This window comes from Marmota flaviventris, unplaced genomic scaffold (assembly GCF_047511675.1).
Source record: "Marmota flaviventris isolate mMarFla1 unplaced genomic scaffold, mMarFla1.hap1 Scaffold_55, whole genome shotgun sequence".
Classification (NCBI taxonomy): domain Eukaryota; kingdom Metazoa; phylum Chordata; class Mammalia; order Rodentia; family Sciuridae; genus Marmota; species Marmota flaviventris.
In genome coordinates this window covers 1739920-1884098 of record NW_027288355.1, presented here as the reverse complement: position 1 = coordinate 1884098, position 144179 = coordinate 1739920, and the positions used below count along the sequence as shown (strand labels likewise).

The window sequence follows — 144179 nt, the reverse complement described above, 5'->3', positions numbered from 1 at the left end:
CACATGGCAGAGGAACCCAGAGCCAGGCACATGGGAAACACTCGTTTTACTACTGAACTGTACTTTCAGCCCTAAACCTGTCATTTTGAATTATTAGAAACCCATTTTATAAAATATAAGGTCCCAGTGGAATGAATTAGGGATACCTGCACCTGGGCCTTAACAACCAGGTTGTTAAGGTGGCTTAGTGTAGGCCCAGTTCATAGTCACACAGTTGCATGAAAGGATGGGCATCAAGAGAGGAATGTATCCTCATGGACTGTTAAAGGGGAACTGCTGGATAGGTGGCCAGGCTGAGATATTGTTCTTTCACATGTGTTAGGGTGGGCATTCCAGGTGGAGAAGGGGTACAGGGTGAGTGCATTTTGGTGGTTAATCACTGAAATACATCTCCAGTTTTTTAAAATATTATTTCTTTGTTGATAGCTTTTTATTTTGTTTATTTATATGTGGCTTTGAGAATCAAATCCAATGACTCACACATGCCATGCAATTCAATTGTACTACCACTGAACCACAGGCCCAGCTCATCCCCAGCACCTTTTATTTATTTATTTGATTTGTCCCTTCTGGGATTGAACTATTGGATACTCCACCACTGAGCAACATCGCCAGCCTCATTTTGTATTTTATTTAGAGTCTCACTAATTTTCTTAGTTCATCACCATTGTTGAAGCTGACTATGAAATCATAATCCTTCTGCCTCAGCCTTCTGAGCCACTGGGATTACAGGTGTGTGCCACTGTGTCTGGGTCCACTTTTCCTTTTTTTTTATTATTTTGATAGAGGATTAAATTATTTCTCAGGACCTCACCAAGATAATGAGGCTGGTTTTGAACTCTCAATACTCCTGCCTCAGCCTCCACATTCACTAAAATGTCAGGCCTGTGCTACTGAGCCAACTCTAATACAATTTTTAAAGTTACTTATTCCATGGTAATATGGATCTATTTAAACTTACAATACAAAAACATACATATAATATATTCACTTATTATAAATAAATTTATAAGAGTTAGCATATGCCATTTTTTATAAAAATAGATGTAACAAAACTTACTCTCATTGACTTACTCTCAAATGTGACCCATAAAATCTTGAAAACATATTGATATTTGATTTATATATTTTTATTCTTTTTCCAGATTTATTATTATAGACAAGTTCAAAACACTGAATGAGTGAATGCACAGAATTATGCCAATTTCCCAAATTATTAATTGAGGATAATATTTAATTTTTCCTAGTAATGACATTTATTTTCCCATAAATACTGCATGTGTAATTTATGTGTTGAAGCTGAAAAGTTAAAGATTACACAGAAATTGAAAACAGAAATGCTAACCAGATTTATGATAAGAATGAGAAAGAGACTGATTGTGTGTAAGGAGTGCCAAAAACAGTTAAGACCAGAAAGTAACTCTTAGGTTTTAAAGCACAATAAGGTGATTATGTTCTATAATAACTTCTTAAACAAATCAAAATAGCCAGAAATTTGCAGGTTTCAAACAAAGAATAATAATTTTAATGAGATGACAATTACCCCAATCTAATTATTACACACTATATACACATGTTGAGTTACAATAATGGGTCTCATATCCAAGTACAAATAGTAGATTCCAGTTAAAAATTAAAATAAACAGAAATCAACTCTTTGATGTTTTAGCCAAATATCTACATCACCTCAGATTTTAAAATGGTATCCTATGTTCATAAATGTTTCACTATTTTGGTTTATCTTATTGTCATATCTTTTATATCTAAAAGGTCTAAAGAGTCATGGAATGATTTAGCCTCATCCACATGGTTTTCTGATGACTGCTATTTTTTTTCAAACCTTGTTTACACTTTATTTTATTATTTTATTTTTTATGTGGTGTTGAGGATTGAACACAGTTTCTCACATGTGCTAGGCAAGCACTCTACCACTGAGCCACAATCTTAGCTCCAATAACTCGTGTTTTTAAATATGTGGCTTGAAACAATTTAAAATACATACCTACTATTTCAGACACTTTACTTAAAACACAACATGCCTTGTATAGAAAATATTCCATCAGATTAACATCAAATTTTTTGTATCAACTTTATGTATGGTTTGTTTACTGAAGAAACATATTCTGTTTCCTTCAAGCAGATGAATATTGGGATTTTATGGAAGTTCATCTTTTACGCTGGGGTCAAATTCTTGTTCTTTAATTTAAAACCTTACAATGGAATGACTTTGAGTCTATCTAAACTGTGACTTTAATTACCACCTTTATTCCAGATGACTGAGGAGAAGACAATAATAAAATATTTCTACTGATATTCAATATCTGGACTTTGGTCACTTAAAATATTTTTTTTTCTGGTCATGATAATAACATATATGCAAGATGGATGGCTACATTGGGGATTCAAAGACAGGCCTAAGATACTGCCAAAGAGCTTTCTCACATATTGCTAGAATATTTTAACATTATGAAAACAATTGAAGCAACAACATACATAGCCATTATTAAAAGAAAAGATTTAAATCTATTAAATCACATATATGAGGAAGTGCATAATTAAAACATAATGGCCAGCATTTCTACTGAGAACTTCTTGTTTCAGAAACACATCCATATTTGATACTTGTTCTTCTTTCATACACAATATCTCTAGAATATATGTAATATGACTCCTTATATGTCATAAAAAATGATCAGATTTAGCATCAAGGTAATACTTTAACTCAATAAAAGATTATAAATACAAATCAAAAAATCATCTTAGAGGGCATGCTTCTCAGTGTCATCTTAGATGATATATTAAAGGTATTAGGTCGGGTAGTAAATGGACAAAATACAGCACTAAAAAAATACATCTGTGTGCACACCCTCTACATTGAGGTTCAGTTTTTCATATGGCTGCAATTCTTTACTTTTGTGCAACCCTTCCATTTCAATTCACTGAAAATTGTAGAGTTTTCAATATGTTCTTACTGCTTAATCAAGAAGAGAAAGATGAAATCAAAGTAACACACTACACCAGTAAACCTCAAGATGAGATTATACCAAGAACTATTTTGATAATATATGGTAATTCTGAATCTATAAGAAAGCCTATGTACAGTGGGAGCACAGTTACCATTACATAATTCAGACATAATTTGGTAATAATATTGCAATGGCACCTAGAGGATATTAGAGGGACTTGATAACTGAAGTGAGAAAAATGTGTGTTGGGTGAATCCACATATATCCATGATAATAGGATAGGCTGAGATTGATGAAGATGACACTACTTGAAACAAAGGCTTCTTCTTCATTTTCTCCTAAGATATATACTATTAATATGGAATATGAAAAAGATCAACAAACAATATTATTTTATTAGTAAAAAAACACATTTTCCTCTGAAGTTTGTCTTGATATTTCAACTAAGACCATAATTTTCTTCTGCAACATAACATTCCTTTTCTAGCAGAAGATTTAGCTCAAGAACTTTACCATTGGTATCTTGGCCCTAATACATCTTGGGATTCTGATAATTATGGGGTTCATAGTTACAGATATTTTTGTCTCAGAATTTTGGAGATGATATCAAATAAAAAAGAATAATCTACTTTCACAAGTTCTTTGGGGGTGCTTCTCCATTTGTACCACCTGCCCACTGAGTGTTCTCTATGACATCACCTTCAGCCCCAGAAGCTCCTGCTTGGCAAAGTTCAACCATCAATTCTCACAGCAGAGCCTGTGATTCTTTGTTCCTTGTGGGTATTCTACATATTCTTGAATGCTTGATTCTTATTCTCTTCTACTGCCATCATCAATGTGACCTAACATGATCTTATATTTATTACTGTATGATTAACAATTGTACTAATGTATTAATTGCTAAGGCATTTATTTTCAATATTGGGGGTGTTCCAGGAAGTCTTTTTTCTAAGGTTCATGTCCTCGGGTCTTTCTAAAAGTCAATAAATAGATAAACTCTAACTAAAAAAATAAATGTTATCACTATTAATATATTAACATTAAAATAAATAAACAATATTTAAAACTCTCAGCCCATAGGTATAAGGACTTAGATTACATAGATCAATTTGTTGGAAGACACAAACTACCAAAATGCATTGTATCCTTGGTGATCTTTGTACTGGGAAGAAATTATTGGTTTCAGCATTGGACTCTCACCAAGCCATGGGTTTATTAGAGTAGGACACTGCTGTTTTCTTCTGTAACCATGACATGTTATCAATCATATGTAAAAAGAAAAAAAAAATAACAAAAAGAGGAAATGGTTCTCTCAGAAAAAAAAAAAAAGAAATTACAAGCACATTGTAATAGTGCAGAGAATATCCAAAATGTGGCCTCTGTATGTGGAGCATCTACAAAAAGCATGAACTTGTATACCTGCTGGGAGAAATAAAAATGTTGCAACCCTCCAGCGAATTGGGCTTTATTATTTAAATGTACAAAAAAATAGTCAATGATAAAGCAATAATTCTTGCAGGACTGAACATTGAATGTACATTTGCAAGAATATAAAATAGATTCCCAGAGATATTCAATACAGAAATATTGTTAAAAAATGAAATTCAGAAATAGCCCAAATGTCCATCATTTGTTTAGTTCCAACTTTAGTCTATCTATACCATGGAAAGTTAAGATTATTGCATATGTGGAGTGTTTTCCAGGTTGTTTCACTGAGTGAAAAATAAGGGGCAGACAGGATATACAGGAGCACTTCCTTTTGGGTAAGAAAGAAATTTACACAATAACATATTATTATTATTGCCTCATACCAGAACAAGAAACAGTAAGAATATATACTAGAAACAATTAAATCAGTTGTTCATGAAGGGCAATGTTTAAAGCTTAGTGGGGATGGAATATAGGTGAGTCTTCAGTGTATTTTAACATGGGTTTATATTTGAGCCACATAAACAAAAACCATGTTCAAAACATAGAGTTAAATCAAAGGACAAAAATCAAGCTCAACACACGGTTTAGAGTCTGAAAACCCAAACATTAACCATACTATTGTGTGACTAATTAATTTCTTAAGCTTGCATGATTTCCAGGATCCTTTCTTCAATGTGAACAAAATGTTTACCTAAAATAGCAATGCTTACTGTGATAAAACATTTACTGATCAGTAAATTGGCAATAAAGGATCACAGGATTCATATGCAATGTTTAGTGTCAGCACAGAAAGGGACTACATGGGTTTTATGCTTTCTATATTAGACTGGAGTTTACAAGGGCAGGGGCCACTTCTTATCTAGTGTGAGCAGCCTGGTGAATACACAGATATGACTATTAATATACACTGAAAAATTCTTTGAAAGTTTAATGCCAAGAACACAGAGAGGACTTGACAGATACTTTCAGGTCCAGGTTTCAGAAGCTTGGCTATACACAGTTGGGGAAAAATGACCAGTCCTAGACCCTGTGGGAGTATGTATTTTAATGTTGTGGTAGTTTATCATGAGCCTAGGCAGACAAATGTGGGGTTCTGCAGGTTATTAAGTCATGGAATAGGATTATTGTCATTTATTAAAAGAAAGCTGCAAAGAAACTTCTCAATTTATCCTTTGAGGAGAGAGATGGTGTACTTCCTTACTCTCATCAAGCTGTTATAATAATATATGGTAGACTGGGTGCTTTATAAGCTACAGACACTCATTTTTCACAGTGTGTAAGATCAAGACACAAGGCAATTCAATGTTTGGAAAGGACATTTCTAATGGATAGAAGCTTCTGGCTGTGTCATCATGTGGTGGAAGAAGCCAGCTAGCCTGTAGCACTGTTCATTAGAGCATTAATTCCACTGATGAAGTCTTCAGCCTCAGGACCTCAACACCTCCCCAAAGACTTACCTTCTAATACCATCACCTTAATGGAGAGAAGTTCAACCAAAGTACCTAAGGGGACACAAACCTTCAAATTACAGCTGTCTATGAAAAAGCAGGTTCTCAATAGTCAATAAACCTGTTGGAAACTTGATTTTGGACATCTGAGCTTTCAGAAGTCCACAAATGAATTTTTTTTTTTGCTTGTAAGGTATATGTTTCTAGTACTCCCATAGAGCAGTCCAAACAGACTAAAATATATTTAAAGTGATAATTCTGTCTTTTCAATTGTTCCTTCAATATGAACTCTTCCCTGAATTTTACACAGGTTATCAACTCTCTGGGCATCCCTCCATGTATGTACCCATGTACATGCACATACAACAGCAAGGAGCTTGGGGCTTTCCACCAAGCCCAATCCTTATATTCTGCATTTCTACATGTCAAATTTGGGAACCACCCTCTTGGCCCCATCCCTGCAAGGTAGGCGCAGGCCTCCTGTGGTGTTACTCTCTGAGCTACCTCTTTAAGATAGGAGTGAAGCCTCATTCTACGCTGCACTCTGGACTCTGCTCCCACCTCCTCAGTGGCCCTGCCTGTATCCTGGTTAGAGCCAGTCTTTCCATTGCACCTGTACATCATTTTCCTGCTATATGACCTGATCATTATGTGCCAACACTTTACCATGCTCATCTGTGCATTTTTTTCCTCTGTTCCCAGAGCAAAAATGAAGCTGCCATTTGCTAGCTGTGTCACCTTAAGCAAGTTAACTCGACACAGCTGAGCATTCCTGTCCTGAAACATGGGTGTAAACATGGCTTCAACTCATGGAGTTTTTATTGCCAGTGAAGAGGTCAGGGATAAAATTCTCAAAAACAATAGTCCAGTACATGGTCATCAATTGCTCATGATGTCATTAAGTGTCACCATTACTAGCTGTCAATCCCACTTCACAACATGGGAAACATGAATCCTTGAAAAGTAAAAAAAATAAAATAAATAAAATAATTAAGTTCATGTGGCCAGTGGGCCCAGGTCTGCTCTGACTCTAGATTCCCTACCCCAACCATAGCTCAGGGCAGAATGAATACAAAGGTGCCACATGAGGAGAGGACTAATGTAAAGTGGATAAAGGCAGTTTCATGAATGGACAAAAGAGAAAGAATTGAGGGAAGGAGCCAAATCCTACATCTGACACTTGGAGAATCAGGAGATTTTACCTTCATATTGACTTCCTCCTCTTGAGACCAAAACTGTACTGAAAACAGACCACTGAGACAGGTTAGTCATCAATGCAGACAATAAAGGACACTCTGGAAGTTACCAGGCTGGTTGGTGCATGTACAAGTAGTCAGAGCCACATATTGGAAGACCTCAAATAGTTCACATGAGACCTTTTGCTTCCTAAATCTTCATTCCCTGGTTCACACAATGGCAGGCTGAGCTTGGACACTGAAGGTCCTGTGTACTGGCAGGTGACATCCCCAGAAAATAGCATCTACACATATTTTCACAAGTTTACTCATTCTACTCAGCCATACACAAGAATGGAATTATATCATTTGTGGGAAATGAATGAATCTGGAGAACATCAAATTAAATGAAGTAAATTGGATGCAGAAAGTCAATTGTCAAGTCTTTTCCATCATATGTGAAAGGTAAAAAAAATGAAGTTGAAAAAAGAAGTGGATCTCAAAAAAATTGGAGAAAGAATAGTTGAGTTTAGACTGATGGAAGAGAGGATAAGAGAGATGATTCAGGTACTGAGAAATGAGACTAGTCAATGATGTTATGCCCATATACATATAGGTCACAAATGAACATACTAATAAAATAATTACAATGTCCTAAATTAAATGACATTTTTGGTACCAGTGACTGATATTCAGCATGCTTCACCATTGAGCAACATCCCCATCACCAGTCCTATTTTTTTTTTTTTTTTGAAACAGGGTTCTGCTAAGTAGTTCAAGGCTTTGCCAAAAGAGCTATATCTGGGTGCCCACAAATCAAAAATACAAAGGACTGTCATCCCCCTGGCTTATGGAGCACTCACTAGGCACTAAGTGCTAACTATCTATGACTTCATTTAATTCTCACTATAATCTTGGGAAGCAAGTGGCATTAGCCCCATCTTAAAGATAAACAAATAGAAGAGAAATTAAAGATCTATTCAAGCTGAGTGAGGTGGAACATGTCTGCCATCCCAGCGGATTGGGAGCCTAAGGCAGAAAGATTGTGAGTTCAAAGCCAACCTCAGTGAAATTGAGGTGCTAAGCAACTCAGTGAGACACTGTCTATAAGTAAAAATACAAAATAGGACTGGGGATATGACTCAGTGTTTATGTGCCCCTGAGTTCAATCCCAAGTACCAAAGAAAAAAGAAACTATTCAAGCCTCTATAAATATATAAAAGCCAGAATACAAATGTATGATATGTACTCAAGACCTTGGTCCATTAACATTTATTTTATACTAGTCATAACATCTAGGAACCTTGATGCAAGCTTCATAAATCTAATGCTTGAGAGTACTCCCCAGAGATTTTTGTTTCACTGACTGGAGCTAAAGTTCAGGTATCAGGGTAATTGACTCTAATGCTCACAATTAGGGATGCAATCACTTTTCTATTAAAAATCATGGAAACTTATACAAAGAGATTGGATTCACCTGCCCAATGCTGTGCGTCAAATCCAAAGGAAAACCAGGTGAGTGTCTGTACTTCTGTAGCTCTCCAAAGAGCTCTCTGTGGCTCCAAACAAAAGAAGACTCCATGAAGCTGTGGGAACACAAGCAAAACCCTCTGCCATATCTCACCCCACAATACTCCCAGGGAATTAGTGTACACAGAGGAGACAATTCCAGGTGATACCTTAGTGATCAATGGACAATGCCATGCAAGGAAATAGGGCACAACCCACTTCAGCAAAGGCAGAGGAGTAGCTGGTCCAGGATGGGGGCTGGCCCAGAGGATAAACGTTTCCATGGCACATGAAGCCCGGGGCTTCCTCCTCTCCACATGAGCCTTGCCTTATCACGTGTATGCTTGTTCAACTATTTATGCCCTTCTCCTATTTTATATTTCTCTTGCACATGGCTTTGGAGGTTTCATGCTTTGGCATTTCTTATAATGTTTTTTTTTTTTTCTGCAGCTTTCAAACTATGCCAAATTCAACCATGTGGAAAATTACCTGTAGATGTTACAGTTTTTATTTTATTTTATTACCATTTAATTCAAGTTTCCAAATCTCTCCCAAATAACTTTTTTTTCATTTTTATGCTACTTTTATTAACTCTTCACACATTGCCAATGGTTGCGATAAATCAGTATCTTCTGACTCCAACACTGGAATTTCAGTGACCTGCTTGAAATGATTGTACTTTCTTATGATTCTACATCACAATTCTCCCTTTTGTTTTATATGCTTTATATAACTTTATATATAGTACAGACAAGACTAAGCTAATATTACATGGTTTGTCTCAGAGAAAGGGCAGGCCTCCCCTCTTCCTCCATTAGTGAATATGAGGGCTCATCACAGGTTCCTTAGGGTTGCCTTTCAGCATGGGCTCTGACTCAGCTCCATGTTCAATCTTCCTGTGATCTCCTCAGCCTGTGGCCTTCAGTTCTTCTTCTTCTTCTTCTTCTTCTTCTTTTGAAATTTAAGATTAATTTTAATATTTTACACAGAGCCTGAATCACAAAAAAGCCAGTTTAGAAATGGTGGCATGCAGAAACAACACTACTCAGAAACCAGGTGCTTCATGTGAGAAAAAGCTAGGGAGGAGGAGTCTATTACACATGATAGAAAGAGGACTCTCAGAGTCATGGTGTAACCATGGGAGGTGCCAGAAACACCTCAGCCCAAAGTTGAGGCATTGTAAATTGTTTAATCGGACTGGACTAATTTGATCTTATGATCAGAGTAATAGCAATTTTGTTTGGACAGGATTCCAATTGAGATGCCTTTCCAAATATGTCCAGAAAAAATTTGGGGACCAGCTCTCCCAGGATTGCTGTTATCCACCAAAGAAGAAATAAAATTAAGAGACAGCTTATGTGTTACACTGGGAAAGCCACAGTTCTGTGTTTTCCAGGGAGATTTTTGTCATATTTCTCTAGAAAATAATATTATAGGCCTGCAGAGACAGAACTTAAAGATGTCTTTCCTTAAAACGTGCAACTCTTTAGGCTATTACCAGCATCACATCATCCTTTGCCTCATCCATCTGGATAAGTGCCTCTGCATTCTTAGATTCAGAAGTAGTGTGCAGTTGGGTCATGGAAAGGCTGTGGAAGGAGGAAATTTTAGCATACTAGTGAGGTTTCTTGTAGATGCAGAAGAGAGACTTCAGCTCCAACAGTTTTACTCAATCCAGAGGACAGTGTACTGTATGGTACATTGAGGATGTTTTCTTCTAACAATGTTTGCTTCTTTAATTTACATCCTCCTAAATGAGATATTTTTAATAGGTAATAATGATTAATTTTAGTTTTCCATTTGTTCTAAGTTTAGTGAGTTCTAGTGATACAACTTACATATAGAATGTCATCTAGAGATTTTAAAAATTACTTATTTGTATACACATTATAAAAGAAGACATGAGTTTTAACTTGATATTTTATAAACTTTTATTTTAGTCTAGTTTCATTTGGTGCTGAGGATAAAACCCAGGACCTTTCATATGCTAGGCAAGTGCTCCACCACTGAGCCATATCTCCATCTGTAATTTAGCATTTTTTATTTATAGACTTGCTTTTGTAATATTAAAAAATAAAATAGAACTACTATTGATGTGAATTCTATACTTTGAATAATTATAAGTTTTTAAATTTTTAGAATGAAATTATATTCTATGTTCAAAACTTCATTTCATAGAGGGCAACATCACAATGCCATAAACTACTTATATTTCTCATAAAGTCTTTGGATCCAATTTAACTCAAAAGATTAAAAAATTCCTGATCCTGTACTCTTAATTCAGTTAGGAAATGACAAATGAGAGGATCATGATAAAAGGGTTTGGAAGCACACTGAATATTTTTGAAAATCAAATGAACGTACTAGTAATTTCACATTCCTAGATTAAAAATACACAGGAATATAATTTCCAAGTTTAGAGGAGGAATATTTGTGTTCATTCGTTCTTTATGTATTAGTTTCATGTGTGTATATATATGTGACTGTATACATACATATATGCCCTTTCCCATTTCTGTCATAATGGAAATGTCTGAATCTAATTTTTCTTAAAGGAACATTTAGGTCAGTGGAATCTCATCCTACTGTGATCACTGTACTTAAATTTCTGATGTTTTCACAAACTCAGTTGTTTTTTAGTTCTTTTTTTGCTTGTTTGTTTGTTTTGTCTTTAGCATGAACAAATAATTGTGAACCTATCTCATTCTCTGGTCACTGAAACACAAAGAACAAGATGACAAGAAAGCCAACGTTGTGGGGAAGAAAAGCAGGACTTGAATTCTATATAACTACATCAATCAGAGGGACAGACTGCCCTCTAAAATTCCTTGGGTTTCCCAGTAATGAAAGCTTGACATCTGTGAAGAAACACCTCTCTAGCTTCCTATTTCTTTACTTTAAGATTAAACAGATCTTAACTTTATGAACCATATAAATTTATTGATCATCAACTATGTGAAAATTCTAAGGCTAGATTCTGAGATGAGCAGTTCCTTAAGCCACTGTGCATTTTCTAGCTTGCATGGTAATTGCTCTCTAATTTAGAAACTGTATGATTACCAAGAGTTTCTAAAAAAATATTCTATAATTAGAAAGAGGCATATAACTCGTATAAGCATATATTACATTAATACATCTGAATAAATGAAGCACGCGAGATCACAAAACAAAAACATAGACCTAAAACTCCTCTCACAGCTATAAAAAAGTGCTCCAATTACAAAGCAAAATAAATGTCTTTTAGGTTCAAAGCATGTGTTTTCAAAGTCCTGTAGCTAATAAATATCTATACCTTCTTTATTCCAAATTTATTGCTGTGCATGCATTATCATAATTTGTTTGAAGGATCATGTGTAGATATAGTGTTTCATTTCAAAAAACTCTCTTAAAAGAACTAAAATTTTTTTCTTGTAACATCCATCACTAATTGTATTAGTATCATAGTTATATGGTGAATTTTGAGCCTATAGGAGAAGTTTACTTAAAATTTAAAAATTCTGTGTCACTGAAAAGGTAGGAGATATATTATATTAAAGCTGACCTTATTGTCTAGGAAATATAAATCTGTCAAAGGAAATATATTCAGGTATTTGGTCATTTTTGAGGTACTGATCTGTGTATAATAAGTAAAATTTAATTGTATTTGCAGATTTATGGAACTATACTTCAAAATAAATGTGCCTTGAGAAATAATATTAGTGTATTTAACTTCTACATCTATGTCTAGAAAATTTGCAAAATATCATAAAAATTATATGATTTGTGTAAAAATGCTATTCACTGTATAGTATTTTGAGAAGATTAATGAATTTGGTTTTTTAGCTTAAAATATGTTTTGTCAAAAATAAACAGAACTTGGTTATAAAGCTTTTTGTTTTATATTATATCATCAATTTATGGTGACATTATTATTCTCTTTCAAGCACAACTATATATAAAAAAACAGTGATTCTTTTTCTTGGTGTCATGTTATCTTCCAAAATTATTATCCTTTGTGAAAAACAATGATAATTTTGTAGTGCAGAATTGCATCCTAATAAAGCTTATTTTATTTCCTCCAATTTTAATCATGGATCTAAATTTATATTAAAATGTATTGAACATTTTTGATTGTGTATTATAAGCCCATAAACTAAGCTAATTATTTTACTTAGAGATATGGATCTTCAAATATACAAGTCTATTTTACCAACAATGAATTAAAGTTACAGTAAAAGAGAAGCATAAAATGAGATAAACATCCACAATGAAAACAGGAGGTAATCTCCAGTGACAAAAGACTTCAAAGAACTTCTGGAAAACAGAGAGTCTGCAAGTAGATGAAGGATGCATTTGAGTTCTAATTAGGGTTTCCCAAGAGGTGGATTAAGACCATGACTAGGCATCTTGGAAGTCCATAAGTTAGTGTGCTTCATATCAGCACAATGGAAATAAAGGGAAAGAAGCACATTTGGGCACACAGAATCTGGGGTTGCAGTCTAATCACAAAGGAGGCTTCTGCTTACTCAAAGTGAAATAATGGATCTGTCTTGCACTCTCATATTTTTCCTACTTGAGACATGGAGTGTGATTTACATGAGTCTCAAACAGTCTTGAGTTTAGGAAGCCTTAAATGGTAATAGCCAGAAAAACGATCTTCTACTAATGAAAATATTTTGAAAAGATCACTTTCAGCAATTGTCTGGGAAATGAATCCTTCAGCCCTAATGGTGCCATAAAGCACAGTTCCCTATAATGACACCACAAAAACTCACTTTTCAGTCTAAGTTCTGTACTTAGTTTATGGTACTGGTGAGATTCTATTCCTGAAAAAAACTTATAAGAACGGAAAACAGTGCAATTAATTACAGTTTTGACAGCTGTGTAGACAATGTCAAATTAAGTCATCTTGTGTCTCTTCTGCTGTTCATTTCAGATCCATTAAACATACTTCTTTTGGTCTCTATACTCATCCCCAAATCATTTGAGGCTCCTCACTATAATTTTCTCAAGACACAACTACTGCACTGATCCTTTTACAATTCGTGTATGAAAAGTGAATACTAAAAAGTAGAGAATTGGGTCATCTGTTTTCAAATTGAATCATCTGATTTTTATCTTCAAATATACAATAGACTTTTATATTTGGATACAGTGGATACCGTGGTCATAGACCAATAGTAATATTTTTTATTTTTGTTAAGTGTGGTCTGATTCACTTTTAGGCATGATGTATTGGCACTTTATTAGTGGTACTTGCTTAGCATTGCAACATGGAATCAATGTCCTTCTTGTGAGGAGAGTGAATTGACCTAGCTAGGATTGTAATTTCTCCTCTTGCTTTCTTTTTTATTAGTATATAGAATTTAGAGTCCTCAGGTGCAGTTTAAATTTTAGTTGGAATTTTGTTAGACATCCTGTTGGAAAGTTTCCTCTTAAATAATTAGGATTTCTAAACGTGGAGGATGCAGAGACATGGCATAAGAAAATATAATTGCCAAGTGCATTAATAGGAGTGATTGTGAGTTAAGACTCTTAAACTTTGACACTCTGGTTCCTGGATCTATATAGTGTGTCTCTTGGTAGCACAATCTGATATAATGATGTGAAATTTAAGAATTGTTAGCAACACCATCACCTGTTCCAGAATTCTACCAGGCCAGCAGCTTTTTGTTTCTTTTTTAGATGATAATACAGTGGATACCATGGTCCTAGAATAACAGTAATATCTTTATTTTTGTTAAGTGTGGTCTGATTCAATTTTAGGCATGATGTATTGACACTTTATTAGTGGTACTTGCTTAGCATTTATTGTCTGTAAAAGCAAAATTAAAAAAAAATGTTTGGGTTTTTCTGGTTAAAATTATTTCTGTGTTATAATACGTCCACTTGTTAATTTATTATAAGAAAATGATGAAAAGAATGATGCTGTAACAAGAACCTAGAGATAAACCTTTCCTCCTAGCTGGCTAGATATTTGGAAGAAGCATTGATAGATAAAATACTGTGACTGGAAACCACTATGGTACTCAGTCCTCATTCATCCTGTGCAGCATCAGAAGCTGGATAAAAACAACTAGCCAAGTCCAGTTGTCAACTTGATTGTCTTGTACAATGTCCATGATGTATGTGCTTTGGTACATGATAGCATGAAATCCCATGATATTTACACTGCATTCTCTCTCAGAGATCCATCCTTATTACTGTACCCCCGAAATTTTATAGTCTTCAAAAGTTCCTTCTAAACTCTTGACCAAGTCTTGATTTCTTCTTATTATTTTATGTACCTTCTTATGTACCATCTTACCTGAGGTAAATTCCTTTTCCACGTGAAATTAAGGATGAAGTGTGCCTCCAAGTATTCTCTTTAGAAAGAGTTTTTTTTTTTTCATTTTTTATTTTTCAAGGGTAATCCTGAAAGATACTGTACAATGATATTATTTTATTTCACTTTACTTCTAAATGAAGATAACTCATATTTATTTCTAGTAATACTTTGAAAGAGGTTAGCCAATTTCCTCTTCTATCTGATTCGCAAAAGGGACCCTTTCCCAAAGAAGGAAATGAATAGGTGTTGTATCCCACCTTTGCTCTGAAATTGATTGGGGTTTTCTGAGAAAGGGAGTAACTTCAGTGACTATCTTCTTGGTTAGTTAATTGCTTAGTTATTGGTCACACTCTACAAGTATGACCTCAGGTGAAATGCTAAGGAAGGTAGAGAGTAAAGAAGTTATCAATTGATTATACTTTTGTAACTGAAATAAGGTTTGTGAAGTACTATATGACTTGCATATCTCTGCCTTCCATTTAAAATCAAAATATAAAATTCATCTTTATTTTTATGTATCACCAATAAGCTTCTAAAAATAAAATTTACACCTATTATTTTTCTAATCCTTTTCATGATTTCTCTATTTTCTTGGTTATATGAATTTTTTATAACTGATACTAACTTGATAATCTGTGTCATTTCCTGGTTTTCAAACACTTATTGATTTTTGTCTCTTTTTAGTTACAATTGGCCTCCAGTGAGTAAGGGAAGTCAGCTCTTTAGTCAGACTTCCGGTCTGCTCCTCTCAGCCCTGCTTCAGCCTCTCAGCTTCCCAGACCCTCATGCAGTTGGTTGTAAATTCTTCCAGAAGTTGTTTTACTGTCTACTTTTCAGAACTAAAAATAAAAATCAAAACTTAAAAAAAGTTACTTTAGGCCTGGGGATATGGCTCAAGTAGTAGCGTGCTTGCCTTGCATGCATGAAGCACTGGGTTTGATTCTCAGCACCATGTAAAAATAAAATATATATATATATATATATATATATATATATATATATATATATATATATATATATATATTGTGTCCACCTAAAACTAAAAATGAATATTTTTATTAAAAAAACAAAATGTAGAAGGAGAAAGTAGCAATATTTTTTTGGTAATAATTCTTTTTTAATTTTTTTTAAACATTTGTCTGTTTTTAATGTAGGTCACTCACTAACACTTCATTAAAATAACAGTTTCTTTGCTGAGTTCAGGTGGCCAAGGAATAGCTACACCCTTGGAACAAAACACACACAAACACACACACACACAAAAAAAAAAATAGAATTATCTTTAACCTAACTTTTTATATGATGTCTCAGATCCCCTTAACTTTGCACATTAGCTCCTTTGTTCAGTTGAATTGTAACTGCTTTTTGTAGTTGGAAAGAGTGTGACTATTGAACTTGAAAACTTTTATTCTGGGCATCTTTGTGGTTTCTGGTGAGGTTAAGTGGGTGAGAGGGTGAAGGGAAAGTGGGGGATTCTTTCCTATCATAACATGAAGTTTCCCCCACAGTCTGCTCTCAGGTGCCAGACCTCAAGTATTTCTTACAGTGGTATACTTCGATTATTTTTACTTCCCCTTTACCCATAAGTTTTAACAGCATTTTGTCAAACTGCACTTATTAAGAACCATTTTTAAAATAAAGTTATAGTTCGCCTAACCAGTCTGCACTTATTGCTTAAGGTTTCACTCACCTGCTATGCCTATTTTTGGTGTCTGAAAAACAGATATATTATTTTCCATATTTTATCCATTTTCCTACATGTATATACTGAAAAAAAATTAGGTCTGGAAATATTCCATTTTGATTGAATGCTATAATCAAGAAAATAAAATTTAAATATGCTAAATATATCTCCAGATTTTCTCAAGTAGCTATGCTTAAAACAAAGAACATATCCTGAAATGAAAAAAACATGGTCAGCTTCAAGAAAGCAAGAATAAAACCCAAGAATTTATCCTTAATGATGTATTATAGATGATAAATACAGAATAACCTCAAGATTTACAGGAAAAATAGTATTCAACCTGGTATTCTAAAATGAAGCAGATTGTCCATCAATGATAAATAAAAATAGATTTTCATAAATAATAAAAACCTAAAAAGCTATTTTCCATTCCTCATTTCAAAGAGTTACTCAATATAGAAGAAAATTTTTTTAAAAAAAATGGAGCAGAGTTTGTGTACAGAAACAGTGGCTCTAACTGCAGAGCTCAAGAAAGTTATGCTGATTCTGAAATAGACCTTGAAAATAGTTTTATTAACATACATCAGTCCTACCTTTAAAATGATGGTTTAATAGAAATATTAGCTAGTGAGTAGTCAAGTGATTGAATGTAGTAAAAGTTAGAAGATTCTAGTTATTTATTTTTCTCACCACAAAAAAAATGAATATTAGAAAATACAGGAAAAACAAAGTGATGAAAAAAGAAAATAAAAATGCACTAAACACAAATAATGGAAAGCCAAGTTCTGTATATGAAACACGGTAAAATGTGCACTTTTGTAAAATTTAATGGGATAGAAGAAAGTAGTACAGATTGTTCTTGATGGTAAGAATATCCCTCCATGAGCAGCATTCATGTCCTGATATTGGATGTCAGAAAGGCTAATAAATTAGAGAAAGAAATTATTCTTAATTCTGGTGTGTGTTTTGTGATGAAAATTATCTTAAAGTCAAATTTGTGAAAATGCTTACGGGTTTTTAACATTCATAATTTTTCTGTAGACAAAGAATGCAACACATAATTATGTTTAAAAGAGAATAACTAACTGAGGAAGCATGAAAACAGGGACTTGTAATTATTAAAAAATAGAGTGGGGTTTGGTGGCCTGTAGAGATGCTGATACTCAGAAATAATAAATTGTCCAATGTAGATTAAGCAAGAAATCACAGAACACATATCATAAACGATAATCAATTAAATGCTAAATCCTTTTAATATTTGATTCATTAGTCCTGAAGAAAAAGAAGAGCCCAGAAGTTAAATTGGTTTTCCTCCCTCTCTCATTGTAATTAGAAAAAATAATGGGAACACCTAAAACATTGTGAAGGGTCTTCTATGTATATATTTCAAGATTATGATCAATATAATCAGACAACTAGTAGTAGGAATGGCTAAATTTAGCTTCCTTTTAAAACTTTACATAGTTGCAGATAGAGTGTAGGCTGCTGATTTGGGTGTAATTTTGGAAACTACTGTTTTATATGGCACTGGGGATTTAACTCGGGGTGCTTTATCACTCATATATATACAAAATTTTTTGATAGTTTATTTTGAGACCTAGTCTCACTTAGTTACCCAGGCTGGCCTTGAAGTTGTGATCCTTCTGCCTCAGCCTCTATGATATTTGGGATTACAGGTATGTACCACCACATCAGGCCTGGACACTACTTTTTTTTTTACATAAATCTAAATTATTATAAATATTTCTGCCTTTTCTTTTATATAAAATATTCAATACTATCTTACCAAATTGGTTTTCACCCTAATATCCTTTTCTTGAAAAGGCCAATATTCATGTTGAGTAGTTATACTTTTTTTTTTCTTACCATAACAAGATTTTCTCATTAGATTCTATCCTGAGTTAGCAAGTCAATTTTATCCATATTTTAGAAAAAAACAAATTGCTATAAATTTTTCTGGTCATGGTTTTAATAGAAGTACCTTCCTCTAAGTCATAATTTAAAAAAGATAGGAGAAAATTTAGTGAAGTCAAAATCTAAGATCCAACAGTTGGCCAGTTCTTGTTTCAACCAGATGTTTATGATTTGATTGTTTCTCTTTAAACTTTCTTCTTCTGATTACTCTGATGGCCTTTTCTATGATATTTTCTATAAGAGAAATAAATATCTGGAACAAATTCATAGTTCTCAATGTTTCTCATGATTATATACAGTTTCCTCCCACCATTCTGGGATTGCAATTCATAGAGCTTTAAAGGACTTCCATTCCTCACTATATTTCACTATCAGCGCATGAAGAAATAATTTCTCAACAAATTTATATTAAATAAGTAGCAATTTAGAGAAAACCAGATATAATTTGCACCTGTGAAATTAAAATAATACATGTGGAAATTTGCCAAAGAATACTTGGCATATTCAAAGAATAAAATGAAGAAATTTACCAGAATTGTCCCTTTCCTTTATCTGATAGGCACAGTTTATTGTCATGTTGTTTCAAAAAGACATTAACATTTTCCTTATTAAAAAATAGTTGTTATTTTTAACATAAATTTTACATGATTTTTTTTTTATTTTTACCCATTTTTCTTGCACACTGAGAAGGTATTTGTAGTTAGATATTTGGGGGAGATGCTCTTGGAAAGGGTTAATGTAACTTTCATGGGGCAAAATATAGTTCTTATTAAAGCCAGTTGTTACAAAAGAGCAAGTCTTTTTTTCTGAATTTCTCTGACTTCCTGTCTCATTATGTTCTCTCTACCTCTCAAATGAGCCCTCACCATAATGCCACCTCATGTGTAATGCAGGTGAACGAGCTGTCACAGGAGGTTACAAGATTCTGGTACAGTGCACTTAAATCTTCAGAACTATGTACTCAAAAAATATTTTTATTTATTTATAAGTTGTAGTTGGACACAATAGCTTTATTTTATCTATTTATTCATTTTTATATGGTGCTGAGAATTGAACCCAGCTTCTTGCTTGTGGCAGGTGAGCACTCTACCATTGAGCCAAAACCCCAGCCTCTCAGAAAATATTTTTATGCATTTGTATCTCTTTTTATACATTGGCCTGTATCTGGTATTTTTCTGTAACATTATAAAACAGACTAAAACAACCTCTGTGTCTTATTTCTAAAGAAGACAGGTGAGACTTTGCAATGTATTATCAAAAAATTCGGTAAAAGCTTTAGAATAAAAACTATTATTCATCCACTGAGTGACCTTTAGTGAGTGATTAAATATCTTTGTGTCTAAGGCATCTTACTATGAGAGTGAGTAGAACATCTAAGATTACATTTTAAAAGCACTGGTATAGGTTAGATGGTAATGGCTTAGCATTTCTGATTCTTATTTGTTTTTATATTTCAAAGGTGATATCTTGTATTTCTTATATTCCTCATGGTGCTTAGGTTAATGTATTGCCATTTACTTTGAGACTCAAATATGTGGAATTTATTTTGTTTAGTAAAGCAAAAGCAAGAGTGGTTCCTTAGAATATAGCAAAGACTCTATGAGAATGTTTTTATTTTTAAGGCGAAGAATTGTCTCATTGCTAATGATTATAGAGGGAATTTACATCTTGATGACACCCATTAATCAGAAATTGTCTGAACTGACTAGATCAAAACCATTAGAAAACCATGAATAAAGAGGCAGATTTAAAAAAAAAAATAAGTTTTTCTAGCACCATTTTGAGTCTCCTATTATTGTACAAATTATAGTATGTTTTACCAGTGAAAGGACTCAAACACATGTAGCTGCATTTTAAGTCTCCTGTAATCACACAAGTCACCATCAATCATAATACCATTATAGGAAGAAAAATGTAGATCTTCACAGGCAGAAAAATCAAATACAAAAAGTGCAATTTGCCTTATGCAAAAAAGGCCTCATTATTTATGTCATATTTTTTTTAGCTCCCAGGTTCCATATCTTTGTGCTCAAGATATTCAACCAGAAGAAAGTGGATTTGTTTAATGCTAGATGAGTTAAGAACTGATATAATTAGATTGTAGAGTAAACATATTTTGATTTGGGGTTCAGTTGTTTCAAGTACGATGGCTTGCCCAGGAAAACAATGCAGGAGATTTTGTCCTCCACTTCACCCAAATTGTATGGAAAAATTATTATTTTTTAAATTAAAAGTGGAAGCCACAGGCAATCTACAGCAGGTATTGAAATGTCATAATGAGACATCAAACTGCAGTTGTTTTTCTCATGTTTTTGTATCATTGATTGCTGTGGAATTTGAATATTTGAAATATAAAAACTATATTTAAAAATAAACATTAATATTCTTTTGTATTTTAAGGTAATTTTAAGGCTCATAGCCTAAGGTATGAGCACAGTATAATTACCTCATATTTTTCTAATGTAATCCCAAGACAAAAGAGTTGGGATATATTTTTCATGAAAAAAATATTTTTACTAAGTAAAATTATGTTGTTCCATGTATCATACTTTTCTATGCAGTATATGTTGGGCCTTAAAATTAATAGAAGTGAATGCCTTAATGGGGCTGCCAAAAGGTTTATATTATCTTGTCCTGGTGAATATTGTGGCAGAATATATGGAGGATGAACCAGAAGATTTCTGAAATTGTGTATTTTTGTGGCTGGAAAGTGTTGAAAGGTACATCATTGTTATTAATAAAAAAGACTGGCTAAAAACAGCAATGTTCTTTAAGCGTACATACGTGAACAAATACTGTGTTAAGCAAAAATGCTCTGTGCAGCCAGGGATGGCTGAAATACATTATACTTAGACTCTGGCAATCTCAGTTCTTTTTTTTTTTTTTTAACTCCAGCTAGTAAATTTTTCTATCTCAATAAATCTCTCTCTATTCCTTTTCTTGCTTTTAAAACCAGAGGAGCAATACTTGTCTTTTTTAACTTTCTGGATTGTTTCCCAATTTTAGTGCAATAAAATATGCAGAAAACTTTTGGAAAATATTACAAAGCATACAAATGGAAGTGAATAATCACTGCTTACTTTGTGACTCTTTTTCTTTCAAATACTATTGTAGCTCAACTTATCTTTCTTCAATTACCTTTAACTGATTATATGTCCATTTTTCCCCTAGCATTTGGAAACCACACTTCATCCACTATTGGTCTCTTGCTTAAGTCTTTACAAGTTTTCATTTCTATATTGTTGTGTGTTCATCCAATTGATATTACTTCTTATTTAGTGTTTCTTGTATAATTAAATTGGTATAAATATGTCTATATTGGAGAGTGTACAATGTCCCCAGACCTTGTTCTTAGGCATATGTTGCTGTAAACTCAGTTCTTCATGAATTATATGTAATGTTAATAAAATTGTGAATGATATTCAAAATGAGTTTTGTATGGATTCTGTGTATAAGAAGCTTTTACCCTATTGTAGCTGAAAAGCCAACATTTTATGATAAGAAACTATTAAGTTTCTTTACATACAACCTTCTCAGTTTACCTCTTACTACGTGGTCCTCAGAAAATGAGACTATAAAACAGCTCATTGATTATTTTGTCATAAGTATAAGGTCTCACTCAACCTTGACTCCACATCCATGTCTCTAATTTCTGCCCTGAAATAACACTACCTATAGAATAACAAGGATGTCAGAATTTACTAATGTACATGAAAACACTGACCATCGACCTCATTCACAGAAAAATGAAATGTCTCCAATGAGGATGAAGTTTAGAAGGCCATTATGCACACAAGAAAGATAAAGCTCTTCTCTCCTGTAAGAGCTACCTTTAAATATGGGAGGCCAACCTTACGGGGGTGACTGAGTTACACTCCCCAGCTGGGTGCTGAGGCGCTCAGTCACAGAAATGGGTGTGTCTTGCTACAGCCCCATGGGTGAAGCTATGCTCACCTGTTCCTTTGTAATATAACTCCTTGCCCTGTTTAGGATAGAATCTTCCATGGAAGTGCCTTGTGTGCGTCCCCTCCTCTTACTGTGCCCTTGGGTGTGGCCTACCCAGGTGTCAGTCAACCTGCTGACAGTGGACATCATGAAGATAGACTGAGCCCCTTGAAACCTGACCCCTTGCCTCATTTGAATAGCTTCTTCTCAATAAAATGGGTCAGCGTGTGCTCTCTCTCTCTCTCTTTCTGCGGGCCCTTAAGGTCAGAGGAGCCATCACAGCAACCCCAAAGAAAAAGGTATTTGTGTCTCTTGTGTGGTTATTTCATGCAGCCCAGTTAGCCCAGTTTAACTAGAGTGACCCCTCAGCCTTTTAGTCGTGAGAACAGAAACCCGGCATTTAAGTCTGTAGAAATTCTGTCTATTAAAATCACTAGGTAATGTTAAAATGTTAAAAAGTTAAAAATTTTAAAATTTATAAATCAAGATAGGAAAATCTGGGGCTTATTTTCCTATATCTATATCCTCCTTATAAGTCTTAATTTCACGATAAATACAAACAGAAAAAAAAAAAAATAATGATCTGACTGATGCAAATTGTATTCCACATTAAGTTTGATTAAAATGTGTAAAAGTATTAACAGATGCTAGAGTATTATTTACTCAACAGTATGCTTTACTGTTACATAGAACATTTAGTCAAGTGGAACACTATGATGTCTGTCATTTAACAACAGGATGCCATACATGAGTGTTAACATATAAACAAATATTCAGTTATAAAGACATATTGCATACATAAGGTAAATATAGGTAAAAAGAATGCACTGTAAACCTGGCATGATGGTCCATGCTTGTAATCCAAGCAAATTGGAAAGCTGAGTAGTTTCAGAAGTTTACATTCTGTCTCAGCAACTTAATGTGGTTTTAAGCAACTTAGCAAGTCAGTCTCAAAATTTGAAAAAGTGGAGAGAGGGCTTAGGAATGTGGCTCAGTGTATAAAAATACCTAAACTTAAACTGAAATACAAAAAAATATATATAGTTTAAAATATTATACTTCAGTGTTAAACATCAAAAATAGATTTCATATAATTCTTTTCTCAGTATTCAAAAGTGAAAATAGTAATTTTTGATTTAGAAAAACAATTATATTCATTCAAAGTTGAGATTTCTTCATCATGCATGTATGATATTTATGACTGATATTTCTACAAAATAACTTGATAATGCTTAATAAATTTAAGCAAAAGTTAAAGACAACTACTTGCTTTCTAAACTTAAATGAGTTCTGTATTTTACTGATCTCATATACATCAAAGTGTAATATATAGATAATAAATTTACTATACTCTCACATTTATTATAAATGTTCCATTGTTATATAAGGAATACATTTTGGAAAAAATCTGTTCAATGTTCACTACTAGTATGAGTTTTCAGGTGTTCAATGAATTTAAATTTAAATACATTTTGGAAATATTATTTGACTTTTTAGGGTTTCTGGGCACAATGAATTCTCCAAAAATAAGCAGTGTTTAAGAAACATGTGGCTACATTTTTTTTCCATTTGTATTTTCTCTAACCAGTATGTATCCACAGGTGCTGAGTATTGGTGAATAAATTTTGGAGGCATTGTCACATTGTCAATTGTCACATTTCAAAATTTCTCTATGCTATGGTTATTGTGGTGAGGATTAAATGTTGCCCCTTTCTTAGAGTAAAGGTACAATGGTCTCATTTGTAGAGCTTCTCTCCAGTGTGTTTTCTCTGATGTCTAGTAATATATGATATATAATTTAAAATGTTTCTACATTCTCTACATTTATGTCTTCTTTCCAGAATAAATAGCCTAGTGGTGAAAAGAATTGATTTCTTATTAAAAGCTTTGCTGCATTGTTTCAATTTGTAGTGGTTCTTTTCTGTATAAATTCTGTTGTTAATAAGGTTTAGTTTTTCTTTTTATTAATGTTTATTTTTTAGTTGTAGTTGGACACAATACCTTTATTTTACTTATTTATTTTTATGTGGTGCTGAGGATTGAACCCAGGATCTCACACATGCGAGGCTAGCACTCTACCACTGAACCACAAACCCAGCACCAAGGTTTAGTCTTTCTTTAAAAATATTATCACTTTATTCACATTTCACATTCACCAGAATGTCTTCTGCTGTGGTGAATAAAGTTTTATTTTTTATTAAAAGCTTTTCCACATTATTCACATTTGTACGGCTATTCTCCAGTGTGTGTTCTCTTGTGGTGAATAAGGCCTGTTTTATTGCTAAAAGCTTTGCAACATTCCTTATATTTGTAAGGCTTCTCTCCAGTGTAAATTGTGCTGTGGCAAATAAGGTGTAATATTTGAGTAAAAACTTTGTCACATACTTTGAATTTGTGAGGCTTCTCTCCAGTGTGAGTTCTGTTGTGGCAAAAAAGGTGTGATTTTTGAATGAATGCTTTGCCACATTCTTTACATTTGTAAGGCTTCTCTCTAGTGTGAGTTCTCCTGTGGTGAATAAAGCCTGATTTTTGAGTAAATGCTTTGCCACATTCTTTACATTTGTAGGGCTTCTCTCCAGTGAGTTCTGCTGTGGTGAATAAGGTCTATTTTTTGACCAAAAGCTTTGCCACATTCTTTACATTTGTAGGGCTTCTCTCCACTGTGATTTCTGCTGTGGCGAATTAGGTTTGATTTGTCACCAAAAGTTTTGCCACATTCTGTACATTTGTAGGGCTTCTCTCCAGTGTGGGTTCTGCTGTGGTAAATAAGGTTTGATTTTTGACCAAAAGCTTTACCACAATCTTTACATTCATAGGGCTTCTCTCCAGTGTGAGTTCTTCTGTGGTAAATAAGTTTTGATTTTTGACCAAAAGCTTTGCCACAATCTTTGCATTTGTAGGGTTTCTCTCCAGTGTGAGTTCTGCTGTGGCAAATAAGGTCTAATTTTCGACCAAAAGCTTTGCCACAATCTTTACATTTGTAGGGATTCTCTCCAGTGTGGGTTCTGCTGTGGTAAATAAGGTTTGATTTTTGACCATAAGCTTTACCACAATCTTTACATTTGTAGGGCTTCTCTCCAGTGTGAGTTCTGCTGTGGTGAATTAGGTTTGATTTGTCACCAAAAGTTTTGCCACATTCTGTACATTTGTAGGGCTTCTCTCCAGTGTGAATTCTTCTGTGGCAAATAAGGTCTGATTTTCGACCAAAAGCTTTGCCACAATCTTTACATTCGTAGGGCTTCTCTCCAGTGTGAGTTCTCCTGTGGCGAATAAGGTTTGATTTGTAACCAAACGTTTTGCCACATTCTGTACATTTGTAGGGCTTCTCTCCAGTGTGAGTTGTTCTGTGGCAAATAAGTTTTGATTTATCACCAAAAGCTTTGCCACATTCTGTATATTTGTAGGGCTTCTCTCCAGTGTGAGTTCTTCTGTGGTTAATAAGGTGTGATTTTTGACCAAAAGCTTTGCCACATCTTTACATTCGTAGGGCTTCTCTCCAGTGTGAGTTCTCCTGTGGCGAATAAGGTTTGATTTGTCACCAAAAGTTTTGCCACATTCTGTACATTTGTAGGGCTTCTCTCCAGTGTGAATTCTTCTGTGGCAAATAAGGTGTGATGTTTGGCCAAAAGTTTTGGCACATTCTTTACATTTGTAGGGCTTCTCTCCATTGTGGGTCCCTCTGTGGTAATTAAGACCTTTTTTTTTACTAAAAGCTTTGCAACATTCTTCATATTTGTGGGGCTTCTCTCCAGTATAAATTCTCTGGTGGTGAACAAGGCCTAATTTTTTATATGATTTCTGATGTTCAATCTCACTTTTAGTTTTCCATAATTTCTTTTGTGGTAAATAGTCAAGATCACAACTTCTATATTTTGCACTTATCACTTCATGAAATATATGTTTCAGGCCCTTGTCTGGTGAATATTCTTGGGTATGATTAGGAGTTATGGCTGAAATAAACAAAAATTAAAAAAAAAATACCTATTAGACTGGGATAAATATATTTTGCATACATAACATGAAATTAAGGTAAAATAAGTACATCAGGAGTGTAGCAGATTAGTAAGTCCAAAGTCACCATAAATCCAAAAAATATATTAGTTCAATAAAAATGTACAGAAAAAATTACCTTGAGAATATTACTCAAATTCTTGTAGAGACCACAGTATCCAAGAGGAGTACATCATTAAGAATAGTACTATAGTACTATAAAGTGTTAGAAAAGTATCATTAACAGACTTTTGTCCTTCATAAGATAGTATTGTGTATTTAGGAAATATCTACCAGCTACCTTCACTGTCAGTAGAATAAGAGAAATGTAAAACATATACAAACATTTCTGGCTATTTCAAAGAGTTTCCAAAAAATGGTTTTTGTCTACCATGACATAGAGACATGAAAATAACTAGTAGATTTTGAGTGATAATACCATAAATATTCAACAACGGTAAAGAGGCAATGGACTCTTAAAAAGAAATATGAACAAAAAATGTACTAAGAAATATACACATATGTGTCTATAAAATTTTTAATAAAAATATTTTAAAAGACTATAAAAACCTTGCATAGCCTATGGCCATAATACTTGGATGAATTTAACACATGACAATCAAGTATAATAAATTGATTTTTATATTTTTACATTCATGTGATATCTGTATTTCCTTTATTGACAAATACAACTTTGTTTACTTATAAATATATCATGGTATTTTATACTATGTATACAAGGTAAAATAACTAAAAAGAATGAATTAACGAAATCATTCTTTCATATAATTATCAATTTTGTTCTTACAAGGTATTGTATTCCTTCTACTAGTATTTTTGAAGAATATAATACACTCACTATGTGGTAAAATAAAACTCTTGACACTATTATGCTCAATAAAATAAAAATATGAAGACTTTGACTATAATATCAACCCTTCATAAAACAAAGAACCTGGTGAGCAAAATTTTGCTCACTAAATTTCTGACTTCCACTTGTGAATCAAAGGCTCCTAAAACTTAATATCTGCCTGCCACCTTTCACTTAATTCTATGTCCTGCATATATTTTCATATAACTTTAAGAGACAAAATATTAGTATTAGTCATGACTCCATGGATGTAAATATGCTTAATGAAGAACAAAAACAATATTGTCAAGCCATACTTGACAATCATGCTGCAATTGATTGTCTGTTATTGTTACATCATAAAGGATATCAGAAGTTTAATAACATGTGTTCCTTCAATTTAAGTTATAATAGTAATTTTATTTCAAAAGACTTATTTAACCTTAAAGATATTATTAATAAGGTTCAACAAGTTGATGGTTTTTGGACTTGTATTGGTTAACTTCATGTTTACTCAATTTCATCTGGGTCAAAAATATTCATAGGTGGATGTTTACTGATGTTTGAACTTGCTGTTGTCTATGCCTGCCCTATTTTTTGCCCCCACCAGCATTAAGGAGATAAGCAATATTATTTATTCAAAAGGCCTTAAAAAAGAGGGGAGATATTAGGTATTCTGGCCTTGGAATAGACAGGAAAGTGTGGGGGTGATTGTAACTGGCACCCTGAGTCCCACAATTGTAATGCCCAGCAGTTTCTTCCTGAAGCTATTAAGACAACTCTACAGGTGCATTATCAAGTTTCTGTGGTAATGTCCTTAGGGAGAAGGGGCTCTATATTTGTATTAAGTGTACATAATCTTGGTTAGCTAGCACTTGGGGTTAAATAAACACTGGGTTAGAAGGTAGTCATGGTATCAGAATCTACGTAATTTTGGGGTATTATATGTGCAGCTGTTAAGAGGGGTGGCCAGTTTTTTTTTTTCTTTTTTCCTTTTCACTGTGTGTATGTCTCTCTCTTCTGTTTGCTTCTTTAAAGGTTTCCTCACAAGAAGGTTTGAAACAGATCATGCTGGCCCTCACAACAAAAGGTAAATTTTGATGGTTAATCTGAATAAACTGGGACATCACTAAAGAAGAAAACAGAGAACAACAAGGAATTTGAAAATGTGATAAATATAGAGCAGTGTGTGTTCAATGATTACAATCAAAATAAATAAACCTAAGCTTCTGAAAATTTCTTCTGCTGCATAACTACTCTCTCAGCATTTTTTAGTTTGGTTTTCTCCTTGACAATTGAATGATTCAACTGTGTCCCCTGCTATGTGTAGTCTACAATAGTTTACATCAGTAAATTATACTAGGTACTACTTATCTAAAGTGAAGAATGTGTAACACACAAAGAAAGAGATAGATTAAGGAGTAAAATTATATATATATATATATATATATATATATATATATATATATATATGAGAGAGAGAGAGAGAAATATCTGTACTAAAAATGCCCTTTTTCTTTGAAACACAAATCTGAAACTCATTTTTATAGAGAAGTACCCATAAGATACTCTGCAACAGAAGTAAATTAAATAATAATTAGTAATTAATAATTTTAAAGGGAAATTAAACTTACCCAGGAAGGTCAAGTTTCTATAGTTCTCTAGCATTACATCTCTATATAAATTTTTCTGAACAGGCTGAAGGCATTCCCACTCCTCTTCAGTAAAATCAATGGCTATATCCATAAATGTTAATAGTTCCTAAAATAAGAATAGATAAATAAATAACACACTGACCACATGAACATTTGCACAGTCTGTAATGTAATTAAAGTTGAAATGAGAGTTGGAAGACTGACATGTAGGAAGTGTTTTGGAACACAATGATACTATTATCTACTTCTGCAGAAAAAGTGACTTGAGTTCAAATAAGTATACATACTCCACATTTATGAAACATAATATAAAACTCAGGCATTATCACAAAAATATATATTTTGTAATTTTTATATCTTGATCTAAATTATACATATTTTTAGATGAGAAAATCATCATAATAAAGAAAGGGAATCCTCAAATTTTAATTGTACAACCACTAATCAGAGATTTACTAATGTGTAGAATCTTATTTGTTATTTCTCTCATAGAGCTGGCTATTCTGAATGTGTAGTGAGATCTCTAGTAATTCTAATATCAATGGTATAAGAGAAATTTTGAAATATAACAAGGTAGACAGACCACTTAATGGAAATATTTAGTAGTTTATTTAAGTTCAAACATTTTATGGTTTTTATGTATGTTATTAATATAAAAATAGCAACAACAATCCTGTTTGAATTTTTCTTTTTATAAATTTAACATACAAAATTATATATATATATATATATATATATATATATATATATATATATATATATATATACAAACTTTGATCGATGTTTATATTGTATGATATTTATAATAGAATATACATATAGCTCTTCAAACAAATATAATGTTTTATTTTATTTTATTGGTTCTTTCTAGTTCTACCTGACAGTAAAAATCGATTTTTATGGTATTATGCAAGCATGGGATATATTTTATCCTAATTAAAATCCTGTTCTTGTTGGTGGCTACGATATTAGGATTCACTTACAGATTTATATCTTTCATATTTCTATCTTTGTCCCTTTTATTTATTTATTCATTCATTTATTTATTTTTTGTTTAACATTGTGCAATCAACTGATCTTCTTTTCTTACCGTTCCCTATTTTATGAGCTTTAGATTTCACATATCAGCAATAACTTTCAACTTTTGGTTTTAAAAAAATGGTTTGTTTTACTTAGCATAAAATCCCAGATTCATCCATTTCCTGGCAAATGTCATAAAGTCATTCTTTATGGCCAATTCATAGTTTATTGTGTATATAAGCAACAGTTTTTTATCCTGTCATCATTTAATGGATCCATTCATCATTGAATGGTTGGTTTTATAGCTTAGCTATTGTGAATTGTGCTGCTATAAACATTAATGTGGCTGTGTCAATGTAGTATGCTGATTTTATGTTTTTTGGGCATATACAGTGCAGTCAAAAAACTGGGTAAAATTGTGGTTCCATTTCTTTAACAATATCCATATAGATTATTATGTTTCACTTAGACCTCCATACAGCTGGAAAAAATTGGAATTCATCTATAACTGAGGTGAAAATAAAACATTCAAAAAAATTTAGTAAGCCATAAAATGACTAGAATTTATTATCAAATCATCCATCCCAATAAAAAGCAAAATTAGAAGCTATTAAAGATAAACATAACACAGAGTTACCAGTATCAATGTTCGTGCTTTTAAAAAGCAAATGAGCCCATTCAAGTGATGGACAACCCTAGTTCCAGTGACTGAGGAGGATAAGAAAAAAGGATCATAAATTCTAAGACAATATTATATATAATATTGTCTTATATATATTGTGTTGAGCAACTTAGTGAGGCACTTAGCAACTCAGCAATACTCTGTCTCTAAATAAAATATAAAAAAGGACTGAGGATGTGGCTTTATTGTTAAGCACCGATGGGTTCAATCTTCCGTACAAATAAAAAAAGCAGATACAATTTAAAAAGCGCTAGCAAATTTGAAAATTCAACAAACAAAAATTATATCAATTATACAGTATATAATTGCAAATATAGGCATATATAATGATTTCTCACTTTATGGAAATACACTCTGGAAAATTTATCCTAAGAATCTTCTGCAATTTTCCAATTCTCTGAGTGCAATGACAGAATCTAGATGGTATAGACTAGTACATGGCTAAGATATTTGCTAGATCCATGGTTGTACATAAAGTCTACTGTTGACCAAAATACCATGATGCCACATGATTGATGTTATGAAGTAAAATCAATCAGGGTAATCCTCATAATAAAATAAATGGTGGAACTACAGAAAACACCAACAACAAAACTCTTAAAACATGCTAGGATATTGGGAAAAGAGTGTGATAATAAAATGCTATTTTATCCCTTCACTCATAAAACATAACAACATATTTTGACATATTAAATTCTGAATATAATTTATTAATAAATAATACTGAAATAAATAAGAAAGTACAAAGCTCAAACGTTTACATACAAAAGATAGGGTTCATATGGTGGTGCACACCTGAAATATCTACTATTCTGGAGTACAAGGCATGAAGTTCAAAATTTAAGGCCAACTGAAGAAATTGAGCAAACCCCATCTGGAAATAAATTTTAAAACAGAGCTGAGAATATGCTCACCATTAAGACTCTTTGGTTGAATCCCTAATATCACAAAAGAAAAAAAAAAAGGTTTTTTTTTTGTTTTCAAAATTATACAATATAATAGACAAACTTATGAATTACAAAATATTAATACAAAAGAATCTATTCATCAAATGATTACATTAAAAGCTGCAAAACTGACAAGGTAAAAAAAAAAAAAAACCCTAATTTCCTCACATGTAATCAAATGCTTATAAGAAGAAGAAATACAACAGATTGCAAAAGAAAAACAAACAAAAAAAAAATTATTAAAGAGTCACTTTAAAAAGGATATATCTAAGTGTTAAATAATCGTAAAAACTCAAAGTCTTTAGAAATTAGGTAACATTGAATAAAATCACATCACATAGATGAATTAAATAGTATTGATGAATATGTGGAATAAATGCATTCACAAAAAAGGAAAATAATAATTTAAGCTTTTATTATCAATTTGTAGAAATGAAATGGGCTAAGGAACTGAAGAGACACACTTCTTAGAAGATAAAAAATCAATCAATCAATAAAAAATGTTTAGCATCTCCAGCAATTAAAGAATTGCAAATCAAAACTACTCCAAAATTTAATCTTACTCCAATCAGAATGGCAGTTATTAAAAATACAAGCAAAAATATATGTTGGTGAGGATGTGATGAAAAAGGACCACTGTTACACTGTTGGCAGGACTCTAAATTGGTGACACCAATCTGGAAAAGAATATGGAGATTCCTTAGAAAACTTGGAAAGAAACCAAAATTTACCCAGCTATCCCACTCCTCAGTTTAGACCAACAAGAGCTAAAAACAGCATAATACCGAGGCAAATCCACATTGATGTTCATAGAAAAAAACAACTCACAATAGATAAACTATAGAACCAATCTATATGCTCTTCAATAGATGAATGGATAAAGAAAATATGGTCTATTTACACAGTGGAATATTACTGAGCATTAAACGAGAATAAAATTATGGAATTGGGAAGTAAATGGATGGAGTTGGAGAATACCATGTTAAGGCAATTAAACCAATCCTCCTAAACCAAAGACCTAATGTTTTCTCTGCTAAGTGGATGGTGATCCACAACGAGGGAACTGGGAGGTAGCATGGAAGAAATGAAGAAACTTTGAATAAGACAAAGGGGAGGGAGGTGATGGGAAATGGTTTAGAGGTAGGTAAGATGGTGGAATGAGATGAAAATCTTATTGTACACAAAGTAGAGTTACATGGGTTTTGTAACTATACTTTCTGTACAACAAGAGAAATAAAATTTTGTGCTCCATTTGTGTACTATGAAGTGAAATGCATTCTGCTCTATTAGCAAGTTAGAACAAATTAATAAGTTAATTTATTTTAAAAAATTCAGGAAAGAGACTTGCCTTTCCCTAGATCTATATATAAACATATATGTGCAGATATAAATATGCATGTATTCTATATATCATGCACATATTTAATTTATATAATTTATGAAAATTTTTTTTTATATTTCTATCGATTTTTTTAAAGAAATGACAACAGAAGCATTACAATTCTTATTTCATGTATAGAACACAATTTTTCATATCTCTGGTTGTATATAAATTATGGTGATACAAATTTGTGTCTTCATACATGTATTTTTGATGATGGTCTCTATCACATTCTACCATTCTTGCTAATCCCCTGCTCCCTTTCTTTTCCTCCCACCCCTCTTCTTTATTGAGAATCCATCTATTTCTCTCATGCTCCCCTCCCTACCCCATTATGAGTCAGCCTCCTTATATTTGGCATTTTTTTTTAATTGGCTAACATCACTTATCATTATTTTCTCCAATGCTATCAATTTACCTGCAAATGCCAAATATGCTTATATACCTAGAAGACTCAAAAAGCTCCACCAGAAAAATTCTAGAACTAGTAAGTAAATTTAGTAAAGTAGCAGGATATAAAATCAACACCCATAAATCAAAGGCATTTCTGTATATCAGTGAAAAATCTTCCGAGAAAGAAATGAAGAAAACTACCCCATTTGCAATAACTTCAAAAAAAAGATACTTGGGAATCAACTTAATGAAAGAGGTGAAGGGTCTATACAAGGAAAACTACAGAACCCTAAAGAAAAAAATCAAAAAAGACCTTAGAAGATGGAAAGATCTACTTTGCTCATGAATAGGCACAATTAATATTATCAAAATGACAATGCTACCAAAGCACTATACAGATTTACTGCAATTCTAATCAAAATCCTAATGGCATTTCTCATAGAAATAGAAAAAGCAACCATGAAATTTATATGGAAAAATAAGAGAACAAGAATAGCTAAAGCAATCCTTAGCAGAAAGAGTGAAGCAGGTGGCATCACTATACTGGACCTTAAACCATACTACAGAGCAATGGTAACAAAAACAGCATTGCATTTGCAAAAAAAAAAAAACAGACTGCAGACGAATGGTACAGAATAGAGGTCACAGAGACTAACCCACAAAATTATAATTATTATATATTAGACAAAGGTGTCAAAACATGCACTGGAGAAAAGATAGCCTCTTCAACAAACCACTATCTCTCACCATGCACAAAACTCAACTCCAAGTGTTTCAAGAACCTAGAAATTAAATCAGATACTCTGTGTCTAATGGAATAAAATACAGGCTCTAATCTTCATCATGTGGAATTAGGCCCCAATTTCTTTAATAAGACTCTAATAGCACAAGATTTAAAACAAATAATCAATAAATGGGATAGAATCAAACTAAAAAGTTTATTCTAAGCAAAAGAAACAATCTGTGAGGTGAAGACACAGCCTACATTTTAGGAGGAATATTTTAACCCTCACATATCAGATAGAGCACTAATCTCTAGGGTACATAAAGAACTTAAAAAAAACTAAGCAAATAATAATAATAGTGATGATGATGATGATGATAATAATAATAATAATAATAATAATAATAATAATAACAACCCAATCAAGAAATGGGCCAAGGATCTGAACAGAGAGTTCTTAGAAGAGAATATACAATCAATCAACATTTTTTTTATATACCTGATTGGTTATGGTCCTCCCTTTTCAGGACCAAGAACAGTTCTGCTTCAGTTTCTAAGGAAGGGAAACACGAGCAAGAAGTATTCTCAACTCTCCTTTATAAATTATCAAATGCAATTATCTATGTCATTTTCTAAACATAGCTGGACATGGGAAATATAGGTTTGGAGCAGAGAACATTTTTATTAGAAACACAGTGAAAAGAAAGAAAGATAAAAAAAAAAAAAAAAAAAAAAAAAAAAAAAAAAATGGGTATCTGGATACTAAATGGCAATTCAGCAGCCCACAGAAAACTACCCAGAGACAGAACTGTATGAAATTTCTTCAAAGACCATCAATGTATTGTTAGCTCCTGACACAGGGATGGCAGTCTGGGGAAATATTATTTTCTCTCCATTTTGAAGAGAGTGCATTGAGAATATATTTCAGGGGCAACATAAATATTTTTTTTTCTTTCATGTTAAGAAACTCTTCAGAAACAAAGCTCACAAGACAGATTTCTTAGAAGGGTAAATGCCTGGAAATTACAAAAAAAAAAAAAAAAAAAAAAAAAAAAATCAGTGGCCCTGAGTGACTCAGTAAGGAAATAAATCTAAAAGGCTCATTAGAACCTGAAAAGCAAAAAAGTAACTATTTCTAAAAATAAATATGTTCATTAGTTGCTATCTCTACAACATGTCATTAAGTAAACAACAAATAATGTATGAATATTTCTAGATTTGGCCAAATTTTATTCTATATGATTTTATATTAAATCCCAAAATCCAGATAATAGAATTCACGATTCACTGCCAAAAATATTACAGAAAAAATATTTTTAAGGAGTGGATGTTTAGTAAATATGTCATTTAACAATTTTATTACCATATTATTTTAAAGAAATTTGTTCATTTTCCTGCAGCCATAGTGTAGAGAAATTTCTTATTTAGTTTTTCCTGTAGTAATTAACAAAGATAAGCCCTAGAATCCACTTTAAATAACCTAACCTTACAATCATACAAGAAACCTATAATAAATGATGAGTAAAGAAAAAAGTCAATTTTAAAAAATAATTTAAACCTTTTTTTTAAAAAAAAATCCATCTCTAGCTGCATTTTTGGATCCTTTTCTCATCTTTTAAGCCAAAAATATATAAAAGACAGAAGTTTGAACTTCAAATTAATACATGAGATATATTTATTAACTATAAAAATTCAAAGTCTTTAGAAATTTAAGAAATACAAAATAAAAACCCACCATGGGAAAAATTAAGTAATATTGATGAACATTTAAAACAAATTAATAATCATTAACTCAAAAGGAGTTTAAATTAGTATCTATTTGTGGAAACTATTTTGCTATTGAATATACATGATACTCCCCATCACAGAGACTTACTGAAATTAGAGCATATGTGATCATGATAACATATAAGTATGCAATGGTACTCACCCAAACATTTGAAGCTCAAGGGCATGGCTCAATACAATATACATCTTGGAAGAGATAAATAATAATCTATAGGAAAAATGGTCACTAGGGCCAGTCACATTTCGTAATATATCCAGTTTTAAAAAGAGCATAAAACACTATGTATAAATTTTACATAGGTGCCTTATGCAAGTGGTATTTCACATGTGTACATTTTTAGAAACAAAATATGTAGAACTTACGAGAAAATAAAAGTCACAAACAGCACATGAAAGACTGAATTATACATCTCATGTAAATAATAAAACTCATCATTACAAAGGTGATAATTTTCCCCAAATTTAATTGACAACATATCTCACCAAATTTGCTATATATAAATATGAATACATCACAGCGAATTCTACTTTTATGTGTGTTCTATAAAGCAATAATTAAAAAAACTATAAATAAATATATGATAGAAGAAAGTAGGAGAATAGGGAAAGGGGAACTGCTGGATACTGAAGGGGAGCAAATTATATTTCACGTTTTATGGTTATGTCAAAATAAACCTATTAAATACAACAATAATGCAATAATAGAAAAAATTATCAAGCTTTACTTTAAATAAAGTAAGAAAGCAAAGCATAAATGTTTAAAATTCATCTACAAAGTTATATGTAACTTTAGCCAAAAACCTTTTCAATTATAAGAGCAAAAAAAGAACTTATCATGGCCTACTATTCATATATATTGTGAAAATATAATATTACACTAATAAAGAATCACAATATAAATAAGATCCCCATATGAATACATATGTATGTAAAAACAGTATGCTTTATTGCAATAGCAAATTCTAGATAAATCAAACCATAACAAAAATAATCTCAGCAACTTAGCTAGGGCCTTTCTCAAATTTAAACCTGTTAGAGCTGTTTACTGGTGAAGAGTCCTTGCTTCCCCAATGCTGAAGTATAACACCAGAGAAGTGCGCCAAGGCAAGTTTAGAGTGGAAAGTAGAAGCTTTATTAAAGGACAGTAGAAAAGACTTCTTCCCAGAAGAAAAAGGGGACCAAAGAGGTAGAATCCATGATAGGGATTTTTTTTAACTAAGGTCTTTTTAGATTTTTTATAACTAAGGTCTCCCTTCAGCTATCCCGCATTCCTGTCACATTTCTGTCCTTTGTTCTGTTACCTTGCAGTGTTGGAGTGTAGGTTTGAAGACCCAAAGTGCAGAGGACAGGTGGGCTCAAGGAGTAATCTGGGCAGGGAGGGCTTTTGGATTAGCATCTTCATGTTTGCTGTGAGCTGCTTCATTAAAATTTCCTTTGGATGGGCTCAGGGCCTTGGGGACATTTTCAATTCCCCTTATCCTGGACTCCATTCTCAATATGGTGTTGATTCTTGATTTTACTGGATATTAGTCCAAATTTACCTAACTACACTAACTACCTATCTGTAAATCTGGCTTCACTACCAAGGATATGGCTAAGTAGTACAGTATCCCTGAGTTCACCTAACTTTAACAAAATAATAATAATGAAGAAAGTAAAAATAAAAGAATGTCAAAATGAAAATTAGCTAGCTCAAAAGGAAATTAGGTACGCCAAAATGACAGCTCCTCTTCTGCAGGAAAATGGACTTTGGAGATTTGATTTTGATAATTATTCCACCTATCAATATCCAGCATCTGGAAAGATACTGGGCTGCAGGAACACACCTGCCACATAGTATTTTATGCAGATTCTGAGGATGCCCTTTGAGCATAAGGAAAGCAGCAAAGAGTCTCTGCCACTGACATATTCCCCACCTGGTTGGCCAGTAAGACTGAGGACATAGTGGCCAAGTGGAGGAGTTAAGTCTGCAGAATCAAGAGATTGCCCAGAGTCCCAATCTGCTAGCTCCTGTTTTCAACACAGCCAGTCTTGTGGTTCCAATAGTCTTCTTCCCCCAGCCTCCCTTGCTAGGCCAATGCACACTTACCATTTCCTGGTTCTCAGGAGTAGGACCACTTGGGATCCTCAGTTCCTGCACAGCAGAACAACCTGTGACTCTGAAGTATGAGACTACAGAGGGCAAAAATGGAGGACTCAGGAGATAAGATGTGAAAGCCTACCCTTCTCCTCCCTGATGACATGCATGATTGGACAGTTCCCACAAAATGCTCTTGATTGGAAGGGGCTTCAGATCATGAACATTGAATCTGAGAGAAGTGAGCCCTTTTTTTGAGTGACAGGGAATATTATCCAATCCAGGCATGAATAAGGGCTAGAATTTCAGGTCATTGAGTCCTGTTTTTTTTTTTTTTTTTACTCTGAGAAATGTACCCCAGAGTCTCAGGCTGCTGTTATTTTAAGGCAAGGTTGTTTTCCCATAAGTGGGAACTAACCCAACCAACAAAACATTTTCATTTAAACTTACATATAAAGTCATTTCAGTTTATGGATTACATATGCTTGTATATTATTCAGGAATTAATATAAAATAATGACAATAATTATCAAATTTTATTTATTTATTTTTTGATCTCTATTCTTTTTAGGTGACAGATTGAACTTTGAACTGGGAAGAAAACCCCTAAAGTAAAAATGCCCAATAAAAACAACACATAAGGGGCTGGGATTGTGGCTCAGCAGTAGAGTGCTCACCACTCTTGTGCAAAATCCTGATTTCAATCCTCAGTACTACATAAAAATAAATAAGTGAAATAAAGGTATTGTGTCCAGCTACAGCAAAAAAAAAAAAAAAAAAAAAAAAAAAAAATACATGAAAAAACGTAAGGTAAAAGGTGAGAAACCAGCCTCTACCTCAGAGCAAAGACTGTCCAAGGAAGGGGGCATGACTCTTGTCCTTGGAAAGACACAAAGCACACTCCTAGGCTCATACCCACCCTGCTTAGTTGTTTATCTACAAATAACAGGAGAGATCTGCTGTGCCTGGTGTCCCTGACTCAGTCCGGCTAGGTGGGGATCCATAGCAACCCCTTAGCAGCCACCAATCAGCATGAGACAGGGAAAATTCCTGGGATTCCAAATGACCCTTCCAGTAGTTTATGGTGGTTGATAACATTTTGGGAAACCATATAGTTCAGCATATACTCCCCTCATGTCCTAAGCCAATCTGTTCAAATGAATCCCCATCTTCTACTAACCAATCATGCTTACCCAACTTGTTCCCACCAGTGAATGTGCTAATCTTGTTTAGAGTTGTTTATGATTTTCCAAAGGAGTTTGATGATTTTATAAGAGATGCTATGATGTATGTGGGGTACCTGCCTTCCCCAAAGAGTTATAAAACTGCTGAAAACCCCAGGATCAGGGCCTCTAAGCCTCCAGTTGCTGTGTGTGTGGGGGGGGACTGAGCTAGCTTGCAATAAACACCTCTTTGGTGCTTACATGGATCTTGGTCTCTGGTGGTCCTTTGGGGGTCCCACATTTGAGCATAATAGTCTTTCCTGAAACCCATGAGAAAAGAAGATAGAACTCCAGTTCTCTAGGACTGTAGTTTTATAGCACAAAAAGTTACAAAAGTGGGGTGTCTTGAGAACTTACACGAATAACAGGATTTTCACAAGCACGTAGTAGGTTAATGGTGTAAATGGTTTAGCACTTAGGGAGTAAATTTAGATCACAACATCAGAATTGATGAGGCCCCAATAAAGTTTCAGAGTGAGTTGTTATTTGGTCAGGGAAAGCCAGAATTCATGAGTCATCACTAAAGTTTCAGGGAGGGTTGTTATCTCATCAGGGAAAACCAGACATGGGTGAGTTCAAGGCACTGACAGGCATTTCAAGCAAGTTTACAAATCACAGTAATTTATAATGAAGCAGAAATTAACTTTTCATGCCTTTGTGATGAGATGGCTCCCAATCTAAAAAAGGAAATTAGGCTGGATTTTTCATTTGCTATAGCCATAGCTTTTAAAATATATGTTTCCTAATTTAACAAGTATGAGAATTAAATTATTAATATTAATTACTACTATTTTTTAAAAGACTGAATAAAATAGGAAATTAGATATTTGTTATTAAATGCATAAAAATTTTGATTAACATATTGATAATATAAACATGGAACATTTTGACAATGATAAAAAGACATTTAATATAAGGGATTCAATATTATAAGTCCCTCATGTTCAGTGGGTCAGTCCTTCAAGGATTTTTTTCATTTTTTTTAGTCATTTTGAATTACACTTCTGCAAATGTTTTTTTAAGTACACAAATTTAAGATTTTGTATTTTGTAAAGTAGAAAAATGTCAGATTTCAGGATTTTAAAACTTATAAGCCATGTGGGGCATCTTAGCACTTTTTTTTTCATATTTGCACACAGTCCAATTCTAGAGAAGAATGAGTTGGAGATATAGTCTACTGTTCTGAGCAAAAGAAAAATTACCTTAGGATATTTCTAAAGCTTTTAAATTTTCTAACTTTTCAGAATTTTTGATGATTTGAAAAAATATATTTATTTTAAGAAATGAATTGTTTGAAATTAATTATTTATCTTTCTTGGTTTAGCACTTAGGGAGTAAATTTAGATCATTTAATTTAGTGCATTATTTTTCACTTTAATTGATTTTTTTTAGAAGAACTAACAGAACAGAATTACAAAAGTGTTCCATGTAAATTTAAAGGTATGTTTCTAATAATCAAGATAGAAAGCAGAAACAAAACATCATCGAGTTTGGTTGTTCTGCCTCAAACTAGAGAGTTACTTATTTATTTATGCTATTATTCACTAGGTTCCTGAGGTTGCAGAAATTACCAACCAACACAGAGAAGTCTTTTTAGTTTGTTTCACACAACCAATTCAAGCTAAAATACACTAGTATCGCTGTAGTTTCAGACCAAAGTGTGTTAGTAAATAATAAAAATATGTATACATAAATATATAAATAAATATAAAATAAAATATAATATTAGATAGATTTTTTTCCTGGATAATTATTTTGTACATATTCCCCAGTTCGGGGAACAAAGTGTCACAAATAAGACATAAATCCTACATTGCTACATAGAGTAATTATGGCACATACTAAGAGCTTGGTATAAAACTTGGCATAGAGACACAAATAACTAGAGAGCACCATAGAGAATTATACATAAGTGCTAAGCAGCAAATTCATAGTCTTTAAGTACATGAAGAGACAAGTTTTCATAGCCAATTTTATAACTCAGTTTCTGCTAATATAGAGATAGAGATATTTAATAAGAAATGGTTTTATGCAGATTTTTGGTTTAAAAAGGGAAAGATCAAATAATGTAGGTGATTTAAACATGAGCAATAATATTTTTCTGCATTCAGTACCTTTTTCGCAGATATATGAATTATAATTAATTCCAACCAGTAAAACGCAGAAATAGTGTAAAAATTATTCACTAGGAGTAAAACTACTTAAAAAGAGAACCAAAACTTCCATTCCTGTCCAAATGTTTATTTCTGACAAAAAGACTGCTTCTCTTGAACCATTTCTGTAGATATGATTTTTTTTTGTTCTAACTCCTAAACTCCCTTGATATTTGAGATATCTTTTAATTTTTAAGCTTATATCATTTTTATAATGAATCCTGTGCTTTCAATAAAGAATGACTATTTTTATGCACCTGGCTCATTTACAGGAGTTTTGTTGTGTTCTTTGGTTTTATTTATAGTGAAGTTAAAAAAAAGTTAATGTTAAACCAAAACACAAAGAAAAGACCACCAACTCAAATTTCAAATCAAATTAAATCAATATTGTATTGTGTACACAAAAGCTGGCCAGGACGGTCTCTTACAAGATTCCATGCTAGAGATCATCCCCCTGATCTTCAGGAAAAAGTTTTTACAGCACAAAAAGTTACAAAGGAGGTGGGTGTCTAAGGTACTTACAGCTAACAAGATTTTGACAATCATAGTACAAAGGCAAATAGCAGGTTAAGGATCCACATGGCTAACATTTCAAGGTAGAAAATAAATTCAGCTCCAGACATTAGAATTTATGAGCTGCCACTGAGGTTTAGAGAGAAATGTAATTTGGTCAGCCAGAGCCAGAATTTATGAGGCACCAGGAAGGTTTTAGAGAGGGTGGTTATCTGGTAAGGGATAGCCAGGCATAAGTGAATCCAAAACACAGGGAGAAATTGCAAGCAAGTTTAAAACATCAAAATATTGTCAGGCCAAAGAGAAATTTTAGTTTTCTTACACAAAACAGAAATAAGCTTTTTACCTCTAAAAGCTCTAAGAGAACATTTTATTTTTCTGTATTTTCTCATATCTAATGGCTTCTGGCATTCCTTTGTTTGTAACCATAAATGCTTCTCTTCTGTGTTTATGGGGCTTCCAAAACAAATATATATCTATATATCTATATATCTATATATCTATATATCTATCTATCTATATATATATATATATATATATATATATATATATATATAGATATAGATATAGATATAGATATATATATAGATAAGCCCTTCTCATAGGGAAGATGTTTCTAACATAGCAAGTAACTACCCTTTAACCCACAGGGTCTGAACACCATATTATAGGATATGAAAGACCCTCCAATATGCTTCTTCCAACCATTGTTTGCAAAGATTGACAAAAGTCAATTCATTGTACAGAATGAGTGAGGTGAGTCTCTGCTCTGCAGTCCAGAACAGGAGGTAAAAGAGCCCCCAAAGTGAGATTAAGACAGGGCTTTACATGACATAGCTGTCAAAATCCTAAAAACAAAAGAAAACATAAATTCAGAGAGAACCATAGCCACATAATCTCATTTTATAGAATCCAATTCATAAGAGGAACAGAGGACAGAGGCAAACCTAAAGGGATTTAACTATACTTTCTTTTTCTAAATTGCTATTAATATCTCCCACAATTATAGAGTTCTTGATCTCCTCAGTTACTATTTTATCATTACCTTCATCCTACAATGCATGAGGCACACTGAATTTACTCTCATACTCATGCACTTATCACTTATTTTTTTCTATAGAAATGCATATGTATATGAATATATTTTGCCCACATTTCCAAGATTCTACCCTGAAAATTTCTGTGATATCACTTCCCTGAAATGCATTTTCATTATTTCATGTCAGTTCATCTAAGTATTCCATATCATGTGTTGGAAAAGATGAGACAACACTAAGGCCCTTCTTATTTGACTATTTATAAACTATAATTAAACGTCAACCTCAGTACCTCCAAAGAACTTAAGTCTCATTCACCTTTCTCATTCATAGTTTTTTTTTTTTTAATTTTTTAAGTAGGAAGCAGAAATTTTATCTTGAAGAAGAGTAAGTGATTTAAAGCCATTCAGTGTACTTTAGAGGATCCCAAAAACCTATGGTTGTGGTTCTTAAACAACCTTACCACTGAAAGATCTGGATTACACTCCAGGTTGGACACTGATACTATGCTTCCATGTTAAATGGTTTCTAGGTTGTGATTATTGTCTTTCCCTTTCCCCTATAGTCTTGGAAATGTGTGGATTGTGTGAACTTTTAGAATCACTATTTTCAACACACTTAGAATGGACCCATTTGATAATAGAAGACATCGATATTCTGAAAAAAAAAAAAGACCCTTCACCAAGCCCTAAAGAAGTGATAAAATAATCTCTGGAAAAACTAACAGTTATCCATTATATTATTTTTTAAAAATAATAAGAATAAATTTAGTTAGTAATACATTACTGTACTAGGAAAAGTGATATAAATGCAATTTTAATTTTTAAAGTTGTTTCTGATTACTACAAAGAGAGTATAAAAAGCTTGGTACATGGGCTGGAGTTGTGTTTCAGTTGTTGACTACTTTGCTAGCATGTGCAAAGCACTGAGTTTGATTCTCAGCAATATACAAAGATTTTTTTTTTGTTTTACTTTTTAAATACATGACAGTGGAATGCATCGCAATTCTTATTACACATATAGAACAATTTTTCACACCTCTGTTTGTATATAAAATATGTTCACATCAATTCCTGTCTTCATATATGTACTTTATTTTTTTTTAGAGAGAGAGAGAGAGAGAGAGATTGAGAGAGAATTTTAATATTTTTTATTTTTTAGTGTTCGGCGGACACAACATCTTTGTTTGTTTGTGGTGCTGAGGATTGAACCCCAGCCGCACGCATGCCAGGCGAGCGCACTACCACTTGAGCCACATCCCCAGCCCCATATATGTACTTTAGATAATAATGTCTATCACATTCCACACTCCTACACTGGCTACTTCACAAAAACTTGCCTCAGGGATTTAATGAATTAATCAAATAGATTTTATTCAGCCTATGCAGTGCTCTTGGAATGGCTATTATAAAAATCTAAAATTGTCATCTATGGTGACATATGCCTGAAATTCTAGAAGCTGTGGAGAATGACACAGGAGAATTGTTAGTACAAAGACAGCCTCAATAACATAACAAGGCTACAATCAATTTAATGAGAGCCTGTCTCAAAATATAACATAAAAAAGAATGTGGATGTATCTCAGTGGTATGCACCTCTGGGTTCAATACTCAGCACCAAACCATACAAAACAAAGCAAATATGTCATAATTAATAGGGATTCCAGGGTACACAAATATGTAAAAATGTTGGTGACAATATAAATTTAATAAATATATTTTTATAAAACTCTTAAGGTTCTTTAAAAGCCCAAAATAAAAATGCCACATAATCCACTAGTAATAATGTGGGGTAGCAGTGCAAAATCATACATGCCTGTACTCCCAGTGGCTTAGGAGAATAAGAGGTAGAAAACTAGGGGTTTATTCTCAAGTTAAAGACCAGCCTCAAGAACTTGGCAAGGTCCTAAGAAACTCAGTAAAACCCTCTCTCCAAAATAAATAAATAAATAAAAGTGTTGGAGACTGGGTATGTAGCACACTGGTAAAGTGTCCTGGGGTTAATCTCCAGTATTTAAATAAATAAAAAGATATAAATAATAATTCTTGGTAAAAAAAAATGCCATACAATCCAGTAATAATAACTCTGGGTATATATGTAAAAAATTTGGAATCCTTTTGCTAAATATATTGCCACACATCTATTTTTATTGTACCTTTATTCACAGTATCTAATAAAAGGAAACAAATAAAGTACCTTTTAGATAGAAAGTATATCAGAAAATGTCTTCCAGCTGCAAAGCATCCAATTAGTCCATCCCTTCAGAAGCTACACACTTAAAATTCAAACTGGTCCCTAGAAGGCAAGACTCAGAGAGTGGTGTTTTCTAAATACTCCAAAAAATTTGGAATCTCTGGGAACCTTGTTTCAGATATTCTAAAACTCAGAACTAGGTAATATGGGAGGTCAGAATGAGAACACAAGACATAGTAAACTCTTTAATAGGGAATCTTAACTCAGACACTGACATAAACAAAAGCAGTGTTGGAGATAAAAAATAGATTCTGTTTCACTGATTTCTGGGTTATGTATTGAAATGAAATATATATTAGAAAAAAAGTTAAGGCTACTGGTTAAAATCGACGTAAAACAGATATTAAAAATGTACCAGGGGCTGGGTGTGTTGGTGCAAGCCTGTAATCCCAGTCGCTGAAGAGGCTGAGGAAGAATTATCGAAAGTTCAATGCCAGCCTTAGCAGAAGCAAGGTGCTAAGAAACTCGGTGAGATCCTGTCTCTAAATAAAGTTAAAAAAAAAAAATCCTGGGGATTTGTCTTAGTAGTAAAGTGTTCGTGAGTTCAGTCTCCAATATCCCCCATAAAAAATGTACCAGGGGGCTGGGGATGGGGCTCATTGGAGCTCACTTGTCTGGAACATGTGAGGCACTGGAATCAATTCTCAGCTCTACAGATAAGTAAATATAATATAAGGTCTATCAACAAATATATATATATATATATATATATATATATATATATATATATATATATATATATATATTAATATTATAAGACATTGACATGGACTTTGATCTAATTTGTGTGTACTTTAGCCCTTAAGATTGAAGTTGGTTGGGGCTGGGGATGTGGCTCAAGCGATGGCACACTCGCTTGGCATGCGTGTGGCCCAGGATTGATCCTCAGCACCACATACAAAACAAAGATGTTGTGTCCTCCAAAAACTAAAAAATAAATATTAAAAACATTCTCTCTCTCTCCCTCTCTCTCTCTCACACACTCTCTCTTTAAAAAAAAAAAAAAAAAAAAAAAAAAGATTGAAGTTGGCCCGGCATGTTGGTGCATGCCTGTAATATCAGCTGTTTACAAGACTGAGACATAAGGATCATGAATTCAAAACCACTCTCATCAATGGTAAGGCACTAAGCAACTCAGTGAAACTCTGTCTCTAAGTAAAATACAAAATAGGGGTAGGGATGTGGCTCAGTGGTAGAGTGCCCCTGACTTCAATCCCTGGTATCCCCTCCAAAACAAAAATGGGGCTGAGTAAATAGCTCAGCTTCTAGAGTGCTAGCCTTCTAAGCATGAGGCCCTGGAGTTAATCCCCAGTACAGAAAGAGAAAGAGAGAGAGAGAGAGAGAGAGAGAGAGAGAGAGAGATTGAAATTACATGCAATTTAAATTCAAATTAGTCCCAATTTTATTTTTTCTTGTCACACCTAAATAAAAGAGTTTCCTGAAATGTTTGGAATGTTTCTGTGGGTTATTTATTTTTTTATTTTTTATTTATTTATTTTTATGTGGCGCTGAGGATCGAACCCAGGACCTTTCATGTGCTAGGTGAGTGCTCTATCACTGAGCCACAACCCCAGATTGTCTGACCATAAATAAATAAAGAAACAAATTAATTAATAAATAAACCCTCAATTGATGACCCATTACAATTTTTAAAACTCCTTAATTGGGACACATAAACCTCATTTAGGATTCATTCTTTTTAATGTCACGTAATTTTATTCTTCTTCTCATGTGAAAATCTCAGAATGATAAATTAAAATCTTTTAAAATGTCCTCCAGTTCTTGAAGAAAAACATTATAAATGATGCATACATTTGAAATAAAACATGGGAAAATAATGATTAATAATGCTGAAAGTGGAGTTTTGAGATGAACCAAAATTTCTCAGTTTGCAAATTGAATCTGGGTGCTTGTCTCATAATTTTTGAAGAAAAAAAAATCTATTTAAGCAAGAAGAAATAGAACACCCACCATGTGGTATGAGGAATGATCCCTGAAAAAAAAAACAACTCATTTTTGTGTGCCATCTTAGAAGTTTACTGATAGTTTTGGGCAGAACACAGAGCATAATGCATTTAGAATAGGCTTTGGAAAAGGCATCCTGACTACCATATGGTTTCACTTTCATTCTTTCTGTGACACATCCTTTTTTCTTCAAATTCAATCAGGAATCACCCTTGGGACAAAGGACTTTGTTGAAGGTGTTCTCACAAGTGGGCTACAAGGTCTTTTACATTTGAAATAGACCTTAATGGTGCTCATTAACATCTTTCAATTAGCCACCAAGTGTGTTTGAGTGAGGCCCATTCTCAGCACTACATGGTCATTATACTATCTATTCTATTTTATACTTATTATTTGTGAACAGAGAACCCTAGTTTTGGATATGTGAACAGAGAGCTAGAAAACTAGGGGTTTATTCTGAGACCTATGGAGAGCTAAACTGAAGTTCTGGATTTCAGATTTTTGTTCTGGATTTGAGATACTGCTTCCCCTACATTAAAAAATCTCAGGACTCATGAAGAGAATGAGTTAAAAGCCAGCATCATCAAATTTGTGAGGCCCTAAGAAATTCAAAGGGAACCTGTGTCTAAATAAAAATATTAAAAAAAAAAAGGGGTGGGAATGTGAATCACTGGATGAACACCTCTGGGTTGAATTTCTGGTACTAAAAGGAAAACAGTACACACATAAATAAATAGATAGATAGATAGATAGATAGATAGATAGATAGATAGATAGATAAATACAAACAAACCCTCATGAGTAACAAGCTCTAAAATTAACAGCCTCTCTCATACATGAATACAATAAATGGATTTGTAGTTCTCTCCTGGTAATTATCTCAGTCTTCACTATGAAATCTGGAGACATGTTGGACTCATGGCACATGGAAGCCCACAAAGGGCTTTAGAAAGAAGCTGAAAACACCATACAATTATGGAACAAAATGCCCAGGTTTTCAACTGCTGATCTAAGCCTCACTAGACTAGTCAGAGGGAGATGAAGGCTAAGCTACCACAGAGAGACCCTCTGGCCACAAGACTCTGGAGAGGACCAGGAGGAGTCCCTAGCCATGACTGCCAGTTTCCACCATTGCCACTCCTGTCAGCTTTAAGCCACCTTCCTAAGCAGTCTCAAGATAACAAGGCACACTTACTGTTTCCTGGCTCTCAGGGTTCTCAGCATTCTCCCTGTGGTTTGTTTTCAGATTCTGCATAGCACAGACACCTGGGCTCTGGATCCAGGACAGAAGCCTACAAAAAGATTAAAAAAATGGCGAGCTCCAGACACCAAGGGAACAGAGGATTGTGGAAGCCCTCCCCCTCATCACTGGCTGCATGAGGATTGGACAGTTCTCATTTAAGAGACTGATTGGTCAAGGCTTCAGGCACTGCCTCCAACCTCAGCCAAGTGGGTGCAGAATCAAAGTCTAAAAGACAGGCTGCTCCATTGTCATTGTTAAAAGTCTACAGATCAGGGCTGAGAATATAGCTTAGTCAGTAGAGTGCTTGTTTTGCTGATATAAGGCCATGGATTAAATCCTCTGCCCTACACGCACTCACTCTCACCCCGCCCCCCCAAAAAAAAGGATTAAGGAAAGGACTTTGGGGACTAGGGTTATGTATGGATCAGTGGTAGAGAACTTCCCTAGCATGCATGAAGTACTGGGTTGAACACCCAGCACCGCATTAAAAAGCCACCCAAGAGGGGATGTGGCTCAAGAGGTAGTGCACTCCTCTGGCATGCGGGCGGCCCAGGTTCGATCCTCAGCACCACATACAAACAAAGATGTTGTGTCCACCAAAAACTAAAAATAAATATTTTTAAAAAGCCAACAAACAAACTACTAATGGTACTGTGTCCATTTACAACAAAAAAAGACTGTGTATTGGACTTGTGCACCCTCAGTACAGAACTCATAAACACTTTTTATAAATAATACATACATATATGTCTTCAGACAGTGTATAAAATTCTTCTGTGATGTCTTTTCAAGTAACTTATATTACAGGTATGCTTCACAACCCTGAAATCCTCCCCACCTCACTTATTATTATTATTATTATTATTATTATTATTATTATTATTATTATTTGAGGCCTGTTAATTGCATTAAATGCCTCTGTATGGGGTTATTTTAAGGCAAAGTTTTCTTCCTATAATAGGACCTAGCCCAGAGAGAAATGTATTGACACTTATAACTGTTTATAAGATTAAAGCAATTTGTGAATATATATATATATATATATATATATATATATATATATATGTATCACAATTACTTTAATTTTTTTAATTTTTCTATTATTTTTCTCATAAAAAAAAAAACAGGTTGAGCTTTAAACTCATTAGCAATGTCCTTATATCCCTTACCCCAAAAAAAGTGACTCACAGGTATAATTCAAATTATTGAGATTAATAAATTTTTGATCCTTTATTTTAACTAGTGAAGTCTAAAGATTTTCTTTTTATTTTCACCTTTAAATGAAGCCCACTTTTTATAGCTTTCTTGTTGTGTAACTAACCTTTAATATTCTGCAAATTTTACCCCCATTCTGATCACTTTGGACTATTGATGTTTTCATGGAGGGGATCTCAAAGTGGTCATGCACAAGGTAGGAAATGGATATAGTAAGATATAAGACTGGTGATTGTGGAGTATGTAGATTTTGCTATACAAAATAAGAACTGTTGGATGATATGGGGGTAGGGAGAAAAAGAGCAATAAAAAAAAAAGAAGAAAAACTTGAACATTAGAGGGGTTCACATGCTACAAGTCTACAATGATAGCGTGAATATAGAGGGTAGTGTTCTTGGAAGCACCAATACAATCTGAGGGAAAGAAAAAGGTAATTTTTGGCACAGTACCCAAGTGATAGAGCAAGGTGAATGGGTTCTGTGTTCAACTCTTCCCACCTAAAAGTGGAATTTACAGTTCATAGAGTATGTCACAGTAGTAAAACACCATTTCTATGTACCTTTACACTTTTTCATGGCTACAAGCTTACTTTGACAATTCCAGTCATGTTACATTTTTGCACTTGTTAGCGATTCATTAATTAATTCATTCATTAAATTATTTGTTTGTTTTTTATTAACTCACTTTTTCCTTAGCTGTCATTGTTTTTACATTACTGGTGATTACATAATTGCATAAATATTCTGAATGTTGACTTTTGGTTAAATATTGTTTTATGTGTTTATTCATACATTTACTTTTCAATATTTGCCAAGCCTGATTTATATTAGAGCTCAATCTTTATTTATGAAGACTAGATAAATCACATTATTCCAAATAACTCAAGGATTTATCATCTTTGCACAAACCTAATCACCTGCTAAAGTTGACCCAGTCTGGGTCACCTAAAAGCTAAGTCAAAAGTCTTCTTTTTTCTTATATACACTTTAATAAAGAATTCCTCTAGCACTTTTATATTTTGGAGAGTAAGCTAACTTCCCAAGCAGTAGTTAATAACCTAGATGAGTTTTCCAACTAGCTCACTATTACTTTTAAATTATTCACATCCTTGACACTAATAGGGTCAGTGATTACTTTTTTTTATTCTCTCTCTCTCTCTCCCTCATATGACAAATTGAAATCAGATATGCTTTTTTTTATTAAGAAACACTCTCAGCCTTTAATAAATTATTCTATAAAGAAAAAGGGTTTCACTAATTTTCTTAGAACCTCACTAAGTTGCTGAGGCTGGCTGACTTTAATCTAATGCTATAGAAGTTTGCAATATATATATATATATATATATATATATATATATATATATATATATATATATATATATAATGCAAACTTCTATAACATTAGATATATATAGCATGAATATACAGGGTAGTGTTCATTTGACTCTTTCTCTTTGGGACTGTGCCAGAGTTACCTTCTTCTTTCATTTCTACCTTATTTCTGCCTCCAAAGAAACTAATCTTTACCCGCATACTACCATTGACCCACCATTAGACTTTTAAAATCTGAACTCTTGAGCTGGTCATTCTTTCCCTTCTTTCCTTCACAGCACTTTTTTTTTCTCTACCCGTACCTATTCCACCAATAATTTTTCATGAATACTCACTACTACATACTCAGCATCCACCAATCTCACATCCTGACCCATCCCTGTTCTGCCCTTTCCATGGATCACTTTGAGATCCCCTCCACCCAGATATCAATAGTCCAGAGTAAGGTCAGGTTAGGGTGTTATATATGCAGGTTTTTAAAAGTCATTTTCATAACAATAAGCCTATTAAATTGGGATGTATTTTATCTTAGGTTAAAAAAGAAAATCTACAGACTGCATTGTTCAACTGAATTGTTTAAAATTCATTAATCTCAATAATTTGGAAAAAGAAATTCTATAAAAAGGAGAATAAAAAAGAACATAATACATAAAAGTGACAAATTTGAAGACACACCAAGTGTATATATCCAAGAGTGTCATATATTGGTGCTTTCAAAAGACAAATTAATTTGAAATAAATGTAGTTAATGTGAGATGTAATGATCAATTATTAATTATATATAATGGTACTATACATGTATATGTACAAAATGCATCTCATATAATTATGAGTATACATTGCAAAAAATAAACTCTACAGTATTTTGTTTTAATTTTGCTGACAACACTATAAATACCTACATCTAGGTTTATGTATTACCAAATGTTCAGGATACCTTTTATAAACTTCATAAAGTTTACAACTGACCAACAGACTTTTTTTCTCAATTTTTAAAAGGAGTAATACTTATTTTCAGTTAGAACATAATGCCATCATTTATCTTTAATTTTTAAATATTTTTTTAATTATATATGACAACAGAATGCATTACAATTCTTATTACACATATGGAGCACAAATTTTCATTTCTCTGGTTTTATACAAATTATATTTACATGAATTCACTTCTTTATACATGTACTTTATATAACAATATACATCATATTTCACCATCATTTCTAACCCCATGATCCCTCCCCTCACCTCCCAACCCCCAAAAGGTCATTTTGATATACACTGATGTATGCTATGAAGTTATAGAAAAGAGTATATACCTTATAATAATATTAACAGATACAGTTTTGTAACTAATACATAGCATAATAATAATAATAATAATAATAATAATAAACTAGCCATTTAGACATTAATAAATTATACATCTGGCACTACTAACATCTTTTCAAAAAAAAATTGATAACTTTTATAAAAAAGGGGGGTATTTGTGGGGGGAAATGGTATTCTATGCTTTCTTAATATCAAGAATAAATTATTTTCAGAAGTAATATATATTTCAATATAAAAATAAAATAGAACCAGATTCCATGGCACACACCTCTAATCCCAATGGATTGTGAAGCTAAAGCAAGATAATCCTGAGTTTAAAGCCAGCCTCAGAAACATAGCAAGGCCCTAGGCAACTATGTGTGACCCAGTCTCTGTGTGCCCCTGATTTAAATTTCCTGTAAGAAAAAACAACAACAAAAAGAATACAATGTATTGATGAGGACACAGAACAAATTATCATGAACTTAAGATGGAGTAGAAATTGCTGTTATTTCATCATGAAAATGGTACATATATATATATATATATATGAAATACTCCTCACCAAGCAGCTTAGACCTGTAGAAATTATAGTATGTGTGTACAATGACAGTGTACAAGTATGTGATAGCATAAGACTAGAGCTATACTTGTCAATACATTAGAAATCTGTAGCATAGGAGGAAAGAGGAGGTGATTCACAAAAATAAAAATAATAAAGTTTGAGAAAAAATGGTTTGTGGAACCCAGAAAGATTTTTGGTTTAATTAGAGTACAAAATACCACATAAGTATTATACTGAAGTTATATCTGTTAAATACATCACATGTATAATGGATTTCAAGGAAAATATGTGGCACTTATCACAAACTAAATAAAAATTTACAAAAGCACATAAAATAGCATGTGTGTAAATAAAACTAACCATTACAAAGACAACTATTTTAACTCAATTTAATATATAATATTTTCCTATCAAAATTTTAGCATGTTTTTCTTTAAATAAGAGAGCTGGACCTGTTGGTGCACAATTGTAATCCCAGTACCTTGGGAGGCAGAGACAGGTGTATTGTTAGCTCAAAGCCAGCATCAGCAAAAGTGAGGCCCTAAGCAACTCAGTGAGACACCGTCTCTAAAAGTCATACAAAAGAGGTTTGGGGATATGGCTCAATTCCCCTGAGTTTAATTCCAAGGACCAAATAAAAGAAAAGAAAAGAAGGGACCAAAAAAATTATCTTAGAAATAAAATATATGTAAAATACCCCAAAACGTTTAATAAAAAAACAAATAATATAGTTATTGTTATGAGACACATTTAATGTATATTATGAAACTATATTGCAATAATACAGACCAATATATCATAATATAAACCAAATCTGAAACCATATGTAGATCAACAGTATTGTTAAGAGCAATAGAAAGGCATATGTAAAACTGATCATATGAAAAATAACATTAGACATGAATGAATGAATCTATCCAACCTAAAGTTAGAATTGGGACATAGAGGCAAAGTTCACTGTTAGAGTGTGTGTGCAGAATGTGCAAGATAGTCAGTTACAAACTTAGCAACACTATAAAAAGCAAATATTAAGAGGGAATAATGTTGAAAATAAAGCAGAATATTAAATGAGATAATCTCCCTCCATCTATAAATGAATTTAATAAAAAAACTACTGTGAGTATCTCTTTGGCAAAATCATGAATGAGTAGAGAGATTTAGATACACTGAATATTAGTCCAGTCTTAAGAAATGTACCACATTTGGGACAAAATTCCCAATTATCATCATCACTTCTAGTGATCAGAAATGTGAGAGAGTGGCTGAGGATGTAACTCAGTTTTTAGAGTGCTTGCCTTGTATGCACAAGGCCCTGGGTTCAATCTCTAGCACCACAAAAAAAAAAAGAGGGCTGGGGATGTGGCTCAAGATGTAGTGCACTTGCCTGGCATGCGTGCGGCCCGGGTTCGATCCTCAGCACCACATACAAACAAAGATGTTGTGTCTGCTGAAAACTAAAAAAAATAAATATTAAATTTAAAAATAAAAAAAGAAAGAAGGAAATATGAAAGAAATGATACAAAAAAAATGGTGATATCTAGGAGCCATAAAATTTTTCACAAGTGTTTCATCAGCTGTGACCAAGACACAAAAATACCCAAATATCAAAGCTGTCAATTTATCTCAAAAAAAGAATCTGCCAAATCTGGAAAATATACTAGAGGCTGGAGAGGCAAGTCAGGAGGATTGTGATTTGAAACACAGCCTTAACAACATAGAAAGGCTATAAGCAACTTATTGAGATATTAGTGATATATCACCTGTCTCCAAGAAAGAAAAGGACTGGAGACATAACTCAGTGGTAATCACCCCTGGAGTTCAATTCCTAGCACCAAACCACACCAAACTAAACAAATATCTGAAAGATAGTAGGGACTCCAGAGTATAGGTGTACATGCATAGATAAAAATTTTGGTTACAATATAAAGTCAATAAATATACTTTTGAAAAAAAATCATGGTTCTTTTTTAAAGAGAGAGAGAGAGAGAGAGAGAGAGAGAGAGAGAGAGAGAGAGAGAGAGAGAGAATTTTAATATTTATTTATTCATTTTAGTTTTTGGCAGACACAACATCTTTATTTGTACGTGGTGCTGAGGATAAAACCCAGAGCCACATGCATGCCAGGCAAGTGCACTACCACTTGAGCCACATTCCCAGCCCCTATCATGGTTCCTAAGAGCTCAAAATAAAAATGCCATATAATCCACTAATAATAAAAAAAATAGGGATGTAACACAGTGGTAAAGTAACTAAATAAGTAAAAAATAAAAAAAACAATTCTTGGTTTAAAAAATGCCCTATAACCCAGTAATTATAATTCTGGATAAATATCTAAAGAAATTGGAACAATTTTGTTAAAGAAATTACTTCACTTCCATTTTCATTGTAGGTTTATTCACAGTATCTAATAAAAGGAATCAAATGTATGCCTTTTAGATGCAAAGGTTGATGAAAACGTTCCTTCCAGCTGCAGATCATCCATCTACTTGCCTTAAAGGCTGCATACTTATAATTCAAACTGCTCCCTAAAAGGCAAGACTCAGATATGGATTCTTCTGAGTACTCCAAGAAATTTTGGTACCTCTGGACAAATTCTGTAAGACTTTTCCAAAACTAAGGAATAGATAAATTTTGGAGTTTGGAATGTGGACAACATACAGTAAATTCCTCAAGGGGGAATCTTAATTCAGACACTGTGATAAGGTGTCTGGTCTGGGAAAGAAAGAGAAAGTAAAATCAGAGTTTGAGATAAAACTAGACTTTGCTTCACTGATTTCTAGGTTATTGATTTAATCCAAACAGATATTGGAAAAGGGTTAAATCTACTAATTAAAATTTATGTAAAACAGGTATTTAAAAAGTACCAGGAAAGAGCTGAAGGTGTGGCTCAGTGGTACAGTGCTTGCCTAGCATATATGAGGCCCTGAGCTTAATTCTCAGCACCACATATAAATAAATAAAATATAAATAAATATTAAAAAAATACCAAGGAAGGATTTAGGGTTGTTGCTCAGTAGTAGAGTGCTTGGCTATTATGCATGAGACAGTCTGTTTGATACTGGACCCACATTAATATAATAACAATAATAATAATAATAATAATAATAATAATAATATTTTGTTCATCTACAACTAAGAAAAAAAATTATTTTAAACAAGTACAACAGTGCTTTATGGCCTGTAACCTTCTAATTATCTGTATTCTAATTAAGCCCTTGCAATTGAACTTTCTTGTTATTTAAATTAAAGTCCAGTTTCACTTTTATTTCCTGCCACACCAGGACAAAGGAGTTTGCTTGAATATTACGAATGCTTCTAAATGTCACATTAATAAAGTTCTTTTACATATTTAAAAACTCAGTTGAAACAAACTTGGTGGCACAGGCCATAACCCCTGTGGCACAGAAGAATTATACATGGATATCATGAGTTCAAAGCTACCATCAGCAAAAGAAAGGCACTAAGCAACTAAGTCTGACCCTCTCTATAAATAAATACAAAAAAAGGACTGGGGAAGTTAAATACCTGGTACAAAAAAAAAAGAAAAAGAAAAAAGAAAAAAAATTCAATTGAGGACAAATACATTAAAGAAACAAACAAACAAAACAAACAAACAAACAAACAAAAAAAAAAACACCTTAATTTTGGACAAATTAACTACACTCTTGTGAGGATGGTCTTAGGCCTGGCCTAAAAAAACTCCATTTTAAAAACTTCAGTTTGAAACATGCAGTCTCACCAGGCATGCCTAAAGAAGCCCTGCAGTATTGCCCTCAGACATGAACAAATCACTTCCCCTCACCTTGATAAATAGAGTGAGGCCTCTGTCAGATTGTCCTCACCTAGTAAGAGGGAAGGGCGAGAATACCAAGGTGCAGACCACCAGACCAGATGTTTCTGGCCCTAGAGTAAATGATGTCATGGAAAAATCTGGTGGTAACTAACAAGGATTGAAAAAAGGGTAAAAAGCTGCAAAATTTAGTATAAAGAGTAGAGCAAATGAACAGATATTCAGCCAGCTCAATAAAAAATGCACTTGAGCTGGGGAGGCTGATGAGGACTTGGAATGACATCTCATCACTTCTCATCATTTGTATTATCCTCACCACTCTTAAACTCTACAGCCACACCTTAGTGAGAGGGAGAAAAGTAAAAGATTATGTGATGTTATTCTCATGTGATGAAAACTTAATTTCAATGGGGAGAAACCCAATGGGGAAAATAAAACCAAGAGGCAAGATCTCCCACACACCCAAAATATATACTTTTATGAATAAAAATTTTATCAAAATTACTTTAAAATTTCATTTAACTTTTGTGCTGTCTGGTCTTATGAGAAAGCAAATTTTATTTTAAACTTCTAAGGAATGTCCTAAGGCATTAATATTTTCCAAGAGGGAAAAACAATATAATGCATTAGTATAATTTAAAAATTTCTAGTATTCATAATAAAAATTAAGGACAGCTTAAATCAATTTAATAACTTAAACCACTATATCCAAATTATTGTTATTTTTGAAAATATAAATTTACAAATAAATAAATGTATTTATCAAGCTTCATCCCAAAATTCACTCTTGACCTCTCAGGGATATCTATATTCACCACAGCTATATTCCTTGCTTGAGATATACCCTGACCTCAGCAAGGTGAAAAAAAATGGGCAACTCAGTTCTGTGTCATAGGTTATGGAATAAACATACCAAACAACATTCTCTCAGGGCCAAAGAACAGGAGAGACTCTACACTTTGAGAGAGCAGCCATCTACAACTCAGAAGTGTACAAAAGTGGACACTATTTCTCACAGGATTCTGGGTACAGATCCATTTTCATTTTAGATATCATACTTTAACCAAAAGAGATTGGTATCACTGGAGATAAAACTCTAGGTCATCAGATCATCAGTAACCCAGAAACTAGAGTCTAAACATATAAAAAAAATTATTTTACAGTTTTGTCTTTAGCCTAATGCAGGGTTGTTATTTCAATTTTCTTCTTTAGTATGGGGTACTCTGAGAATATCATCAAACATTAAAGGCATAGAAGTCTACACATATTACCATATAATTCAATAAATCCTGTCAAGAAATTAAAGTTTAAATTTAAATTAATAAAAATTTAACCAGTACCTATAAGGCACAATATGTTTTTCACATAACTTCTGTTCCACATTTGATTGAATCCTGACATTCAGCCTATGTTTAGTGAATTAGATATCTATCACTGAATAAGAAGAAACCATATAAAAATTATTGTCTCAAGTGTGGGCTTATCATAAATTAAGCCTGGGTTTATATGGGATCTTTTTACTGCATTAGGTGATCGTTGGTAAGGTTACTGAACTTCAGAGGGAGACATGGTTGCCAAAAAAAGCACCCTTCTTCTCAGAATCAAATAAATTAAGGTGGGCTCATTCTCATGGAGATGACAGTGTCATGAAAGCAAAAACAAAGTATTCAAAATGTTTCCTGACTAATATACTTTCATAGTCACAGATTTACATAAGTCACACACAAAAAATAAGAGCTCAGATCCAAAGTTTTGGAAACATACTCTGAACTTTGGAACTAAGAGGAGTAAAAACACATTGTCAACTTTATGTGTACAGATAGGGCTAAAGAATTGCTAATATGTTGACACTCGTATCATTCTGCTTTTTGTAATGAATGAGGTTTACATAGCTGTTCGGTGTGAAAGAATATTTTAAAGGTCTCATGAATATTAAGCTACTTTACTGAAATTCAGGATCAATTCTCTGTGACCCCAAAGCCACAACTCACATCCTCTAGACTATATGAATTATCAATCTTTCATTATTGTCTTAGAAGTTAGATAGTGGCACAAAAAAGCAGAATTTTTTTTTGTACCAAGAACTGGACTCAGAACACTTTATCACAAATCACATCTCCAGCCCATTTGTTTTTAAAGACAAGCCAAGTTCTCACTAAGATGCTTAAAGCCCCACTGAGTTGTTGAGACTACCCTTGAACTTAAAATCCTTCTTCCTCAGCCTCTTGAGTCACTGAAATTACAGACATGCATTACAATATTGGCTCTTGTTTCCTGGTTATGAACAGGCAAAATTGAAATGCTAAGCATAGAAAAAGCTGTTAAAATCACCCCTTTGTTAATTATAGCTTATTTACTAAGGTTTAAATACTGAAACCAATATTTCAATATATATTGAAGGTAACATTATCTATTATAGTCAACAGTCTGTTGATCTCCATTCTATCCAGACATTTTTTTACTGCCTAAACTTTTATTTAATTTTAAAAGATTACTCAATATATTTGAACTTCTGGTTTTTCTGCTGGCATTATTAGGATACTAGGTTCAAACCTTACAGCCTATGGAAAATTAAGGTGTGGTTATAGCTAATGAAAGACTATATGATAAATAAAATTTTAAACTAACGAGGATGAGGTTTTTTCTTTGTTATTTTTTTATGAATGCTTGGTGAATAAGACAGAGTACACAGTCAAATCTTAAATCATACAAAGCAGGCTCTATCTCTAGTTAATAAAGAAAAATATCAAATACAAAAAGTTGTGTTGCAAAATCACATGGCACTTGGTTTGTTAACAGCAGCACAGGAATGGATTTCTGCCATATTCAGTTGTATGCATATTCTAGATCACCAAAATAATATCAGGATTACTTCAATATATATTACATCTTTAGTTGCAGCCACAGCAGTTGATCAATAATAAGTTGAAAGAATGATGAGCTTGTCAGGATACTATCTGGAGAATGCTTTTAGTAATCCTGGGCAGGGGGATTGTGTTCTAGTCATATCACAATACAGTGTATTTTTTTGTGGCCTGAGGATGCAGAGCTCTTACTTCCTTGCTAATAGATCATTGCAGAAGACTTCAGGTGTGTAGATTTTTTTGATGAAGAATCCTAAAAGGGTGGATCATTGGAAAGGCCAAACATGGCTATAGCTACTCTGTTGTTGATGCTTCCAACAGGTTTTTGTTGTTGTTGTTGTTATTATTATTATTATTATTATTTATTGAAGTAATAAATACCCTGATTTAGTGTATTCATTCATTGTCATAAACATTTTCTTTTGAGCATGTGTTCATTATGTAAAATATTGACCATTCACCTTTGTTTTCTGTCCTATATATGAAAAAGCCTATGGAATGATGTAGGAATCTAAGGGCTGAAAGCTCTGGGCTGTCTGGGAGCTATTGTTTTTTTTTTTTTTTTTTTTTTTTTGCATAAGCATGACTACACTGCCAACTCTGCCTCACATCTCTCAATTGCTAGAGACCCAAATTTTACATCCTGGGTCTCAACACCCACACAGCAACTGGCAAAGTCTTTAGGATATTTGTAGGTGAGAGATATCTCAGTCCTGATAGATTAATAGAGGTTGTTAGGAGAGTGGTGACACCTATGGACACCAAGAAGCATACAACACCTAGTTGCCTCAGTCCTATTACAGTGGACTCCTATGGAGAATTGTGATATAATGGGATTAGTTCCTTGTAAGCAGAAATAAGGATTCTGACTGCACTGTGGGCAAACATGAACCCTGCAAGTTGAAGTGTCAATAAGGTGTTGAAACTTAGGCCCCAGCCCCTGGCCAAAGAAAAAAGTGGCAGCAGTGGCATAGATGATTTGGGTAAGTAGTCAAATAAGTCATGTGCAGCTGCTCTGGCCATGGGATGAATGGTTTCTATAGATCTGGGAGCAAAAACTGATGCAAGTGTATGAGAGACTACCAGAATGAGGAATTGCAAGATAGTCAAGAGGTCTAGGAATCCAAAATACATCCAGTAGAGTATGATCTCTGTATTTTGAAAATACCTATCAACCTTCCCCATTGTGATGTTGAGTCTCTAGAGAAGAAGGATAAAAGCCTTCAAGTCCAGACATTGGATGATGCATAAAAAGAAACAACAGTAGCCAATGGCTCCAGTGAACAACTGGCATGGCCAGCCCCGGTATCCAAGTTTAACCTATTTTACCTGTTAACCAGAACTGATGGACTTAAAAAAAATTACCCAGGTGTCAAGAGAGCAAGATTATTATTTTTTGTATGTTAGAATTAGAGATAAACAGCATTTTGTGTTGCACCCTAAATATGGTGAGGTTAGCATTGCTCCTTACAGTAGAAGTTGTAAAATGCTCAATTCCATGAGGCATTTAGGGCCAAAAAAAGACCAAAAAGACCAACTGTGTTAGTACAGCTTCCAGAGGGCTATGTTTTTAGCAAGTAGCCAAGGTCATAAACACTCAGATTCAATGTATGTACTCAAAGTCAAAAACATTTGTTTGTGAGCATGTTCTTACATCAGTCAAATGTTGTTGATGTGCCTTCTTTGTCTGACCTGCATAAAAAATTCTATTTAATAACTTTGGGGGCTGAGGGATAGAAGCTAGAGGCTGGTTATGAGCTATTGGTGCCTTCAGAAGCAGCAAGCCTACCATCTGAAAAGTTCCTCACATCTGTTGAATAGGGAGCCTACACCCTGGGAACAAATTTTTACCCCTCAAACATCAGATAAAGCTCTAATAATAACCCAATCAACAAATGGGCCAAGGATTTGAACAGAAACTTCTCAGAAGAGGATATAGAATCAATCAACAAATACATGAAAAAATGCTCACCATCTCTAGCAATCAGAGAAATGCAAATTAAAACTACTCTAAGATACCATCTCACTTCAATAAGAATGGCAGCCATTATGAAGTCAAACAACAATAATTGCTGGCGAGGATGGGGCGGGGGAGGTACACTCATACATTGCTGGTGGGACTGCAAATTGGTGCAGCCAATTTGGAAATCAGTATGAAGATTCCTTGGAAGGCTGGAAATGGAACCACCATTTGACCCAGCTATTCCCCTTCTCGTACTATACCCAAAAGACCTAAAAAGAGCATACTACAGGGACACAACCACATCAATGTTTATAGCAGCACAATTCACAACAGCTAGAATGTGTAACCAACCTAGATGCCCTTCAATAGATGAATGGATTAAAAAATGTGGCATTTGTACACAATGGAATATTACAAAGCACTAAAAAATAAAAAAGATCATGGAATTTGCAGGCAAATGGATGGAATTAGAACAGATTATGCTAAGTGAAGTTAGCCAATCCTAAAAAATAAATGCCAAATGTCCTCTCTGATATAAGAGGAGTGACTCAAAATGGGATAGAGAAGAAGAGCATGAGAAGAAGACTACCACTAAATAGGAAGAGAGGTGGGAGGGAAAAAGAAGGAGAAGGGGAGTTGCATGGAAGATGGAAGGAGGACCTCATTGTTATACAGAATACATATATGATGTTGTGATGAGAAAAAGAAAAAAAAAGTGTGTTGTTGAGAGCCACAGTTTAGTTGGAATGACACCTGGCATTTTGCTAGAGGGAATGGTTGAAAGGTGACCCTGCTCCGGGAATAGGGCAGCTCTGGGATTAGGGCAGATCCTGATGCCTTGGGCACCCGCTACTTTGGAGGGGGGGTTGTTCAGGAAGAATTGGCACGCGGAGCCCAGTGGAGGGAGTGTGTTGTGTGTTTCCGGGAAGTGTCTGTAGAGAGCCCGTGAGAATTTGAGAATAAAGACTTGCTTTTGAACCTACAAGTCTTTTGTGGCGGCTTGGTTATTTGTGCCCAGACAGACTGTGGCAGTGTGTTACATTAGATTGAATAAAGAGAAAGGATGGAACAGGAGGGCAGGAGTAGGGAGGATAGAAAGGGCAGCAGAATAGAATAGACAATATGATTGATGTATGTACATTCCATGTATGTATTATATGTCAAAATACATTCTGCTGTCATGTATGACTAAAAAAAAATAAATATCACATGGAAAAAAGAAAAAAAAATTCCTCACATCTTCTTTCAACTGCTTGAGCCCCAAACATTGCTTTTTTGATATGAGCCCCTACACAGCAGCCACAGATGTGAAACTATTTTTAATTTGAGACTATCACAAATCCTCTGCTTTATGCAAGGAGTATTGTTTTGTTTTGTAGACATGCTCCCAGATAATATTTATATAGTGGATATTTAGTGTATTATTTATTTTAGATTACATATATTGCCTTAATGTTGTCTCCCCCTCACTTTTTTATGTAGTGTTTTATGTTTCATATTCTCCATTTATAAATTTTTTGTGATACAAATACAGTGGTTTTGTTGCATTTTCCATACCATGCTGCATTTTTATCATGACTGTAATGAAATATATCTGTTTTTAAGTTTCTCCTGATAAGAAATTTTAAAAATGTTTCTTGTCCTTGATTTTTCAATTCAGTTCTCAGCCATTTCCCAAGTTTATTTTAAATCCTTGCTATAAGCTTCAGAAGTTTTTCTCAAACATATTATTCCCATTTAATAGAAAGTTTGCCAGATGTAATTTTTTTTATTCTTTTCTTTTCTTTTCCTTTTAAGGGGAGAGGAATGAGTACTTAACCCAGGATAGTTCTCCTAAACCCCTGTATCACAAGCCCTTTTTAATTGTATTTTATTTTATTTTCAGTTTTCAGACAAACTGTTGCTTAGATGCTTAGGGCCCTCTCATAATATTTAGGCTGAATTAGAAATTGTGATTCTCCTGATTAAGTCTCCCAAATTATTAAGATTGCTGACATGAGCCACCATATGTGTGTAACCCCCCTTTTTGAAAAAAAAAATGTGACTACTTAACTTTTAAGAGTATTTAAAAATAACGATGAATCATGGCTGCTAAAGGAGATAAGATTTGCCTTTGGTTCAGGCATATTTGTTCTTGATATGTACTTAAAAATTGTGGGCACACAAGAAATCATATTTGTAAGATATTGTCTCAAAACTAAAAAAAAAAAAAAAAGAAAAAATTGAAGATATAGCTCAGGAATAATATTCCCTCAGTTTATCCACCAGTACTACACTCATATAAACACACACACACACACACACACACACACACACACACACACACACACACACACAGTACTTGTGGGACTTTGAAAATATTTTTTGACACCAAACAGCTGTATAAACCTCATCTTTTACAAAAGGCAGAATTAGTGCCATAATATCAGTAGTCCTTTAGCCTTATCTGTGTACAGAAATTTGGTAATGTGATTTTACTCCTACTGTAACCAAATGCAGAATTTATTCTCCAAACTTTGGGTCAGGGCTCTTCTTATTTTTTATGGCTTATATAAATGTGTGGCTATGAAAGAGTACTTTTCAGGTACCTAGTCAGGAAATACTTTTTAATGATTTTGCTTTTGCTTTTAGAATACTGTCTCCTTGATGAGAAAAAGTCCATCTTAATTTATTTGATTCTGAGATATCATGTGAAGAAGATTCACAGTAATCAGGTCCATAACCAAGGCAGGTTTTTCCTGGCATGGAGTGGATGACCTGTTGAGGAGAGGGTCATAGAAAGAAGTTGAAGCTCTCACCATCCAGATGAGGTTATAGAGTTTGAGAGGATCTCGTCAGGAGAATGATGATAAGTAATGAGATGTCAGTCCAGTTCCTCACCAGGCTCTCAAGCCCAAGTGCATCCTTGTTTCAGTTGGATGAATCCCTGTTCATTAGCTCTATTTTTACACTAAATTTGGGGGCTTTATGACCCCCCTTGCAATCCTTATCAGCTACCACCAGATTTCTCCAGGACATCATTTACCCTGGGGTCAGAACCATCTGCTGGTGGTCTCCACCCTTATCTTCTCACTTTATCTTCTTATCAGGAGAGGACAGCCTGCCAGAGTCTTCACTGTGTTTTTCAGAGTAAGGGGAAGTAATTGTCTGAGGTCATACTTGAGGGATCTGTGGGTGTGCCTGGTGAGACTGCAGGTTTCAAACTGGAGTTTTTAAAATGGAGTTGCTTAGGCCCAGGCCTAAGGCCATTCTCACCATTCTCCCACTTGATTCACATTGTACATCCTGGGGAAGGGGTGCCTAAGCTTGGCACTGTGAATCATCCATTCCATTGGCCAAAGGCTGGACTTCACCTATGTCCAAAAGTCACTTCTCATTGTGGTTTGTTGCATTGTTCCATAACCACCAATAGTGACCATATTTGAATTACATCTGGTTAAGACCAAAGCGTTTGCAAGGTACCCAGGGATTGAAATGATAATATAATCAAAATCAAGTGGTATGATAAGGTTGAGACATTTTAAAATTTGTCTTGCATGTAAGTCCCAATGAGCTAATTCTGTTACATTGTCCCAGTTGATTCTAATAGTCACTGTAAGGCTCTCAAATGCTCTGAGATATATTGAATCTAAATATTGACTAAAATACAAGAATGAGGGTGGTTCCTCTAATTATATATACGTAGGCATTGCAATTCCAACTTCCATCATTCTGTGTTTATTAAATGCGGGACTCTGTCCTCAAATCACCTCCTGGGAAAGATGTGGGTAGAAAAACAAAAGATGGAGTTCTCACTGTTCCATTATAAGCTCAGGATTTAGATCTCCAATGGCTATTTTTGCTTAAAAAATAATGTCACTTTCCAGTGTTTTGTAGCCTGTGAGTGACTCTTGCAGGCTTTCAGAAACTGTGAGAACCTGGGTCTGTTTTCCAGTCCAGCCACATACACACCCCACAGCCTTGGCTAATTGCTACAGAAATCCCCCTGCTCATTCCACATATGCAAAGTGGGCCTTATGCAGTTCTGGATCCTATGGTGGTATTGGGGTTCAAAGAACAGGCTGTGGGGATGAATGGGAGACTCCACATAACTAGAATCCTTGTAAAACCAAGGTATGCCCGGGAGCCATGGGGCTGCATTTTGGGCCTGAGAGACATTAGTTTGCAATGAGTGACCCGATTGGCTTCTGGGGGAATTTACCAGGAAACCTACTCTGCATTTAGCATGCTTGTTTTGGTGCCAATAAACTCATAGAGAGACAAAGGGGCAAGAAAAATGATAAGGCCGTGGTACACACCCAGACCATATGTGCTTAGCAAGGTTAACTTCTTTACGCTGATTCATTATTAATAAATGGGAAGAATAGGACCCACCTCATGGAATTTTCAGGAAGACTGAGAGATACGGGTGGACAAAGCATCGAGCCCCGTGTCTGGCATACAGTAAGCTCTGTAAATTTTATCTGTGTTTTAGAAGACAATTTAAAGTTTTTCTTCCTCCATAGACAGTAACATCCTGATATTTTCTCTTTCTACTTTTAAAAGAGTGGACTCACCCTGACCATCCCTAATCCAGCTGTAACAGGAGCCATGGAGGTTCCTGAATAAGCGTGACTGCAAGATGAACCTGGGAAAGGAAGACAAGGAGAGGAGGCCATGGCTAGGAGGCTCAGGATAGACAGTATTTTAATCACCCCCAAGGGCAGGCATGTAAAGGGCCATGAGTGATCACAGTGATGGAGTGCAGGCTCAGGCAAGGCCAGAAGGACCAGGACCAAGAACACAGGACTTCTTGTTATATATCCACTGCCCAATCTGCTTGGTGCTTTACCCTGGACCAAGGAGGGCAGCATGACCAAATTATTGCAGTCTTTTCCACTGAGTGAGCACTGTAAGGGTCACTGACTTTGACTGACACTTGGCACCACCCATGTGCTCTCTCTAGAGGAGATAGGTTCCAGAAGGGAAGACCATGGCTTTTCCAGGAGTGGGAGATAAAAAAGAGAAATAGAGGGAATGGAGTGAGAAATCTCAAGATGGAAAGACCAGATACTCTCAATGCCCTGTTCAGAAGAGAAACCTGGCCTCTGACCTAAGCACACAGGATAGAATGAAGCAATATTTAATCACAAGACACATTTGAGTGAGGAAATTAGGCAAATAAGTAAAGATTTCCTGACTTCGCTCCCAGAGCCCCCTCCCACCTCCCACCCCCTCTTTTATTCAGCAAGACAATGAGGTGACATGAAAAGGTTCCCAGAGACAGGACACATGTCAAGGTAAATGTGGAGATGAGGGGAGTGCAGATTCCAAAATTCAAACAGCCCCTTAGGGCCAACCCACCCTATTTTTTGCATTTCTCATTGGCTGGGAAACGGGAGGGAGGGTTGCTGTGGTCCTAATAGGCAACTCCTGTTCGCTCCTGGCCCTGCAGCTGGCATGCTGGGAGAAGGACACCCCCTGTACTGGGGGTGATGTTCATTCGAGGGCACAGTCAGGTTGGAGTCAGGTCCCTGAACCCCAGGACTAGGACTCAGAATGGGGGAGGGGGTGTCTCCAGCTGGGATATCTGGGGACTCACCTTCCCACAGTCTGTCATGTGGCAGGGCAGCAGGGCACCTGAGCAGGACAGAATAAATGGCCCCCCAATTAGAAGCCCCCATCTCAAGTCCTCAGAGGGCCCTGACCTAGTCCCTGAAGAGTTAATAGCCCCAGTGCCAGGATCAATTAGAGAATGGCAGAGCGAAGACAAGTCACCCATCAGGCTGCCCGGGACCCCATGTATGAGTGACCTCAAAAGCTTGTTCCTTCCCCTTCCTGTGCCTCGGTTGCCTCACGTTCCAAATAGGAAAGTGTGCTCATGGCATTCCCATGGGACCATGAGGTCATCAATGTACAGCCAAGTCCCTGGAACACAGTGAGGCTTGGTAAATGTCAGTGATCTGCTCCATTCCCTAAATGCACAGATGAGGTCCAGAGAGGGCTGGTGGAGCTCCCCAAGTCACACAGATTAACAGCAGACACAGGACTTGACTGGAGCTTCGGGCTGTCCAGTAGAGACTTAGGGGAAGGATGGGTGGAGGCCAGGACCTGGCCCTGCCCCCCTCCCCTCTGGGAATGGTGCATGGCAAGAAGTTAGGAGGAACCTCTGAAGCCACTGCTCTCTAGGGCTGGGGGGAACCGGAGCTGGGTCCTGGCAGGGCCTCCCCAGGTCCTGTGCAGGGGTAGCTGTCCAGAACTGTCTGTCCATGGAGGGGGCAGGGAGGCTGTCACTAGGAGCACGCAGTGTGCCAGTCCCTGGGGCCAGGCCTGCTCAGCCTGCTGGCTCCATCCAGAGCCCGCCCCAAGGGATGCTGGGGGAGACAGCCAGGATCAGAGCAGCCAGCTGTGCTCTCCCCTCCCCCAGCAACAGGGGACTAAAGTGGGTCAAGGAGGAAGGAGGGGGCCCAGGAGGGCTGGGGGAGGGGCCCAAGGAGCTCAAGAAGTCACCCAGGGAGAGGGGACCAGGGGAGGATGCCTGGAAAGGCAAACCCATGTGTGGGATGGGCCTGGGGGGTGGGGAGAGCAGCGAGGTGCTGTGACTTTGGAGGTCCTCAAAACCGCCTCAGAATTAAGTCCAGAGAGGCATGGGTCCCGACTCCTGCCCCAGAAGGCCAGTCTTGCCTCTCCTCATCCCTAATCCTTCAGCCTCTTCCAGAGCCCACAGGCATGACTGGCCCCAGCCCAGGGGTCTCTGAGGAGCATCTCAGACCATGGCTCTCTGGCTCAGACCTGGAGGGGAGCCCGGCTGGGACCCCGCTGCCCAGCCAGAAGGTGGGTGTGGAGAAATGTAGGGAGACGAGGTCAAGCCAAACCCCAGGCTCAGTGGGACCACAGCCATGTCAGGCCAAGTCAGGTCCTGTCACCAGGGAGAAAGGTTAGAGTAGGCTCTCCCCCCCCAGAGGAACCCCTGGGGAGCCTGGGTGCAAAATGAAAGGGAGGCAGACAGGAAATGCCAAAGAGGGTGGGGAAGCCAGGCCCTGGACCCCCAGAGGAAGGGACTGGGGTTCACAGTTTGATCCAGGGAGACACGGGCTGGTGTCTGCCTCCACCCTTGGCTGGCCCTGACCCAGTCATCGGCCTGTCTCCCAGCTCCCAGCTCCTCCACTCAGCATGCCCCCCCCAAAACAAACAACACCCAGGCAACTCTATAGGGTCCAGAAACCTCCAGGGTCCCTGGGTTCCAGGAAGCCAGCAAAGGAGCGGGCGGAGGGCAGAGAATGCAGAGGGTCGACCCAGTGGCTGATTAGCTAGACTTCAGGAGGGAGAAGGGCTGGAGCTCAGAGCCCCTCAGCCAGCATGGGTGCCCCACGAAGGGCAGCCTGAGAAAGCAAGCTTGGGAGGGGGCACACATCCACCCGTTCTGCAGAGATGTCACAGTGAAGATGATGCAGACTTACAGGCCAGGCCCTGGACCAGAGGGCAGTTTGGGTGGAGGCAGAAAGAGGTCCAGAAGGCAGGGCCCCGATTTGAGTCCCTCAGCAAGGCCACACACTCTCACCAAGCACATCCAAGTTTCCAAGTTGAGCCAGTGGAGCTCCTGAGGCCTGGGGGATAGGATAGAAGGGGACAGAATAAAAGAGAGGACTGTCCACCCCAAGTCCCTAAAAGAGGTAAGCACCTCCCACATGGCAGGACAGAGTTGCTGGCCCAGCTGGGCCCAGTGATGGACACTGCTATGTTGGAGTAGCCAAGAAACCAAGAAGCAGGTGAAGCCCAGCCCAGCACCCACTCAAATGTCCCAGGACCTGGCCTCATCCTCCCACCACTGACCAGTCCAAGCTGCTTCTCCCCCACTTGAACCTCAGCAGCTTACCAGGCCCAGAGTAGGGGGTAGGGTGGGGCTGGCCACAGCTGGCTCCTCAGGAGGAACACAGTGTCTCCAGCCTCAGAGTTCATAACTGTTTGCCCATCTGTCCCCAAGACAAGCTCCTGGGGGAGGGGGACCACGATGTCAGTGGTTCACCAGGTATGTAGAAGCTGTCCTGGGAGTGACTCAGGCAGGCATGGTAGGTGGCATCAGGCCACCTATATGACCTTGGATCCCTGACTATCCCTCAAAGCCATCTCAACTGCAGACAGGTGAGAATAATGGAACCAACTTCACAGAGCTGTTGATAGGGCTCATGAGAAATGGCTCATCAAGCACTCAGCATGCAGCTGGCCCAGAGTACACCTTAGTAAGCTCTATAGATAAATGTCCTGTCCCCTTTGTCTCAAGTCAAACCTCCCTCCCTGGAAGCAGACTTGGGACTCTCCTAAGAAAAATAAAGCAAGACAAGAGGCACAGAGAAGTTCTGGGACAGGCTCAGACTCGCCCAGCAAGTCCAAGTGGGAAAAAAAAAACTCAGTCCTGGGAATCCACAGCCCTCTCGTTTCCCCTAGAAGAGCCTGAGCAATGGGTATTTGGAGCCAGACAGGAAATTCAGAATAAAGCCCGTTTGGAGACCCAATTAAAGTGGACTTGGGGATACAATGGGCACATGCGGGCAGCTGTTTTTTTAATGACCTAGCTAGATCCTGGTTGGACGGGGGTAGCTCAGTCTAGAACCAGGCTCAGAAACTCAGGTGCATGTAATGGGGCACCCACCAGCATCTCCTTTCCACCTCCAACCCTAACATTGGGGTGAGGGGGAGGGAGGCCTTGGTAAACTCCTCTCCATGGGATCTAGAGACCCAGGAAATGAACGTCCCAACTGACAGATGGTCACAAGCCCTGCTGCAGGTGCAGCAGGACAAGGCTGCTGGCCTCTGTGGCCCTCCTTTCCTCATTAGACAAACAAGAAAGATTCCTACAACCTACTCCCTGGTACACGCAGGTACCAATGAAAATCTCTGGGGACCTTGAGAGTCAATGCTTGAGGTCCAGGTGGCCTGCCCTGGGGACTCTTCAGACAGACCCTATGTGCATGAACTGAGGGCCATCCCACAATGCAACCCATGCCAGGCAGTCTCTACCACTGTCCTGCCCTGGCTCTTCTTCACCTGGGCTCCAATCCTCTCAGGAGAGCCAGTCAGCACTCGTCCCTGCCCTTCCAGACATACATGCCCAAGATTCCCCAGATTTCATCCTTTAAGGGCCTTACAGACAGCGGCCACAGCCTCCTCTTCTCCTTCTCCTTTGCAACCCTGGGGAAGGCACTTAGAGCCAGAGGGGACTAAACACCTTCCTCAGCAGTCACCTCTCTTTATCCTGCACTAATGTCCTCTGCAATGTCCTCCCCGAGGACCCTGTCTAAGTCAGATAAGCAGAGCAGTCTCTCAGCAAGAAATTGCCTCTTGGTGGAACTGTTTACTCTTTACTGGGGTCTTACTGCCACATACCCCACCCCACCGACTGTCTGCTCCCCTGCCGCAGTCTGGCTGGGCACAAAATCACGAGCCACTCAAGCAGGAACAAAGTTTATTTTTTGAAACTGCCGCCAATGTCCGGTACGCGCCCGGGAAGATTTTTTCCACCCACGCGGCCTCCTCCCGGACCCTCAGAGAGAGCTCCTCCCCCGGAACTCCCTCCTACTGTACTTCCCCAACCAATGGGAACTCTCCAGGAGTCCCGTAGCCGGCCTAGGTGAACAGCAGGAGTCCAATATCCATATGAATGCAAATCTTAACATAATCATATCATCTCAATGGCTAGCTGGCGTCACCTTTAGACTAAAAATGCCATGCATCATATACTTGGCTCTTAGCATCTCCCCCCTTCTGTTTAAGTAACAAGCAATCTGGCTAGGGACCGTGCCTGTTAGGTTTGTCCAATTCAACATATGGTTCTTACCCGTCATCGGAAAACTGACTTTTAGGCGTCAGCCTCCTGTCTTAGGTTGATACCACTGCAATTAGATCATACCCGTCACTGACTACCGGTCCAGCATATAGCCATACTTGTGGATAGGCCTATGTACCAGTGGGGGGGTGAGGTTCTTTGCCTCACCTCTGTTGGCCCCCAAATTTGGCCCTTGGTGTCGGTGGGGGGGGTGAGGTTCTTTACCTCACCTCTGTTGGCCCCCAAAATTAGACCATCACTAGTAGAAGGGAGGAGGATACAGAAATGTCATGACACCAAGTCAATTAATGGCTCCTAGGAAAAATTACATCACTGGTGACACATCAGCAAAGATACGCTAGCACTACCATAATTCGCTGCATCAACAAATAGATCACAAAGCATACAAGTGATACATAGTCCAGGCAAATTCTGTAAGCAGTTCAAAGCAGAGGAATCTATCAATATGTCCATATCCTCCCAAAATAAAGCATACAAGTGATACATAGTCCAGGCAAGTTCTGTAAGCAGTTCAAAGCAGAGGAATCTATCAATATGTCCATATCCTTCCAAAATAAATCGACTCATTGATTGAGCATTACTTGTTGAGTTATAAATCATTGATGTATCAGTTTACACGGTTTGTTGTGATAACTCTCGAAGAAGTTGTAGTTTGGTTTTATCTTTGTCTTCACCGGCACTGGGATGAAAATAGGAATTTTGACAATGATGCTAAAAAAAAATATGTAACATTTCAACAGGTACTAAGAGAACAATATTTAGAACAATTTACATTATCCTGAACAGAATTATTAAATATAATGAAAAGGAAAGGTGAAAGTAAACAAACAGATCTGTTAACCTTCTATTTGTTCATATATTAAAACAATCCTCAACAGCTGTTTACCCAAATTAAATTAAACTATTAAAATCACGTGAATAATAATAAACAAAAATTTTTTGGATCCATGTGCATGAGCGCCCCTCATATGTGATACATGGACATACGCACATACAGACATACAACACAAAACAGAAGTGTGCACACGTAATATATAACACATAAGACAATAGTAAAGGCCTTGTAGCTTTACCTAGGTGAAATCTCCATTGCAATGTTCAAAAACTCCACAGTCAAAATATAAAACTGATCAGAAAAAACATTAACCTAGGTCTGTATGAGCTCAAAAATAAAATAGAACTTTATGATGTGGGAAAAAGCAATAATAAAATAGATATTGAAAAAAACATCCTGGTTAATCACTGTCACAGATGTAAGAATAGCCAAGCTGGAGATCTGGATATCAGCTGTTATGGATTTGAGTGGAATCATCTTCCTTTTGGTCTGTAGGAGCTGTTTTAGTTAGTCTTTCTGGAATCCAAATTGGCTGCTGTTCTTCCTGTGGAAAAACACAAACAGAGCCCCGACTCCAGACTATCACTGGGTCAGGACCTTTCCATTGTCCTGTTAGAATATCTTTCCAAAGTACCTTAGGCTTATGTACATTTTTTGGATACAAATGTCTTTCCGCAGCACTAAGCCCTGATGAATTCAAATTTAAAAAGTTTAGAGTAAAAAGGGTTATTTTAAGTTTATCTTTGGGGGATATATACCCCTTTCCAATTCCCTCCTTTTGTTTCAATAAGTACATTTTAATAGTTTGATGAGCTCTTTCAACTATGCCTTGTCCTTGTGGATTGTATGGAATTCCTGTTATGTGAGTAATGCCAAATGATGAGCAAAATTGTTTAAAAGAGGTGGACGTATAACCAGGACCATTATTGGTTTTTAACTGTTTTGGAACGCCCACAGTGGCAAAATTTTGTAAGCAATGAGCTATAACATCTTTAGTTTTTTCTCCAGCATGAAGGGAGCCCATCAGAAATCCGGAAGAAGTATCAACTGTAACATGTAAATATTTTAATTTTCCAAATTCTGGCAAGTGTGTGACGTCCATCTGCCAAATATGGTTAGGTATCAGTCCTCTAGGATTGACTCCAAGATTAACTTGTGGTAAAAATGTCACACAATTTTGACATTGTTTTATTATATGTCGGGCTTGTTCTTTAGTTATTTTAAAACGCTTTTGTAAAGTATTAGTATTGACATGGAACCTTTTATGAAAATTTATAGCTTCTTCTATTGTGGAGAAAATATGTATGTCATGTGTAGTTTTATCTGCTAACTCATTGCCCAAACTAAGGGCTCCAGGCAATCCTGTATGTGCCCTGATATGTCCTATAAAGAATGGATCTTTTCTGTCCCAGATTAGACTTTGTATAGTAGAAAACAAAGAGAAAACAGTAGAAGAAGGGGAAATCCTACCAGCATCTTCAAGGGATACTATAGCATTAACTACATACTGACTATCAGAAAATAAATTAAATACAGAATTTTTAAACATCATAAAAGCTTGTAATACTGCATTAAGCTCTACCTTTTGAGCTGATTGTTTGGGTACTAAAAATGTAAAAGTTTGATCAGGGGTAACTACTGCTGCTGTACCATTATTTGACCCATCAGTGAAAATATTTGGAGCATTCATGATAGGTGTTTTTCTTGTCATTTTAGGAAAAACTACAGGATGTTTAGACCAAAAAGACAACAAAGGATTAGATGGTAAATGATTATCAAATGTAACATTAGATTTACACATGATTATTGCCCAAGTATTTAACTCATTAGCTAACTCATCAATTTGATCCATAGTATATGGAGTAATAATTTTATTGGGAGAAATTCCAAACACTCCCTTCGCTGCTTTTATTCCTTTGAGTATTAATTGTCCTACAGCCTCAGGATACCTAGTAAGAATAGTATTAGGAGAATAAGATAAATGGATCCACAATAATGGACCTTCTTGCCAGAATACTCCTGTAGGTATATTTTTTGTTGGTAGTACAATAAATAATAAAGGCAAACTTATATCAATTCTATCCAAATGCATATTTTCCATATATGTTTCAATAATTTTTAATGCCTTTCTTGCTTTAGGAGTTAACATGCGGGGTGAATTTGGATCTGATGGACCTTTTAGAATATCAAATAAAGGTCCCAACTCTCCTGTTGGTATACCTAGATAAGGCCTTATCCAATTTATGTCTCCCAATAACTTTTGAAAGTCGTTAAGTGATTTGAGTTGATCTACTCGTATTTGAATTTTTGGTGGACGGACCATGGTTGAGGATAACAGAACTCCTAAATAATTAATTGGAAAATTTAATTGTACTTTATCTATTGCTATCTCTAGATTATAATTTTTTAATAAGTTTGTAAGTGTGGCATAACATTCTAGCAATGTGTTTTTATCTTTATGTGCCAATAACACATCATCCATATAGTGAAATATTTGTAGTTCAGGATTTTGATTTCTAAGTGGCTGGATTGCTTTGTTAACATAAATTTGACACATAGTTGGACTATTAGCCATCCCTTGAGGGAGTACTTTCCATTCATATCTCTGATCAGGACCTTCATGATTTAGTGCAGGGATAGTAAATGCAAAATGTGGACTATCCTCGGGATGAATTGGAATTGAAAAAAAACAATCTTTAATATCTATAGCTAAAACATACCAGGTTTTTGGTAAAGCAGACAATTGGGGAATCCCTGATTGAGCAGGTCCCATAATAACCATCTCATTATTAATGGCTCTTAAATCTTGTAATAATCTCCATTTACCAGATTTCTTTTTAATGACAAAAATGGGAGTATTATGGGGAGATACGGAAGGTTGTATATGTCCCTCCGCTAATTGTTGTTTGACCAGGTCATGGGCTATTTGTATCTTTTCTTTAGTCAGGGGCCACTGAGGAACCCACACTGGTCTTTCTGATTTCCAAGTAATTTTGATTGTCTCAGTGGCCCTTTCTGAAAACCCAATCCATGTCTATTTGTTTTTTGATCTATTTGAATTGGTGCTGTCATACCTTGTTCTTGTTCTCTTAATTTTTCTTCTTTCCTAAAGCCTTGTCTAGCCCTAGTAGTGGGCGCATTAGGATTGATGTTATTTGTTAATGTCAAACCTAATTGATCTAGGACATCTCGTCCCCATAAATTTATAGGAAGATGATCCAATACATAGGGCTGTATAGTTCCTTCACATCCTTCAGGATCCTTCCAATCTAATACCATTGCACTTCTATGGGGATTAGTTGCCACTCCTAGGCCTCGAAGCGTTTGAGTGGCTTGTTGTAATGGCCAGTGTTTTGGCCATTCTTGACGAGATATTATGCTAAGGTCTGCACCTGTATCAAGTAGCCCATTAAAGTCATGTCCTTGAATATTTAGTTTTAGCATTGGGCGAGAATCTAGATTTAAAGACAGCATAGCCCAATCTACACCTGTGGAGCCTAATCCCCTGGAACCTCTTTCTACAGTACGACTGGAAAATTTATCATGTAGGCTGGGTATTATTAATAACTGTGCTATTCTATCTCCTGGTGAAATTACTGATATACCTCTTGGAGAACTAGCTATAATTTTTATTTCACCTTCATAATCGGGATCAATTACCCCAGGACTTATCATAAGTCCTTTTAGTGTTGAAGAACTGCGTCCCAATAATAAGCCTACTGTTCCTTGGGGAAGAGGTCCTTTTACTCCTGTGGGAATGATTTGAACTCCCATCTCTGGAGTTAGTACTGCTCTGGCAGAGGCGCAGATGTCCAACCCTGCGCTCCCTCTAGTTTGTCTGATGAGGGATTTAATGGATAATGCGTCCTGGGCACTACCTTGATGGTGTTGCTGGGTTCCTCCACTGCCCCGTATATTTGTGGTTTTGGGCCCCGGAGCATTGGGCCCTCCATTCCGTTTTCTGGCAATGGAGCCTGATGTCTTTCTCCACGATATCGTGGGTAAACACTTGGTCCTTGTCTGTTTTTTGATAATGGAATACCTTCTATGGTGGTTTGAGAACGGCATTCATTAGCCCAATGTTTCCCTCTACGGCATCGTGGGCAAATACCCGGTATTCTATTCCTTTGATACCTAGCCTTGTTAAACCCTCCTCCTATGGGGCAACTCCTTTTAAAATGTCCTGTTTGATCACAATTATAGCATGTTTTTGGCCTGGCATCTAAAGCCTGTTGTACTGCTGCTAAGACTTGCCCTTGTTCATTAATGTCTCTACATAATTTAATATATGTGTTTAAATCTTCATGTTTCCATGGTCTGATGACCTCTCTGCAGCAACGATTTGCTTGGTCATAAGCCAGTTGTTTTATAAATGGCATTGCCTGTTCTGTATCTCCAAATACTCTAGATGCTGTCTGAATAAGCCTATCTACAAATTCAGTGTAAGGTTCATTAGCTCCTTGTATTACCTTAGATAATTGTCCTTGTAAATCTCCATGCCCCTGTAAAGTTTTCCATGTCCTAACTGCGTCTGCAGCAATTTGTGCGTATACGCCAGGATCATATTCAATTTGTTGCCGTTGACCCTCATAAGGTCCTTTTCCTAATAACATCTCTAGATTTCTTTGAGGGTAACCGGCTGTTGCATTTCGCCTAGCTGTCTCCATGCAAAATTCCTCATTGGCAACCTTCCATAACAAATATTGTCCTCCATTTAGCACAGATCGACACATGTTAGCCCAATCTGCTGGCGTCATGTCTAAGTTGGTAATGGATTCGACCATGCTCACAGTGAAGGGTGCTTGCGGCCTGTAGGTTGTTACAGCCTCCTTTAATTGCTTCACTGTTTTGAAATCTAAAGCACGGTGAATTCGTTACCCTCCTGCCTGCTCAAGTACAGGGCATGCTAATCTTTGGGGTCCTGCCTCAGGATTCCGTCCATCAACTACGGGAGTTGAGGGCCGCTCAGCTGTAGATGGAGCTGTTGGTTGAATTACGCCCTCTGGTGACAGAACGGGGTTAGTAGCAGCCTCCTGTTGTAATTCCCCGCCTGATGGTTGTTTTTCCTCTAAGCTTTCTTTCTTCAAATCTTCCTCTGTCTGACTAGCTTGAGAGACCTTCTCTTTCGCTTGACCTAACATGTTTTCTACCATAGTCTGGACCTCTAACAATTTACTTAACAGTCTTTCGGTTTGTTTTTTACTAGTTTCTAATCTACTATAAAGGTAACACAACCCAATAAGATAGCATAAAACAAAACCGAAACAGAATGAAACAAAAACCGAACAAAGAATAGTTGTATCAATTTTCTCTTTCTCAGGGCCGAATAACTTCAAACCTTGAGCCAACCAATTTTCCCAGTTTGCCTGAGAAAATTCTAGGGATAGGCAGCTTGAAACAAAAACAAGATAAATCAAAACGAGAACACATTGTTTTTTGAAATGGTCACCCATTTTGTTGCCTTCCCTCAGGGGCGAGCAATTTTACTCACCTCCAAGCTTCAGGCGTTCCCCGTACGGGCCACCAGTTGCCACAGTCTGGCTGGGCACAAAATCACGAGCCACTCAAGCAGGAACAAAGTTTATTTTTTGAAACTGCCGCCAATGTCCGGTACGCGCCCGGGAAGATTTTTTCCACCCATGCGGCCTCCTCCCGGACCCTCAGAGAGAGCTCCTCCCCCGGAACTCCCTCCTACTGTACTTCCCCAACCAATGGGAACTCTCCAGGAGTCCCGTAGCCGGCCTAGGTGAACAGCAGGAGTCCAATATCCATATGAATGCAAATCTTAACATAATCATATCATCTCAATGGCTAGCTGGCGTCACCTTTAGACTAAAAATGCCATGCATCATATACTTGGCTCTTAGCACTCCCCCAAGGTAGAGAGACCCCACAAAAGCAAAAGGCCTGGCCCGGACTCAGAATATCCTTCAGAGGAAGGAGCCTGTGAATGAATTTGAAATGGCAAACCCAGAATGACTACGATCTGCCTGCTAACCTATCTTTAATTTCTTGGACATGTGCAAATGCACTCAGAACGGCCCCCATGCCCAGATGCCCAGGCCATCCATGCATGCCTGGACACCCTACAGGGAGGACACGGTTCTGGAGTCAGAGAGGCCTATATTCGGATCCTATCTGGTCCTAGCTGTGCCTTAGTTTCCTCATCTGAAAAACGGGGATAATCATGGCCTTACTCATAGATACTGTGAAGCGCATGTTAAGGAATGAATGAAGTGAGTGCGCAGAACAGTCCCTAGGACCTGGAAAGTGCATTTATTTTTATTGCCATACATTCGGAGGGTCCAGGCTGCACTCCATGCCTCCTTTAACTCCTCCCCAAATCTGAGGGCCAATCATTGCTCAGAGACCCCAGGGCGCCCCCAAGGCGAACATCTGGCCAGCGGGGGGCGTCAGCCCACCAACCGGTGCCCAGCTGAGGGTGAGATGCCCTTTGGTAGGTGCCCCTCAGCGCAGGGCCTGGGACTCCGCAGTTTTGGGGGCGCCAGACTCTGAGGAGCAGGCGGCCCCGCGGCACGGAACAAGCCAGCCCCACCAGGGCAGTGCGAGCGAGCGAGCCAGTGACGCAGCCTGCGCCTTCCCAGCCAGACACCTGCCACTGCTGCTTTGTGCCCAAACCTGGCCCTGAGTTATTGCAGCCTTGGAGTCCACCCGGGCGGGGGGCGGCCCGATGCGTTCCCAGGACAGCAGCCTCAAAGAGGTCCTGGGCTGCCCCCCGAGAGCTGGGCAGACAAGGGCCCAGGAGGAGCAGCATTCCCAAGCACCAGCTGGGGTCACCCAGGTGGAGGGGCGGGAAGAGCCCCCAGGCTCCCTCCCCTGCCTTACCCAACTCTGTCTCATCGCCACCGCCCTCCCCCCAACTTCTACCCAACTGCCTACCCCACCCCACCCCAGCTCTGCGCCCTCTCCCACCCTCGCCCGCTTCCCCTCCCCCGCGGCTTCTCCATCCCCCTCCTCCTACCCCACTTCCCACCCGCTCACTCTTCCTGCTCTTCTCTCAGGACCCAAACCCTACAGGGCCACTCTGCAGACAGGCGCCAGGAGGCTTTAAGGGGCCTCAGCTATCCCGTCCTGGAAATCTCTGTTGTCCCCAACACTGAGGTGCAGCCCCACACACACCACCAGCCTCAGGTCACAGCCTGGCTTGGAAAAGGGTTGGATTCTGGGCCGGGCCTCTCCGGAAATGGTCTGAGGAGCCTCCTGGACTCATTCCCCCATCTGTCAGATGGGGGGTGTGGGGAATGTGAGTCCAGTGCCAGGCGCTGGGGACATGGCGTGGGCACACAAGTATGGTGCTTGGCCAGGTGGTGTGCACAGCAGGCAGGCCCAGGGAGGAGTCATCCTCCTCCTTTCATGGTGAGAGTTACAACGAGATAGGTCTAGGGCAGAGAAATGGGCCAAGCCACTGAGGTTCCTAGGACAAGATTGGAACCCTGAAGCACCCATGCCTTCAACAATCCTGTTTAACTGACTCAACACCAGGGGAAGCCTCTCTCTGGTTTCTGGACTGCACCAGGGAAACCAAAAGGGTACTGAGTTGGTAGCAGGTGCTCCCAGAATGTGAGGACAAGATTCAGAGAGCCCTCTCTCCAGACTTTCCCAAAATCCCCCAGCCCCTTCCAGGCCCTCCGAATCATCAACTGCAAAGACTTTTGGGTCCATAAATCCCCTCATGAACCCCCCTGTCATTTGAGCTCAAGCGTCACCTCCAGGATGGCCTTAACCAGAAAGCCTCCCACACCATTCCCTGCCTATTCCAGGATTGGCTTTTCAGGATGAATGGACCCATATACTTGTAGATGGGCCACTCAATTTTACTAGAATACACTTCTGTCTTCTCACCTGTGGAGCTTCAACACCTTGAGCATACCTGGCATATAATAGGTGCTCAGTAAACACTTGGGCTGAATGAATGAACAAATGAAGAGCCAGTAAATAATGTCAACTCTAAAAGCCTTGAAACCCAAACTGTGTCCAAGATAAGAGGACTCCACAAAGAGTAATCTAATAAGTTTGGAAATTACAAACTACTAAAAATATCTGAGTCCTACATTAGCATTTTAAAGGCTCAGAGAAGACCTAAAGGTTTAAAAAACTTTTTAATTGTTTATTCCAGTGTTTGCCAAATGCATTTGGCCATAGAAAATACTTTTTAACCACCCTCACGACCACAGATTTATAAATGGTCAACTGATTCTTAGAAGAAAGAACTTGCTTCTTTGTTTTTATAGGACTGAGTCTAGCACAGTGCTCCACACACGGAAGATGCTCCAATTATTTTAATGAATGCATATAAAGTAAATTCACCCATGTGCATTCTCCCAGGTGAAAACCTATGAGCCTAGGAGTTCAAACTTTTGGTACAAACTGTACCCAAAGTAACACAGCCCCTGTACTGAGATTCTGAACCGGGCAAGTAATGACAAAAGTCCTTTCCCTCAGCTGCAGACACACAAGGCCATTCATATACATTCATTCACATTGACTCATGCACACATGTACAGATGCATGTGTGAGCACACATGAGCACACCAGCACAAATACACTCACATACAAGTACACATAGCCACAAGCACATGGACTCATGCACACACAGACACATGGGCAACCTATTCTGGGGCATACGCCTTCCCTCCCACACAACCAGCTTCACTGTGCCTGGCCCAGGAGGCTCCTGAGATGGGCAGCAGTCCTCTGGGGGGTGAGAGGATGGACATGAGGAGGGATGCACAATCTGGCATCACCAAGAAGGCTAGGTGTCACCCAGCAGGTGACAGATTAAAAGTTTGTTGTTTCCTGCCTATTATCTCCAGCGCTGCATTTTGAGTATAGATATAGATGAGAGGGAATGGGAGAGTCTGCAGTGGGATCCCACCAGAAGAAATAACTAACCCTCCTCTGTATGGCTACTCAACTTACAGCTCTCTCTCTCCCTTAAGATTTCTTTCTATGTTTTGAACTATGGGTTGAGCCCAGGGATGCTTAACCACTGAGCCATATCCCTAGCACTTTTATTTTTTTTTGTTCTGACACAGGGTCTTGCTGAGTTGCTTAGGACCTCAGTAAGTTGCGGAGGCTGGCTTTGATCTTGCAATCCTCCTGCTTCAGCCTCCTGAATCACTGAGATTATAAGCCTGCACCACCACTGCTCCATGGAGTTGTCCTCACACTTCCCCAGGGAGGGAGGAAAATAAACTAAGACTCAGCAGTAACACAGCAAGTGTGTGTGGGAGCAGGGTTGGGAGCCCATACCCATCTGCTCAGAATTGCCCGACACTCCAGAAGTTTAGGGGTCTCCAGGCTGTCTCCAAAGTGGGTCCTAGCCTGGGTCAGTGGCCGCAGCAAGCTCCCACAGCACATCTTGCCCCTCTCTTAGGCAGAGTTCTGCCTCAAGGTCACTGTATAACCTTGGACACCTGACTTGCATCTCTCTGGGCAAGTCTGACCATCCATATGAGAAGAATGCTCAGCTGAGGATTCTCCAAGATCCATTGTTGCTCATGCAAAAGAAAGCCTGAGGCCCCACCTAAGTGTCAATTAGTGCCAATATTAAATGAGACCCTGCCTGTAAAGAACACAGGCCGGCACCTGTACCAAGAGGGCTCTTCTGATGTTAGCTGCTCCTTGTGGTCTGATTTCACCCTTCAGGGTCAAAACAAAATGCCATTCCATATGCTTTGCCTGATTTCCCCTATCAAAAAGAATCTGCCCCAACTGCCCCAACCCCCCAGCCCTAAGCCTGGACCTCAATGCTGGACTGCCCTGTCAGGTCTGGGGATTGAGGCCTCATACCCTTCCAGTCTATGGGCTCCCTGAAAACATGGCTTCCTCTTGGTTCTCAAGCATCTTCCTGGGAGTCCAGGCTAAGATCAGCTGGTAAGATGCTCTGGATTTAGATGGAAGAATGGATGTATGCAAGGGAGGTGGGGAAAAGACTGAAGGACTCACCAAAGGAAAGAGATGCCTACTGGGTGCAGCCTGCCCTGCACCCAGTGCAGCCAAGCTGCCCAGAGAAGAAATGAAACCAAAGTGGTCAACTTTGCTAATAATAATAAAAGAAGTACAAACAAAAACAATGTGCAATGTCTTGCTTGCCTGATGGGCACAAAGCAAAAATGGTGTGGGGGATGACAGAAACAAAGAGAAGAAAGAAAACCTCCTAGGTGGGCAAGGGTTCAGAGGAATGTGCCATGCACCTGGGCCCTGTTGTTGAAGAGTTCCCCGGCACAGCCTTTGCACAAGGTGACTCAGAAAGATCTACCAAATTGCTGGGCACAGTGGCGCAAGCCTGTAATCCCGGCAGCTCAGAAGACTAAGAAAGGAGGATCACAAGTTTAAAGCCAGTCTCAGCAACTCAAGGCACTAAGCAACTCAATGAGACCCTGTCTCCAAACACAATACCAAATAGGGCTGGGGATATGGCTCAGTGGCCAGGTACCCCCTGAGTTCAATCCATAGTACAAAAAAAGTATCAAATTTTTGGAGTGATACACTTAGACCCAATAATTCCACTTCTAGGAGTCCAGCCTAAGAAATACTCAAACAAGGGCTCCCCGGCTGCTTGCGCACGGCGCTACAACCCCGCCGACCCGGCTTCCGCATCCCCCCGTCCCCGGCATCAGCTTCAGCCTCCACCAGGCGCCCCGCGCCTGGCGGTGCCGCGGCCGGCCAAACCCGCGGGCAGCCGAGCCACCGCGACGCCCGCAGAGCTTCGGGTGCCCGGGAGGGGGCCATGCCGTGCTGGAGGGAGGAGGAAGAGGAAGCCGGCGAGGAAGCGGAGGCGGAGGAGGAGGACGACGACAGCTTCCTCCTGCTGGAGCAGTCGGTGACTCTGGGCGGCTCGGGCGAGGTGGACCGACTGGTGGCCCAGATCGGCCAGACGTTGCAGCTGGACGCGACTCAAGACAGTCCGGCCTCCCCGTGCGTGTCCTCAGGGCCGCCGCTACAGCCCCCGGCGGCGCTGCCGGCGGACAAGGCCCGGTTCCCGGCCGTTCCTCTGCTGCTGCGACCCGCGTCGGCCGAAGCTGGGGGGCCCGCGCCCCCGGGAGCCCTACGCTGTGCCCTCGGGGACCGCGGTCGCGTGCGGGGTCGCGCTGCGCCCTATTGCGTGGCAGAGCTCGCCTCAGGCCCCAGCGCACTACCCGGGCGGTGCAGGCGAGGATGGCTCCGTGGCGCCGGCGCCTCCCGGCGCATTCAACAGCGACGGTGGACCCAGGCCGGAGCAAGCGCGGGCGATGACGACCCCCACCGCCTCCTGCAACAGCTGGTGCTGTCGGGAAACCTCATTAAGGAAGCAGTGAGGAGGCTCCAGCGAGCCGTCGCCGCGGTTGCGGCCACCAGCCCCACGGGTGCCTCTGGGCCCGGTGGCGGACGCAGCGGACCGGACCCCGTCGTCCTGCAGACCTCGAGCGCCTTGCTCTGACCCTGGCCCCCTGGAGAAGGAAGAGGACGCCGCTGCGTACTACTCTGCATCCTCCTCCCATCAACCCTGATCTGAAGCCTGGGCCTCTACTCCTGGGAGCGACAGCTTAGGCTGCACTCAGGCACTTGGAAAGATCTTAAACCCAGAAGTGGAACCGGCCCGGGCAGTACTGTCCGAGAACTTAAAGTATGGTGAAATGCACGGACCAAGGCACGTCCGTGTCGCGTGAGAATTTCCCAGGTCACCCCGGGCCAAGGACCTGGGATAAACTGGGGGACCTATGGCAGCTACTTGCATCCACTTGTACCTGACCTAGCCCTTGTGGGCATCGTGTGCTTGGATTGTTTTAAAGATAGGGCTGGAAAGGGGCGGGAATCGCGAGAGCTTTCTAACAATACTTGAAAACTAGTGATACGGATACATTTTCTCGTTATTTTCCGGTGGAGGAGCTTACTGAAAATGGTGCTATAATTGCTGTGCAGAGAAATTCTGGGTTGAAGAATATAAAATCTTGGCATTGGGTGGGTTGGCATCGCCTCCTTTCTTAAGCCACTTAATCCGTGGCTGGAGGAGGTGGGAGACTCCACTTACGGAATGGGAGGGAGGGGCATAATTTCGAAGTTGGGAGAGTTAAATTTGATTGTGGACTTTTAAATGACTTGACCTTGCCACCCGTGGTTGAAGGTCACGTTTATGCTCTAAGTGAGAGGCAGTGGGGTTCCTACAAGAGTTAACTCACCCTTCGTGTCTTTTTCTCTCCAAGAAGAGCTCTGTCTTGTGCTTTGCCACCGCTTGGAGTCTCCCGAGGACACACAGGCAGGGAGGGACGTGTGAGAAGAGTTAGTTGCTTTTTCTGTGCTTTCCTCTTTCCAGAACTCCTCCTCTTGCAAGGCTACTCTTGGCCATGTCATTAGCTTTCTCAGAAACGGTCACAAACAATCTCATGTCCTCCCAGCCGACCTTTCTTACTCTGCCCTTTATGTGGGGTTGGATGAAGGCCCTGGATGCCTTTCTTCTCTGTTCTGGCCCTCTGGAGTGGTGGGCCTGAGCCTCTGTGGTTCCTCATGCACAGTTATTTTCCTCCTGCCTGCCAGCTCTTCTTTGTGAGTGACTGAAACTTTTAAAAATGTGACTCTCCTCTAGGAGAAACTGCTGGCTTTACCCTTGTGAAACTTGATGGCGCTTTAGTAAGGTGCCACCCCCAAACTTTAAGGTAGCTAAACCAGTTTTTTAAAGATTCAATGGCTTGTTCATCCTCCAGATGTAGCTATTGACTGTACACTTCGCAACGGAGTGTCTGAACTTGTGGTGGTCCTGATTTATAGGATTTCTTAATTAAAATGTCTGCTGAATAAATTTGATTTTTGTTTTGGAAAAAAAAAAAAAGAAATACTCAAACAAGAACACAAAAATGGATACCTGAGGATGCTCACTGCAACACTGTCACTAACAGCAAAACAGTAGAAAGCAACTGTATGTCCACCGCTAGATGACTGTAAGTTCTAGAGGGCTGAGAATGTAGCTCAGTGGTCCAGTTCTTGCCTAGGGTACTGAAGGTCCTGGGTCTGATCCCCAACTCCATTAAAACAATCAATAATTCTGGTGCATCCTCTCCATAGATCCCCTCTGGCTGTAACGTGGAGATGTGTGATGCACACGTGGTGCTAACTCTTTCACCAACAATCCTTAACCTTGGCTGCACATTCAAGTTTCCCAGAATTTTTCAAAGTTTTCAAAGAAACACTGACCTGGAACCCCTCCTCAAAGACTCCAGATGCTGGGCCCAGGTCAAGTTATTTATTTATTTATTTATTTTTGAGTGCTTACAATGATCTTAATTGTGCAACCAAAACTGAAATCTCTGCTACGTGAAAATATGAAATGAGAGTCAGTGTAGCCAGGGAGTAGGAGGCACCATCTGTGTTTAAACTGACATACACAGGTGTACACACCCAGGTCTAGTGTAAAGGTACCACTGTAAAGGCTCTGGGTAAGGGGGCACCCAGGATGCTAGTGCTCTGGGAAAAGAACGGGACTGTTCTTTAAGATGTCAATCCCCCCCCCAGATTGGAAAATGGACAGCCCTAAAGGCAGAACTCCACGGATGGACAAATGGGTGGGAAGTAGGGCTCCCCCTGGGTGTCTTTATTCATGGCTGTCTCATACAAACCAGAGGTGGGCCTCTGCTGTCCTTCACAGCCACAGAGTAGTTATAAATAAAGGTGGTGGTGACTGCTCAGGCTCTGGACCTAGATAAGGCCTGCCCCCAAATCCCAGCTCTGCTATTTCTAGCAGTATGACCTTGGGCAAGGGACTTCTGTGCCTCAGTCTGCGCACCTGTGAAATGGAGATAAGTAAATCAGAAAGCTGCTGTGAGAATCTCATGGAGGAACGGGGGACAAGAGTAAGACAGAGCCCCATGGTGCCCAAAGAGCCAGGTCCTGACTGTCCCTCCATGTGTCCTCCACAGGGATCAGGGCTGGTGACTCTGGATGGATATGTGTCTGGCCTGGTCACCACTGGATTATAGCAGCACCCAGATGACCAGCAATGCTTTGCAGAACACCTGGAGCCAAATAGCCTGGGACACCCCCAGCTGGGACCAAAGATGCCCATCACCACCAATTCTCCCTCTCAGACACCTGGAAACATCACCGTCAAGCCTCAAGCCTCTCCTAATCTGTTGCTCACCCTAAACCTTATAAAGGGCTAGAAAGAACCCAGCTGCCCTGCAGCAGATGCCCTAGAGCAGTCAACTCAGATGTATCCACTGTGGCCCCAGCACTTGGAAAAGAAACTTTTTTTGGGGGGGTACTTGGGATTAAACTCAGGGGCACTCAACCTCTGAGTCACATCCCCAGCCCCATTTTATATTTTATTTAGAGACAGGGCCTCACTGAGTTGTTTAGTGCCGCGCCATTGCTGAGGCTGGCTTTGAACTTGCAATCCTCCCACCTCAGCCTCCCGAGTTGCTGAGATTACAGGCCTGCACTACCGCAACCAGCTTAGCCTGCATTATTTTAAAACCCAAGTTTTGTGTGTTTGCCACTTCTTGTGTTCCAGGAATTAAAATCCTATAGCACATAAGACATGCAGCTGATCCAACTGGTTCCATCCCATTTTGAGATAGGAAAACTAAGACTGAAAGAGGACACTGTCTTTCCCCAGATCATGGAACACATTGCCTGCAACCCACACCCATCCCCCACAAGAAAAACAAAGCATTTTGAGCCTCACCTTGGAGATAGGGTTGTTCGTTTTTTTTTTTTTTTTTTTTTTTTTTTTACAGAACTGGGGATTATTGAATGCAGAGGTGCTTTTCCACCTAGCTACATCCCTAGCCCTTTTTATTTTTATTTTTTTTTATTTTTAGATAGGATCTGGCTAAATTGTTAAGGGCATCACTAAAATGCCAAGGCTTGCCTCAAATTTGCAATCCTCCTGCCTCAGACTCCTGAGATAACTTGCTGGGATCACAAGCATGCACCACTCTGCCAGCTCAGAGTGAGCCTTGGTTTTTCACTCTGGGCAGCAGGTTTCCCTGCAAGCACTGCCCATTTCCTCCCTCCTGCTTCCTTCTCCTGACCCTACCCCTCACTCTTAGTGCTAATCCTGGGGCAAACCCTCCCTGAAAGATGAGGAGGGTCCTGAAGGCCACTCAATGGTAGCTGAACTGCCCAGCACTGGCCAGTACCAAGCCAGTTAAGGATGTCCTGTCTGACCCCTGAATCTCTGTGGCAGGATGAATATAAGCAGCAGGATGGGAATTTATTGAGTCAAGCATTCTGTTTTATTTCAAATTAATATAAAAATCTCATATTGCTTTTATCATTTTTAAAAGACTATTTTTCAAGCCTAGGACCATACAGGGCAAAGGCCCCCCATGAGCAGCAACTACCATCTCACCACATGGAGCACCTGAGAAGGAAGAGGATGGCAAAAGCCACCCCTAGCTCTGGGGCATGAGGGCTGGCAGCCTCACCTCCTGAGCAGGAAAAAAGTCGGAGGGAGACCAGGAGGGTAGAAGAGACGAGAGAGAGTAACACCCACAGGAGCCCAAGTGCTGCCTGGGAGCTCACCCACTTGCTGTTTCTCTTAGAAATTCATTAGCCACAACTTGACCATTCATTCACTTACTCGCTTGCTAACCAGTTCATTCCCTCAACAGTTTACACCTTCACTCATTCAGTTCAGAAGTCCTTTTATTTTTAAACACAGTAGTCCAGAATCCCAGCTTGGGTCCTCATCTGTTATGGAGCATGAGGTCCTGGAGGCCCCCCCAGGCTGCCCTGTGCCAGGCAAGGTGCTCTCCCATGAGGAAGGCAGGACCAGCCTGACCAGCTCTCCACAGGGTTGCTTTGGGGACTGGGAACCTGAGTGGTTCTCTGTGGCCCCAACAGGTGGAACGAGTACCCACGCACCTAAATTGTGGGAGCCAGATTGCAGATGGATGTGTGAAATTAAAGATGCATGGATGTGGCACAGAGAGAGAAAGAGAGCTCCCTGAGAACAGCAGTGTTCAGGTACACACACACACACACACATCTGAATGAAGGAACTCCAGGGTCCCTTTTCTGTGGTTTTCAGGATTCTGAGAGATTCAAAGGCAAAAACAGTAAAGGCCTGAATATTCCCAATATACATGCCCAGGGCCCTGGCTGACCACTGTCCCTCTGGGGGGAACAGGGCATCTGCAGACACTCTTTTGGGACACCAAGAACAGGTGTACTGCTCACGAATCCCCAGAGAACCCAGCGCTCTCTGCAGCCTCCACCTCAGGTGACGGGAAACTGTCCCTTTTTTCCATCTTCCAGCCACCAGCCTGCCAGCCTGCTCTCCTCCCTTGTCCTCTCCCTGGGGAGTCCCTGGAGCTGGTGATTATCTCCCACCTCCCCAAATTCAAACCTACAGCCACATGGGGGCTAAGGACAAAACCAAACCTCTTGTTCACGAAGCAGAAACACACTGTATACTGCTGGTGTTCCATATTCCCACCACACCCAGTCCAAGGGGCACAGCTCCTCGCCTGCCACCCCCCACCCCACCCCCACCCCCGCTATCTCCAGGAACGTCCTGCTCCCTGACCAGGCCCACATGGCCATCACTCTGCTTTCAGGCAGGTAAAATTTGGTGCAACAGGAGTTAGGTGAACAGTATGTTTTATTTAATTAGGATCAACAGAATAGATAAACCTCACAGCAGGACAGGGAATGACAACACTGCACAAAATAATTCATGCCCAGGTGGCGAAAGGGCAAATCTCAATTACAGGGAAATCAGGGAAGGAAAAAGTTCCCCAGCACTTTGGAGGAGGCAGAGAGGAGACTACATGCTGAGGCAAAGCCCAGAACTACAGGCCCAACATGGGGCTTCAAGGACACCACAAATCAAGGCAGCCAGGTGGCTGTCCTGTAACAGCTGCTCCTCCCTTCTCCCCATCACAGACAAACCTGCCCCAAGTGCACTGGGCTGGGTGAGTCAATGCTGCCTGGGCGCTGGCAGGCAAGTGCGGGAGCCACTCGAGATCTGGCCTATGAGGGTCACTAGGGGAGCTCACACCCAGCCAGGCTTAGTCTCCAGAAGAATGGCACCCCCCAAAGAGAGGGCAAATGTTCTAATCCTGGGAATGGTCACCAGATCACTAGAAAGTTCCTGTCCTTGTCCCTGGCACCCTAGTCCCACTGGCCCTGATGGGGCTAGGCTCCTGCTCTCTCTTAGAGGCAGGCAGACCTGACTCACCTCTCACTCTGGACTAAGAAAAAGAACTGTGAGCTTTTGAGACCCCACATCATCTTCTGAGCCAGTTTTTTCACATCTGCCCTGGAAGACTGAAGTTTGAACTGATGGCCTTCCCCCAACCATCACTAAATACTACTTAAAAATGGTTAAGATGTAAATTTTATATTACACATATTTTACCCCCATTTTAAAAAAAGGAGAGACACAGAGTTTTTAGAAAAGGAGAGACACAGAGTTCTGAGCCCCTGCTTGGGTCAGCCAGGTGAGCAGAGGTCTCTGGGATCCAGGCCCAGGAATGCGTGACTTTAAGCAGCTTCACCATGCAACAGCGAAAGGACATGACAGTTGGGGACCCACATATCTGTAGGAAGCCACTCTCCCCCTGCCAGGGCTCCCCTTACCTATCCCAGCACAATGCTTTGAATTATCTCAGCAAATATGTCTCCAGCGACTGAACATCCTCAACAATGAACTCCCCAAGTTTCAGAGCTCAAACAAAAAGATTTTTATTGGTGCAGTCTCCCTCCCAAACAAACCCTCAAGTAGCACAAGGAATGCCACCCAGGGCCCCTTCTCTCAGCTCCCAATCTCTGGCCTTAGGTGACATAGGCCGAGCAACCCCCATTATGGAGGAGAGGGAAATTGCTGTTAGATTAGTGAGCACATCCACAGAGCCCCATTTTATATCCCAATTCAGAAGATGACATGAACATCTGCTTTCACTTCAAGACCTTAATTTTCAATTATTGGAGAAAAACAAAATTAGTTCTGACAAATTATTGGCGAACACAGGCTCTTGTCTGGTGGTTCATAATAATAACTTCGGGGGCTCACCATTAGTGTCCTTGGACGGAGTTTCCTGATGGAGCCCGTCATCTGCAGTCTGTGGTGGTGGCGGGCAGCACCAGCGTATCTCCTACACCCTGTTCTGTGGGGCAAGAGAGACAGTTCTGCGAGCCCCTCCTCCAGGTGACCGCCTCTTCCGTGACCAGGTTAGGGAACTCAGGACTTTCAGATGTTCTGGAGAAGGGAGGGATGGTGAAGATGGCAGGTAAATAAAAACACCCTCTGGAACCATTTTCAGCTTTAGATATGTCGAGGCTTCCTTCCATTCAGTAGCAGATTTCACACAGGGATATAAATCCTTCCCAAGTCCAAGTTTGCCCAAAAAGGCAGATTGGAATCCCCTCAGAACAACATCTTATAACCCGATTTGTCATCTGCAGTGGGAGAATGGACTGCATGCTTCTCCTATGAGACCACTTCCATCCGTGACAAAAGGCCATTCAGGATCCTAAACCCCAAACTCAATGACTCTAGCTGAATGCTACATCTGCAATAATAATAATAATAATAATAATAATAATAATAATAATAATAATAAACTGTTTGCCAGGGTCCCATCTACCAGGGAACCTGGTTCAGCTCGAATTGCAGGCTCTAGGAAGTGGGAGGAGGAAAAATATTTAAAAAGCAAGCTCTGAATTTGCCAACCTTAGTGACCCCCAATCCAGAGAACAACCCACTTGATAAGAGATTATCAACACTATAATCTCGTTGGATGGGTTTTTTATGTATCTTGGCTGCTGTAGTCACTATATCAATAAAAAGCTACTGAGATGTGAATGAGCAGAAGAATTCAGAGATAATGATGTAGCGCTCTTTGAATTTGGATGGTCACAATTAAAACCAGAGTGTTTGCCTTGCACACATATTCAGACTATGGGGAGGGGGCGTGGGGGGGTGCGGTTAGCACATGGAAGGGGAGGTAACCAGGGAGGGAGGCAGGTTCAAAAGGAAAAGGAGAAAAAAAAGCAACAATAACAATACAAAATTATATCTTTAAGAAGACAGTGAAAGACACTGCTACATCCAAAGTCAACTGGGTAACTGAGCTCCAACATTGTGTAATTGACTTTGCAAGTAGAACAACAGCAATGTAACAAAGAAAATGTCAGTGTTTTCACAGCACTAATCTATAACACTGGGAGGCCCTCCCACTGTCAGGCAGGGCTGACAATACAATAGCTTTCAAAGGGATATTACCATCATGCTTTTATTCCTGACATCAATCAAGACAAAGAGAACCCTTTTCACAAGACATTAAAAATCAAACCTTTGTACAAGAAGATAGGTAAAACAGCACTCTCCTTAAAGACAGCCATGCAGAGCAATCAGATAATTGGTGATCCTTGAAAGCAGTAAAATATTTTTATTTACTGAGTGTACAACCCCAGTCGCTGGCTGCCACCCCATCCTGGCAGGTACACTATGAATCCAAAGTTTCCATCTTTATCTCCCCCACTCACTTCACCCTGCCTGGCACCCACAGCAGGCTAAGGGAACTGACAGCCAGCACTGAAATATTCAAGTGGGATATATAACCAATACAGGCTTCACTAGTCCACTTTGAGTTCAAAACTACTCTGATTACAGACTAATATAACTACACACAAAACGCCCTTGCAAGCCAATGGGAATTTGCAGAAATTGACAAATTGGCCCAACCACACCTATTGAGGTTACCTATTATAACCAGGCACTAAGAGTTTCCAAGGTACTCTTGTCTTTTAATTACCCTAGACACTCACTCAGATAGGAAGAAACCCTGATATCTATACAAATATTTTCAAGACATAAAGATAATACTCTTTGCAAACATCAGTGTACCATGCATAGACAAGTTTGGACTTTTACTTCAGCCAGGGTTCAGGAAAAGCAAGCACCTAAAGCCACCCACCCAACTTGCAACATGGATGGGGCCATCAGGAAACCTAGCCATCCACCACTAGATTACCTTGAAACAGTTAAGATGCCTGCATGCCATAAGTTAGTGACACTTCAGGAAAACTGCAGGTCCCAGAGCAGGAAGTAAGGGGGAACTAATGTTCAAGAGAGTTTATAATCTACATACTTTCTGAATCATTGATGTATCCAGCCACCAGCCTTCCAAAAGGTCCAAGATGATGGCCTTAACACCCAAAGGAGGTCACCCCCACTCAGGGCTTGACAGAGCTCCTGGTACAGGTAGCTCCAAGTCCTAGAATGTTGTGAAGGAGGAGAGGAAGAGAGAAAGACACTTTGCTGAAGAGCCCAGACAAAGTGTTTTGTTCCTCTGATATCCAACAGACCACATGCCAAAAGTTTGCAACCAAGTCGAGTCACCCTGAGACAAAGATGTTACTCTCGAAGCACCAGAGGCAGCAATGGTTGCTTTTACTTTTTCAGACAGAAGTAGACACTGTTGTGTCTTTTTAAACAGTGTTTGAACAGGCTCCCTTCATTTCATTGATAAAATGGAGAGAAATGTTAAAAGAAGAGGGAGCTGGTCCTAACACTGCCTTGAAAACACACTCTCCCACCACTGCTACCTAAATGAGTCTTTTCCAGTGCCAGGCAGCAAGTCTGCACGCTGGCCTCAGTGGTGAGTTCCTTTCATTTACACATCCAAATGAACAGTTAAGATAAATCAATGCATCTAATTGCCAGACTATTAAATCCTACATCAGGGGAAGAATTCCACAGCCACCAGCTGAAGAGTTGGCTACTGACATAGCAATTATTACAACTTTGTATTAGATTGAACCATATCCCGAGCCTTCCGACTCCAAGATGCCTAGCTCCAGTTTCCTCCTTGCATGGTTCCCCCTCCTCCTCCTCTGTGAACACGCTGTAGCAGGCCACAACATTTGCCAGGGCTGGCGAGTTCTGTGGAATTATTTTATGACTGCTAAGTCACCAGCATTTTTCACCTTTCATTATTAATGCACACTTGGCATCTTATGGTTAAATGTTAGCAGGATTCTCCTGCCAGAGGCACATAGTTATCTTATTTTATTGCTTATTAAGTTTTAGCAAGGAAACAGGTGTAAGAATCTAAACAGCAATTATTAGACATAAAGAATGTTTTCTAGAAAGAAACAGGCCCTTCCAAAGCTAAGAATAGGTAACTTAATTGGGGGGGATTAATATTAGGATTAAATATCAGTTACCTCAATCCACATAGAAAGCTATGGAATGTACAAAGGATTTGTTTTGCCCTTCCCGCAAGATCATGTACATTTAGCCAAACAAATGTCAACAATTTACACTTGTATGTGGTCTCAGATGAATCAAGAAACCTGTAACCTCAGAATGCCTCTATTTATTACATCTCAATTATTTCTATGGAAACACTAGCAATGGCAAGCTACACTGTTCCCAGATCCCTAGACTACCAAATTTATAAAATGGACTTTGGAGGAGCTCCAGGCTGGCAGAAGAAGACAAAGAAGGGGAGGGAAGGAGAGAAAAGTCACTGGGGGCAGTTTTGGATGTTGGGGTGGGGGTATGTGGACACAGCCTGAGTGCTAGTTAATATTAAGAACTGTAATTAACAGGCAGTTGCTAGATGGAGAAAAACTGACAGCAGTACAAATTATTCAAAAGTTTTTAAAAGGATGGGAAAAAAAGACGTATTCCTTTTCCATAGAAATGAGAGAAGTTGCTGTGTGGATCTGAGGAAGCCAGCAGCAGCCAGCCATAGGGTAAAGGGAGACAGGGGTCCTTAACTTTGAGGGACAGAGGGAACTGCGAGGTAATCGTTACCAAACCGTCTGATATTATCAGCCGAAATAACATCAGTGAGCAAGATGGGAACAGCCTGGAGAATGAGGCCAAAATTATCAAAGGGAACAAATCATTGCAACTACCATGCCGCACCACCAGGACTCACAAAAGGGGAAAGGGGGTGTAGGAAAATAAGTCAGAAAATACGACTTTTGTAACATTCATGGATTTGTTAGGTTTTTTTTTTTCTTTTTCTTTTTTATCTTTTCTTTTTTTTAACAAAATCACAAGGCCTTGGAAAACCAATGAGGCTGCTCACTCCCTGCCCTACCACCCCAGCCCCCTTCTCTATTTGTTGGGTATCCTCCCTCTGGTAAATCTGGGTTTTCCAAAGAAGGACAAACATCCTGGGGGGACAAATAATTCCCCACTCCAGAGGGAGGCTGTGTCCCCGAAGTGGGAAGTGAGCCCCCCTGAGGTCTGATTGATTTTCAAAGCAGCAATGCCTATGCTTTCAAATCACACTCTCTGAGCATCCATTCAAAACTGTTACATTTCTGTCTTTCCTTCCTGCTATGGGCTTTCATATTTCCAAGATCAATTATGAATTATGGTCAAGAGACTTCCAATGCAGAATGTTTGGAGCTGGGGAAGTCCACAATGCCACCACGTTAGCCCTGACACACAGCAGTGGAGGCAAAATAAAATAAATTAAAATGTAAAAGGCACCACTGTTCCTTAAGAAGAACCTTCAAGCATCTTTAAAGGTGAAGACCTTGCCATTTCAAACACTTGGTACGGAGCTGTCCACACTTAAGAACACACTTTTGAATATTGCTTTCAAGAAGGGGGGCAGTTCTTGAAAAGCAATAAATCTCTCACCTGCTGTAACTCTTATCTATTCAAATTATATACTCTCTTAATTCCTCCCTTGATAAGTGGCCACATCTCCACCCTATGCACTCCAGTAAACTGAATAAAAGGAAAAATGGTGAGAGACAAAGGTTGTGGCTGCTTTTAGAAAATGTAAAGCTCCATGGGAAGAATCAGGGGGCTTCCGATGCCAAGGTTCTGCAGAGAGATTGTGTGGCTGGTACAACACTTATCAAAATGCCTTCACTAGTCTTCTCCCACCTAGCTATCTTCCTTCCTCAATTTGCTTGAATTGTCAGCTACATATACACACATGTACATGTAGATTCATTTAAAATCATTTCAAGGCTCATTTCATGAAAGGCTAAAGACCAATTCTTGAGTCTTTCTCTGAGATCCACAGAGTGGTTTTAGAATTCAGTTCAAGCAACTCTGAAACACCCACCCATCTGTTCACTGCAAACTGTTCTACCTTTCCTTTCTGTGGCTTGCCTTCTAAAATAAGGAGATCTGAAGACACATTACCAGGTTATAGGTAAGCAAGCTTTGCATCTTTACCAAAAAAAAAAAAAAAAAAAAAAAATCTGCAAGTTTAACCCAAAATCAACTGCCTGATTTAAAGAAAACTCTATTTGCATCCAGTAGTTCCAATTCCAATATCTTCTTCTTAAGTGGCTCTAGAAGGAGTGAGCAATGAGCCAGGAAAAGAGAAAAGAAATCAAATATTACTTAAAGCTCTGGGTGCCCTTCTATTCAGCAAAAGGACAAACATCGACCCTTCTTCCCTCTACTGTTCTGGGAGTCTCTCTTCTGGTTTCCTTCCCTTGGTACCCCCACCTCTGTGTGACAGAATAGGCTATTCCGAATTGTGATACAGAACAAGGAGCAGAAGTAAGACCAACTTTACCCAAAGCATAATAGAGGTGTAGTCCCACTGCTGAAAGTTGAACTGAGTGGTTTTCTTCTAAGATGACAGGGAGCATCTCTTCAGGCCGGCTGCCACTGGCTTTCCTGGGACTTTAGAAGGAGGGAGGTGGCTAGTGTATCACCCGTGTTGCCAGATTCAGTCTCAACCACTCCAGCCAAGAGCAAGGCTGGCAGGAAGAGAGAGGGGCCCCACCGCCTTCTAGTGCAGGCCTTCAGGAAATGAACTTTTCAGAGCAGAACTGGGCTGCGGCCAGAGGTCATCAAAGGAGTTGGGAGAGGACAAGGGCCTCAGGACTTAAAGGCTCCAGAGGCATATAGCCACTCTCATCCTGTTCCTCAGTCATCCCTCAGTGTGTCCAGGCGGCTAAGCACCCATCTGAGGGGCTGGAATTGGGACAAAGCAGCAGGCCAGGCCAGGAGAGGGCGGCCTGTTAGGGGAAAAGGGCAGGGGAGGGGCTCAGCCCTCGCACTGCCTCTCCCCAGGGCCTCTGCTCTCCAGGGGCCCCTGGAGCTGGGGACCTCTAGTAAATAGAAAGCAAAGCAAGGAGAAGGAGTGCCGGCATGTGCTGTGCATGTGCATACCTATACATCCATATCTCATCACAAACATGCACACCCTGGGGACTCGGTGCAGGAAGCTGGCCAGGGTGTGGAAGGTGAGTGTGCCAGGGGTGGGGTACCCGGCACACTGCGTGGAGAGGCGCTCCTGACTGCTGCAGCGCTCCCTGGGGACCTGCGTCCCCTTGGCCTAGACAATGAACTCCAGGCAGAGGCTCCCTGCCGGGTTGGCCTCCATGGAGCAGGCAGGAAGTGCACAGCTGAGCTGGGAGCATGGTCTGGGCTGGGGGGGAGGGGCACGGGGGGGAGGGGCACGGGGGGGGGCACGGGGGGGGGGGCGGCGCCGGGTGGCCTGGGACCAGACTGCCGCACCTGAAGCACGCTCCCTCTGCTCTCCACATCCCTGGGCAACAAGGAGGGGGATGGAGAAAGCCAGCGAGTCCAGGGGCCAGCAAGGGAGGCCTGGAAGCTGCCAGCCTCCTGGGCGCCCGTCCTCGCCGCCTCTTCCTTCCTTTCGCTGCCACCCAGATTCCGCAATCCCCGCCAAGTCAGCGGGGCCCCTTGATTGGCGACGGGGGCCTGGGGCCACAAGGAGGGAGCGACCAGGACCCCTTGTAGGCGACCCCAGGCCCGGGTCCCCGGCTAGAGGTGGCTCCAGGCCCGGAGAGGGTCCAGGCCGGTAGGGTGTCCACGGCGTGCCCCCTCCACCGCCTCCGCCTCCCGCTCCTGGCTTCCTCCTCCCCCTCCTCTTCCTCCTCCTCATCCTCTCCCCTCGCTCGCGCGGGTCCCCAGCTGCCCACCCGCTCGCCAGTCCTTCCTCCCTCTCTCCTTCCCTCCCGCCTCCTCCGGGCCTCCCACACTCACCTTTCCCTGAGCGCGGCTTCCCCTGCTTCTGCCGGGACTTGTCCCAGGCTTCTGGAGCTCCGTCGCCCTCCGCGGCCAGGGCCCCCAGCCGCCCTTCCCCGCTCTGGGTAGCCCTGAAGCCAGATTTAAAGTTAGGTAGTCAGTGTAGTTAGGTAATCGGGTCTAATGCCGAGTGAAATCTAAAATGGAGGCCGTGCGGAGAATGACTCAGGGAAAACACAGGACAACTCATGGAATGTTAATGAAGTCCGAAAAGGCCCTAGGCCAAAGTCCACCTCAAAGAAATGTTAATGAACAGCCCCCAGCAAAAAGGTGCTGACTCAGAAGTCCTTCCTGACCAGATTACTTCTTTGGCCCACCTGTGTCCCACCCCTGGGCCTTCCAACCTACATTCCATCACCAAAACTATAAAAAGGGGAGACAACCGCACTTCCACGGATTCCACCTCTTGGGTCCCCTTCTTCCTCCGGGAGAAGTCTTTTCTGCTGTCCTTTAATAAACTTCTAATTTGTACTCTGACCTTGCCTCGGCGTGCTTCTTTGGTGTTATTCTTCAACACTGGGGAAGCAAGGACTCATCACCGGTCAACAGAGGTAACAGCCCTCCTCCCCCTTCTCTGCCTGCCTCTCGGAAACTTTTTGCAGCTGGGTTGGTGGCTGCGGACCGCCGGTCCAGGGCGGCCTCTGGGGGGGGGGGGGTGGAGGGGGAAGGCCCGGCACGCTGGGGGCCCTGCTTGTTGCAATGCAGAAGCCGAGGGCTCCTGGTCCCAGCGGGGCCCCTTGCGGTGAGTGGCCGAGCCCAGTTATGCAAATAAATAAATAAAAAAAAAAAAAAACACCCCCCCTCCTCCCTACCCCCAGCCGGCCCCAGCCCCTAGGGCCCGTCCCTCTCTCCCCCACCCCCCACCACCCTCACCCTCCTCCTCCTTCTCCTCCTCCTCTGCCCCTTGCCGGATTTTTGTGCAAAGTTTGCAGGCCTCCTGTCTTCTTTGTGGTCGCTGGCTCTCCTCCTCCCAATCCGGCTGCTGGGGCTGCACTGCAGAGACTAAAGCCAGGCTTGGCTGGAAATGTAGCCGGGTCCCAGCAGGAGGATGTGAGGAGCAGAGTCCCAGCAGTGGAACGCTCTGATCCCGTGGGGCGGCCTGCACTGCTCCAGCTTGGATCAGACGGAGAGAGGGCCAACAGCACTGAGCGATGGACAGCGCTGGCTTGGCAGCCAGCAAAACCGGACTGTGGCGCGGCTGCAGCAGGCACCGCGGGGTCTTGGGCACCGCACTGGCTTGCGGGGCGGGCTCTGGCTGCATGGGGGTGGGAGGAGGGAACAGAAGGCCCACTAGGGCTGTCAAGCTCACCCAGATGCATTGTCTTTATAAACTGCAAAAATTAAAAGAATGGGGGAGCAAACAGGTTAGCTACCCTAACATTGCTTCTTGTGCCCCACGCACTAGAATTATCCTCAGACCTAGCTATTCCCTCTCAATTGACTTTTGACTATGGGTTGGTTTTCCAAGACCACTTTTACCCCACATCCAACAAATTCTTACACCACTGGGCTAGCCTATACCCTCATTTGTAGGGTTCTTGAGCCTGGTGCACACTTCCAGGCTGTGACTCTAATACCTTATCTCAGGAAAACTGCAGTAGCACCCCTTCCCTCCGAGGTTGGCAAAAATAAACCAGTTGCTACTTTCCACAAAGTTTTGCCAGGGGGCGCCTCAAGTCCCTGTAGTTCTTGAACTAGTTGAGGCTCAGATCTCCTAGCAGGTCCTGGGGTCCTGGAAGGGCACATGCTTAAGGAAAGTCTTCCCTGGGCGGCTCTCCTAAACCTTTACTTTGAAGCGTCCACCACCCCCGCCAGCTGCAGGCTTCCAGGTCCCGAGTAGGGGAGAGGCCCCCACATCTCCCCCTCCCAGGCAAGTGGCGCCACCTTGGGCCTGCGTGCCTTGAGCCTGGAGAGCTAAGCGGGTGCACGGAGCAGAGCTGGAGGTTATCAATATCGGGGATGGATAAGTTGCCACTTGGAGAGGGGAGGGCTGTGTCCCCTCAAAGTCGAGTTACCCAGGGCAACCTTTCACGGAAAAACCCCGCTGCCTCCGAGAGCAGCGCTGGACCAGCCCAGAAGCAGGGTACCCGCACTCCGCGGTTCCGCCTGCCCACCAGCCTGCCCGCGGCCCCCTCAGCTAGCTTCTGCAGTCCCGAAGGGCCCTGCTCGCCAACCCCGTGCTGGTCTGATTGCTGAGGTAGATGCCACCCCGCACCCCTGCTGCTAGGGAGAGCAGGCCTGCGGATGCGGAGAAAGGCCTTAGGCAGGGGGCCCTGCGCATGCGCCCAAGGCCATCTCAGAGGTACAGTGGGGTGACAGGAGAAATGCAATGTCCAGGCAAACACTCCTACAGCAGAGACCGAGCATGAGGATACCCGGACAGGCCTTAGCCTGTCATCCACTAAGTAAGACCTAGACCCCGAGGTCCTCCCCTTCTCCGGAATAGGGTTGCCACTCTCAGCCACGGCCCTCCCCAGGTCGTGAGTCCGAGAATGTCCAACATTTCCAAGGAGCCACCTCCTGCAGCCAGGGATGGCCAGGGTTAGACTGAAGAGTTCCAAGGGCCCAGGCGAGGGCAGAGTTTGCTAGGCGACTGGGAAAGAGCCAGGAAGGAGGGGCCGAACCAGCCGCCCCCCCACCCCCACTGGCGCCTGGGATCGAGGCCCATGGAGAGAGGGCCCTTGTTCTGGGGGGGGGGGGGGGTGGAAACTGCAAATCATACCCATCCAGGAGAGAAGTGGCAAACAAAAGGAGCGAGGTGGGGATGGGTTGCGTTGGATGAAAGGAGGGGGTCATCTGGCGGGAAGGGGCGCCATTGCCTCTGCCCTTTCTCTGTCCTAAGGGAACTGCGGGAGGCTCAGAGGCCGGAGGTGGAGGTAACAGAATGGACTGGGCGGGCGTGGGGGAAATTGGGAGGGTGGGGGGGTGGCAGGGATGACCAAAGACCTTTTGGAACTAATCCTCAAGGATGAAGGTCCTGGAGCAGCACACAAAATTTTTTTTTTTTTTTTTGGATGAGTTGCCCGCACTGCTCTGAAGCATGTTTGCGACTAGACCCTCACCCCGCCCCCACTCCAGACCTGGCAGCTGTGTCTCTGTCAGCTACAGTCAGGGTGCAGAGGCCCTCACCCCGCCCCCACCCAAGACCTGGCTGTTGTGCCCCTGTCAGCTACAGTCAGGGTGCACCAGGGTGCGGAGGGAGCTCGACCTCCTCCTGCCTCGTTTCTCCTGTTTCCTCTAAAGCTTGTTTCATTTTAAACTCCTTCCAGAAAAATGTTGTTATAAGGAAAATCTCAGAGCTGCAAAAAACCAGTACTATCCCTCTTACTACCCTAGCCCTGTTGAGCTCGGATTCATACCTGAAGGGTCTCAAGGGACATTTGTTGAAGCCTGGGCCTTACTTCTCACCAATCTGGTGACTCTGTACCAGAAAGTTATTTTCAGGTGATATATTTTACAGCATCTGCCTACCTCCAGCAGGGAATCCAGGGTTTAGGGCCTCTCCCTTGTTAAAAAGGTCCCTTTGGCCCAAGGTGCATGCCTGTTATTCCAGCAACTGAGGAGGCAAGAAGATCTCAAGTTTGAGGCCAGCCTGTGCAATCTATCAAGGGCCTATCTCAAAAATAAAAAAATGAAAAAGACTATATATGTAGCTTAGTGGTAGAGTGCTCTTGGGTTCAATCCACAATGCTAATAATAATAATAGAAACAATAACTTTTTTTGTACTGGAGATTGAACCCAGGGGTACTCTATCACTGAGCCATATCTCCAGCCCTATTTTATATTTTCTTTAGAGACAGGGTCTCACTGAGTTGCTTAGTGCCTTGCTTTTGCTGAGGCTGGCTTTGAACTTGTGATCCTCTTGCCTCAGCCTCCTGAGCTGCTAGGATTACAGGTCTGCTAGGATTACAAGTCTGTGCCACCGCACATGGCAATTATAACACTTAAAAGGCATTTTCTGACCTCAATTTCATCTGCTTTAGGTGGATCAAGATTTAGAGGAGGCAACTTCTTCTGCCCTGCTCAGAGAAGTGGTTGGGAAACCCAGAGTAAACTGTAAGAAACCAACATCATAAATGCAAGAAAGATTACAAGTTGATGATTTTGAAAACAAAGAAGACTTGCTCACATAAATAGGCACTTTCCCTCAGTTGTCATGTGGATGGAGGAGGGGAAGCCAAAGAGCTGCCATACTCCCAAATGATGCATCTTGAGAATGTTTCTCTGAACATGGAGCAAGTGAGGCTGCTGCTCTGAATTTCCAAGAAAAGGCAAGTGTATCATCCAGAGCGATCTGGTGAATGCAAGAGTCCAGTCAGCAACAAAAACAAACCTGTAAAACTGTAGAGCCCGGCGCAGGGCACACATCTGTAATCCCAGTGGCTCAGGAGGCGGAGGCAAGAGGATTGCAAGTTCAAAGTCAGCCTCAGCAAAAGCAAGGTGCAAAGCTACTCAGTGAGACCCTGACTCTAAATAAAATACAAAATAAAGCCGGGGATGTGACACAGTGGTTGAGTGCCCCTGAGTTCAATCCCTGGTATCCACCCCCCACCCCCAACAAAATCCTATGTTAGAGTTCCCTTTGTGGCCTCTAAATTAGATCCTGAAGAGTTCCCAGAGTCTTTTAAGAGATGCTTTGCAAGCCAGGCACAGTGGCACATGCCTGTAATCCCAGTTATCAGGGCAGCTGAGACAAAAGGGGCATAAATTCAAGACCAGCCTGGGCAACTTAGGGAGATACTGTCTCAAAATAAAACACAAAGTCTAGGGATAGAGCTCAGTGGTAGAGCATCTTTGGATTCAAGTCCCAATACCAGTTAAAAAAAAAAAAAGATGCTTTCAGTAAGTGACCCAGTGACCACCTTCTCCCATACATATTTCTACTTGTATGTGCACACACACATGCACACTTACATTAAATGATACCTGTCACTTGGATATATGCAATCTGAAATTTGCAACTTTTGCTTGCTGGTTAATTACTTGAAAGTCTCACTCTCTGTGGGGAAAACTTGCATCAGCCCCTGAGAATCAGTCATTTTGGGGAGAAAGCTTTATAACTTCCTTGGTTCACTTGTTTATTCAACATTTATTTATTGATTGTGTGCCTACTGTGTGCCAAGATTGAGGGTACAACAATGCAGAAGGATTACAACTCTTCCCTGCTGGGGCTTGTTTGCTAGGGTGATGAAAAAGTCTTTTTTTTTTTTTTTTGAGGATTTTGTTAGGGAGATGGATACCAGGGGTTAAACTCAGGGGCTCTCCACCACTGAGCCACATCCTCAGCCCTGTTTTGTATTTCATTTAGAGACAGGGTCCCACTGAGTCGCTTAGTGCCTCGCTTTTGCTGAGGCTGGCTTTGAACTTGCAATCCTCCTGCCTCAGCCTCCCTAGTTGCTGGGATTACAGGCGTGTGCCATCACACCCAGCTAAGGGTAACTTTTTTTAAAAAATATATTTTTTAGTTGTAGTTGGACACAATACCTTTATTTTATTTATTTATTTTTATGTGGTTCTGAGGATAAAACCCAGGGCTTCACACATGCTAGTCAGGCATTCTATCGCTACAACCCCAGCCCCTAAGGGAGGGGGGGTTGTGGCTTAGCGGTATTAAAAGTTAGCCCTAAGACTAACTTTTAATAGAAGATCATGAGAATAATGATTTAAACAGTTTTGAACAAATCCTAAGAAAAAAAAAGATAATACAAATGAAGCCAGAAAAATAAGGGTCAAAAGTGGTTTGGCTAACATGCTGAAGGAAGAGAAGGAAGGAGTCAAGGAAAAGGATAGAATGTATAGTACATGCAAAGGGCCTGAGGTGAGAGGAAGCTGGTTGTTTGCAGTGAAAAGTTGTCACAGCTCCCGCAAAGAACCAAAGGAGGCATTATAACCAATCCCATCCCCTTTCCAATCCATCTTCCTCATTGCCTCACTGGAGAACCTCAAGCAAAGGGCTGTCTGTGTTTATAGTTTCTCATCTGCAAAATGGGAGTATTGATAGCACAGATCTCATGAGATTGTCCTGAGAATTTCATGTCAGTAAGCACTGCCTGTCTGGCCTAGAAAGAGGCCACGAGACAGCTGTTACCGGGCCTTACTTCCCTCTCTTCCTTTCCCATATCTCACCTTCACCACAGCCAAGGTCAACGCCATTTTAGAGAGAGCCAACCACATAACTGTAAATTCCCTCCTTTCATTCAGACACTCCCCCATCTCATGTTCTCTTGAGACTTGTGTTTGCTTTGTAGAAGATTACTGCTTTAGGTCTACCAAGGAGACAGTATGCTTTCTGTGCACTTGTGCTTGAGATTGAACCCAGAGCCTCAGCATTGTGCGTTTTTGTTTCATTTAATGATACATCTATCTGTGGAATCCACGTTTCCCTGGGCATCCTGTCAAGAGGGCAGTAAGGAAGCAATGGCCATGCACTCTCCTTGAATCTGTCGGGTAGCCAGATGCAACACATGCAGCCACCCACGAGGATGGATCTGGCTGCTTCTTTCCCAGTATGCCAGTGTCTGGGCAGATTGAGTGTTTCTTCCCCAGGAACCTGGTCTTGAGGTTGTATTGTTGTTGTTGATGGGGGTTTTTCTTCTGGTACTGGGGTTTGAAACAAGTGGCACTTTACCATTGAGCTACCTTCCCAGTCCTTTTTGTTTTTAATTTTGAAACAGGGCCTCCCTATGTTCCTGAGACTGGCTTCAAAGTTGCAATCCACCTGCCTCAGCCTCCTCATCTTGAGGTTTTGGCTTCTCCTTCTTTTCAATTTTTGTGGTCATAGGGGTTGAACCCGGGACCTCTCCCTACATCAGCACTTTGCCACTGAGCTGCAACCCCAGCACCTTTTCTTTTATTTTAAGACAGGATCTCACTAAATTGCCTGGGCCGGCCTCAAACATGCAATCCTCCTGCATCTGCCTCCACAGTCACTGAGATTACAGGTATGTGCCACAACACCCAGCTGGTCTTGAAGTTTATAGGCATTCACAAGAGGGTAAGGCAAGAGAGAAGAGAGTATCCCCTTCTTTGCTTCTAGTTCTCAGCCTGAAATTTTGGGGGAGAAAAATCCCTTCAGATGCTTCTGAAATTCCCCAGAGGTTCCCCATTGTCCCCCCCCCCCCCATGACCACAACTCAAAAAGGCCAGCAGCAGACCCAGACATCTGCCTCCCTGGGGCTGCAGGAGCCTGGTGCCAAAAACAATAAGTAGTGTGTGGGAACCTCCTTGTTTTCTCCAGTTTCTGTTCAGCTGGGAAAGCCATCTCTATTTTATCATCATTATTATAATTATTTAGTTCTTCAAGCATCACCAGTATTTACAGGGAACACCCACAAGGCAGCAAGGTAACCAACTCGTTGGGAGAGTCCCTGGTGGATTTACACCCTCAGAGAGCTTGAAACTCCTGGCCCTGGCCCCAGGAGCCTCTGCCCCAACCACCTTCAGCTGCCCTTGGTGGGCTGCTGCACACTGGAGCCTGCGGATGCTGGACTCTGGTTCACTTGTGGCTTTGTTCTCTGTTACAATGTTGGTTACTGGCTTTCATTTTTTTCCCCCAGTACTAGGGATCGGACCCCGGGGCACGCTACACTCAGCTACATTCCCCCATCCTTTTTATCTTTTATTCTGAAATAGCATCTCCCTAATTGCCCTGACTGGTCTCAAACTTGCAATCCTCCTGCCTCAGCCTTCCATGTAGTTGGGATTACCAGCATGTACCCCTGTACCCATCAGTCTTTTCTTTAATTTTAAAACAAATTTTTTTAAAAAAATTCAATATAATAAATGTGATATGAGGCCTGGAATTATAAGCTTTGACTCAGAGTGCACAGGCAGACAGCCCCAGCAGGCAGTGGACACATTCCAAGACTAGTCACATGTCCTTTGGTCTTGAGTAGATCATTCAGCCACCAATAAATTTAATTATCACATTAGAAAACAAACAAACAAAAATGTGGTAGATTTAAAAATGGGCTCTCATTGGTGACGTCCAAGGCCTTTGAGGTATGGTTTAACAAACAGAGTCTAGAATGCTCTCTACCTTGCATGCAGGTGAGGCTGGGGTAACTTCACAACCCCTACACACACAGCTCCACCCCCAGGCCATCCTGTGTCCAGCGATGAGTAGAAATTCTGAGGACACCAAAGCCTGCCTAGGAATATGATGGGCTCCTCACACTGGGGAGGGGGCAGATAGCCTGAAACATGGAGCTGGGACTTCATTGAGCTGTTGAAACTACTTTAGGTCCTGTTTTATCTTTAAAATGACCCCACTTTTGCCAGGCACAGAGACACATGCCTGTAATCCCAGCAGCTCAGGAGGCTGAGGCAAGAGGATCGTGAATTCAAAAAGCCAGCCTCAGCAATGGCGAGGCACTAATCAACTCAGTGAGACCCTGTCTGTTAATAAAATACAAAATAGGGCTGGGGATGTGACTCAGTGGTTGAGAGCCCCTGAGTTCAATTCCCAACATACACACACACCAAAAAAAAGACCCCACTTTGCTGATGAATGTCTGTGTTTTATGACTGTCAACTTGTGTAGCAAATTTGGTCTAACATTTGCCTTCACTATCACCTGATAGAGAGGTTGTAGGGCAGCAGGAGACCACACCTGACTCTAACCTCTCTTATAACACTGTTATCTGAATCTACCAAGAAGCACCAAACTGGCTCAGATCATCCTGAGAAAAATTAAAACTTTTGTGTGTTTCCTTTTATTCTGAAGTAGCATCTCTCTAAATTGCCCAGACTGGCCTCAAACTTGCATTCCTCCTGTCTCAGCCTCCCATGTAGCTGATATTACTGGTGTGTACCCCTACACCCAGCATGGGTACTTTTTTTTTCCTGTGTGCATAGCCCTTTCCTGCACCTCCACTTTCTACTGTCATAGAAAGAATTTCCTAAGTACACAGGCCCAGAAAAAATATTAGGGAGGTGTCTGCATGTGTGGTCCCTGCCTCAGCTGAACACATGGAATGCTTTTGGGGACCCAATACCCACCATCAGAAAGGAGGGAAATTCTTTCATTCACTCTGGGTCTACTGCTCCTTTTACATTCCCTGTGCCCTATGGATGCTCAGAATGCAGTGATGTTATCAAGAGAAAGACCAGCATCCTGGCTGGAATATAGAGGAGGGGTCCATATACAGTGCACTCAAGCACTGTCGCATAAAGTCTCTCTCATGGACAAGAGGACCAGGGGTAGAAAGCTTGGCCCACCCAAGTAAACCAAAAGCTCTTTCAGGACAGAGGCCTAGATTTTGATATATACCCCCATCTCATCATGGTGTCTACTCCTTGCCCAGTGAATGAGGGGTGACTGGAGTAGCTGTCAGGGCAATGCCCAGAGGTCAGAGGTGGGCACTGGACAGAGAGGTCTGCCACATAGCACACAGGCTCATATCATGTAAAGAACCAGGGAGGGCTGCATTAGAATCCCAGCCATGCTGTTTACCAGCTTTTGCACTTTGTACCTGAAACCTTTCCCAGAGGCTCCTATCTTGAAGGCTTGGTCCCCAGAGCAGCAATGTTCAGAGGCAGGGCTTGGGGGAGTGATTGGATCATGAGGGCTCTGTCTTTATCAGTGAATCAATCTACATATTTTAACAAACCATCAGGAGGTAGTGGACATTATAGGAGGTAGGGCCTAGTTGCCTTGTTGGAGGAAGTAGGTCATGGGGAGGGTGCCCTGGAAGGGTAGCACCACAGTGACCAGGCTCATTGATGTGTGGAGAGCAGAGAGGGGGCTAAAGCTGGAACATGTCTAGTCTAGCACACGACACTTTGCACCTGGTAGGTGCTTGTTGTTGATTTTTTTTCTTTCCTTTTTTGCAGTACTGGTAATTATAGTGCTTTACCAGTGAGCTACATCCCCAGCCCTTTTAATTTTGTGGTACCAAGGGGCACTCTATCACTGAGCCACATCTTCAGCCCTTTTTTTTTTGAAACAGATTCTCAACTAAGTTGCTGAAACTGGGCTTGAACTTGCAATCCTCCTGCCTCAGCCTCCAGAGTAGTTGGGCAGGTGTGAACCACCATGCCCAGCTATTAGATATATTTTGATAGTGCTCCTTCATCAGTAATAGATATAGCTGAGACCCTAGCGATGGGTGGCCACACAAAGAAGAGGCCCATTTGCAAGGACTGGAACTAAATAAGACTAGAAGAGAGCTAGCCAGGCAGTGTCCTTGAGAGACAGATCGCTGGGTTTTCTCTGCCAGGTGAATTCCTGGATTCATCAACTTCATCCTTCCATATTATATGTGCTTAAGAAATGGTAGCTGTTGTTCACATTTACAGGACAATGACAACTCAGTATGTTTAGGTTTCCTGAATGGCCTGGGGTAAGCCCTCTCTGCCTCAGTCTCCCTGTTTGCAAAATCTCTCTGGTTCTCTGAATGAAGAAGCAGTCCATTCCCACCCTCTGGCTGAAATGGCACCCAGCCAGCATTTAAAGCCAGAAGGATCAGAGGAAATTCAGGCAAGAGGCCACTAAAGGGAGGTTATGGGGCTTGGGCCCCACTGGGAGAGGAGCAGAGTGGGTGGGGCCCAAGGCCCCAATGGACCCAGCCTGGTGCTACATTTCCCAGGGCCTGCTGCTGCCTTCTCTGAGTGGCCTGGCCCCATCCTGGCCATGCACATTGGGACATGCCAGAGCCTGGCTTCCCAGGGGCCAGAGAGAGCGCCTGCAGGGGACTTCAAAAGCCCAAATGCCTTTCAGAAAGGAACTAAAACTTTCTGCTTAACCAAAGCCTCCACAGGAGAAGAACAGGCCTAGCCATTTTCTTTTTAAGTCTGTTTATTTTCCAGCTGGCTGGCCTGGTCATTCTCTTTTTTTCCTGTTATAAACGGTCCCAGATGCAACACTCAGGGGAAAAAAAAAAAAAAAAAAAACATCTCCCAGGCATGGGCAGGGGCTGGCTGGCCTCCTGGGGGAGACAAAGGCAGCTCTGGCCTCCAGCACCCACTGGGAGAGGCCCTGGAGCCCCTGTCCAGAGCCAGAGCCACAGCAGGAGTGAGGGGAGGATTCAGGAAGTCTCTGTTTGCACCCCAAACCTTCTCCTGTCCCTGGGAGCAGAGCTGCCTTCCATCCAAGGAAAGGATTCCTAAAGGGCTTGTGGGCAGAGAAGGAAAGATCAGGCACCCCCTCACCAAGGCCCATGGGGAAACTGATGTCTGGGAAAGAGTTGCAGAAGGTCACAGTATCAACAAATGGTAGAGCTGATCTTTGAAGCTAACATTCTCAAGTCCAACATCAGGTACCAAGGAAATGTTGGAAGAGGGGTCCAAGGAGGAGCCCTGGCATCCTGAGTTTGCTGAATGAGAGCGGATGTCATTCCTTTCTCAGCTTCTCTGCCTCCAGTAAGTTAAGTTCATTTTTATTTAACTCAGTTCCCTCATCTTTGAAAATGAGGACATGCTTGTTCCCACCTTGTAGGGCAGCTGTGAGGAGCATAGGAGCCAAGGACATAGAACAGTAATTAAAAAAATCACCTCTTACTCTCTGTAAATTTAAAGTTTGTGTTCTTCACCTAAGGAATGTTTACTGACCTCTCCTAGGACAGGCCCTGGGCCAGGTGCTAGTGGATGCAGCTGGGCAAAGCAAAAAGGTCTCCTGCCTGGTGGAACTTCCAGTGGGGGAGGGGCAAGCCAAGGGACACAGTGGATTCACTAGATACACTGCCTCATGGCACATTCTAGATCTCTCTTCTCTGGGAGGGAGTAAGGTGAGTGGGGGGGTGGTCAGAAACTTTCTGGACTCAGGGGCCAAACTGATAAAATGGGAGAAGGCAAGGGCACTCCTTCCCTTGCAAAAGGAGACAGGAAAATGTTGAAAACCAGGTTTTGCAGTTTAATTGTTTTTAAGTGAAAGAGGGCCCCAGGCCGATAGCTGGCCACCTCCCCATCCTGGTTGGCAGGTTCATCTGGTTCAGCCTCAGAGCACTCAGCGCTTGGGTCTTCGTCGCTGTGCCTGAGATGCAGGGGTGGTCCTGAGGAAGTAGGAACCTTTGTCCATTGAATCCATCGAGGTGTTCCATGCCCCTGACCTTTCTGCTCACAGGGTTCCCTACTGCCCAAGGAGCCACCAGCGACCTCCCAGAACTGCGTGCTGGAGCTGGGCCAGGGCGTGACCTGAGTGGTGGGGTAGGGGTGTGGCCTGTGAGCATAGGGCGGGGCCAGAGCCACAGCCCCACCCTGCACTTGCAGGCCACGCCCAATGCACTCACCACACCCAGTGCGCCTCCTGGCTCAGGCTCCCCACAGTGGCCCGAGGGGACACTGACTACTCGTGAGACGCCAAGCCTTTCTCAAAAAGCCAACAGAACTCCCCTGCCCCGTGTTTCACAGAAACCTCGCCTGGGTCTGAAGTGGGCAAATTGATAGGCAGCATCCTCTGGGCTAAGGGAAGGACAACCTCCTCCTCCCCACACTTTTCTCCCAGTGCCCCACCTGATGCCCTACAGAGAGATCTCCCTACACAACTAAGCTGATGCCCACTGTGCTGTTATAAATTCCATTTTACATGTAACAAAACTGAGGCTCAGGAAGGCTGATTATGTCCATAATCCAAAGTCACACAGCCCTTAAGGGATAAAGCCAGGATTGAAATCCAGGTGAATCTCCATCCAAAGTTGGAAAATTTCCTCTCTCCAGCTAGTTAATTCCAGCTTCTACACTTTGCCTGAAGCATAGCATTGATGTATCGATTTAGATGGATGGATATATAAACTGCTAGATAGATGTGGAGGTTAAGCTAGAGATGGAGATAAAGATGATATCTTAGAACCACAGACAATTGTATCAGGTGTCAATGGGATGGGGGCAGATACCCTTTTTCCAAATCTCCATCAATCCCCAAAACGTTTTGTTTAAGTCAAAAAATTAAAAAAAAAAAATTAGATGTAGATGGACACAATACCTTTATTTAATTTATTTAAGTTTATGTGGTGCTGAGGATTGAAACCCAGTGCTTCACATGTGCTAAGCAAGTGCTTTACCACTGAGCTACACCCACAGCCCCTAGTGGAAAGATTTTGAGAGGGTGTACCAAGCATTGAACGTAGGGGCACTCGACCAATGAGTAACATCCCCAGCCCTATTTTGCATTTAATTTAGAGACCGGATCTCACTTGAGTTGCTTAGTGCCTCACCATTGCTAAGGCTGGATTTGAACTCATGATCCTCTTGCCCCAGCCTCCAGAGCTGCTGGAATTACATGTATGTGCCATGTGTCCAGCTAGTTGAAAGATTTTTAACATGCAGAAAATAGTACACAGATTTGCATATGCTCCCAATAGAAGAAAAAATTTTACATTTTTTGGGGGGGGACTTTCTTTGTTGTGGAACCAATGTTGTCTCAATCTTGCAGAGACAGAGCTTCAAGTCAAATTTCCTAGGTAACTTCTACCCCCCTCCAACTAGACCTAAGCCCCTCCTAATTAAGAAAGTTCCTATAGGGTTACAGGCCTGCCCTCGTATCCAGCATGTCAGGAAAAGCCCCCAGTATTTAGGTATTTGCACCTCAGGAGAGAAGTTCTGACTCCTCGAAAGAAATGTCATATGGTGAACAGGCAGGGAGGCTAAGAGGGTCCCATTTTACAGGAGTGAAGCTGAGGCTCAAGAAGTCACTAGCCCTAGGATAGAGACTCGGTTCTTTGTTTATCTTACCCAGTCCTGTCTCCCTGGTTTTGTTTGTTTGTTTTTTTGTCTTGGGGGGGTGTTGTTTTGGGTTTTGTTTTTTAATACTGGGGATTAAACCCAGGAGTACTTAACCACTGAGCTAAATCCCCAGCCCTTTTTATTGATTTATTTATTTTATTTTAAGACAAGCTCTCACTAAGTTACTTAGGGCCTCACTAAATTTCTAAGCCTGGCCTCGAACTTGCATTCCTCCATCCTCAGCCCCTGAGATTACAGATCTGTGCCTGGCTCTGCCTTCCTTTTATGCACTGCTTTCCTTGGAATAGTGGTTGCCAGAAGGAAGGGGCACCTTAGTAGGAAGGAGGTCAAAGCTACCGGCAAGAGTGAAGGGGCCAGGAGGCTATATTGAGCCTCCAGGATAGAAGGCTGCAGGCCCTGCTGATCTGCGGCTCTGTCTGATGCTCAGGGGTGCTGGGGTTCTGTTGGCCCCCTTCAGGACATCTGAGAATTGAGAAGGGGATGCTCAGAGGTGTCATCAGGAACAACAGACACTAGACATGTCAGGCAGGTTTGTGGCTCACTCTCCCAACTCCATCCCTTGCTAAGCAAGTGCTCTATCACTGAGCTGCACCCCAGTCCAGACTTCCATCTCTGAACATTCTGAATGGCCTTCTGCCCCAGTAGAAAGCCCACCTTAATCAGTGCATTGTGCCTCCTGGGCTCAGGAGCCTCGGAGTGGACACACAGGGATGACAGTGACCACAAATCGGAATTTTTCTATTGTAAATGATTTTTCAAAATCTGGCTTGAGCAAAAAGAATTGTAGTTTCAGGTTCAGACTCTGGAGGATTCAGGGTTTCAAGTAATATGATGAGGGACACAAGCTGTCTCTCCATCACTCAGCTTGCCACCCCTCACTCCCTAATGGTGACTTCATTCAGAGTTCACACAATGACACTATGTCTGCCAGCAGGTCTGGCTGTCCTGGCAGTCTCAAGGTCAGTGAGAAAGAGCTACCTCCTTCTCCAAACCTCTATATTGACCAGCAACCAGCGTGAGTGGGCCAGCCAACCTGGGGCACCTACCACTTCCTAAATGTCAGGCATTGTCTGCATTGCCTGCTTGATCTCATGTTTATTTGGGGTTTGAGGAGAGGGTTTTGTTTTGCAATACTGGGGATTGAACTCAGGGTCACTCTACCACTGAGCTGCACACCAGCTTGTTCTCATGTGGGGAGTAACTGTTTTTCCCCTAGCCATGTTCACAAGAACCTTTCACTAGGATCCTTGTAAAGCCTCTTGACAGGGCCCAGAGGAATCTCATCATGGCTAATGGTTTCAGGGATCCTTGGGCACAAGGAAAGGAAGGGCTGTCCCCCAAACCTCCTCTTCAGAGAGCGTCCCACCTAGGAAGGTCAGGGAAGTCATTTCCCAACTCCTTCCTGCTCCCATACTGCCACAGTGGAAGTGAAGGCATGAGAACACACACCTACTGCTGGTGACCAGCTGACTCATGCATTTGGGCTTATAGAAAGGCACCTACCTGAGCCAGGTAAGTGCCTAACCTAAAGCAAGGCTAAAGTGGGCAGCTGTTGCTTACCTGCAGCGGTCTGATTCCTTGGTCACCTCTGAGAAGGTAGGGGTATGTTAGGGTCTGTAAACAAGTCAGGATGGTGCCTGGCATTTTGCCAGAGGGAGTGGTTTGTGAAGTAACACCAGTGAGCCATTAAGTGTGGAGATTCCTTATTGGTTGACTGCTGTATCTAGTTTATGTTAATTAAGATAAGCTGTGTGTAATGTATATATACCACTACTGTCCTACAAGAAACGGCTCCCACTCCTGCTGTATCAATCTACACAAGTTCCTCGTCACCCCCCAGTTAGTTTGCCCAGCCAGCCGGACTGCAGCAGATGGTGGCCCATACAGGGAGCCCTGGGACACTCGGGGGTAAGTGACGAGAAAAAAAGCTGCCCGTCCATAGATAGGACGGGAGCAAATCTGCTCATCCCTAGATAGGCCGAGAGGAAAATGGCCATTTTGAAAAAATGGAGAGGATTGATGCAGTATGTTTGTGTCTTGTTTTGTCTCAGTGTATTGTATTGTCTTTGTGATGAAAATATGGAAGGGGTGTTAATTAAATTGATAAGGGAAAGAGGCACCTCAGTGGAACCAAGAATAGTTAGGGCATGTGTTGATGGAAGCCCATGAACTCTAGTCAGAAAGAAGAAAGTTCAGAGGAGGAAGGATTATCAGGAAAAAAGTTGCAGCAAAAGGCTATTACTTTTCGTTACCGTTACCGGAGGGTGCGTGAATCAGCGTGGCAGCTGCCACGTGCTCGAGCTGGTCATGGTGCAGCAAGGACTTTTCAAGCGGTGGCAGCCAGCTCTTCCCCACCCCCCACCCGGGGAGCCACTGTGAGAGCCCAAATCCAAACCCGGAGGCACAGTCTTGCAGGCTCTTGCTCCCTGTGCCCAGTGGCAATTTGAGTCAGGAACACTCCCCGGACTCTCCCTGGGGCCATCTGGGGCTGCCCATGATGATGCAGGTGGAAGATGGCCCATGTCCCTGAAGTTTGATCATTTCCAAGGCCAGTAACTACAATGGTTCACCCACACTTGGAGGCTGATGAATAATTAGCACCATTAAGGCTTATTTCAAATGTAAAAAAAAAAAAACCTTAAGATAATGTACTAAATTGTTCAGAAAGTTGTTAGTGCCTACTGGAATACTACAGGATTTTCTTTAACATCATTGCCAGAGTTCCTGCCTTCATCCCAGTGCCAGTGAGGATGAGGGTGGAAGAATTTCCAGTGTTGCTGAGAACCAGACAAGACTTCAGATCAAGCTAGCTGCCTGCAGAACTTACCTGGACTGTGATTTACCTGGACTGTGAGTTAATCTATTGAGACACTGCTTTACCTGGACTGAGACAACAAACTGTAATCTACAACAAATTGTAACTCGGTATCTTTGCTAACAGTGTCATTGCTGGTATAATTTTTCCAAGGGCTTCTTGCATGGAGCCATCAATTGGCTTGGTATTGTGGCATTTTGTATCCTCCCCTTCTGCTTGTAGCAGATTATTTATGGTGTTTGTGTAAAAACCACTATGGTCGTTATTTAAATTAAACAAAAAGGGGAAATGTTAGGGTCTATAAACAAGTCAGGATGGCGCCTGGCATTTTGCCAGAGGGAGTGGTTTGTGAAGTAACACCAGCGAGCCATTAAGTGTGGAGATTCCTTATTGGTTGACTGCTGTATCTAGTTTATGTTAATTAAGATAAGCTGTGTGTAATGTATATATACCCCTCCTGTCCTACAATAAACTGCTCCCACTCCTGCTGTATCAATCTACACAAGTTCCTCGTCACCCCCCAGTTAGTTTGCCCAGCCAGCCGGACTGCGGCAGGGGTAGGAGACAGATTCCCTCTTCTGGATCTCCAAAGTGCACCTGCTGGAATCACTATGGTCTCCCATGCCAAGCTCAGGCATGTGAGAGCCACAGCTCCACCACTGCCTAGGGCCAAACTCATTCATGCAACAAATACTTACTGGGTATGCATTATGTTCCAGGCACTGTTCCAGGTGCAGGGGGATATGCTAATGATCACACAGGCAAAGCTCCCTGCACTCATGGAGGCGATATTGTCCAGCAGGGCTCGGCAAACTTTTCCTCTAACAACCAGATAGTAAATATGTTTGGCTTTGGGGGCCATAAGGTCTCCATCAAAAGGATTTAACTGCCTTCCCAGTAGGAAACCATCCACAAATGGGTGCGGCTGTGTGCCAATAAAACTTTATTTATGGACACTGACCCTTGAATTCCATTTCATGCATCCTAAAATAAAAGTGTTCTCTCCTTGCCCAAACATTTAAAAATGTGCAAATATATAAAACATTCTTAGTGTGAGGGAGGGGCAAATAATTACAGGTGATGCCAATAATAAAAGGGAAACATACACAACACTAATATGTGCCAGGTATTGTTCTAGTGCTTATGTAAATTAACTCATTTAATCCTTAGAATAACTCTGGGAGAGATGTAACCATTATTGGCTCTACTTTACTGACAAGGAAAGAGGAATGCAGAAATTTACATGGAATGATACTACCAGAAAACTGTGTGGCCAGGACGCCGACCCAGAACCCCAATGTGCATGCTTTTATACCTTATTCCTATCCTGCTCATAAAAACCCAATGAAGTGATCAATTTGTTAGCACCTTTGTTGAGCAGACAGTCCTAGGCATCAGATCTATAGTACAGGAAAGAAACTCCAAACAACCTCATCAGACAGGTGTCATCGCCCTCAGTGAAAAGCAGTTAACGGTGAGGACAGCTGCTCCTATGGTCACCCTACTCCCCTTGCTCTCAATTTCCTTGCTTTGCCCCAATCACCCTCCCCTACCGCATCCCCTAGCTTTTCAGCATTCCAGATTCTGGCCGCTTTTAACTTGAATTCCACTGCCAGAATGATGTTGGCATCATTTTAACACTCCCAGATATTCGAAGAGGAAAGATTCAAAGTTAAACAGCGCCTGGAGGGACAGAGACCCGGGGAGGTTTGAAGTCTGGGGGCGATGGGGAAGAACCTTGGAAAATAAAATCTCTTAACCAGTCATCTCTCCCCACTCACTCTGCCCCCCACCCCCAGCAAGCCTTGGCCTCCTGGTCTCTAAGGGAGGGGCAAGCAGGTGAAGGTTCCCACTCTGGGAACTTGGGGAAAATGCTTCTGGCATTAAACAAAGCCTCTTTATATTTAAACTGCCAGCCCAGGATTTCCAGAAAAGTTTCCCCAAGCGTCACTGAGTGTGTGTGCACAAACAATTACACACCTGCATAGGCACAAAGTGGGATGCACAAATACGCATGTGTGCACCTTCATGCACCGCTGAGAGGGACCCAGCGCAGCCGCGACTCCCCGCAACCCCGTGTTCAGTGGAGTGCACACTCGCTTGCACACCCAGCCCAGTCTGGAGCGGGAGGGCGATGTAGGTTCCAGCAGGAATTCCAGAGGGGGGGGGCGGAGGGGCAGGAAGCCCCGCCTCTGGGTGGGGAGGCAGGGTGGGTGGGGAGGCAGGTCGGGGAGCCCCAGAGCTGGGGGCGGGGGGGGGCGAGTTCCTGGCCCCCCACTGAGGAGCCACCCTGGGGACAGAGTGGGGGAGGATTGTCTTGGAGCCTGGGAGCCAAGGGGGACACCTGGGACTGGGGCACCCCGTAGGGGGCGGGAGAGGGCTGAGTGTGGGAAGGGACCAGGTGGTGGAGGGGAGAGGTCAGGGTGCAACCTGGCAGGCAGGAGGTGGGAACTGCAGCCCAGGTGGGTTCCCAGAGCGAAGAGCCAAAGAGCCAGGAGACTCTCCCAGGAGGCTCCTCTGAGGGTCCGGAGGACAATCGTTAACATGATGGGTCGGATGCCCCCTGCCACTGTGCGGGGCGGTGGCTCCACAGACCCCTGGGTTCCTTTCCTCTGGAGGTCTGAGGTCATACTGGGAAGGTTCTGTTGGTCCTTCAAGGGCTCGAAAGCTGGGGCACAAGAACCCGTCACTGGCCAATATATTTTTTTGTTTGTTTCTTTTTGCAGCACTCAGAATTGAACCCAAAGGCACTTTACCACTGAAATACACCCAGTCCTTTTTATTTTGAGGCAGATCTTAAAGTGCCGAGGCTGCCCTTGATCCCCCTGCCTCAGCCTCCTGAGTCACTGGGATTACAGGCTTGCCCACTACAGGCTTGGACATGTGTAATTTTTGCTTTTATTTATTTATGTCTTTGTTTTGGTGGGAGGGGTGAACCCAGAGCCTCTTGCTTGCCTGGCAAATCCTCTACCACAGAGGTACATCCACAGCCCTTTTCTTGTTTTGTTTTTTGTTTGTTTATTTTATTATTATTATTATTATTATTATTATTATTATTATTTTGCTTTTGATACAAGGTATTGATTCCAAGAGCGCTTCACCACTGAGCCAAATCTCCAGCTCTTTTTTTAAAAATAAATTTTTAAGTTATGAGGCTGGTTTTGAACTTGTGATCCTTCTGCCTTAGCCTCCAGAGAGAAGCTTTGAATTGGTTGAGTCAGTCAACCCCCACCCCTCCCAGCCCCCACAAATAAGTCTGCAATGAAATTTTGGCATTCACATTGAACAGACAGCCCTAGCCAAAGCATTGTTAAAGAAGTAGGTGATACTGAGGCCCAGAACAGAGAACATCAAACTGTCAAACTGCCAACTTCACAGCTGACCAGAGGTAGAAATGGAACCCAGATTCATGTCTCCCCACCCTCATCCCTGTGGAACATTATACTGTCTCAGTCCTGAAAGCAAATGGGCTTGTTTTCCAAGGCCAGATTCAAGTTACTAAGTCAAAAGTAGCTGCCGATAGCTTTCCCCCTTCATTCTCTGAACACCTTTTCTGTGCCAAAGCTTTACCTGAGAGTCCTTCCCACATTGCCCACAGACTTCTGGTCACATTGGGAAGACAAGGCTCAGTGATATAATGAAACATACTTCTCAGGTCCACAGCGCAGCCAGGATTCAGCCCTGCATCTGGTACCTCATGTTCCTGTCCTGCTTCTAGCCATTAAATCAGAACTTTGGGAGTACTAGAGAGTCAAATACCCAGGAATTTCCAACAAGTTGTACTGATGTAAACCACAGCACTAAATGTCAGACAGAGACTTTCCAGTTTCAAGTTAGCAAGCCGGGGTCTCTGGGCCCAGTCTGCTCCCTGGAGTGTCTCCATTGATCTCCAGAGGTATTGTGTACAATTTTGAATTCATTACTAGCAACTAAAAATCTAAATTTTATACCAAAATCTGAATTTCTAACTTTTTCAACAGAGAATCAGACAAAAACCAATTCCTGACTCGTTTCCTTTCATTGCATGGATAAAATGACCAACAGCAGAGAAGGGCAAGGTTTTGTTCAGACACCCACAGTTCAGGTTGAGGGACAGAACTGGTGCTTGGGGGAAACCAGGACTCCTAGCTTTCTGACCTGACCCCAGACAACTGCAAGGAATCATTTTAAGATGGAGCTTTTCAGGCAGGCATGAGTGGTACCTTGGCATGTCAGCTTGAGGTAGGATAGAAGAGATATAAAAAAGACAAGTAAAAGTGAGACAAAAGAAAGGGGAAAAAACACCACTTTTTCCTTTCATCTGAAAGCACTGTTGTAAAGTTCCTCATACTTTTACTCCCCAAGCCAGTTTTTCTCCCAGACCTGGCACTCCCAAATTATCACCCACAATCTTCAAGTCACAGGAAACTCACCACTTAAGAAAACTGCCCTGTGCACTGTTAATTAGCCCACTAATACATGCATCTTTTAAATTGGTTGAGAAAGGGAGATAATAAACCTATAATATAGGGTACTTTCCCAATCTTATCTATTGATCAGATAATGGAGAAGATGTCAATCTAAGGATCCCTGGAACTCCCAGACCTCCATAAGCCATCTGTGATCACCAGACTGATGTCATCTCCACATCCCTGCCCAGGCCCACACTCACCAAGTTTCCTTTAAAAGAAGAGCCCAAACCACTGAAGTGCTCTCACTCTTGAGATAGCCTGTATTCCTGCCCACCCCACCCCCTTTTTTGTACCAGGGATTAAACCCAAGGAGCACTGAACCACTCACTACATCCCCAGCCCCTATTTTTATTTTTTATTTTGAGACAGGTTCTTGCTAAATTGCTGAGGCTGGCCTTGAACTCGTGATCCTCCTGCCTGAGCCTCCCTAGTTGCTGGGATTATGGGTGGGCACCATGACACCTGGTTCAAATTCTCTCTTGAATGTGTTCTCCTTGATTTCCTAAATAAATCTGTGTACCTCAATGTCTGACACAGGCTAGAATTCTTTACTGTCAAATAAATTAAGGACCCCATTGTCCCGAATTGAGGTCCTCCTCTCTGGGACCTCATCGGACTCCCTCCAGTGACAAGACCTATCCGAAGCCAACACCTTGGCTTCTACAGTCCTGTGCTCTTTCCTGCTCCACAGTCTTGCGGGAGACCCAGGAGGCTCCAGCAAGTGAGTGAGCCTCCATAGATGCTTTCAACAGCCCAGTACTCACAGGTGGGCATGTTAGGATAGCTGGGGCGTTGTCAGGGGAAGAGAGAAATCCAGCGGAGAAGGAGCTATCTTGAGGTGGGAGCCAGGCAGATCTCTAGGAATCAGATCCCCAAGTGAAGGCGGATGGACTGATTCACATTCTCAGCACCTTGGAATGAAAGAGGGGGCTGGGGTACCTTCCTCCCCACACTGCAGAATGGCCAACTGAGGTTAGAACAGACTTAGGTGAAGGTGAGCCCTGGGAGAGACCTTGGGAATTGAACTGGGGTGGAGGTAGCATCTGGCATGGGGGGCAGAGGGCTTCCCAGGTGAGTACTGCAGGAAGCAAGGGCAAGATTGGAAGGGCGAGGGTCAGCATGGCATGGGCAGGAGGTGGGGGCCAGATTGGACAGGCCATGAGGCCATTAAGCTTTGATTCATCATAGGAGAGATGGGAAAATGCTGACAAGGGTTTTAGGGGTTAAGGACAAACTAAGGCCAGAGGACTCTGCAGGCTGCAGAGTAGGAGCAGAGCCAGAACCAGGACTATCAGAGCTGCCAGATAGATGCAGTGCTGGGGGCTGGGTGGCGGCTCAGTGGTAGGGCTCTGGCTAGCATGTGCGAGGCACTGTGTTAGGCATAGATATAAATAAATTAAATAAAGTTATTGTGTCCCTCTGGAACTTGACAAACAAGACACAGTAGGACAGGGTGACCAGATAGGTGTGGAGATCCAGAGACACCCCTATCCCCCCTCGCCCCCCCCCCCACACAGAGCACAGGCCAGATTACAGCGACCTGTGCCCAAGTGGTAAGCTGGGATCAAGTCACTGCCAGCTACCGAGACACACTCCCAGCTGTTTCCACAAGTCATATTGGGGGCTGGGAACCTTCTCTTGGTCTCCAGCTCCTTAAAAAACCAGCAAACCAGCTGGCCCATGCCTGTAATCCCAGTGACTTGGGTGGCTGAGGCAGGAGGATGTGAGTTCAAAGCCAACCTCAGCAACTTAATGAGGCCCTAAGCAACTCAGTCAGACCCTGTCTCTAAATAAAATATTTTAAAAAGGGATGGGGATGTGGTTTAAGCACCCCTGGGTTCAATTCCAGGTGCCAACCCCCATGCCAGAAGCTCAGATGTTCAAGGCCAACAGGGCCATGAGGCACGAGGCACCCACAGGAGGATCGGTCCTGTGCTGTTACTGATTTAGCCTGTGATTTGAGGAGACATACACCCCCTATCAGGTCTTAGTAGGTGGGGGTCTGACGGTTGTCTTCCAAGCCGACCACATTGGCTAGATTTTCTCACTTCGACCATAAACAACCTGGCCCTAGGACAAGGGCTGCAGAAGATGCCGGAAGTGTGGGCTGAATGGTCACTTTCGAGGCAGAGAAGAGGTATATCAAGGACACCTTGTGCGTTTCAGGATGAAGTCTGTCCAGCAAAGGCCACAGATCTCCCAAGACATCCCTGAGGGTCCTTCTTATCATACGTCCTCAGTTCACAGGCCTCTGAGCTCATGGAGCAGTTTGCAGATACACCTGGCCACTATCAGGGCAGCAGCTGAAGGAGAATCTCTGCCCAGGGGACCAGACCACCCAGGATCAAGAGGCTCTGGTCCCTGCCCAGGACCCCAGGCATGGTCCCATCTCCCTTCTGAGGCTGCCTGTTGGGGTGAGCCAGAGGATGGACCTGGGTCTGCAGGAAGGGCAGGGACCCTCCCTACTCTGCCTCATCAGCTGTGTGTCCTGGGGTAAGCCACATCCTGGCCTTGCCCAGAGCCTGGGGCAGCAGTGAGATCTGGAAGAGGAAATGAACTGAGGAGGATCACCTGAGGCCATGCAACCAGTGCTCTGTCCCATGCCAATGTCCAGAGTCCAGTGTTCACAGTTGGGCTGGACTGAGGAGGGGCTTCCAGGGACAGGGGAGGCTGACACTAAGGGTGGAATGAGACGGACATCATTACCCTAGGTACATGTATGATTGAAGAATGGTGCAACTCTACATCATGTACAACCAAAGAGTGAAAAATTCTACTCCATTTGTGAACAAGGAATCAAAAAGCGTTCTGCTGTCATGTGTAACTGATTAGAACTAATAATAAATTAGTTAATTAAAAAAGAGTCACCAAGGTGGCCTTTGCATCTGGGCAGCTGAGGGGTGGGAAGGGAGGCAGCATCTTTGAGTTTGGAGTCCAACTTGTGTGAGTTCAAATCCTGACCCTGCCACTTGCTGTGTGACCCTGGGAAAGTTATTTAGCCTCTCAGATCCTTTATTTTCACATCTATAAAATACGATGAATAACAACAGCCAATATTAAAGCCAATTGTCTCTCTAGTAGTCCCAGCTACTTTGGAGGCTGAAAGAGGAGGATTCCTTGACCCTAAGAGTGTGGGCCCAGATCTCATTTCAAATAAATCAATAATAAAAGCCAACATTAAGTTCTAGAAATTGCTGTAAACCCTTTAAATGCTTTATATCATTCTATAATACCACACTGGTGTGTAGGTGCTATTTTAGTCCCAGGGGATAGAATCAGAAATCAAGGCCCAGAGAAGCAAAGTAATTTAACCAGATCACATAGCTGATAGGTGGCAGATGATCCCAACAATGTCCCTAACTCCCACCTACCAGAGTTAGTGAGGATCAGCTTGTCACATGGAGGTCAAAGTTATGTGTTTGCTGTTGTTATTGTGGTGATGGTGGCTGTATTAGTTTGCTAGAGCTTATGTAACAAGGATCACTGATTTTTTTTCTGTTTCTTTCCTTCTAATTGGATGACTTAAACAATCAAAAGTCTGAAATCAAGTGTTGGCAGAGTTGGTTTCTGCTGCATCCTCCCTCCTTTCCTGTCTCCTCCCTGTGTCTTCACCTGGTCTTCTTTCTGTTTGTGTCTGTGTCCTCTCTTTATGAAGATATGTGTCCTATCGAAGTATGGCCATTCCTCATGACTTTTGTTTTGTTATGGTTTTTCCCAGAAATAAACTTGCTTTGTAATTAATATAATTTCTGGACCTTGGAATCTAACAGGACAGCTGGAACCCAAAGTTCCCTGTGAGTTTAAAACTGTGCAGGGGATCAGGAGTGATCCAAGACAGGTGTGGAAAGAAGGAGGAAGTAGACTTTGGAGTGATTAGTTCTGCCCTGAGTGGGGGTGGGTAAGTGGAAAGGGAGGGGAAGAGTGGGCACACCTGTATTCTCAGTGGCTTGGGAGGCTGAGGCAGGAGGATTGTGAGTTCAAAGCCAGCCTGAGAAACTTAGTGAGGACCTAAACAACTCAGTGAGGACTTGTCTCTAAACAAAATACAAAATAAGGCTGAGTGCCCCTGAGTTTAATCCCTAGTACCAAGATAAAAAAGAAAAAAAGGGAGGTATTCAGCCCTGCAGTGATTCAGCTCTGGGAGTGGGGTTGGCTATCCCCTAGAATGTATGGAGAGACACATGCTCAGTAGTCACCAGGACACAGTAGTAGAGGCAGAAATGTCCAAGGAACATCAACTCAATAGCGTGGGTGGAGTGGCTCTTGCTTTGTGTACCTGTAGCAGAGGAAGCACAGCTAGTCCCAGGAGAATTAGAGGGTGTGTAGAAGCCCAGGGGGAAGTTGGATGCAGCTGTCCTCTTGTACACTCCCAAAATGTCCACTCTTTGAGCTGTGTTGGCCTCTTTTTTACTCAACTTTAAAGACTCTGTCACCAAATACAGTCACATGCTGAGGTACTGGAGGTTAGGACTCCAAAAAATGAAATTCAGAATGGGCACCATTTGGTCCATAGTGGTGAGAAATGTGGTTTCCTGTTACCATGGCAGGGACAGAGAGGGAACAGCGTGGGGGACAGACAGCAGCTGCCCAGATGCCCCCTTGGTCCTTCAGGCCTGAGCCAAGGAAGGCTGGACACCATATCAGGGCCACATCCATGAGGAAGAAGCCTGTCGGGTAGAGGCCTTCACAAATCTGGGCCTGGGATGGAAATTCATGCCCAGCACTTTGGGGATGGTTTCCCCAGTCCTTGCCTGTCCCCAGGGTCGGACAGGGTACCTGGGCTCCACCCTGCTAGTCATGCTTTCTGCCACACAGGTGGACCAAGAGCATGTCTCATGGTCCAGGAAGCCTCCTCCAGCTCCTATTCTTCCTCAGGAAGTGCTTTCTTAAGCCTTCATGGGGGAGAGGGCGGCTTAGTGGTAGAGATCTGGACGAGCAGGTGTGAGGTCCTTGGATCCTTCCCCAGAATCAACAAAAGAAAAACTATGCCCCCAGAAGGAAACAATGACGATAAAAAGTTTTTTCCAACCCCCTCAGGAACACTGGGCTCTTCAGCCTTGTTTTGTTCCCATCTCACACCCAATCTGGGTTTGGCCAGCCTGGGAGTGGTGGCTGACACACCGCCATAGTGTCCAACCAGCCACAGTGCTGGCTCTGGAGACTTCTTCTGGAAGGCAAGTCCTGAAGCCAGCATAGCCAGGTCTGGGCTCATCCTGGGGTCACATGTCCCTTTTTCTCCCAAAGATATCTCATTCCTTCGAACTAGCCCCCACCTCCATAGGGCTGGCTGCCCCTGCTCTCTCCTCCTGGATGGTCTCCAGTCTTCTCCTGTGGATCAGCCACCAAACAGCCAGCGGGACCTTCTCAACATACCATTTTGCTCTGCTAGGAGCATGCAGACCAGGGCAGGAGGAGGCTAGTGCACATTTGTGGGCACTGGGGATGGAAACCAGGGCCTCGGGGGTGCCAGGCAAGCACTCTACCACCGAGCCCCAGCCCCAGCACCAGGACTACACTTTGTTCTTTCTTCCCTCTCCACTGGGGACTTGGTCAGAGTTCCTAAGGGCCTGGAGGGTGGGTCGTTTCTTTGGCAAAAGAGGGATTAAGAGTGAGTGCACCAGAGTATATCTAAAAAGAACAGATGTTTAAAAAAATTAAAAGAAAAAACAGCAATAAGCGCGTCTGCATGGCCTGGGGTAACAACAGCCCCAGGCTAGTTGTGCTTCTGTGTAACCTTACCCCAGAACAGGGGCCAGCTGATGGGCAGACACTCGCTAAGGTGGTATTATTGCCTGAAGTCCAGACCAGGATGGTGTCCAACCTCGTGTCCTTCCAAAGGTAGAAAAGTTTGGGCATAAATGGACAGAAGGAGAAATAATCACTGAGGGACAAGAAATGGTTGGAAGGAGGGAAATTCAAGGAACACGGATACCTGAAGAGGCTCAGAGCAAGAGAGGACAGTCTCTCTTAGGTCAATCAGAGCAGATTCCTAAAAAGACAAAGCCATTTGACAAGACCACTTCTGTTTTTGGAACCTGACAAGATCAAATGGAAGCCTGCAAACCTGGTGACCTAGTTCTGGGAAACATTTCCATATGTCTGAAGGGTGGAATGAACTAATTATTAATGATTGAATGGACTTATAGTAATACCCATGTCTTCTGAGTTGTACATCACCTTGCAGTGAGGGATTTGTGTTTGAAGTCCACTGACTATGATATTGTGGTTGACTGATTGATTGATTAATTTGTGTAGTACTTTGAGTTGAGCCCAGGGGTGCTCTGTCACTGAGTTACATTTGTGGCTCTTTGTATTTTATTTTTATGAGGCAGGGTCTTGCTAAGTTACCAAGACTGGCCTCCAACTTGGGATCCTCCTACTTCAGTCTCCCTAAGTTTCTGGGATTATAGACAAGCGCCACCTCTCCCAGCTGACATTGTGATTTATAAATAAAGAAAATATTTTGGAGCCATGCATGGTGGTGCATGTCTGTAATCCTAGTGCCTCAGGAGGCTGAGTCAGGAGGATCCCAAGTTCAAGGCCAGCTTCAGTAACTTAGCAAGATCCTGTCTCAAAATAAAAAAGTACCGGGCTGGGGATGTTGCTCAAGAGGTAGTGCGCTTGCCTGGCATGCGTGCGGCCCGGGTTCGATCCTCAGCACCACATACAAACAAAGATGTTGTGTCCACTGAAAACTGAAAAAAAAATAAATATTAAAATTTTCTCTCTCTCTCTCTGTCTCTCTCTCTCTTAAAAAAATGAAATAAAAAAAATAAATTAAAAAGTACTGGGGGTATAGCTCAGTGATAGAGCACCCCTGAATTCAATCCCCAGTACTATAACACACACACACACACACACACACACACACACACACACACACACACATTTTGGTCTTCATTCCCAGTTCCTGGCACAGAGTTCCTAAATGCTTGCAATTTCCTAGGTGATAGTGGTGTCCTTTGCTTTAATGAGGTGACTTTCTTGGTAGTTTTCTGGATGGGGACTGCTATCCAACATGATCAAGCCATAATTAGAAGTTTGGATCCTTCCATGTCAGTCCTCATCCTCTAGGGAGGGGAGAGGGGCTGGAGATTAGGTTGAAAATAAAGCAGGCCTAGGGCTGGGGTGTAGCTCAGTGATGGAGCGATTGCGCAGTGTTCAAATCCCAACTCTGCTCAATAAGCCAGTCGGTCATACCTCCAGTATAAAACACTCCTAAACATTCTGAACTTTGGGGACTCACTGTATTTCCAGATTGGTGAATACATTCACGTGCCAAGAGGGTGATGCATCCCAACTCCATGGGAACAGCAGCTCCTGCCCTGAAGACTGGTTCAGAGCTCTACCACCGAGCCCCAGCCCCAGCCCTAGGACTACACTTTTGTTCTTTCTTCTCTCGCATTTTTTCTTTCTTGCTGTTCATTGATGTCTTTTATCATATCCTTTAATGAACCAGGAGGCAAGTTCCCCTGAGTTCTGTGAGCCTTCTTGTTTAGTTATCAAACCTGAGGTAGGCACCGTGTGAACCCCAATTTATTATAGCCAGTTGGTGTGACATATAGGTGACAACCTGTGACTTACAAGGGGCATCTGGACTAGGGTGGGGGCAGGCTTGTGGGGCTGAGTCCTTCACCTGTGAAATCTAACTTACCTCTCAATGGTGTCAGAATTGAGCTGAATGGCAGGTCACCCAGCAGATGTCCATTGGAGAAATGTGTGGTGCAGGAAAGCAACCCCCACACCTGGCCACAGAAGTCCTCTGTGCTGGCCGTTGAGAGTGCAGGAAGGAAAAAACAGTTTGCTTGTTCTGTTATATAAGCACTAAGTTACTCTCACTTGCTGTCAGCTCCTACGGACTCCCACGAGCCCTCCTTCTCCAAGGGCTTTGATCATCTCTGTTTTCTGAGCATCCATGGCAAGGCTGACATTGGGCCAGCATGCCCACATTCCCAGCAACTTCTGCAGCTGGGGCCTGGATCTGTTGGGCTCAGTTGGTGGAGAAAGCCTATCTCTTGTGTTTACCCCAGGACTTCAAAGAACCAGGAAATTATTTGTTCAGCCTAGACAGGTCTGAGCTTCAAGGTCTCCCACCGTCGAGCCATGCTCGCTACTTGGGAATATTTTACCCAGAATTTGGGACTGAGCCTATGGCAGGGAATAGGGGTGTGACCACTCTGCCCAGAGACCCACACCCTCTGATAGGCTCAGTTTCCCCCAACTCTCCCTGGACACCACAGTAGCCCCTAGCTCTCGTCCAAGGGCTCATACTTTCTAGAACAAATGGTCAAAGTCATTGCATTAGTTTACTGTTGCTGCTGTAACAAATTTGCACAAATGAGGGATTTAAAGCAACACAAACTTATCTTACAGTCCTGAAGGCCAGAAGTCAGAGTGGGCCCCAAGCTCCTCCCCTGCCCTCCAGTATTGGCAGGGCTCCATTCTTTCTGGAGCATTCCTGGCCATTTCCAAGTCCTAAAGACCTCTTGCATTCCTTGCCTTGTGGCCCCTTCCTCTATTTTCAAAGACAGCATCTGCAGATCTCTTCCCTCCTCTCGTCTTCTGCCTGCTTCTGCTACTTCAAAGGACCCTTGTGATTACCCTGCCCTGGCCCCCAGTGTAAGAAACCAAGGGCATCTTTTTTGTCTTGAGGCCATCTTAGAGCAGCCTTGATTTTATCTGCAAACTTAATTCCCCCTTGCCACCTTATATAACGTATTTACAGACTCCAGGAATTAGGACATAGATGTCTCTGGGGGGTCATTATTCTGTGTACCACAGCAAAAGGCACCATGCCTCCCAGCACTGGAAAAAAAAAGATAGAGAGTGAAAAAAAAGTCACCATGCCCCAGTTAGAAGGCACAGGTGGCAGTTAAGTTAGTTGGCTCTGGAGGCACTCACCTGGGTTCAAGTTCACCAGCAAAATGACCTTGGGCAATTTGCTTCACTTCTCCAAACCTCAGTCTCCTCATTTTTAAAATGGAGGATAATGTGCCACTGTGCCTGGCTGGAAGAACATTCTTATAATATATATACAATTAAAAAAATCTAAATACTACAATACATTTAACATTTTAAAACCTATGTGTGTGTGTGTGTATATATATATATATATATATATATATATATATATATATATATATATAATTTATATTATGTATCTATACATTATTTATGCATTGATATTATGTTCTATATTTATGTTATTTGTATATTTACATTACGTATTTCTGTATTATTACATAATATATAAACATTTTATTTACACACACACATACATACACACACACACACACACAGGTCTAGATGGAAACACTTCAAATTGTAAATAGCACTTATTTATTTATTTTTAGTTGGACTCAATACCTTTATTTCATTTTTTAATTTTATATGGGGCTGAGGATCGAACTCAGGACCTCGCACGTGCTAGGTGAGTGCTCTCCACTGAGCCATAATGGCAGCCTGGTATTTTGCATTTATTCAGGTGGTAGGATTAGAGGCATTTTTCTATAATTTCTACTTTTCTAATTTTTTTGCAATGAACTCCTATAACTTTCATAACTTAACAAAATAGCATTCTGGGGATGGGAATAGGGCTCAGTGGTAGAGAGCTTGCCTAGCATGTGCAAGGCCCTGGGTTCCATCCTCAGCACCACCCAAAACAAATAACTACAAAAAGTTGTCATGCCTCTTCCTCCCGCTCCCCTCTCTCTTGGATCACTGGCTCTGGAGGAAGCCAGGGACCCTGTCATGATGACACTCAAGCAGCCCCATGGAGAAGACAGCATAATGAGGAACTGAGGCCTCCTGCCAACAGCCCAGAGAGCGAGCCACATCACAGCAAATCCTTCAGCCCCAGTGCAACCCTCAGACAACTGCGGTCCTGCAGCCTCATGAGAGACTGATCCAGAAGCACCCAGCTGAGCCACTCTGATTTCTGACCCACAGCCTATGTGGAAGAGGATTTAACATATTGTGTTAATGCCACTTTTAATTTCTAGGGTCATTTGAAACAGAGAAACATCACTAATAGCGTGTTATGAATGGATCCCTGGATTCCAGTTTGGATGTTAGGTTAGATGAGATTCAAGATGGGGAACTGTCATGGGGAAAAGGGTAGTCTCTGCTTGGGGGACGTTGAGCTTAGGGGTCTTGGGTGAAGGTGGCCCATGGAAAATGGGTATAAAGGTTTGAATGTTAAAAGAGAAAGATCAGGAGAGGGAGAGGTGGGAAAAGACACTTAGGGAAGAGTTCATGGAGCAGAGAGAGTACAGGGCTGAGGAAGGGCCCGAGAGAAGACCACAGTGGAGGGGGCAAAGGAGAAGCCATCAGAGAGGCAGAAAGAGACTAGGGAACAGAGTAGTGTTTGGGAGAGGGAGAACTTTGGAAAGCCATGGACTGAGAGGGGACTGTAAAGTCCCCAGTTGCACCATGGTGGCCTTGCTGAGAGAGTAGCTCCAAGTTTTCAGTCTTCTAAGTTCTTCTGGCTGAGGACTTTCCTCAGTGATGTCAATCCTCAGTATCCTGGACACCCTCCCTGTCTTCACATGGATACCAAAATCTCTGGGTGCTCAAGTCCCTTAAACAAAATGGCACAGTATTTTGTTGTCACCTGTGCCTACTTCCTGTGTACTTTCAACCACCTCTAGAGGACTTACAGTGCTAATTAAATACACATGCTATGGAAATCACTGTTATAGTGCAATTTTGTTTAAATCATGTTTTCTTGTTGCATTTCTATTTTTTAAAATCTTTTCTCTCCACAGTCCAATTGGTGGATACGGAACCTGAAGGTTGGGCCTACTGTCCATCCTCCCATAGACAAAGGACAACCCACCCTCACCCTGGGCCAAGAATGTTCAGGCAAATTCTCCAACCCTAGGAAACGGATCACCTAGAGCTTGTGGGGAGAGGGGCTCACATAGGTGGCCCCTGTTCCTTGTGCTTACTCTTTTGGGAATGGGTTTGTTTTATTTTTTCATTTTTTTCCTTGTACCTTTCAAGAGCTTTCTCAATTTCTTCTTCCTCTTTCCATGCTCCTGTCTGGGGAATGAAGTGTAGAGAAACCAACCTCTAAACATACACTCCACTGAAACGCACTTATGGATCCAAGTTGGAGGGGCGGGGGTTCCTCTTAAGATCCGGCCTGTTCTTGAGTAACTTCAGTGGTGGCAACTTCAAGGGGAGGGAAGGCTCCTTCAAAACTCCATTCAGCATCCACGTGGAACCAACTTTCCTTCCCTGGGTTCTCAAAGCCCAATTTAATCCAAGCTTATTAACACATAACATTTTAATTTGCCTTTTCAATATGTTCTGCACTGTATAAGTGTAACAAATTTTATAATATCAGAAGTAAGGATTTCATATGTTAATTACAATGCTTTATGTCTTCAAGTTAGGGGTAACCTCTGTGGAAAAGAGATTGCTGTAAAGAGAGACAGTTTCTGGTCTTTCCTCCCCGCATCCCCAAATTGCTGTATTGAAAGAAATCCAAAAGGAAAAAAAATAAATTTCTTAGGTACAAAAAATGAGCTGAAATCTCATGTTCTCCAGTGTCTCCATGTGGGTTGCTCCAGAAGCAGAGAATGAGCTAAGGTTCTCAGTGTATGTTGTTTACCTGGAGCCAGGATGTCCCTGAGGGGAGAGGGAAATTAAGGGGAAGAGGAGCCATCAGTAAAAGATGTATTATGGATCCTGCTGCCCATCCTGCTGGGAACTGTGGGACCCAGTGCAGGACATGTCCCACTTCAAAATTATCAACAGAGAGGGGAGGGTCTGTCAATCATTGGTTAAGAGCTATTTCCAGGGGCCATTAATTCCCTGGCAGTCCACTGCATGGTGGCAAACTTGGCCCCAGTTCCCAGATAAAGCCACAGACAAAGGAAGGCAGGTGCAGGCAGCAGAAGTTGGGCTGGAGCATGCTGAAGGGGTCAGAGTGGGGGAAAAGGTGTGGCCCAGAAATCCCCAGGATGATACAGCACAGACCCAAGTGCCCCTTGCACAACCTACAGCCCCAGCATAAGCTTGTTAATTCCTGGATTGTGCCAACATTCAATGCAGGTCTGAATTTTCCTGGGCCAGGAGAGATTCTGAATCTTCAGAGCTAAACCAGCCAGGAAATAATTTTGAGCATTTATAAGGCACTAGGTAGATACTTGATAGGACTGGAGACTCAGTTATGAGTCTTGATTTTTGTCCTGTACATGCATACAGTGCGCAGACTGTCACATAGAGGTGCAATGTGAACCTCTAGTGGCAGACAGCATCAATCTAGGGGGTTGCAAGAACACTTTTAATTTTTACTTTGTTAGTTATATATTTATTTCAGTGAGTATCCAAAACGTATTTTACCATTCAACTCTAGTTTGGTTTTCCTTTTCTGTAGCACTAAAGATTAAACCCAGAGCTGGGCATGGTGGCCTATGCTTATAATGCTAGTGACTCAGGAGGATGAGGCAAGAAGATTGCAAGTTCAAGGTCAGCCTCAACAATTTAGTGAGACCCCATATCAAGATAAAATATTAAAAAGGCTGGAGATGTAATTAAGTGGTAAAGCACCCTTAGGCTCAATTGCCAGTACAAAAAAAAAAGTTCCCACCCAGGGCCTCATACCTGCTAGGTAAGTAATCTGCCACTGAGCTACAACCCCAGTCCTTGGTTTTCATGGATATTATTGCTTAGGATCTGACTGAGTTTAGAAGGTGAGCCAATCCAAAAGGTTACTAATGGGTGAATAGATTAAAAAAATGTGGTTAACACCAAACTGGGTATTAGCCATAAAAAATAAAATTCTGACACACGCTCTAACATAGAAGCACCTTGAAAACGTTATGCTAAGTGAAATAAGTCAGGCTCAGAAAACAAAATCATGGCAAGATTCCACTTGCCTTAGGTATCTCAAGTGGGAATATTTATGGAGACAAAGTAAAATAGATATTACTGGAGGCTGTGGGGAGAAGGGAATGGAGTTATTTAATGAGGACAGAGCTTCTGTTTGGGATGATGGAAAGTTCCAGAGATGTGTAGAGGGATGGTTGTGTAACTTATTGCCACTGGAACCTGGAGTGAATGATGGTTAGGGGCTGAGGAGGCTGCTCAGTGGTAGAATGCTTGTCTAACCTGGAAGTCGCCTGATGCCAGGAGATGGACACGTCCACCATGGTGTGTGCGGGGGCTATGACAGGTGCCGACCGTGTCTGTGACAATACTGCAGCTCCAGGCCAGGAGTGGTGGTGCACACTTGAAACCCAGCAGTGCAGGAGGCTGAGGCAGGAGGATGGTGAGTTCAAAGCCAGCCTCAGCAACTTAGTGAGACCCTGTCTCAAAATGAAAATCTGAAAAGGGCTGAGGATGTTGGTTCGTGGTTAAGCACCACTGGGCTGAAACCCAAGTACAAAAAATAAAAATAAAAAAGTGGGGTTCCATCCTGGTAATGTTTTATATTGTGACAAGTTCTTCCTGGTGTATGGTGGGGGAGAGAGGAAAACATTGTTCCAACACAGGTGGCTCTGCCCACCATGCTCTCCAGGAGTAAGCCCTGCCCTCCTACCTTCTTTGGCCATGGGCCACCTGAGACTGCTTCCCTGCATTGAGGACACTGGTAGTGTTTCAAGATGTATATTCTTCCTTCCACTTGATTCCTCAATGCAAAACATAAATATCACCAAGTCCTAACTTAAAGACACTGGCCATGTTCATTTGTTGGGAGAGACCCAGGGCAGGTAGGGAAGGGGTCTCCAACATGGCACCTACCTGAGACATAACAGATGCCTCCTTCGGGGTGTCCATGCCCCCATACTCTCTCTTGCTCTTCGGTGACCCTGTCTCATTTGTCATCGCTGACAGTAAGGTCCCCCGTGAGTCTCATCTCCACAGAAATAAGGCCAAGGCCATGTCAGTCACACTCACTGCTGTGTCACCACCACTAACCTGGGGCCTGGGGCTACCCATCAAATAAACTCACAGCACATGCTGGTTCCTGACCCTGAGCCACAGGCTTGATGACTGTTCTCTTAACAAATTACAATCAGCCTGTGACATAGAGCTTCTGAATAATTTTTTAATTTTATGTTGTTTTGGGGATTACCAGGGATTGAACTCAGGGGCACTTGACCACTGAGCCACATCTGCAGCCCTATTTTGTATTTAATTTAAAGAGGTCCCACCGAGTTGCTTAGCAACTTGGGTTTTTTTTTTTTTAATTTTTATTCTTTAGTTTTAGGTGGACATCTTTATTTATTTATGGTGATGAGGATGGAACCCTGTTCCTCACACATGCTAGGCAAGCGCTCTCCCAACTGAGCCACAACCCCAACCCTTAGTGCCTCGCTTTTGCAGAGGCTGGTTTTGAACTCAGCCTCCCAAGCCACTGGGATTTCATGTGGGCATCACTGTGCCTGGCTTTATCTTATGTTTGAGGCGAGGTCTTGCTTATGTCGACCAGGTTGGCTTCCAACTCCTAGGCTCCAGTGATTCTCATTGTCACAGCCTCCTGTACAGCAGGGACAGCGGGGACTACAAGGTCATGCCACCATGACTGACTTCTTATTTTTAAACAAGGCTGTTCTGGAGCTGAGGCTGGGGCTCTGTGGTAGAGCTGCTTGCCTAGCTTGCAAGAGGCACTGGGTTCGATCCTAAGCACCACATAAAAATAAATAAAATAAAGGTTAAAAAAATACAACAGCATGATTTTAAAAACAGACAAACAAGCAAGATTGTTCTGATGTCCCAATTTTACAGATGAAGCTGTGGAGGCTGGGGCTGGTTAACTTGCTATAGCAGAAGCTGTGGGTGCTCCACCCACGACCCCCTCCCATCCCGCTCAAGGCCCTGACTGTGCGGGGGGACAGAGAGCCAAGCCATGTTATTGGTATAGCCTGGGACACATAGGCTGGCAGAAGCTCAGCCACTTTCCTCAGTATCCCCACTTGTCCTGGGGAGTCTGTGTCTTGCAGCATAACAGATGAGCCATGTCTTGCAGGCATGGCGGACTGTGTCTGGACAGTCAAGGGGGTGGGATTAGAATGAGGGTGAGCAGGAGGAAATAAGGTCCCTGTGGCCCCCAGAGGGAACCTCAGTTTTCCCACTGTCATTACTGGGTTTGGGCAGCCTAAGCCATCCTGTGTCACCGAATCAGAGCCCCCAGGCCCAGCACCACACTTGCCATCCCAAGCAATCCTCCCTGGGAAATCTCCAGTGGGGTGTGCCGGCTGGGTTTTTTGGTGTTTTGGTTTGGGGTTCGGTTTGGTTTTTCAAACACAAATCAACTAAAACAAACACATAGCAATTAAAACCTCCAAGTGAGGGCAGCTGCTGTCCTCGGGCAGAGGGTGGAGCAGAGTCGGCTCCTGGGAAGCTTGCCTTGTTGTTCCTCAGTGGAACATGCTGGTGGCCAGTGGACTTGTCTGTGTGTCAAGTGTCAATGAAAACAAGTTGACTTACAAAGTACTAAAGTCCCAGATGCGGTGTCGCACGCTCGCAATCCCAGTGACTCGGAAGGCTGAAACTGGGGAATCACAAGTTCCAGGCTGGCCTGGACAACTCAGTGAGTCCCTGTCTCAAAAACAGAAGGGGCCACACATGTGTGGGAGGCTGAGATGGGAGGATTGCAAGTTCAAAACCAGCCTCAGCCTCGGGGAGGTGCTAAGTAAGTCAGTGAGTCCCTGTCTCTAAATAAAATACAAAATAGGGCTGGGGAGGTGGCTCAGTGGTGGAGTGCCCCTGAGTTCAATCCCCTCCCAAAAAACAGAAGGGGCTGGGTGTATGGCTATGTGGTCAAGTGCTTTTCTAGCAGGTGTGGCCCTGGATCCACATCCAGTACCAAAAAAGAAAGAGGGAAGAGAGAGAGAGGAAGGAAGGAAGGAGGCAGAGAGTGAGGGAGGGAAAGAGAAAGTCCTGAAGTGGTGCTGAATGAATGGGTTTGGAATTGTTTCCAACACAGACTGCGGCATGGTGCAGGGACAGGAGGAAGATGTCTGCATCTGTCACACATGTGGCCAAACACACAATTGCCTAGAACCAGGCAGCAGAAACTAGAACGACGGTGGCCTCCAGGAAAGGCAGGTGGGTGGCTGAGGGCTGTTTTTAATTTTATCCCGTATGCATTCATGAGCAGCCAGTGTTTTTAAAAGTGTGTGTGTCCTCCTTACAACCCTCTGCCCCATCCCCAGGGTGCCCATGTTCCCTTGGGGACAGGGTATTGTGGTGCTCCATCTCGACCTCCTCACTCCAACCTGTCCCTGCTGGGTGGTGGGGCCCTGGAGACATTCTTGGCCTCTCTGGACTCCCATTTCCCTGTGGTACAAGGTGAGACTGGACCAGGTTTCCCCCAAGACCCCTCCCATCCCAATGTCCCATGTGCTGTGACTTGGTAAACCCAATCCAGGGCCAAAAGCTGCCCTGATGGGTGACAAACCTCTCTACCCAGCCCACCCCACGACCCCAACCTGGGCTGCTGAAGCCTCCCAAGATGGCGGGACAGCACAGCCAAACAGCAGCAGTGCTTGGGCAGGTGTCCCCGCCTCCAGGCAGCCTCTGCCCCGCCTCTGCTACCAGCACCCTGACTGTGCCCTAAGACCCAACTATTCCCTGTGCGGACCTTGAGGGACTCTCCCTTCTAACCCAGGATAGTGCATATGCTTCCCCAAGCCCTGGTTCTGCAGCCCAGGGACACGGTGACACCAGGACAAGGGGCTCTCCCCACAATGGGGTTCTCTGGAGGGTGGTCCATTCCTTGGTCCCCTAGGGTCTGGAGCCACCCAAGCCCTAGTCCTCCTCCCATCCATCCCAGCAGCTCTCCCTGGCCAGGAAATCCCTCTTGGGCCTATGTTGTCACCTCTGTCATGTGCGAACCCTGAACCCTGATGGACAGGAGAGCGCCCTGTTACTAAGACAGCCGCTGAGACCAAGCACATCTCCACCCTCATCCCACCCAGGAGCCACCTGGGAAGTGTGATCTCAGCAGGCCTGAGAGCCCACAGCCCTCCAATCCACCCTGGAGAGTCAGGCCCAGGCCCCACCTGGAGGAAGAAAGCAAGCTCTTCCTTCCTGGAGGGCTGTGGGGCTCACTGAGCACCCACTTTTTTTCCTGGAGCCCAGAGCACTCAGGAAGCAGCCAGCGCAGGAAGGGCAGCCTGTGCCCAGGGACTGGCTAGAGGCTGCCAGGAGTCCCCAGCTGGGTCCAGGCTCCCCCAGCCATTGGGAACCCAGGCCTGGGATGGACGAGGCCTTGGAAACAGTCACAAGCCCAGCCCTCAGCAGCTGAGGACATTGGCCAGAGCCTATAACATTAACCTTTACAGACATCACCTGTAAATGGGAGGATTCAGCCCCTTTCCTGAGAGGAGCTGCAGAGGGGGTGAGCTGCAGGGGGAGCCTGGCAGAGGAGGTTACCCTTGCCCTTTCCATCAAAGGGACACAGGCTGGGAGTGGGAATGGACAGGGGTTCTCCTTTCTCAGATGGGAGAACCAAGGCTCAGACAGAACACGCTGGGTCCTGAGAACTACAAGAACCCCCATTCTCCAGGTTCCTCCTAACAACCACAGCAGTTGTCCGGGCTGCAAAATGTGGCTTGTGGAGCTCGGTGAGCAATTATTACACCTGCAAAGAACCACAAGGGTCTTTTGGCTTGATGGGCCTCGCGTGCATCTCCCTATCCCATCCAAGGGCAGCGCACAGCACCACTGACCCTTGCTGTGCAAGAACTCAATCCAGGGCTGCCAGATCTCCTGATCACCTGGAGCCTGGGAGCCCAGCCCGGGTCAGCCCTGGGGGAGGGAAGCCTGGTCCTGAGCACACAGCCAGAGGGGGACTTCCCTGTGTGTGCCGATGGCCTGCAAGGAGCGCTAGTGCAAGAGGTGGCAGGGTCTCCCAGGGCACTGGCCTCCCCTTTGCTGCAAGGCACCTCTCTACACCCACCTCCTCCCAAGCCACCTAAGGGACAGAAACAGTAGTTAGGGCCTCACTGTCTGCAATGACACAAACATGGGCTCTTGGCCACTTGTAGCTGTGTGAGCTCTGGCAAGTTACTCAGCCTCTCAAAACTTCACTTTCTTCATCTGTAAAACAGGGGAGGAGAGCCTCTCTTTGTAGGAGAATAATGCTGCTCATCAAATCCCATCATTCTTATCTATAAACACATTATGGTTCCAGAAGCCTTGGTGCATGCCTGTAATCCCAGCAGCTCAGGAAACTGAGGCAGGAAGATCACCAGTTTGAGGCCAGCCTCAGCAACTTAGAAGACCTTGTCTCGAAAATAAAGGAGGTGGAGGCTGTGGATAGAATTCAGCAGTAAAGCACCCTGGGTTCAATCCCCACTACCGCAAAAGAAATAAAAATAAAAAAGGTATTGTCCCTTTCCTGTTCTAATACACCTCAAGCCCCTGGCTATGGGGTTAACACAAGTAGTTACCCAGGAGTTTTCCAACCCTGGATAAACAGGGAGTCACCTAAGCAAAATCTGATGCTCAGGCCTAATTCATAAAGGAGAGAAGGGAGACAAGGCAGCCCACCTCTCAGCCTTGCCCTGGCTTAAAGTGGGAAACCACTGATCTAGTCTACTGGCCTCCAGACAGATAGGGAAACTGAAGCACAGAGAGGTGGTGTGACTGGAGCAAAGTCACACAGCAAGCAGGAAGCAGGGCTGGACCAGAAGTTCCATGCTGACTCCTGCCTGCTGCCCCAGCTCATCTAACCCTTAGTGTGTTAGCAACACTCAAGGCCTCCAGGGCCAGACACAAAAGGGGCAAAGAGGACTTGGCTGCACTCTGGAGTCGTGGAAACTGGCAGGACAGTGCCAGCGATCCTTGCTGTGTGAGAACTCAGTCTGGGGCTGCCAGATCTCCTGGTGACTTTGAAGGACAGTTAGAAACCTGAATTTTTGTGAAAACTTTCCTGAATCTTAAGAATTACATTCTAGGGCTGGGGTTGTGGCTGAGTGGTAGAGGGCTCACCTAGTATGTGTGAGGCACTGGGTTCGATCCTCAGCACCACATAAATATAAAATAAAGATATTGTGTCCACCTAAAACTAAAAAATAAATATGAAAAAAGAATTACGTTCTAATTCCAAGCAAATTTTTTAAATATTTATTTTTTAGTGGTAGTTGGACACAAGACCTTTATCTTATTTATTTGTTTATTTATTTATTTTTATGTGTTGCTGAAGATCAATCCCAGGGCCTTGCACGTGCTAGGCGATCGCTCTACCGCGGAGCCACAGCCCCAGACCCCAAGCAAATTTTAAACCTGAACAACCAACCAACAAAAACCTGGAGCTAGGTGCGCTTCTCTGGTTACCAGTTTGGGACCTCGGTTCAGGATTTCAGGGTAGGACCTGGGGATAATTTTTTGGCACCGAGTCAGGATAACATGAGAGTTTCTTGGAAAGTATCTTTCTCTATAAATCAGTGTCTGGTCCTGGTGGCTCAAATTCTGCCGTTAGCTATTTGCTCCTGTGAGCCAAACAGTGCTCTCCCCGGATATTCTTGCCAAAAGATTTTGAAGAGTTTATTACAAATATCTTTCTCTAGAGGACAGATCTAGGTAGTGTCCTGGACCTGGAAGAACAGAAAAAATTAATGGAAAGTGCACGTCATCCCATGAGAGGGAGGAACAAAAAAGGCTGTGCTGTGGCATCTTCAGCCTCCCACCATTGCTTGAGTGCATAAGAGGGTAAACTGAGGCCCCTTGTGGAGCAGACCCTGAGGTCACATTTCTATCTCAGAGCCCAAAGACCCTTCTTCCCCACTGGGTCAACAGTGACTTCTGACAGAATTACTGGATGCCTCTCCTGACTCCCTTTGCTTCCTGTGGATGCACCCACCATGCCCTCTGCTCCTGCATCACTGCACCTCCTGGTTCCTAGGCTGTGCTCACCTAAGGGGTCCCGGGTGGGATGCTGCTTCCAACGTGCTTCCCCTGTCTTCTCCCCACCCACTGTTCTTATGGGTTGGGCTCCACTCACTCAGCCTGACTCTGCCTCACCAGCTCTGCCAAACAACTAAGCCCCACTATGTCCTCTCCACTTTTTTTCATAGGCTCCACCCAGCATCTGGCCTCTTACCTGCACTGTTCTGCAGAGCCATGCCCACTCCACCCATTTGATCTTCTACATTCTGTCCATGTGGCTCATCTTCCACAGACATATTTAACACTCTGGGATTGCAGGATTTTCTCTCTAGCTCTGGAACCTTTGTAGTATGTCTTGTTTGATACAAGAATACCTCAATATTGTGATTAACAATGTTTCTCAAAAGTTAAAAAATAACATTAAAAAAATCTGAGGATGAGGCTCAGTGGTTATGTTCCCCTAGTTTCAAACCCTTGTACAAAAAAAAAAAAAAAAAAAAAAAAAAAGAAAAGAAAAGAAAAAGAAAAAGAAAAGAAAGAATAAAGAAAGAAAAATAGGCAAGTAAGAAAAAATGTGGTTCCTTTTTCTTATGTTATGTGTTACAAATTTATCATTCATGTTTACCTGTTGTGGAGGCTGTGAAAAGTCAGTCTTTCATACATACTTCCATGCCCACACCTGACATTTTGCTGTCAGGCTATTGCTTTATGTCAAGGTCTATAATTTACCTGCCACCTCACTTAAATTGGAATTTTCTTTCAAATCCTAGGTTTCTCTGGAGGCAGGGTTCTTCTTCAGTCCTTGGAACCTGGCTTCTTCCTTCAGTGCTCATTTAGTTTCAAGTCTTTTTTTGGAGAAGACACACTTGAAAATTGGGGACAGTAAAGCTTGCTTAAACTCACTTTCCCAATGGCCCATCAGTGCAGGAATGGAGATTGGGACCAGTGTCAGCCTGTTGTGGAATAGTTCTCAGGAGAGCCATGGGAGCCCTGAGATTTTGGACTTGAGTGTTGGCATCAAGAGGAAAGATACTCACTCTCTGTGAACATTCTGGGGCAGATGAGGGACCCTGGAGATGACTCAGGCCTAACTCTGTCCCAATGGCTCAGATTAGGTACTATAGAGGTTTTGTGTTGTACTTTCCTTCCATCCCCAGAGACCTGAAAAACAATTGGTGACAAAGATGGCTGCTTTTCTTGACCTACATTGTTCCTGAACCTGAAGAAAATGAACAGAAAGCAGAACAAGGAGGAAAATCAATGCATCTGTCTTTCCAATACTAGAAAAATAAACCCATCAAATACTGAAAAATATTTCCTTTTACTTGAAAATCAAAAAGCCCAGTGATTGGTAGTCTGGGCTGCTATGGCTATCCAGCTATTCCATCATGCCCCAGGGCCCTTCCTGTTTTTCATTGTGCCATCCATTTAATACAGCAATCAGGGGGAAAAGAAAAAAGGAAAAAACAAAGAGCTAGAGGCCCAGTTGCTTCCAATGTTATCTCACTGGCCAGCACAAAATCACAGAGACCCCTACCTGCAAAGGATATTGGGGCATACAGTTGTTTTTCACTTTTACTTTGGGTTTGTTTTTGTATTTGGTTATGGGGACTGAATCTATGATTGCTTAAGCACAGAAAAACCATCCCCAACCCTTTTTATATTTTAGAGACAGAGTTTTAGGGCTTTACTACATTGCTGAAACTGTCCTTAGACTTGTGAGCCTCTTGCCTCAGCCTCTATAGTCACTGGGATTATAGGCATGTGCCATTAGGCCTGCCTGTGTTTTTTTAGGTGCTAGAGTTGGAGCACAGAGCCAGGCACATGTGAAACTTGTTTACTACTGAGCTGTACTTTCAGCCATAAACTTGTCATTTTGAATTATTAGCAACCCATTTTAAAAAAATGTAAGGTCCCAGTGGAATGAATGAGGGATACCTGCCACCTGGACCTTAGCAACCAGTTGTGCTGGGGTGGCTTAGTGCAGACCCAATGCATACTCACAGGGTGGCATGAAAAGATGGGCATCAAGTGAGGAATGGGTTCGGATGGGCTGTGAAAGGAGAACTGCTGGATAGGTGGCAGGCTGAGATATTGTTCTTTCATGTGTTGTGATGGGCATCTCAGGTGGAGAAGGGGTAGAGGGTGAGTGCATTTGGGTGGTTACCCACTGAGATACATCCCCATTTTTTAAAATATTTTTTTCTTAAAATAATTTTTTCCACTGGAATGTCAGGCCTGCACCACTGAGCCAACTCTTATACAATTTTTAAAGTTATTTATTCCATGGTAATATGGATCTATTTAAACTTACAATATAAAAACATACTTATAGTATATTCACTTATTATAAATAAAGTTATAAGAATTAGAATGTCATTTTTTATAAAAATAGATGTCACAACACTTGTTCCCAGTGACCAAATATGACCCATAAAATGTTAAACACATATGGACATTTGGTTTATATATTTTATTCTTTTTCCATATTTATTATTGTAGACAAGTTCAAAACACTGAATGAGTGAATGCAGAGAATTATGCCAATTTCCCTAATTATTAATTGAGAATAATATTTTATTTTTCCTAGTAGTGGCATTTATTTTCCCACAAATACTGCATGTGGCATTTATGTGTTGAAGCTGAAAAGTTAATCACACAGAAACTGAGAACAGAAACACTTCCGGGATTTATGATAAGAATGAGAAAGTGACTGATTGTGTGTAAGGAGTGCAAAAAACAATTCAGACCAGAAAGTAACTCTTAGGTTTTAGAGCACAATAAGGTGATTACATTGTATAATAACTACTTAAATAAATCAAAATAGCCAGAACTTAGAAGGTTTCAAACACAGAATAATAATTTTAATGAGATGAAAATTACCCTGATCTGATAATTACACACTATTTACACATGCCAAGTTATAGTAATGGGTCTCATATACAAGTACAAAGAGTAGATTCCAGGTAAAAATTAAAATAAATAGAAATAAATTCTTTGATGTTTTAGCCAAATATCTACATTACCTCAGATTTTTAAATGGTATCCTATGTTCATGAATGTTTCACTGTTTTGGTTTCCCTTACTGTCATATCTTTTAGATCTGCAAGTTCTAAAGAGTCATGGAATGATTTAGACTTATTCACATGGATTTCTCATGACTGTTATTTATTTTCAAAACTTGTTTACACTTTATTTTATTATTTTATTTTTATGTGGTGTTGAGGATTGAACACAGTTCCTCACATGTGCTAGGCAAGCATTCTACCACTGAACCACAATCTTAGCCCTGATGACTGGTATTTTTTTAATATGTGGCTGGAAAAAAGCTAAAATACATACCTACTATGTCAGGCACTTGACTTAAAATCCAACATTCCTTGTATAAAAAAATATTCCATCAGATTAACATCAAATTTTTTGTATCAATTTTATGCATGGTTTCTTTACTGGAGAAATGCATTGCTTACTTCAAGCAAATGAATATTGGGACTCTTATGGAAGTTTATCTTTTAGGCTTGGGTCAAATTCTTGTCCTTTAATTTAAAAACCTTACAATGGAATGACTTTGAGTCTATCTGAACTGTGACTTTAATTACACCTTTATTCCAGATGACTAAGGAGAAAACAATAATAATATATTTCTAATGATATTCAATAGCTGGACTTTGGTCACTTAAGACAGTTTTTCTGGTCATGATAATAACATATATGCAAGGTGGATAGCTACATTGGGGATTCAAAGACAGGCCTTAAATACTGTCAAAGAGCTTTCTACACATATTGCTAGAAAATTTTAATATCATGAAAATAATTTGAATCAACAACATATGTAGCCATTATGAAAAGAAAAGTTTTAAATCTATTAAATCACATAGATGATGAAGTACATAATTAAAAGATAATGGCCAGCATTTCTACTGAGTACTTTTTATTTCAGAAACACATCCATATTTGATCCTTGTTCTTCTTTCATACACAATAGCTCTAGAATATATGTAATAAGACTCCTTATATGTAATACAAGATGATCAGATTTAGCACCAACATAACACTTGAACTCGATAAAATTAAAAAAATCATCTTAGAGGATATGCTTCTCAGTGTCATCTTAGATGATATATTAAAGGCATTAAGTCTGATAAAAAATGGTCAAAAGATAGATCTAAAAAATACATCTATGTGCACACCTACTACATTGAAATTCATTTTTTGAGAAGGTTGCAATTCTTTACTTTTGTACAATCATTCCATTTCAATTCATTGAAAATTGTAGAGTTTTCAATATATTCCTACTGCTTAATCAAGAAGAGAAAGATGAAATCAACTTAACACACTACCTCAGAAAATCTCAAAAGAAGATAATATCAAGAAATATTTTGAGAATATACGGTAATTCTGAATCTATAAGAAAGGCTATGTACAGTGGGAGCACAGCTACTATTACACAATCCAGACATGATTTGGTAATAATATTCGAATGGCACCTGGAGAATATTAGAGGGAGTTGATAATTGATGTGGGAAAAATGTGTGTTGGGTGAATCCACATATATCCCTAGTAATAGGATAGGCTGAGATTGATAAAGATGACACTATTTGAAATAAAGGCTTCTGCTTCATTTTCTCCTAGATATATACTATTAATATGGAATATAAAAATAAAGATCAAAAATATATTATTTTATTAGTATAAGAAACATTTCCTCTGAAGTTCATCTTGAGATCTCAGCTAACACCATAATTTTCTTCTGCAACTTCACATGCCTTTTCTAGCACAAGATCTAACCCAACAACTTGACCATTGGTATCTTGGCCCTAATATATGTAGGGATGCTGATAATTATGGGGTTTATGGTTACAGATGTTTTTGTCTCAGAATTTTGGAGATGACATCAAATATAAATTAATAATCTACTTTCACAGGTTTGGAGAGGGGGCTTCTCCATTTTTACCATCTGCCTGCTGAGTGTTCTCTATGACATACACCTCAGCCCCAGAAGCTCTTGCTTGGCAAAGTTCAACCATATATTCTCACATCAGAGCCTGTGGTTCCTTGTTTCTTGTAGGTATTCTGCATGTATGTGACCTGATATGATCTTATATTTATTACTGTATGCTGAATAATTATACAGATGCATTACTTTCTAAGGCATTTATTTTAAATATTTGGGATGTTCCAGGAATTCTTTTTTATAGGGTTCATGTCCTCAGGTCTTTCTAAAATTCAATAAATAGATAAACCTCTAACTAAAAATAAATGATGTTATCACTATTAAAACGTGAACATTAATATAAACAAACAATATTTAAATCTCTTACCCCATAGGTATAAGGATTTAGATTACAAAGATCAATTTTTTGGGAGACACAAACTACCAAAATGCATTGTGTCCTTGGTGATCATTGTACTGGGAAGAAATTATTGGTTTCAGCATTGGACTCTCACCAAGCCATGGATTTATTAAGGGTAGGACACTGATGTTTTCTTCTGTAACCATGACATGGTATCAATCATATGTAAAAAGAAAAAAAAATACAGAAAGAGAAAATGGTTCCCTCAGAAAAAGAAGGCATTACCAGCATTCTGTAATAGTGCAAAGAATATCCAAAATGTGGCCTCTGTCTACTGGGGCATCTACAGAAAGCATGAACTTGTATACCTTCTGGGAGAAAGAAAAAATGTTCTAACCTTCCAAAGAATTGAGCTTTATTATTTGAAATTATAAAAAGTAGCCATTGATAAAGCAATATTTCTTGCAGGACTGAACATTCAATGTACATTTGCAAGAATATAAAATAGATTCCCAGAGCTATTCAATACAGAAATATTGTTAATACATAAAGTTCAGGAATAGCCCAAATGTCCATCATTTGTTTAGTTCCAACTTTGGTCTACCTACACCATGGAAAGGTAAGATTTTTGCATATGTGGTGTGTTTTCCAGGTTGTTTCATTGAGTAATAAATAAGGGGCAGACAGGATATACAGGAGCACTCCCTTTTGGGGAAGAAAGAAATTTACCTAATAACTTATTATTGTTATTGACTCCTACCAGAACAAGAAACAGTAAGAATATATACTAAAAACAATTAAAACAGATGTTCATGAAGGGCAATGGGAAAAGATTAGTGGGGATGGAATAGAGGTGAGTCTTTAACATGGGTTTATATTTGAGCCACATAAACAACAACCATGTTCAAAACATAGAATTAAATCAAAGAACAAAAATCAAGCCCAACAGGTAAGAGTCTGACAACCCAAACATGAACCACACTATTCGGTGACTAATTTCTTTTTGTTTTTCTTTTTTTTAAGAGAGAAAGAGAGAGAGAACTTTGAAAAAAATATATATATAGTTTTCAGTGGACATGACATCTTTATTTTATTTTTATGTGGTGCTGAGGATAGAACCCATTGTCCC

General features: G+C 41.1%; 1 protein-coding gene and 2 long non-coding RNA genes across 3 annotated transcripts; 1 reads left to right on the top strand and 2 right to left on the bottom strand.

Annotated features, from left to right (window-relative positions):
- Positions 1-26284: 26284 nt before the first annotated feature.
- LOC139704387 (uncharacterized) lies at positions 26285-90067 on the bottom strand. The gene is made up of 4 exons (XR_011706312.1): positions 89984-90067; positions 48226-48322; positions 28854-28980; positions 26285-26329 (listed from the first exon to the last, which is right to left on the bottom strand). It is a non-coding gene; the product is annotated as an uncharacterized lncRNA (long non-coding RNA).
- On the top strand, positions 82721-83410 carry LOC139704384 (GSK-3-binding protein FRAT2-like). Its single transcript, XM_071607279.1, has one exon. It carries the CDS (start codon positions 82721-82723, stop codon positions 83408-83410), a length of 690 nt encoding a protein of 229 aa, XP_071463380.1.
- A 23-nt stretch (positions 90068-90090) lies between the features above and the next one.
- Positions 90091-97488, bottom strand: LOC139704386 (uncharacterized). Its single transcript, XR_011706311.1, has 3 exons — positions 97356-97488; positions 96920-97032; positions 90091-90169 (listed from the first exon to the last, which is right to left on the bottom strand). It is a non-coding gene; the product is annotated as an uncharacterized lncRNA (long non-coding RNA).
- Positions 97489-144179: the final 46691 nt, after the last annotated feature.

Excerpts from the sequence above, each read along its gene's own strand:
- LOC139704384 (XM_071607279.1), top strand. The coding sequence starts at position 82,721 with ATGCCGTGCTGGAGGGAGGAGGAAGAGGAAGCCGGCGAGGAAGCGGAG.